The following is a 134,130-nucleotide window of genomic DNA, read 5'->3' on the forward strand; positions in this document are numbered from 1 at the left end:
AGGGCAGGTTTATACTGGATATTAGGAAGAAATTCTTCCCTGTGAGGGTGGTGAGGCAAGGGCACAGGTTGCCCAGAGAAGCTGTGGCTGCCCCTGGATCCCTGGAAGTGTTCAAGGCCAGGTTGGAGCAACCTGGTCTAATGGAAGGTGTCCCTGTCCATGGCAGGGGGGTGGAAAAAGACTCTATAACATCCCTTCCAAACCAAACCATTCCAGGGCTCTGAAAAGGTTATCCCTTTTGAGAAGGCATCTGCCTCAGCAGCGTGTCCAGAGCTGGAAAGCCCAGCTGGGAGGGTTGGGCATATTTGTGTGGCTACGTTATAATCGCTGTGGTGGCAGGGCAGCAATTTCCTGCCCCTTTTTCTCACTGGTTACAGAACTCCCACACCTGCCCAGAGCACGGACAATGTTGCCATCACCTGGTGGCAACTGGTCTCCATGAACTGGACGAGGTGAGTGGACCAGGCAGGGACAGTGAGATCCTCAAACCTCCCTGCAAACCCTTCTGGCTTCGTTTCCTTGCTGGGACTGAAGCAGGGGTGCAGCAGAAATCCCCAAGCAGAGGAGGAAGTGAAGTGGGATGCTGGAGAACAGGGATGCCTCACTTGCAGCTGAAGCTCCATGCTCCATTCCCCCCTCCCATATTATCCCTCCCCCATCCTGGTCTTTGCTGGAAGGGGCATTCCTTTCCGTAGGATGTCCCTTGGGGAAGGGAATGAACTGCTTGAGAGAGTGGCTTAGCCCACAAGACAGAGCTGTAGCCCTTGTCTCCTGCCTTGTAATCACCCATGCGAGTCCAAAACAAACCATCAATCAATCTCCAGCTCCCTTCCATCAGGGACGCCGAGAGCAACATGCTCCCGCTGGCATACCCATGGCATCGGAGCCAAAAGCAGGTTCAAGGGATGCTCACAGGGATCCCCAGGCTGCTGCTGCTGCCAGACCCCAATCCCTGCAGATGCCTAACGCAGCAGGAACCAGTGAGTGATGAACAGGAGAGGAGCGAGCAGATTGTTTCCTTCTTTTTTTTTTTATTAGACTAGGAAATATAATTTATTGCATAAAAATTAATTTGTTACAATAGGAATGCTAAACTTTATTTACAGTTCTTTAGTTTACAGAATAAACAGATGTGGGTTTAGAGGACGCCACCAGGCCCATCCCCTGGATATATAAATATGGAAACATATTTTGGACCAAGAGATGGATGCTGCCAGGACAACATGGACCATGGGGCTGCCTTTGCCAAAATGCCTGGCTGGAGAAACCCCTGGGCGTGGAGGGCTCCTGGGAGCTGGCACCCACAGGAGATGGAAGCAAACTCTGCATCCCCCCTGCCCTGCTCCTGCTGCAGGTTCCCTGGTCAGAAAAACAGGGAGAATCTCCCCAGACCTGCACTTCAGCAAAGCCTGCCCAAAGGAAGGGGAAGATGAACACAGATGGATGGGGATGGAGAGAGGCACCCTCAGGCAGGACGGACAGACGGATGGACAGACACACATCTCAGTGCAGTGATCCATAAACCAGAGGATGGGAGCAAGAGAGATTCTGAGGCAACCTGAAAGAGCATCTCATCCCTCAGAGAACACCATGGAACTGAGAAAGGAGCCCTTGAAACCACTGGCAGCTGGATTGATCCATCAAGTCTTAATTGCTCTCCAAATTTGCTTATTCCTCCTTAGCTCAGAGACAGGGTCTCAGAAATGCTCAAATGCAACCTAAAGGATGGATAAGCCCCTTCCCACGTGACACAGGAGCTCACCCAGCAGAAGTTTTCCCATCCAGCACAAGGGGAAAAGATCCCTTCTTTCCCACAGCCTTGAAAACCCAGCAAGAAGTGAACCCCAGAAACTCCATGACACAGCAGGGAGCAGCTCTATGCTTTCCATCAGTGCCTCAGGAGCTGCCCAGAGGAATCCTATAATGTCCCAGTAATACTGAAAGCTTCTCCTGAGCTGCCCCCTGTACACGTGAGCCTCCAGGCTCCCTGAGTGCGCTCCAGTGCCCAGCACTTTGTGGGATGACACAGGCATTCCACGACACTGATCCAGGGCTTTGCAGCCCAGAGCAGGACATGCTCCTAATACTTCCACTGATGGAGAATACACAGCCTTGCAGTGTGACCTAGTCTAATCCTGAGTTTACCACCCCCTCTTTTTTTTCTAACAGACAAATTTCTAAGATACAGCACTTGCTGAGTAACTATTTCTACCTGCAGGCAACCTAATTTTTTTACCTTCATCAAGACACTGTATCTGTGTGAGGAACCTCGTTCCTGGCTACTCCTTGATTACTTTCCGTTCACCCCACAACTTCTCCATCATTAGAAAAAGCCTATTACAGGGAAAAACAGGAGCTGCAGTGAGGGATGGAAACCTGATCACTGCTTACAATGCTGTCCCTCATGTGAAAATGCTCAGCCTGGCTCACAGCTTGGAGACACCTAGGTATCCCTCCCTGAACCCCTGCTGAAATACTGCATCAAAATTCAGGCAGGAGCACGCAGACCCGAAGTGGAGGTGGTTTGAAGTGGCCACACCCCAGCCTGCCAGCCCCTGCTCTCCCCTGACCCCTCCACATCCGCTCATCACCTCCCTCTGACCCTTAAGCCCAGGTTTGGGGTGCTCACTGCAAAATCCTGCTGAGTTTAAAACATCCCCCCCTTTGGCCTTGAGTCTGGAGGTTGGTGCAGGACTGAAATCTTTGGTTTGTACTCAAGTTATGGAAATGAAGGCGCAGTCATCCTAAAAAGCTCCCCCAAACCATGCCAGAGAAGAATTCATTAAAAATACCCATATCTGGATGCACTCTCCCCACCCTGAACCCTAAATACCAGGTAGCATCCCTCATCCCTCCTTGCAGGCAGAGTGGGACCCCTCGTTCCTGCTGCCAGGGAAAGGGGAGTTTGCAAGGACAAAATCCTTGGGAAGGGTCTGAGCTGGCCCTGAAGCAGAGGCCGGAGAGGCACTTCACCCTCCAGACTCCCTGGGGGTCCCAGGACATGTAAACACATTTTGCTCAACTTGGATCACACGCTTTTTCCTACAAAAGCGTGTCCATTGAAATCTCTCTCTCTGCCACCCTGACCACAGCGATGCTCTTGCTCTCACAGACCAAGAAAAAAGATTTATAAATCTGTCTTTTTTTACTTTTTTTTTTCTTTTTTTTTTAAAAAGGACACATCCAAAGATCTGGATAATAAATTATTTGCGTTTCCTAAGAAACTTTTTTTTCTTTTTTTTCTTTCTTATTTGCCTTGTTAAGCTGCCTGAAGCCTTTGACAGAAGTTAAGCCTGGATTGTACTCATCTCTTCAACGCAGAAATGCTATTAAAGGAGGAAGAGAACCCAAAAAGAAGAAGGAAAAGGAAAGCCCCCATCCTGACTTGAGAAGCCCTAATTCCCCCCCGTGCCATGAGGAGGAGGAGGAAGAATGCTGTGTAACCCTTGAATTGCTTGTAAACGCTGAGGATGGGTCTCTAAGGCTGACAGTGATATAGGAGAAGCACCGGCCTTGGCCCCTCCCCACTCAGGACAGATGTGCCTCCCCCTGCCATTGGGGGGAGGACCCTTCCTCACTCCCCATTTCATCCTCTTGGCCCCCCAGCCGTGGGGAGCACCATCAGCAGTCCCCCTCTGTGGCCATGACCACCAGCATCTCGCTCTTGCCCATCTCCTCTAAGGCACTGGCCAAGGTGTTGAGATCACCGTCGTCCTGGTGCTCAGCTTCCCACAAGTCCAGGAGCACCCCAGTGGGGCTGGCTTTGGTGGCGAAGTAGTTCAGATACCTGAAAGGGAGAAGCAGAGGAGGGTTGGGCTGCTATGGTGCCCTTTGGAGACGGCAGGAGGGAGGATGCTGGAGCAGCAAACCTGTTTGGAACATGGACTTTGATGGGAATGCCATAACACAAATGCCAAAGCCCTCGAGAGACCGTCTACAATTTTCAGACAGAGCTGGTATTCATGCAAAAGCAATGTAAGCTTTGCTTTGATGAAATTACCCTTTGCCCTTTGGTCCTGAGGGTGAAACCAGGTGGGAATGGCACAGACATGGTACCAGATAAATAAGGGCCATTCAAAGTGATAAGAGATGCAGGACTGTGGCACAGATGGATCCCAGAATGGTTTGGGTAGGAAGGGATCTTCAAGATCATCTTGTTCCAACCCCCCTGCCATGGACAGGAACACCTTCCATTATCCCAGGGTGCTCCAAGCCCCTGGAACATTTCCAGGCATGGTGCAGCCACAGCTTCTCTGGGCACCCTGTGCCAGGGCCTCACCACCCTCACAGGGAAGAATTTCTTCCCAATCTCTCATCTAAACCTCTCCTCTTTTAGTTTAAAATCATATCCAAGGATAGAGATGAATATAACTATGCAGAGCTATATCCCCATTTATGGGTAGCCCTATACAGATGGACACAACCCCACTGGAGGCCTGCAGCTGAGAGGTAGCACAGATTGAAGCCTCCCTGCTGGGTGCACAGGAAGGGAAAGAAAAGCTTGGGGAGACCCACCGGTCCATGGAAAGCTTCTGGGCGAGAAGTCTCCAGTCGTTCCCCCTGGAGTTGGGAGCATCCAGGCTGTTGCAGATCTTCTGCCGGATGGAGAGGGGGATTTTGAAGGCATAGGGTCCCACCTGGGTGGTGGTGGTGGTGGCACCGCTGTGGTGGGAGCGGAGGGTGTCAGAGGAGCTGCCGTGCTGGAAGAGGAAGGACAAGGTGAGATGTTGCTGAAATGTCTGAGCATGCCCTTGCTGTCCCCCCACCTCCCCTCTGCTCACCTCTCCCAGCGTGATGTGGAGCTGGAAGATCTGCCCTTCTCCTTCCACCTGCCGGACGCAGATCTTGCAGGTGAGCTCAGTGGAGGCCTGGCTGTACCTCTCCAGCGTGAAGGTGCAGTGCAGGGCTCGCTGGCTGCCGCTCCAGATGTGGTAGAAGGGGATTTCCTGTGGACCACCAAAGCATGGGCTCAGCGAAGGCTCCAGCAGTGGCTGTGGGAGGTCCCACCTCCTCCAGCCACCCCATGAGGGATGACATGGGACAGCAGGGCCTCACAGAGAGCATCCCACCAAAAAGACCAGAAAACCAGGAGACAACTCAGGAGACAAGCCCAGGGCACCCGCAGCCCTGTGGTGCCTGGCTGGAGATGGTGCTCCCAGTCTGGAAGCCCAGCTGCCCCCACATGAGCCCCTCACCTGGTACTTGGCAAGCAGTTTGCTCCTCCACAGTGCATGGGGGATGTCGTGGATGGAGAGGCGCAGGTTGTGGTAGCTGTCCTTGAAGGGCAGGGACTTGGGCTCCTCCAGCAGGTACCCTCCCAGTGTCCTCTCCAGCTCCAACACCTCCTGTGGGCAGTGGGACAGGTAGGGTGAGGCTCAGGAAAAGGGCAGGGGCTGCTCCTCTGCCCACCTCCACACCCAAAACCAGGATGTAGTGGGGTGGGGAGAGGAGGTGACAAGAAGAGACAACAGCAGCCTCAAGCCCATGGAGAACAGCTTTTGCCACTCCAACAGAACTTGCCAACTCAGCTCATATACCAGCCCCATCTAAAACTTGAATTTCCTTGAACTGTCTCCATACTCCTCGGAGAATGCAGAGCTCCAACACAGGGGTCAGGTACTCCCTTGAAGGGTGCTGTTCTCTGTGCTTTTAACACCATCCCTTCATCACACCAGCAGCTTTTAGGAGAAAAAGATAATCCAGGAGCCAGAGCCCTGCCTACATCCCCACCTAGAGGCACCACAGAAATCCCAACGGGATCCACAGGACAAGTCACAGGGAATCAAACAGCCACCACACCAGTGGGTCTGAGTAGCCAAAGCATCCAAACTCCAGTTTCCCGTGATGCACTGGATGTTATCTATGCCACAAAACCCTTCCAAGGCAGGGAGAGACATGGATGCATGTTGAAATAACAGGATCTATAAAAAACCCACCCATTGGCAGCCAAACCTCTCCTGTAATGCCTGCAGGAGGGGTCCCAGCAGAGGAACTACACAACTTCCTCCCTGTTTCCTTCGGAGAGGGCGAGGAAGGACAGGGAAAGCAGTAAACACCTTATTATTCACTGTGGTCACTTTGCAGGCAGTTGCATCAGGTTGTCTGCTTCCCAGGGCCAGGCCATCCTGAGAGGCATGAGGCAGCATCCTGCTGCCAGCACAAGCAGCTTTGGAATGGCGATATTTACCTTCAGAGCATCTGGTGTGTCCTCCAAGCAGTAGACCTTGAGGCTGTACTCCAGGGAGGTGCAGATGGTGGGGGCAAAGATGGCGAGCTGGAGCCTCTTGATGGCTGACCTGGAATAGGACTCTCCCACAAAGACATAGGTGCCAAGCTGGTCCAGCAAAATGTGGCAGGACTTGGCTTCCAGCTGGCAGTAGCAGGGAGTGTTGAGGGTCTCCTCATCCAGGGTCACAACTTCCTACAGGGACACCAAGATTGGAGGTCAGCCCGTCGTTCCAGGGGTTGTACCCCTCAGGGTCTCTGCTGGCTGCAGGCCTGGGTTCCCACCTTACCTCCCAGTTTCCCTGGTGGGACTGTGTTTTCAGCTGGTAGATCCAATCTGAGGAGCTGATGTCAGCACAGTGGGGAATGGTCAGGACGACAGGACGGCACAGGAGCAGGCCCGTGGGCCCACAGGTCACCGCCGGGCTCAGAATTGTCTGTGTGCCCTCAGAGGGCAGCCTGGGGAGGGACAGGGGACAAAGGTTGGACAGGGTACTCCATGGCAGCCAACAAGGAGTGGGTGGCCAGCGGGGTGACTTACAGGGCGCTCTCGGCCTTGTTGAGTACCAGGTACATCTCATAGAACTTCCCCTGGGGGATGGCCCCGTGGGGCACCAGCAGGCTCACTCCTGGAACGGCACACACAGGTGTCAGTCACAGACAGAGAGAGGAATGAGGGAGAAACCACTGTCCACCCCAGCCAGCGAGCACAAGGAGAGCAGGGAGCCAGGACAGCACAGAGAGGAACACCTCCAGATCATAGAAACATGGAATGCTTTGGGTTAGAAGGGACCTTAAAGATCACCCAATTCCAGCCCCCCTGCCTTGGGCAGGGACACCTTCCACTATTCCAGGTTGCTCCAAGCCCTGTCCAACCTGGCCTTGAACACTTCCAGGGATCCAGGGGCAGCCACAGCTTCTCTGGGATGTCCCATGGCTTCACCGCTTGCAAGGATGAGCCAGGCTCTTTCTTCATTAGGAAGAAGATCTTAATCTTTGTATCTTTTTGCAAGGTGCTGGCCCTGGATCAATGGCAGGGAAAGCCCAAGGCAAGCACAAGGAGGCTGTGACCTCCAGCCTGAGATGCCTGGCTTGGGAATGGCTTTCTGCCTTCCTTCCCTGAGCCGGCTTTGGGATAACAAAGGGCTGCTCACGAAGGGACAAAAGCAAGACCTTGATGGTTCAGCAGCCAGACAATCCTAGCCTGGGGCTTACCTGTGCCTGGCACGGTGAGCCTTCCCCCCAGGTAGCCAAACGTGCCGCTGGCGCTGTAGCCATGCTCCCGGGGCAGACTGAGGAGGTGCTGGGAGCCCAGGCCTTTGCTCCGCACGTTGGCAAAGTGGCCGTCCCTGGCGGTGTCCCCTGGGTAGGTGCCAGTGGTGGGGACCCCCCCAGCAGGTCCGTGCTGTCATGCAGCCCCGGCGAGGAGGAAGCGGTGGAGGAGTTGTACACCTTGATCTTGAGGCTGGGCAAGGGGTCCAGCAGGGGGGAGTTGGTCATGGGGATCTTGTCAGAGGAGTCCTGCAGGGCGTACATGGGGCCGCGGTACACGCCTGCGCTGGCCGTCAGGTCCGGCTGCATCGACGGGTGCAGCAGCTGAGGGTTGTCTGTGGGACCAGGAAACACAGGTGGGATGAAGGGAGCAGTGGAAACAAGGGCATGGAAAAGTACTGCTTGAGTGGAAGACATCCCAGAATGGCTTGGGCTGAATGGGACCTTCAAAACCATCTTGTTCCAACCCCCTGCACCATGGGGCACCTTCCACTAGACCAGGCTGCCCTGATTCCCGCCATCAACATCTGACCACTTCCATGGAGCCTTCAGCCTTCAAAAATCAGTATATTCCCTTGGGAAAACAGGACTGGAAGCCCAGTGAGGATCCACCCTCTACTGTGACTTTCTGCCTGAGCTAAGGCTGGTGAGGACCTCCATGGACTATGGCTCTTACCGTGCTGGGACGTCTTGAAGTTGACAGGGTGGAACCCTCCGGTCAGAGCAGCTGAGGAGTCCGTGATGTCCGTGTCGAAATCCCGGCATCTCCTCCGGTACACCACCACCCCCACAGCCATGAGGATCACGATGAAGACGAAAATGGCCACCACCAACCCGGCGTAGAGGGCCACGTCGCCAGTGGCCTCCAGCACTGGGAGGGATTAAAGACAGGTGAAAAAAGGAGCAGCAGAAATGCACATCAAGACCCACCAGCGCTCCCAAATCCCCCCACTGACTCAGGCATGGACGGAAAGATGTCCCCTGGGCCTGCTGGAAAGGTTGGCAGGAAGATGGAGAGTGTTTTCTAAGAGCAGGAAGTCAAGCACAATGCCAGAGAATGAGATGGAGGCAAAGCCCTCAAACCTTTGGAGGACATCTGGCCACCACTTGTGCAAACTTCACCTGAGCACCAAGGGTCCCAGAAACACTAGGTTTGTGCAGCTCAGGTTCATGAAGCTGTGAGTAACCCTCACATCCTAACAGAGACAACTCTGAGGAGCACACAGGAGTTTTAGGGTGGGCTTTAGTTGCTCCATCTTCCCACCCTGTCCTTGCCCAGATGCCAGGGAACCCCTAACATGAATTCAACAGAACAAAACCAAAGAAACAAACAAAAAAATGGCCGTGAAATGAGCACTTACGGTGGCTTTTGGGCTCGTTTAGAATTCTTTTATCTGTTAGGAAAAACAAAGTTAGAAAAGAAAAAGGTGAAGGTGATGATGGGGATGAGATGAAACAGAAAGTGGGAGGTAAGCCAGCCCAGGGGTGTGGGAGACCAGCATCATTCCCTGGGGCTTTCCAAAAGCCAGGTAGAAGCACGTGACAAGGACATTCCCGTGCCCAGCCAGTAAAGGGGACAGTGGTGTCACACAGCAGCAGGTGGCAGCATTGGCTGCCTTCAGCATGCCCACTCACAGGAAGCAGCCCCATCACCATCACTATGGGTTTATTCCCTCAAAAAACCACCTCCAGAACTCCCAGCGATGACCCAGGGAAGGCGTTTTCACGGTGTGACTGAGAAACCCCTCCTAGTTGTCCCCTCTACCCACAACCGGCTTTATTTCAGCAGAGGCCCCAAACCTGCAGGGAGGGCAGGGGCCTCAATGCCAGCAGCACATTTAGATTCCACCAAAAATCCCCAGTATCTCTTTCCTCCAGGTAAGAACTAACTTTGGAAGGGATGAGAACACCTTTTTAAAGACAACTTAAAACACAGGTGGTAGTGGCTACTCCATCATCTTGGAGGCACAGCCAAAAAAGCATGGCCAAACGCTGGAACACCATGGCCAGTGGCATCTCCTGTGTCATGTCCCCATGCTTGTGGCCACCCTCCCAGGTACTCACTGTGCAGGCAGAGCCCATCGGTGCAGTTTTTGGAGTCCAGCAGCACCCCGCTGCAGTCCTTGCCACCATTGCGGGGGGCCGGAGCCGTGCACTCACGGCTGCGCCAGTGAGTGCACTCGGTGCTGCACGCTGACCACTTGCTCCACTCTGTCCACGCGCCGTCCACTGCGGGCACCGGACACGGGGGCATCAGTAAAACCTTCCCACTTTGGGGAGTGTTATCCCAGCATATCTTAAAGACCATCTTGTTTCAACCCCCTGCCATGGGCAGGGACACCTGCCACCAGACCAGGGTGCTCCAAGCCCTGTTCCACCTGGCCTTGGACATTTCCAGGGATGGGGCAGCCACAGTTTCTCTGGGCAACCTGTGCCAGGGCCTCACCTCCCTCACAGGGAAGAATTTCTTCCCAATATCCCATCTAATCCTGCCCTCTGTCCGTACGAAGCCATTCCCTGTTGCGCTGTTACTCCAGGCCCTTGAAAATAAACTCTCCCTGTTTCTTATAGGCTCCCTTGAGGTACCGGAAGATTGCAATTAGGTCACCTCAGAGCCTTCTCTTGTCCAGACTGAACAATCCCAACAATCCCAACCACAGCCTGGGGTACAGGTAGCATGTGGTTTCTGAACCCTCTGTACCTGGACAAAGGGTGGTGCAGGTGATTTTCTGGAAGGGCTGCCCGTCACAGAAGGAGCCGCCATTCAGTGGAGCAGGGTTGGTGCAGGTCCGGGTGCGCTTCTGCCAGCCCCGGCCACAGCGGTTGTTGCACGGAGACCACTCAGACCAGGTGGACCAGCCACCATTCACTGCAGAGGAGATGGGCAGAGTTAACACTGGAGCCCAATCCATCAGCTAAGCCTTGGGCTGGAGCTAAACCTCGAGTTTTTACATCTTCTGTGACCCCCTGTTACAGCTCAGCCTCATGAAAAGCAAATCACAAGACTCTCTTGTGTCACCCACCCTATGCCCAAGATGCTCGAGAATGCTTTGGTCCTTTCTCCACTTGGCAAATATTTTCGTGTCTAGCTCTGAGGAGATCTTTGATTTCATAGCAAAGTTAAGCCAAAAAAGCTTTCCAGCTGCTTTGAGAGCCAGAGAAATCCATCTAGATCCAGCCTCCATCCACCCTCCTACCGAACCGAGAATGCTCAGAAATACCTCGACCCCTACACCTCGAACCTCTCCTTACTGCCTGTGGAAGCCATTAGACGCTCCTGTTCTGCAGATATTGGTTATCACCTAATTTAATACACTAATTTAATTCACTCCTACCACTCCCAGGAAGTGCCCATATTCCCCCTTGGCTTGGAGACACAGCCAGCACCAAAGGTCCCTTCCCAGAGCACAGGCTGGTACCATAGACAATGACAGCGGCCGTGGTGCTCCGGCGTTTGGCCACAATGTTCTTGGCCATGCAGGTGTAATTAGCAGTGTCCAACAGTCGGGCCTGCTTGATGATGAGGTTGTGATCGATGGTGATCAGGAAGTTGGTGTCCTGGGTGGGATCAATGACATCCTCGTTCCTCAGCCACTCCACCTGGCAGGAAAGGAAGGGATGGGGAATGATGGGGATTACGCCATCACCAAGACCAATGATGTCTTGAGCACCTCAACCACTGACTGGACAACCTTGCCTCTGACTGGATTTATTTCTCCTCAAAAAGGGAGCCAAACCAGGCCTGACTGAGGCACGTTACTGGTGTTTTGGCCAAGGATGAGACACCGTGGCTACCTCCAACACACAGCTCCCAGGGGCTGACAGAGCTGTGGGCAAGGAAAGCTCCACCACCTTGGTAGGGAAACCCATCCATACTGATTTTCCCAGCCCTCGGCTCCCACTGGTGACCGCTCCAATCCAGACAACTCACTGGGTACCTCCTTGTTAGATCTTCCCTCTGAGGGGTTAATGGCACCTCAGGGAAGTGTGGGAGAAGTGGGCTGAGCAGGTGCTGCCCAAAATAAACCATTCTGCTGAATGACAGCTGACAGGAGATGGGATGGGACACCCCACCGTGCATTCCTTCAGGAGCTGCTCACCTCGGCCTGTGGGACCCCCTCGGGCGGGCGGCACTGCAACAGCACCTCGTGCTCCAGTGGGACCTCCTTGCCCAGTGGCTCCTGATCAAAGTTCTTCCGTAGGTCTGGGAGGGGAAGGAAAAGCCAGGGGTTACCAGCCGCAGCAGGAACAGGGCAGCCTCCAAAACTTTGGTGGGTGCCTCAGCACCAAGCACCCACGAGTCACGAAGTCCCTCTGGCATAGACAGCCAGGGCAAAACGTGTCCTGGGAAGAAGGAGCTGAAGAACCATGATTTCCATGGATTTGGGGCAGCACATGGTGCTCAAGGATGATATATTTCCTCCTTCATGTGCTTGCAAGCTTACACCTCATCCTGTCTTTTCCTTTTGGGGCTAAAACTCAGTTTATCCACTGTTTCTTCATCCCTCCCAGCAGAGCCCTCAGGATGTGGGGGACACGGCAGTGTCCTGCTCCAGAGCCTTGGAAGGAGCAGGAGCGTCACTAGATGGTGCTGCAATCCTCTGCTACAACTCCCAGCCCTCTCCACGTGGCTCCCGAACCCTCTGCTCTAAAAAACACCAAGGAAGTGTTCAAGGCCGGGCTCGACAGGGTTTGGAGCAAGCTGGTGTAGAGGAAGGCGTCACTCCCTATGGCATGGGGTTGGAATGTTAAGATCCCTTCCAACCCAAAGCATTCTGGGATTCTATGATTCTCTGATCCTGTGATTTTCCCTGGTCAGACAAAACCCTTCAGCAGTGTAGCCAATCCATCAGCCCTCTCTGTTTTGGATAACACGTTGGATTATTAGCCCTCTAATAGCAAAATCTGTTTGGGGCCGGGGAAGCCTGGCTGTCCTCCTATAGCTCCACCATCTTGTTTGCTAGCTGAGCAAATTCAGGCGGGACCAGCCTGACTAACTCGCCCTTAATCAGGCTGACACCCCCAAACAGCAGCTCAGGGCAGCGACACGTGACAGCAGGGACTCAGAGGACACAGAGTCGCTGATTCAGGCAGAGCGTGCAAGGTGCCATCCGCTGGGTTATTAAGGATAATAAAACCCTGGGAAGTGCTGAGCATGCTGCTGGGCAATGTGGCATTAACCCTGGTAGTGCCACTGCCCCGGCAGGTGGGGACAGTGACACTCAGAAGCAAAGCTAGAGCTGGGGTGAGGAGAGAAAACCAGGGTCATCCAGCAAAGATGGGTCATCCCAAATTGATCAGAAAGCAGAGGAGGAGTGAGCCCTGGAGATGGGAGCAGCACGGGGCACTTACAGGCAATGCGGACGTAGGCCCTGCGGCTCTTGGTGGTGCCTGCCGAGCTCCAGGCCACGCACTGGCACCAGTAATCCTCCAGGCCAAACAGCTCCTCCACCTGCTGCCGGGACACCTCGATCTGCACCTCCCGCACCAGCAGCCCTGCAAGGGGACAGAGGCACGGCATCAGATGGGCAGGAGCATCCAGGAGCAGGGAAACTGAGGCAGCATCCAAGAGGGGTGGGGGACATGCAAAGCTGGAGGAGAGAGGGTTGGAGGCTTCTCATCTGGGGTTGGCACCTCACAAATGAGGGAGGAGGATGGTTTGGGGATGAAGTCAGGGCAATGGATCACATGGAAGTATCTCTTTTTCCCCCCCAGTCCAGCTGAGCAGGACCAGAATCTCTTCAGTGTTTCTAAAGCCATCATCCTCCTCCACCAGCTCGCTCCCACATCTCCAACATCCCTGTCCAGACCCCTTCTCACCCACCAGGGTTTGAAGGATGCCTCCCCCAGGTTTTGTTGTGGGGAGAAACTACCCCTGTCTGTGCCACTTGAATACAAATGTAACAAGACAAATAAAACCTTAAAGAAATCAGCCTGGCCATGGCAGGGGTGCAATGACAAAGGCAACACCACCATGACCAGGTCACAGTCTCCTGGACTGCAGGATGCTGAAGCATCAATGACCATCACCAAGGGCAGGAGGGACTCGGGGCTTACTTTTCCTTATTTTAAGCAATATCTGCCCGTTTGGCTTTTTTTTTTCTGTTTCTATTTTAAAAAGGCCTCAATTTCACAGTGATCGAGAGCTGCATGCTCCCCAGCTGTAATTTTGTTACAGCTCACTCCCCGTGCTGTGAGGAGCAATTACTGTCTCCCTGATACCTTCCTGCGGAAGAGCTGACAAGGAAATACAATTTATTTTGTCACAATTCAAGGGAAAAAAAAATCATAACAAAAAACTCCAAAAGCAAAGGTATTTGGGCTAAGCACTTTTGGGAAACTTAGGGTTTTTAGAAGGACTCAGGATGGAGATGGGGCTCCAACTCATTTTGTCTATCTGGGAAGCTCCGGTGGGAGAAGCATCCTGGAAAGGTGGGGAGCATCCTGTAAATGCCCTGCCTCTGTCCCCCCTGAAAGCAATGACTACCCAAAACTGTAGACCAAACTCATGGCACACAGAAGTGACTTCCTAAGGGCTTCCAGGCACCCAAACAGAGCCACTCATCCTGCCTGGCCCCCCTCACTCAGCTGAATTATCCTCTCTGACTTGGCCTATTTTTGCTTTCTTCTGCATGAAATGTTTTGGATCAAGCACAATCAGAGCATTACTGAGCCAGGCTCATTCAAGACACGTCATCTTAAAAGTCCTTTCTTTTTTTTTTTTCCTTCTTCTTAAAGGTCCCTTTTTCCAAAGCATTTAACCAAGGACACTTAAAAACTAACCGTGTTAACCTGTGCCTTTGTGCCCAGCTCTCCCCCTTGCCCTTTCTGGCAGCTTTCCCAACCAACGCTGGGTGCTGCAAATGCAGATTTTTTAGCACGTTAAACCACTTTGGTTCCAGCTCCCTCTTCCTTAGGGAGGCTGCCAGGCAGAGATGCCCACACCAGCAGCTTTTACATGCATGGCATCACCTGCAGGCACTGTTGGTTCATTCCCTGATAGCAGCAATGCCATCTTTGAAGCATGGATGGAAGGTGCTCTTTCCTTCCCAAATTGTCAGCACAGGTTCTGCATCAGAAGACTGGAATCTGAGAGGGAGACGCTGGACCAAAGTGAATGAGTTCCCACAGCAACACGTTGTGCAGATGGATGCCCCATCCCTGGGAGTGTTCCAGGCCAGGCTGGACGGGGCTTGGAGCAACCTCGGCTAGTGGAAGGTGTCCCTGCCCATGGCACGGGGTTGTACTATACCATCTTTAAGGTCCCTTCCAACCCAACCCATTCCATGGGTCTATGAAATATAGTGGTTCTTTCCACACTGCACATCACTAAGGCATGAAACCCCCTCCTACAGGATGCTCCAGAGAAATGAATCCTAACAGCATTTAGGCAAATTAACAAGGGGGGAATTTCCACCTAGGGCTGGACCACACTGCTCAGATGTTGCCACAAGAGCTGGGAGTCCCTGATCGTGGATGGTGGAAAGCTGGGAGGGTGACAGGGCAGCTCCATTGCTCCCTCCTTGTCCTGGTTCCATGATCTTCCCCTAAGCATCCTCCACTGCTGTGTGCGGGGCACACAGACCTCTGGCTCAACCCAGTGTGGCCAGATGCTATAAATAAATTTAAAACCCCTTGGCAAGGCTGCTCCATCACTGACCAGCACTGACACTGCCCTACAGTGGTGAGGGTTTCAAATCTGGCCTCTGCAAGAGCTGGGAGGTGGAGATGCACCCTGCAAGAGAGAAACAGAGTGTCCCCTGCTCCTGTAAGCCTCCAGAGAAGCAAAGGGCCAGCCTGCCTGACCAGCCTTCCTCTAGAGGAAAAACACCCCAGGAATGGCTAAAGCAGCTTTAGGAGGAAAGACTCAAAAAGCTACAGAGGAAAGAAAGGCTTTACAGAGCAGGTTCAGGGATGCACCCGAGCACAGACCAGCTCACGGCTAGTACACGGTGGAGAGCAAGAGATACCAGGGAAGGGTAAGGCTGTGGGAAAAATCATAGGGACAAGAGAAGATTCTGTCAAAACACTTGTGGCTCCTCCAGGCTCCTCTCCTCTAAGCCCAGCCTGCCTTCCAAGGCCAACACCACTGCAGTTCAAAAAGCTGCCTTGGTTTAAAGCCCTCCAGATGCCATGTGCGCAGTGATTTGCAGAGGGAAGATCTTACAGGGGCAACGTGACTGTTTTCCTCCACTGCTGATCAGCCACAGGTACCAAAACTGGTGCAGAAAAGATGGGTGCCAAGCTAAAGCACACCAATTTTAGGAAATCTACTGATTACATGATATATCCAACCCCACGTCTTGATCTTATTCTTATGCCAGGATGTTCCAAGACAGGGACCTAGCAGCTCTACAGAGCCCAATCCCATGGAGTAAGACCCCCCCCTAAAACGCCTAAGCCACCTTCTCACCCCGTTCCAGGCAGCCAGAGGCTGACTTATCCTCTGAGATAGGGAAGAAAGAGCTAATTTGCCATCAACAGGCATTTCAAATCCTACCTGCAATTGCTCTCATTACCGATTAAACACTTAATCCCTCTGCGAACCTGCATAAGCTGCCAGCCTTTGCCACCCGTCCTGGCAATGACTCCTACACGTTGATTAGGCATTTTGTAGGAAAGCAGTCCCTTTTTTTATCGGATTTAAACATGCTGCCTTTAAAATCCCTTTTAAGAACCCCAAGTCCTGCACAAGGGTAAGCGCAAAATCAGGCAGAGTGACTTCCCCAAGCTTCTGGGGGGTGTGCTGACCACAGCACCATCATGGTGCTTTCACCAGTGGTCTGGAAAGTCTGCCTGGAGGTGAACCATCAACAGTGCAGATAAGGCAAGAGGGAAAAGGACCTGGAAAGAAGCGAGGGACGGGGAGGCAGAGAGATGCTGGGGTGGCTTTGCTCACCGGTGACCTCGTCCAGGCTCTCCTTGGTGACATGGTCATTCTGGTTGACCCACTCCCCGTTGCACTTGAAGTAGATCTGTGTGGCGGGGTTGGCGCGGCACACGAGCTCCACGGGCTTGTTCTTCACGATGTAGGCATCCTGCGGCTCCAGCAGGAAGTGCGGGAGCGTCTCCGCCGGCGCCGACGGGAAGGAGTCAGGCAGCACATCGCTGTACTCCAGCCCTGCCAGGAGACCGAGAGGGTTGGGAGGTGCCCTACATCCCCATCCCCCACCCACCCAGGACTGCCCTGCACACAGTGGTGGCAACAACAGCCCTTGCTGAGGATGTGTGGAAAATCAAAAAGAGGGCTGGAGGCTCCTCAAAAGCCAGCAAAGCAAACCCCTGTAAGGTACAGAGCTGTGGGATCAATCCTGTTTTCACCTGCGTACCCCCATGCATACCCTGAGCCCAAAGCCAGGGTGATCTCACTAGAGGACACCACAAGGGGCAGAGCAAAACAAACCCAGGTCCAGGGATGGTGACAGGGACACAGAGAGGCTCCAAAGGGGCTGATGTCCCCCACCCCAAGCCTCCTCCTCACAGCCCTGAGGAATGCAGGGGCATGCTCCAAGCAAAATGCTGGCAGGGCTTGTGCTGGGAATGCTGACCATATCCCCAGCAGTAATCTCAGACATCCACATCTTCACTGGAGCTGCATTTGGGATCTCACCCCCTGCCAACACTTGGATTTCAGCATCACCCAACAGGTGAGCGATCGCTTTCAGCCCAGCCACCTCCAGAGAACATCACCCAAAGGTGCCATCAGGATTCACACTGTCCCAGAAACCAGGGGTCTGTGCCCTGGGGAGCTCCATCTTCCTGCTTGTTTGCTTTCAAAAGCCATCTAAATGCAAAAACAACTGGAGGTGATGTTTGCTCAGGACAGGCCAAGAAAAATCTTGGAAAGGGGTGAGCAGCTCAGTGCTCACACAGGAACATTATCCCTTAGGAGTGGGAGGCTCAGGGCGGCTCATTCCCAGAAGCAGCTTGGGAAGATGCTCTGACTGATGCTGAGCATCATCTGTAGGAGACCTTTTTCCAGCCCATTAAGATCAACCCCAAATATCACAGGAGTAATAAAAACCCCCAGACAGGTGCACAGGGATGCTGCTGCTTAACCTGTTGTTCCTGGGAATCTCACTAGCAGCCAGGTCACATCACAAGGCTTTTCTTTACACTCAAAGGAGTTACGAGCTTTTTCTCCTCTCTTCCCCCAGCCAGAGCTGTGATTCTCAACTCCAGGCACTGCAGCGTGCAGGAAAACAGTAAATATCCCCAGCCCTGCGATAACATCTCCAGAACTGGCAGGGAAAAGAAAGAAGCCCACTCCCTTCATTACCCTTGGCAAGAAGCAGTGCTGCAAGGAGAGAATCAGAATCCCAAGCTGTGAGGAGGAGGAAGAGGAGGAGGAGAAAAAAATATAATCAGATGCATCAAGAAAACAAGATGACCAAGCTGCCTCCTGAGCAAAAATCAGTGAGGGGAAAAAAAAAAATGCACGAGGTCAGTCGTTTAAAATCCATTTAGGAAAATTGACTTTCCATTTCCATTTAACACAGCACTAAGGGAGAGCGGTAGGACATTTGTCATAATCCATTAACTGCTCTTTTGGAAACAATGAATTAAACTCCGGGCTAATTTCTCTCCCTCTCTCTGGCTGGCTTTTCCCCACCTCTCTGCTGCTGGTTATTTCTTCCCCCATCTCATTTGCAGATCTGTAATTTTCCCAGGCCCCATGGCAGGCAGGGGGACAGGGAATGCCAAGGTACGTGACCCTCACCCTGAACAATCCCATGCTGCTCCCTGTGACCACCTCAGGCCACTGGTCCTGCTCTCCTGTCCTGCTGAGCAGCCTTTTACCTGTCACAGCAACAAATATCTCTTTTTCCCCCCCATCTTTTTTTTAAATTTACTACTCAACTTTTCATCCACTGAGTTGTTGTGTTGTTGGTTGTACATTGGTTTTTTTTAAATTTCAAAAACCGCTTCGATGTCACAGATCTAAATTCCCTGGCAAAGGGGGCTGGCAGGAGATAATTGAACTGGCAACAGAGGCAGCCAACAAAACTTAGCTCATGGGCTTGTGTGAAAACCTCCCTGATATGATGCTCCTTGCATCCCTGTGGCAAAGGCAGACCTGAGACTGGCAGCTGGGAATGGGCACAGGTAGCCTAAAGAACCAGTTTTTGGAAGGACCTTCCCTACGGAGGTAACACCCCGAAGTGCACATGACCCTGATCCAAAACCACAGGCTAGGAGGAGAGATCCTTCTCCAACAGCCAACACCAAGGATATGTTTTCTCCAACCTCATCACCACTTTGGTGATGCTAAACAAGACTTTAGGTCATCCAAGAGGATCTGGGAGCCGTGAGGGGATGAGTCATGGCCGGATGGGGATGAAAATGCCAGATTTGTGACTCACCGGGATCATCTGCAGCAGGAAGGGTGATGCTCCAGGCTGTGGTGCAAGCCCCCAGCACAGGGTTTGGGGCTGAGACACTCCTGGTGGTACCAAAAATCCCATCCAGACCCCGCTCCAAGAGGGCATCTGCCCAAATGCTGGGTCTTCAAGGTTCTTCTTCAAGTGGGCACAGTGATGAGGGTGGGGGAATAGGATAGTGTCACCAGCTAGATCCAACATCTGCTTTTGGTGGCTATAAAAAAAGCTGCTGGGTTTAAGGCTTGAACCCAAAACACCTGAACTTTTAAAGCAAGGAGCATGCTGGAAAAGTTAAAATCCTGCAAACTCACAACAGCTGAGAGATCTTTTGATTCTGGCCAGGAGAGATCTGGGGCCAAAAAAGCAGCTCTAACAGGAGACAGGGGAAAAGGATGATGGGTTTTTCATGGCAGACTCACAACTGGGGCCATGCCACGGAGCCCCAACCCCACAGATCATGGATCTGTGACTCATGGATGGAAGAAAATCAAGGGGGAGGGTGATTTTTCCATTCAGAAATTATCTGCGAAAAAGCATTTGCAGCTGGGCAGGGCGTTTTCCTCCAGCATGAAACGGTCGCTGGTGTTTAAACGCACTGGGGAAGAATTAAGGCATAGGAACAACGGGGACTTTGGATGAGAAGGGAGGAGAACCATGCTGGGCACATTTATCATAACCCATCAAGCCAGCCTTTCATCCCCATTCCCAACGCCCGGCCACCCGCTGCATGGGAAACCTCTCACTCCGCCGACACTCATTGGGGGCCCCCAAAAAATCCACACACAGTCGGTGGGGGGGAAACATGGCTGCTTGTGCAGGAACAACTGCTGCTCCTGTCTGCCCTGACTACCCAGTAACAGCTGCAAAATACGCCCCAGGAAAAGGCACCTCCCCAATGGTGCAATCCCATCACCTCCAGAGACCACTTCCCAGCCGAGGTGACACTGTGGCACAGTGACCACAGGAGCAGCAGGCACGGAGATGCTTTTGCATGGGAAAGCAGGAAAGGAGCCCTGCACAGCCAGGATTTCCAGTCCCACAATCACACCAGCAATAAAACTACCAGCAGTGACAAACTAATAAATATTTGAGAGCGCACTCTGCTGCCTGTAATCATCTCCCTGGCAGACGTCTGCAGGGGGTTCCCATCTGCTGGCTTCCCTCCTTCCCGCTGGAGGTGGGTGCCTGCTTCCCAGCTCTCTTCTGGGGATTTTTTTGGAAGTCCCAGGCTGTCGCCATCCCACAATCTCACACTACTTGGGGCATGGTGTTACAGGGTGTCTGGAGCTCTTTGTGGGGAGGGAGAGGCAAAGAGGGAGCAGCTCCCAGCTCAACCCACGGGACCAAATCCTGAAGCCTCGAGGATGAGTGTAGAAGGAGCAACGAGAGGAAAAGGGAGGAGGGAAACAGGCACTTCTTTTCCTCTCCCCATCCCTCATTTTAATCGGCTGGGGCTGAGCTGGATTATCCACAGCATCTGCTCCCTGGGGGGTGATTTGCAGATGTTTGCTGCCAGTGTTTGCAACTTGTCAAGATCCACGACCCCACACCCACCTCAAGCCCCAAAAGGCAGCAGCATCAGAGCTGGGATCCAGCCTTAACCCCCTCCTCTATCACCCCAAACACGCGGCACCAGGGATGGCGAACCTGCGAAGCAACTCCCCATGCAGCAATGGCCGAGCAAACCTCCCCAGGAAAGCGTTAAAATCCTCTCTCCTGCAATTGTCATCCCTCCAAATATTTGGAAGATTACAGGAGCATTAGTGGCTTCCCATCACCCATGGCCACCACCATCCCTCCTCCCAGTACCAGGCAGGCAGGGATGCGATGTAAGGATGTAAGGATTAGGCTGGGATGCCTGGGTTTCTCCAGCTATATCTGAGTGGCGGCGGACGCTTAACCCCTTCTGTCTCCGCCTCCCCACATTCCCACCTGCCTCATGGCAGGCGCTAGCTCCTGGGAAGGCCTGACAGGGAATAGTTAAACCTGCCAGGTGGGTTAAAATCCTCCTGTAGAAATGAAAAAATATGTAACAGCTTATCTCCAGCACCACAGGAGGAGTCATCTGCCTTCCCAATCCCCCTTCCAATCCCCCAGAAGGGATGAGAATGGCTCTGGCTCTAGAGACAGAGATGGAGGGGATGCTCCAGCCACCAGCTTGGCTCCAGGTGTCTGAAAAGCTGGAGTGGGGCTGTCCCCATCCCAAATCCCTCCTCCTATTGCCTCCAGGGAGAAGGTATTAACAGGCTCATTTAGAGATTAGTGCTGTTGCCATTTAAACTCCAGCAAATTTTGATGCTGGAGCCATGGCATGGCTCACTGCCATTCCAGAATCCCTGGCTGACTGAGGGCATCCCTGCTGCCAGCCCTGGAGGGGCACAAACGCATCCCACCACATTCCAGTCCATCCCTGAGCTCAGGGGGAACCAGCATCACCAGTCCAGGCCTTTCCTATGCCCATGGGCTTCCCATCATAAACTGCCATTGGGACAATTCTGTGTCCAGTGGTAACACATACCCAAACCTTCCATCCTAAAGGCAGCCTAAGCATCCTTCCTCCCCCAAACATCATCCTCTCTTCCCCAAGCATCCCCTTCTCACCCCTGCTAAGCCAAATTCAGCCGCCCACACACCCGTGTGGTCCCCCAACACAAAGCCCCGTCTCCGAGGAGGTAACAGCAGCATGTGGCATCTTCAGAGGCAAAGTCTCCATGAGATGGAGCAGTGCCATCCCAAGCCACAGCCCACTGCCCCTTCTCTGGGGTTACATCCCATTGGAGACACAGCAAGGAGAAAGGAGGACAACCCAAAATACAGGGTGTAAGTGAGGATGGGTTTGGGAGACTTGAAGCCACTCACATCCAACTCTCTCCCTGCTGCCTTCTCGCACAGAGCCCACAAAATCCTGTGCCTTCGAAAGCCTAGTATCGTTCAGACACAAGCTGGGAAGTGCTGATGAAACTGAGATGCAGAGAATGTAACAGGTCCCCAGGGCTGCAGCTGGCTGATGTAACCCCCGGCCTCATTAACTCAGTGTGGCTCATTAACCTCTCCCTCCCAGCATGGGAGAGCCCCAAGCTGCCAGCAGAAGCCACAAAACTGAGTGTGGAACCTTCAGGGATAGCAAGGATAACCAAGTGGTACCCAGGGCCTGGGTTCATTTGGGTTCAAAGTGAAAGGGGAAATTTATAGAAGAAGTTCTTCCTTGTGAGAGTGGTGAGACCCTGGAATAGGTTGCCTGGAGAAGCTGTGGCTGCCCCATCCCTGGAAGTGTCAGGCCAGGCTGGATGGGGCTTGGAGCACCCTGGTCTGATGGAAGGTGTTCCTGCCCACGGTGGGGGTTGGAAGTCCACAATCTTTAGAGGTCCCTTCCAAGTCAAACCATTCTATGATTCTACCTCAACTCCAGTCTGGAGCAAGGTTGGATTTTGAGCTCAAAAAGCGACGGGGATGACATGCTTGTAGAGTGACCACCCTTGTGCCCCCAATCTTGGTAGCTCAGCAGGGACTGGATCACTGAAACCCAGCACCCAGGGGTGTGCTGGGATGTGCAGAAGATGTTTTCCTACCTCTCTGGCCCCCCAGAAACTGAAGCCCATCCCCTCCTGCTCCCACCAGCCAGAAAAGCACCTGGAATCCATATTTGGCCTCTCCATTCTTACCACTCTTTTATTAATAACTAAACCTGGAAAGACCCACTTAACCTTTCCCCCAAGCATCTCTGCCTGACGACCTGGCTCCTTTTCTTCCACTGGCTGCCCTCTTCCAGCAGCTTCACAGTCCCTTCCTGCCAAACCTGGCATCATCCAGCTCTGAGCCAGCACAATCCCTCCATCCCATGGCCTCCAGCTCCTCCCAGAGCCCACCCAGCCCGAGAGGGAGGGACAGACAGGCATTTCCCAGCAGCTTAGAAGTCCCTCCTGTCCCTTCTGCCCGGCGACAGGCAAACTTCATAATTAGAGAGCATTCCTCCCCAGCGTGGGTAATGAGGGGGTGCACTCAGCCAGCCCTAATTACACCCCTGGAAAAAAAAAAAAAGCAGATTCCTCCTCTCCCAGCTAAAGGAAGAGCCTGCGGCTGGCCTCCCTCACTGCGTACCTTTATTAAACCAGGACTGGATGGGGACAGGGAAAGGAATGAAGAAAGCAAAGTCTGTGCTGAGAACAGGGTGGGAAGCAGGAGCTGGGCAGCCCCACGGATGTTTCTGTATGCAACGACCGTATTGATCAAAACCCACCTCACTTATATAAATAAATATAAAAATAAATCAACCTTTTAGCTAAATCCTCAGGTCAGGTTTTTGCAAGGCAGCCTGAGAAGTAAACTAAGGCAGGGTGCCCTTGCATAGGGCATCCAACCACAGCATCCCTACACATCCCACCACAGCATCCCTGTGCATCCCATCTGCAGCATCCTAAGCATCCCACTGCAGCATCCCTGCACAACCCATCACAGGACCTCTGTGCCCCTGCCAGCCACAGCTAAGAGGATCCAACCCAAATGCCAACCATCCCCTGAGGATGAAATCCCCAGAGGAGAAACACCCAGGCTCTGGCAACACCTCCTGTCCTGGGAGCTGGAAAGAGAGAAGTTTATCTTGTTGATTATGCATTACACCAGAGTATTTATGGAGCCACTATTCTTTTGTTTTTCTTTATGATTATGATAATCAAAGGCGAAGCCTCCTGAGAAGTGTAAACAGCTGAGATCCCTTATGGTACAAATCTCTTAATTTTTCATTATATGGATTTACAACACGACACAGGCAGATTGGAGTAAATTGTTCCTTATTTCTGGTTTTAGTGGAGCCGTGAGCTGCGCGAATCCCCGTAAATACCCATGGAAAAGAGAGTGAATCAAAATTAAAAAAAAGAAAGAAAAAAAAGGAGGAGGAATTATGTCGCAAATCCCTGTTACACTCTATTGTGCTGGCTTCTTTTGTGCTGTTTTATACATTCCCTTCAGGGAAGCAGTTTTGTTGGAAAACTATCTCCAAATTTCATCTAGTGCTGGTTCTTGTTACGGGCACAGACATTTCCCTTTGTGCTATTTTCACTCCATTGTCATGGTCCTCTTGTCGAGTTTGTTCTTTATTTTTAATGGATATAATAATTATAGGAAGTTTTTATTTATTTGCTTTGGCCCATGAAAGAAAAGCGCCAGCAGCCAAGAAGGCGGTAACGCGCTGTTTATTCACATGTACGGCGTGTGCTGGGTTCCTGTTGTGAAAAGAATAATCATTTCAACAAGAAAAGAGAGAAGGGAAAAGAAAGCAAGGAACAAGCAGGGACTTGTTGCCCTGGTTAATACCAAAAAGTCCAAGGAATTACTAATTATCCTTCAAACTGCAACAAACCAAGTGCAAGCTGCAAGCTCTCCTTGGAAAACACAGAGAAGGAAAAAAAAGGGTCTCCTGTTAACTGAGCACCGCAATCTGGAAAATGCTAACTCTGGGAGAAAGAAAGTTGACGGTTTTGCAGACAGAGAGCAATTTCCCCTTCACCCAAATTACATACATATTTCAAAATGTAAATTCCCCAGTGATCCCCTTGAGAGTGCAACTTTCAGGTGGCTGTTTTGCAATGGGTGGGTTTTCTCTTTTTCCCTGAACGTGAAAATCTGGAGGCGACCACCCTGGCTTCAGGCATGAGAAGCGATTTTAAAGCAGCAGCAAGCAGGGCTGTGAAACACCCAGCACTCCTTGGGAAAAGAGGGATGCTCTGCTGCCCACCAGGCATCCCATCTCGGAGCATCCCTCCCTGGGCACACACATCCCACAGGACCGTGGGCTGGAGGTGAGCAGGTTTCGCCCTCTGAGCACCCCAATGCCAAACATCGAGGTGGGGACAACCCAGCCGGGCCCTCTAAAAGTGGCTGACAAGGTTTGGTAGTCCTGGGTGGTGGCACTTCTGTCCCAAAATCTAGAGGAGGTGGTTGTGCACATCCCACCCTAAGGAAGCCATTAGCACCCCAAGGTTGTGCACATCCCACCCCAAGGAGGCATTAGCACAAGCCCAACAGGGTAAAGCAAAAAGTTTAGGCAGCTGGCTGCAAAGAAGGGAACAGCAGGGCAAAAGGAACAGAAATCTGGGGGAGTTGTGTTTGGTTTTGGGAATTTTTTCCTCATCCTTTTTGTCTTTCTGTCACCCACTCTCTCCTCCCGCAAACCCTGGGAAGCCAAAGCCGGCTGGAAGAATGCCCCCCGCCACCTCCAGCCAACCTCTCTGCAGGCCCCTCGCCAGCTGCTGCCCTACTTTTCCCGACGCTTTTCCCACTCTTCTCCCGCAGCTCACTCGGTGGCCGGCATGGGCTGGGAGCATCACCCACTCCGGTACCCGTGGCAGCCGTGAGCCCCCACTCCTTGTGCTGGGGGCTCCCGCCGCCAGAGCCGCCTGCCAGGATCACCTCCCACCCCCCGAAGACATGCCAGCTCAGCAGAGGAAGGCGCTGGGAGCAATGCTGCTGCTGAAATCATTTTAATCATGGCATTATTATTATTTAATCATTAAAAAAGCAACAAGAGAAAAGGTCCATTCCATGCCTCAAATTCCCCATTAATTCAACTGGGGGAGGAACATCACCAGAGAGGCTGATTGAGGTCCCTTTATTAAACAGTCTTTAAAGTTGCCCTTAATCTTTCAGATTTGTTGCTATGATAAAAAAAACCCCAACAAAAACAACAACAAAAAAATAACCACCACAAATGGAGGCTGGAAATGCCTTGTTTTTTATTGTCCTTTCTCTGCCCTTTTCTTCCCTTCTCATTTTACTGCAGGGACAAACAGAAGGAAAAATGGGAGGAGGGGGAGAAACAGGGATAGAAAAAGATTTAAGGAAAAAAAAAAATCCCTGCTGATGCTGAATGTCAAATATTAAGATTTTTCTCTCTCTCCCCCCTCTTTCAGCAATATCCTTATTAAAGAATAAGCCCCCAAACCATCAGTGAGACTAGCTGAGATGACAAGGCTTCCCCACCCCCTTTTCTGTGTCAGGATTTGATCCCTGAAGCCAAGAGCAGGCAGAATGGAGGGCAGGTACCTCAAGCCCATCATGGCTTCCCCATTGTGGCACATAGAGAGGTGTCCAGCCAGTGGCAAAAGGATTTTAGCAAATACCTTGATTAGTTTTATTCCTTTCCCTCTAAACCCCGCAGCCAGCTGGGCTCCCAGCACCTCACACCTGCTTTTACACAGGAAAGAAAGCTGCGATTGATAAAAGCCATGAGGTTCTGGGGTTTTTCTGGGGGGCGCCTGTTTGTAGTGCCTGCCCTCGCCTGGCATCGCTGCCTCGCCATCCAGAGCGGGAGCAAAAACTCCCTGTGCTCCCAGAGAAGGAAACCCCTACAAAACACAAAGCCTTTTCCCCTCAGTCTCCCATTTCCACGGAGGTGGGGAGCCTTCAGGAGCTTCCTAGCGTTGTTTGGCACCCTCCTCCCCTCTTTGGCATTTCAATACCATGGGACCCATGTGGCCACAGGTTTCTTCCTTTCTCACCGCTGGGGATTTCCACCTTTTCTTCTCCCACACCACCGGGCTTCTCTTTCCTCCCTTTGTCCTCTGGCACACACATTCCTCCCCTGTGGACCAAAGTTAACTCCCAGGTGGCCCGAACTCCCACAAGCATCCTTCCCATCTCAGCATGGGTACCACTTGGGGCTGGAGGTGCCTGGGCTGGAAATGCCCCAATTTTGGGGGTCTGTGCCACCCTATGTAGGTGGGACTCCACTTGGAAGCACCCCTACTGATGCTGAAACCTGTGTCCAATACATCAGCAAGCCAACACTTGCTCCCACACCTTCCTCTCCCAAGGTATTGATAAAAATTGCCCTTAAAAATATACAATATTGACAAGTAAAATGAAGTTTGGGATGGTGAATCCAGAGATGTTTCAGTGACAAACACACAGAGCATCTCCAAAAGTGGAGCATGGCTCTGATGGATGCAGGACATCCCAGGCACAGCAGTGAAACGACTCCTGCAGGGCTCAGAGGCACCTCCGAGGGATGTGCAGCAAGAGAGAGGGACCAGAGGTGATACAGAAAGGTCTCAGGGAACAGGGGCAAAGGATCACGCATAGTGAACATCATGGAAAAAGCAGGAAAAAAGCCCGGTGCCCCCCAGCCTCGTCCTTTTCTCCTCCCTGTCCCCCATCGGCCGCATTTCCATAAGCGATTTGCACTAATTGCTTTAACTACGGCCATGCTGCGGGTAATCAGAGTCATTAAGCGACCTCTGCTCCGGGAGGACAGGCGGGGCTGCTGCAGCGCCACGGGCGGAGCAGGGCACAGCTCCCGCATCCCCGGCGTGCCACGGGGATGGAGCTCGGCCCCAATTTACTCCTCCCTGGAGCCCAATCAGTGAATGGCCTCTTTCCTGCCCTGCAGCGGGGAGCCTGGATGCTGCCCGATTCCTGAGCCCCAGCAGGGATGGACCCTAAGGAGTCCTCCTTGGACTGGCTGCTGGCAATACCACGGCACCGTGACTTGTCACTACGACTGCCAGCTAGCCCATGGCTGGTGGGGATTGGGTTGGGTTCAAACCAAACATGTACAAGCACTTGAAAACCCCCAAATCCTCCCCAAACATTTTCTGAATGCAGAAAAAAGGTGTTGCCCCATCCCAGTCCTGGGGCGGGGGGACAGGAGGGAAGAGCCAGCTGTCACTGACCAGGGGATACTGGACTTTAAGGCTAAGTCCCATGCCTGGATCTGCTTCCCAGCATTCCCAAAGCACCCAGGGATAGCTCTGACGAGGGGCTTAGCCTCAGAAAGCCCCCGAAGCCCTGTGCTGCACATCCCAAATTAACCCTGTCCCTGCTAAGGGAGATGTCTTGTGTTCAGCCAGGCTGGGAGAGCTGTGGCTGTTCAGCCTGCAGAAGGAAAGGCTCCAGGGAGACCTTAGAACCCCTTCCAGTGCCTAAAGGGGCTCCAAGAGAGCTGGAGAGGGACTTCAGACAAGGGGATGAAGTGCCAGGACACTGCCAGAGGGCAGGGTTAGGTGGGATATTGGGGAGGAATTGTTCCCTGGGAGGGTGGTGAGGCCCTGGCACAGGGTGCCCAGAGAAGCTGTGTCTGCCCCTGGATCACTGGAAGTGTCCGAGGCCAGGCTGGACAGGGCTTGGAGCAACCTGGGATAGTGGAAGGTGTCCCTGCCCACAGCATGGGGCTGGAAAATCCCTCGAAGGTCCTATCCAATACAAACCATTCCATGATTCCATGTTGTCTACCAACATGCAACACATTCAACCCCCTGCAAACACAGCTCAAACTGCAGAAAAAAAAAAAAAAAAAAAAAAAAAAAAAAGCTGCTTTGAAACCCAAACACCTCTGTCCCAAGGAGATGGGACCCCCAGACCCCACCGCAGGGGTCCCTCTCACACACTTGACCCCCAGGCTGGGAGGTGTAAGGAAACATCCATGCTTCCAGGAAAATGCACTGCAGCCCCCTTCCTGCCTGTCCACAGGGAGCCATTACACTAACAGTGTGTCCATTCAGCCTGATATATAAATTACTAATGTAAATTAATGGATAATTTAAGCCCTTTAGTCCCAAATATTTAAATTATTTAACAGGCAATTAAGAGAGAAGGAGAAACAAAAGAGGAAAAGGGGTGTTAACCCCAACAGGCAGAAAAAAACTATAAATGAAGTGTGAGGAGAGCAGAAAGAGCTGAACATACACATTTTAAAGTGAAGCTGCCAGGTTCATTTTGTTTGAGCCAGGCTGGTGTTACAGTGGATGCCCCCAGATCCAGGAGGCGGAGCATCCACCAAACAACCGCACCGAGCAGGACAGATTCTGATCTACCCCTTTTCCAGGCGAGGAAAACTCCATGGCTGTGTTTGTAACAGCTCTTAGTTACAGTGATTACCAGAACTTCCTGGCATGCCAAAACAATACTTTTAGATAATTTTTTTCATCCTCCTTACCCCTAAGCTGACAGCATTCCCTTTTGTAGTACCGTTCCTGACTCCTTTTTTCACCTGATTCAAGTACAAACACATTTATTTCAAGTGTGTTCAGTTTTTTTCTTTTTCAGGTGGTTTATGTGACTGTTTCACTCTGCATCCCGCCCCCCCTCCCTCTCCAAACATCCTCAGCAAGACAAAGTGGTTACAATTCCTCACAAAGGCAATCCAGCAGGATGCTGGATATCATCAGCACAATGAGCTTCCCATCCTCAGATATTCTGGAGAACTCTCCTAACAATACAGCAACAGCAAGGAACAGGTCGGGGCTGAGAAACACAGTGTTTCCTCCTCCGGCCTCCATCCCAAACTGGCCAGGGATATTCCCACCGCTGCCCTGGGAGCTGGAAGAGGTCATAAGGAAAAATGGTCCGTCGAGAGAAGACGTCATGTGGGAAAAACAGGATTTTAACAAAAGCAGTGTGTGAGTCTGTGTGAGTCTGTGCGTGCTCGGGGACGACACCGAGGGCAAGGGGGGGATCGAGACAATAGTGAATAGACTCCAGATTATATGCTGAACTCGCAGCCCCATGGGAACAGGGTTATAAAAACCCTTTTTATTTTGTTTGTAGTCCAAAACAAACAAATACATAAAAAGCTAAATGCGGAGAAGCCAGACAGGAAGTGAGTTACATCTGGGAAACATCTGGCCCCGGCTGTGCCACAAGCCTGGCCGCCGGCACAGCTCTGGGCACCTGCTCCCACAGCTCTCAACCAGGGGAGGTCCTCGAACCTCTGTTCCAAAAGCGCACTCTCTGCGGAAAACTGTGCTGGGGGAAAGGATGCCCCGAGCAGTGCAGGACACCCTGGCACAGAGCTCTGAGCATCCCCTGAGCATCACAGGAACCCCCAAGAAGGGCTCTGAGCGTTAAGGATGCCCTCAACAGTGCAAGACATCCTGATCCAGGGCTCTGAATATTGCAAGACACCCTCTGAGCATCAAAGGACACTCCCCAAAAGGGCTCTGAGCAGCAAAGGATGTCCCAAGCAATGCAAAACATTCTGGGTACAGAGCTCTGAGCACCTCAGAACACCCCCTGAGCACTGCAAGATGCCCTGAGCATTACAAGAGACCCTGGCACGGGGCTCTGAGCACGTCAGGACACACCCTGAGCATTGCAGAACATTCCTTGAATAGGGATGAGCCCTGAGCACTGCAGAACACCCCCAGAAGGGCTCTGAGCATTAAATATGCCCTGAGCAGTGCAGGATACACTGGTCCAGGACTCTGAGCGCCACAGGCCACCCCTGAGAAATGTTCTGAGCAATAAAGGATGCCCTGAGAATTTCAGGACACTCTGGTCCAGGGCTCTGAGCATCACAGGATGAAGGCAGGCTGGCCAGCTGGCACCAGGGCACTCTTTCCCAGCCCTAAGAGATGCCCCACATCCTTCTCCACAGGAGAGAGGAGGTCCTGACAAGCAGTCAGAGCGGCTGGAGGTATTTTCTTCCTTCTGGTTCTCATCTCCTGCTCTTATTTCTCCAAAAGCCCTGTGAAAGAGTCTCCCAGCACTGCCCCATGCACAGACCTGGGAAGCCTGGGGAGGTTGCAGGGCCTGATGCTTGGGAAGGCTCCAGCCCAGCTGCGAGGGAGGAGAGCTGGCTTGGCAGGATCACCGTCCAGCTCTCCTCACCGGGGAATTCCCCTATGGCTGCCAGCCCAAGCTGCCAGCCCACATCTTCCCTCTCCACCTACCCACAGCCAACGGGGTGCTCTGGGGGCAAGAGAAGGGGGATGTGGGAGATTCCACAGAGCTCTTACACAGCAGAGGAAGGTGTAATGAAAAGAGTAGTGACACTCAGGAGTGGTCTGGATCACAGCAGGAATCACTTCTGTCTCCCCCGTGCAACTCCAGCTGCATTCCCAGCCAGGAAATGCAACAGCCACATTCAAACACGTGGAGCAACTCCACTGATCCTTCTCTGCTGCACTGGCTGCACCAAACTCCTGGAAAACCAGCTTCCCTCAGCTCCTTGGACAGGCTGGGATCCCCCCAGTTCACCAGATAACCCCAAAGCACCCTCAGTTCTCCCCAAAACCTCTCCTCAGCATTTCCTCTGCCACTTGCTCTGGCAGAGCCCAGGATTAGCACTTTGGGTATTCCAGTGGGGAGGATTAAAGCTGGTCCAAGGCTGGACCACGCTGGAGAGGGAGCAGCAGCTGGCTGCACAGCATCTGGCGCTGCTGCTCATTTATTCCCCATTGTGTACCCACGGGCAGCAGCACATGGGACTGGTGAGGGCCACCAGTGTCCCACAAGGGCAAGAAAGACAAGGACACATCTTTTGGGGTGTGTTGCAGCCACGCTGGCAGCTGGTCTGAATGTGGAGCATCTCCCCTTGGAAGAACCCAGACACAATGTAGGAGACTTGGGGAGAGAAGGGAAACATTTGGGATGAGGATGGGGATGTCAGGGAGAAAAACAGGGAGGAAAGAAAATAATCACAGAATGGTTTGGCTTGGAAGGCACCTTAGAGATCATCTCATTCCAACCCCCTGCCAAGGGCAGGGACACCTTCCACTAAAATATCAGAGGAGGAAGGACGCTGTTTGGAAAGGGAAACAAGCAAGGCACATTAAAGGAAAAAATTATCCAGCAGGCTGGCAAGGTTAAAAAAGCAAAAACATTGGGACACAGGAGGATAGGGAGACCTAATTAAAAAAGCCTCACCCAGAACACGCCACCAGCAAAAAGCATCTGATGTGTCAGGGACAGAGACATAGGATGCTGCGTGTCCTATCCCATGTCACTGCACACCCTGCAGCAAAGGAACCAGCACCCAAACCCCAAGCCACTGCAGCACTAGGGTGAGGATTTTGCTTTCTCATTTCTGGTCATTTTTGCACCAGCTGATGCCCACCTGTAGCCTTTTTTTGTGCTATTACTTTAAAAACAGCTACATTAGAAAGCTCCAGCAGCAGCAGCAGCTGCCTAGAAGAGTCAGACCCCATTGCAGGAGGTGCTGAGAGCATCAACCCTGACCCCATCCCCACAGCTAAATTTGGCCCAGCTCAGGGGCACACTGGCTCCTGGAGGTGTCTGAACACATCTAGGCTGTCAGGGCGAGGACTGTGATGCACAGGAACCCACCGGAGCCAGGCAGCCTGTTCCCACCATCCCTCACACGTGCTTTTTCTTTCAAATTCCCAGCCTAAATAAGGCTTTGGGGAGGAAATTAATGAAAAGCAAAGCTGATTACAAAGAACAATACAATGACTCAATCTGTTTCTTTTACCTCAATTGTATAAAGCTTTTACATTTATGAAGGTTTCTCTCAGTACACAATGAAACAGCCCTCTGAGGGAAGCAGTAATGGCCCTGGAGACTTTTGAGCAAGACTGGACAAAACACCACCGGAACAATCCCAAAGGAAGGACCAGATGATATGACAGGTCTTTTGCATCTTTAATTCCTCATCCTTTTCTTTCTCCTCCCGTTTCAGGCACAGGGTTTTTAGCTGCTGCTAATTCAATGTTAATGCGGAGCGGCTGCGTTTGCAGCACATGGTGTAAGCAAGAGGAAAAACATCGGGGCCCTAAATGACAACCAGATCACAGGCACGGGGGTCCTCATTCCCAGCATGGAAAATATCCCTCTGGAAGCAAAACAGGCCATAAAATGTTGATATCCTTTCCACACCAGGATGGATTGCTCCTGCACCGACCACCAGCTGCCTGACACTCACGGGTCACAACAGGACCAGCTTTGGATCTCCTCCCTCTCCATCCCCACATCCAGCCTCTTCACCAGTGCATGGGAAGGATCTCCAGAGTTTTTTTGCCTATCCAGAGACACTGGAAAAACCCCACCAGCACAACAAGACCCCCCAAAACAACCTGAGTTTAGTTCAGTCATAACAGCAACCAACTTTCCTGGCTGCTCCTTTGTAGAGCATCTCCCAGGAAAAGGCAACAGGATGCTCTCCCCACCACCTCCTGCTCCTCCCTGCTGGTTGCTGGGTGGTTTGGATCATCTCTAACACCCATCTCAGTGAGCCGCAAGGAGCTGAGCCGAGCTGTTTGTGATGAAATCAATGAGGTGACGCAGAGGCAGGTGTCTGAGCCCCTGCCCCGGTGCCTGGCCCCGCCAGGGGACAGTCACCAAGGCTGTCACTGCCAGCACAACCCTAAACATACTCGCAGAATCACTTTGGTTGGAAAAGACCTCCAAGACCATCAAGCCCAACCTGTGGCCCACCCTCACCTTGTCAACCAGAGCAGAGCATTGAGTGCCACATCCAGGCGTTCCTTGGACACCTCCAGGGATGCGGGCTCCACCACCCCACAGTGCTCAGAGATCACTCGGTGGAGATTTCTCCTGGCTGCGTGTTGTCCTCTTCCTTTCCCCACTGGCTGAGGTACTAGGAAGGCACAGTCTTCCCGAACCACCTACCACATACTCCCTCCCTTGAACATGTCATTTCCCCCCAAAGTTCGGAAGTTCAGGCTGTCTGAGTTCTGTGGATCCACCAGATGTTCAGACTGTCTGGGCTCTGCAATAAACTTTGCGCGGACCCATTTCTCCTGTTACCCTAAAGTTTAGGAATTCAAACTGCCTGGGTTCTGTAACCAAACCCATTAGGCTTGAGGTCGGTACAGGCATTAAGACGCATTTAGAGGACATTAACACCCATTTTTCCTAAAGACTCTCATCCATCGAGTTGTTTGTAAAGAGACCAGCACCCATCTTTCCAGTCATGCTCCACTGGAGCACCTTCATACCTCGAGGTCCACGTGGAAGACCAAGAATGGATGGGGAGTCTCAAATCTGTGGCAGTGGGATGTTACTCCCCACGTCAGTGGGGTCAGAGCCCCAGCACCCCTATGGACAGTGACCTCCCTCCAGCCCCAGCACCTAAGTCCAGTCATGACGGGAACAAAAGCCACTCTTAAGAGATACATTTACGACCCTCCAAGAGGGAGCCCGCTGACAGCTTAACGAGCTTTTTGTTTTTCAAGTAGTGGTTTTATATTTACGACCTGAAAGGGAAAGATGCAAGTAGGCAGGGACGATCAGGGGCTATCTGCTCCTTCTGCTCCTGACCCGCTGCTGTCCAACCCACATCCAAGCTATTCCGGAAAGCTATAAAAAACGATTGCATTTCAGCTTTTTCCCCCCTCCTTTCTCTCTCCCCTCCACTAAAAACAAAAAGCACCTTTTTTTGGTGGTGTTCATTTCTTGTTAATGTTCACCCCAAGGAAAAGCATCAAATATTAATGCAGGAAGCTTCAGAGAGACCACACCGGAAACCAGAGGCCCCATATGTTGTAGAGTATCCCAGTGGATGCAAGATCCCACCAGTTCATCCCCAAGGCCTGGCTCTTTAATGCCTGGGAAGGAAGGAGGAGGCCAGAAGCTGGGCTTTTATGAGCGCAAGGGATCACATTCCTGGGATATCAGCCCAGAGTTACACTTAGAGGAGGAAAAAAACTTAAGAAAAAAAATCCAAACCCCACCACCCTTCCCCAGGACGCTGCACTGTTATTTATAAGCTTAATAGTGAAAAGAGAGGGCAAAACTCCCTGGTTTTGTTGGGGTGTTTTTTATCCCCAGCATTAGCACAGCAGAGAAATGCCTTTGGGCTGCAAGAGCATTCCAGCCACCAGCAGGAAGATAAGGCTCTTCCTTTGCCTCCAGATTCCTTGGCAGAGAGGAGACACATGGGGTTTAATTGCACACAGAGATGCCACAGCCCTGACACAAACATGATAAGAGCTTTTGTCCTGTGGAGGGCTCATCCAGCTGATAAAGACCCTGCCCAGACCTCCTAAAACCCAGAAGGGACCTTTGCTGAAGAGTTGCAAGGGACTGGTGGGGAACATGGAAGGCCCAGATGTGCAATGCAACATCTGGTAGGGGAAGCGAGCTGTGTGCCATGGCAGTGTCCCATACAACACAGTGCCTGCTGCTGCACCGCTGCAGGTGACATTGGACACACACATCCCCGCTTCCAGGGAACAAAAGCACCCCCGTGCGCTTGGTGGTGGCACCTTTGTGCCCTAATGCTGGGACTTGGTGATCTAATGGCTTTGCCAACCTGCAGCGCTGTGTTCAGCTCTGCAGCCTCCAGCATAAGAAGGACATGGAGCTGCTGGAGCGAGTCCAGAGGAGGCCATGAAGCTGCTCCAAGGGCTGGAGAGCCTCTGTATGGATCCAGGCTGGGAGAGCTAGGGGTGTTCACCTGGAGAACAGAAGGCTCCAGATGAGACCTCAGAGCCCCTTCTGGTACCAAAAAGGGCTCCAACAGAGCTGGAGAGGGACTTGAGACAAGGGTCTGGAGGGCCAGGATAAAGGGGGAATGGCTTCCTACTGACAGAGGGCAGGTTTAGATTGGATATTAGGGAGAAATGCTTCCCTGTAGTGTGGTGAGTCCCTGGCACAGGGTGCCCAGAGAAGCTGTGGCTGCCCCTGGATCCCTGGAAGTGTCCAAGGCCGTGCTGGATGGGGTTGGAGCATGCTGGTCTAGTGGAAGGTGTCCCTACCCAAGGCCTTTAAGCTTTAAGATCCCTTCCAACCCAAACCATTCAGTGATTCTATGAACCCAGCTGCTGAGCTTGGGACGTCTTTCCCTCATTCCCCTCCATCCTCACACAAGCCCAGCTGGGCAGCACTGAGGCCCCAGAAGCCCTGGGTGTACAGGCGCAAAAAAAAAAAAATTGTAAAGAAAGAAAAAACCTTTAAAGTGGGATTGAGCCTAAGCGCAGTGGTGCTGCTCAGAGCAGGGCAGCCCCCTCCCCGGTCCCCTTCCCCACTTATCGCTGCCCGGGGCTCTGCCCGGCGCCTGCCGATAATCAGGGAGCGAATTGAAACCCCGGCGCCAGACTGGATCCTTATCTCCTCCCAAGCAGGAATGCGGGAGGGGGGCTGCCCCTGCAGCAGCTCCAGGACCAGGAGGAGGGGAAGGAAGAACCCCCTCCTATGGCCCCTGCAGACAGTGAGCAGGAGCTGGGGAGAGCCGGGGGGGATGCGGGGACCTCCGAGGGCTGCGCAGGGCTCGGTGCCCAGCCCCGGCTCCCGGGACGGCCGGAGGGGTCGGAAGCACCCCCCCCCTTGCGCAAGGGCCGGTAATTATCCCCGGGGATAATTACTCTGCTTCATTTCCCCATAAAGGCAAGGCCTGGGTGCGAGGAGCCCGGCTGGGAATGCCTGAGGCATGAGCCGGGGGGACGCGAGGCGACAGCCGGGAGAGCCACCGTCCCACCCTGGCTGGCTGGCAGGCAGCCCTCCCTCCCCCCGAAAAAATGCAGGGTGAGAGCTGCGAACTATTCTCAAAACAGCCCAAGCCCTTTAGGGCTCAGCGTGGGGACCCTCGCTGTCTTTCCCGTGGGAGGGGGAGGAGGACGAGACCCCAGAGCCTTCCTCCCTGGCGAGGAGGGTGGCGGGCTGGGCTCAGCCCCTGGTTCAGAAGCTGCCCGGGGCTGATCTCCATCACCAACAGGACCGACAGGAACTTCCAGCCACCCAACACCAGCGGGGAGAAGGAGAGGAGGTGAGAGCCAAGCTCCTGGCTCTCCTCCCGCCTGCTGCCAGGTGGGACAGGAGCCATGGCTCCAGCCTGGCGCTCCCTCAGCTCCCTCCCGGCATGAGGGCTGGATGCTCTTAACACCCAAAAAGAGCTTCAAGTGCTTATTTTCACAATTAGGAACCCAGAATTTTGCCCTCAGTGGCTGGAAAGCATCACAGCAGCACCCACGGTGAATCCGTGCTGTAGGGACACAGCGTCCACAGACAGCAACCCCCAGCTCCATCCCAGCCGGGGGCTTCATGGGCAGCCACTCAAGGAGGACTCTTGTTGATGCCATCAGTGCCCCAGGGGATTCGCAGCCAATTAAGAGGGTATTTTAAAAAATCATAATAAGGGGCTAATGAAGTTTAGAAGCTGCCGACAGCAGCCATATGCCTCAAATATGCTGGGTACAGTCCGTGCCTAGGTAATGCAACTGCAGGTATCAGCTCGCCTAATTAGCTACCAGAAGAAAGTCTAATTTAAAACAAAGCTCTTATTTTATTTATTTGCTGACAGCAGCAGAGCAATTCCCTCCAGCATGAAGTGAAAGCAAACACACTGCCCTCAAAATAAACCACCACGGGCTTTTTAATTTTATCCTCTAACAAGTGTTCCCTGGTTAGTCTTTGGCAAGGGGGGGGGGGGGGGGGGGGCGGGGGGCGGAGAAAAAAAACCCAAACGACAACAAAAACCTAACCTGCACTTCCATTAGCATTACAGAGGACTTGAAAAGACAGCTTCCCACTTGTCATCTCCCCGCCACAAAAAACAGCAACCACTGGGAACTTCTCAGCTGTGGATGACAAACTGCCTTTAATAAAATATCCCTAAGGAAATGTGTTACCCCTCTGCGATCCTCATTTGGGGGGATGAAGGGGCTCGGCACATCCTCATTGCCATCACCCTGAGATGCGCAGGTTGGTGTCTGGCTCCAGACCATGGTTGAGAGGTGTAGGTCACCCACACAAGCCAAGACTCCTGACCCTTCCCATCCTTTCTCTTTCTTCACCTCTGGATGCATCCAGAAGCAAATGTGGAGAGGGTAAAGGGAAATCCTAGAAGCATGGAGAGAGTGCAAGGCCACTGTGATTTTATTTAGCATCTTTATTTATTGAAGTGCTTTAAATAGATGTGGATTGACTCTCCTGGCTCTGGCTATTACAGCTTGAAAGGGGAGCTGCAGACAGCTCTTAGATTAATGCACACGAGGCTACTTCCATGGATGCTCAGCAACCCACTCCGTGTGGGACCTCCTCCTGTCTTCCAGACTTCACCTGGGGCCCCTGCATTCCCCCCCCACCCCCTTGCAAAACACAAAGTTCTGGTGCCTCCACCGCTCCACATCCACATAAAACCCTCTTCACCACCACCAGCCTCAATCACCTCCACATCCAAGATTAAGCCACCAGCTCCACCACCCACCCAGTCAAACCTTGTCACCTTCCTCAAATGGTCCAAGCTCATCCAAGTAATCAGGGATTCATTCTTTCCTAGCAGCACGTCCTGCCAACCATTTATGGATCTATGAAAGCGGGAAGAGGCATTGCATGCCTTTATGGACAACACTGGCTGGGCCCTGCATTTTTCTTCCCACTGATTAAAGTAATAATGCTCAGTTAAGGAGTAAGTAAAAAATCACATGATTTTTAGGCAGCTGGGAAAGAGGAAGAAAATCTATTGCAGTGGCTCTGAACAAGTGCTTCCCCAGGGCTTCGAGGCAGAAAACTTATCAGACACTGCTCTGATAACATATTCAGGCTGAACCATTAGTCTTGGGCATATGAAAGGTGTAATAAAAGGTTAACTGCAGACTGAGTGAGCAGGGGGAAATGGGGTTAAAAACCCACAGAGGCCAAAGGCAGGGGGTGGCAGCAGCTCTGGGGCTCGGTGGCATCCCCAGCACACACTCCTGAGGGGAGGATGCCAATAGTGGGCACCCACCTCCTGCCACACAAGTGTCCAGGGACAGTTTGTCTCCTGAATGTTTAAAGCTGCAGAGAAGTGGGAAAATCAGCATCCATAGCACCATGAGACTGGTGGAAGACTTCCCCAGGGCCAGCATCCTGAATCATCCTCAACAATGTATTTTCTCATTCTGGCCTCATTTGGCTCCCCTGCTATGTCCCAGTCCCAATACACATCTTACAACACCTTTTCCTCCACAAACACAGCTCCTTTTCTTCTGTGTAACTCCAAACCAACCCTTTGTCCCAGGCACAAAGAGCTGTGAGGTTTCTGCTGTGGGTTTCTCTCCACACCGGTTTCCCATCCAGCTTCTGTGGGAATGCCAGAGCACAAAGCAAACCACCTGTGACCTGTAGCTACTTTTAAAAAATTATCTCCACTGGAATTTTCTCCACACCTTGTGCAATGATAGAGATGACAACACAACCTCAGAGGGGTCCCCTTTTTCCTTAGCAGTCTGCTCTCTGATCACCTCTTAAATCCCATATAGATCACCCAACCTGGGGAAGCCAAGCAACACAAAATAAGCTGGAAACAACCCCCATCCCGCTTCCAAACCACCTTAGAAACATCAAGTTAGTTATTCTTGAAAGAAAAAAGATTTAAATCCTTGTTTTTCATGCCTTAGACCCCCTCATATATGGGTGAGAAGCTCATGGCATGAGCAAGTAGCAACCACGCAGCTGCTTTTGCAAGTTCCTATTCCAGTGCCTCAGGCTCAGCTTTCCAAGCACACCCCAGGCTCCAGCCAAACTGCCCTCCATTTCTAGGGCTGGTGATCCCCAAACCAACAGCCTACCAGCTCCACTGCTGTCCCTATAGATGCTGAAGGCCACCACCTTCCCCAAAGCTGGCCACAGACAAGGTCCACCCGCAGTCAGGCGCCTGATCCCAGCACTATCCAGCCCAAGCCATTGCTTCCTCCCTTCCTCCCTCCCTCCCTTCAAGGCTGGTTTTCCAGGCAAAACAAGGATGGGAATTACTCAGGCAGCATGTGACATGACCACCAGAAGGAGGGCATTGCATTACTGGAGCCAAAAATGGATCCCGGTTTCTATTGTCTATTCTTTTGTAGTGATGGGAAGAAAGAGCTGCTGCTCTGTAATCAGGCCTCTTCTGGCTGCTTCCCCGCTTTGAGGGCCAACCAGGATAATGCAACGTTGCTTTCATGTGGCAAGAGAAGCTTATAAACAACACTATTACACTGCTACACCGCCGAAATTAAAGCCCTGCTCCGAGCCTCAGTCCCTCCCACAGGCAGCCTGCTTTGCCTCGGACTTAATTTCTTCTCCCAAAGTCTGCAGTACAGGGAACAGACTGAATCTGGTCCTGAATAAGCACTCATGAAATTCAGTGACTCCAAAAATGATGTCCATTACCTATTTCTGAAAAGAAGAGTAATTCCTTCCAGCTCTTGCTAATGTGCTCTCAGCAAACACTCGCTTCTTGTCTCCCTCAGAGCAGATCACGATTCACCCCAAAACACAAAAGTCTTCTCTTCACTGATGCATCTTTGCAGCTTTATTGTACTTCCTGGTCCAAAGTGATTGAGATTTAACTCCCCCCCCCCACCCCATAAAAATTCAGATTCTGAGCTCACCCATACAGATCGAGCCTAAAACCTCCAGAGTGGATTCACTCAGCCAGAAATGATCTCAGCTGTGAAACATCACAAGGAGCAGTCGCTTTCTCAGCAGTCTCAAAATAGAGGTTGTTTTTCTTTTTTTTTTAAATTAAAAGGGATGCCATCTCTCTGCATTATCTGGAATAAACATCCTGGTGCTGGAAGAAAGCACACTTCTGCTTTTTTAGCTCCAGGTTCTCATTTCCACCAATTCCTTGAGAACCTCTTCCTGGTTTTCCAAGCCTTCTCCTGCACTGCATTAAGAGCCTGTCTCTGCAAATAATGTGCTTTAAAACCCAGGGGACTCTGGAATAGGCCAAGGACTCATTTCACCACCCAAGTGACCCCAGTCCTTCCTCAGTCTCAGCTCCTCTTGGATTAAAGCATTTCCTGGGCAGCTCAGCTGGGACAAACCAGTGAGGCAAGAGCCAGTTTATTATGGTACTGACCAAGGGACAAATACCAGCCAGATCAAACCCTGGGAACACCCTGAGGACCTGCAGAAGCATTAGAGATGAAACCATCTCTAATGGAAGATGGTCTTCCCCCCCACCATCCTTCCCCTTGGTGCTCCATTTTCAGAGGGGCCAGGAACTGCTGCTCCCCAAAAACATGGAAAGCCAAAGCTGCAGAATAATCCTGGCCCAGAAGTCTACAATAACCCAAACTCCTCCAACCTTTAGACCCCATGGTTGACATAAATGCCCCACATCCAATATGCCAAGTGATTTCTTCCAAAGTTAGAAGGAAGCTTCCCTGCCTCTCCTGCTTACCCGGGCATGGGATACTCTTCTCCTGCTTCCCCTTCCATCTCAAACATCATTAGCAAAGGATCATTTCCTTCAAATAAAGGTCACCTTCCAACAAGTGCCTTTTGCCATGCCCCGAGAGTGGCCTTCAGCACTTCCCTCACCTTGCCTAAGGTTTTTCCAGCATTTTTTCTTGGTCCTTCATTTATTTCCAGGTACCCCATCTCTGCTCGTACACTGTAGTCCCCTAAGCAGCAGAGCAAAGCCTGTTTTCCTATGGATTTGCTGCTCCAAATACTCCCTCCCACATGGCATTTGTGTTCCCCAATAGTAGGTGGCAAGTGTTATGCTGTTGATGTTTTGGGTTGGTTTTTTTTTCAGTGGGATATTAATAGATCCCTCTCACTGGCCGACCAGCCTAGATAAAAACTTTATTGCTAATTTCCTAATCAGGCAGGCGCTTAATTACGAGACATCTACTTCTGAATCAGAGGGGGAGGGATGCAGACATACAAACAGCACGGCAGCTAAGAAAAAAAAGTCTGGATTTTTTTTTAGGAAATGAAGCTAAAAAGAAATCTACCCTCCCCCCCAACAAACAAGCCACAAAAAGAAACAAATAATCCAGGCAGCCCAAAGATAAATCCATGGGGATTTTTGGTGTTTTAGGCACAGGAGCTCCTCTTGGGGCAGAGGACAAGGTAGTCCAGAGGGGCTGGATCCTACAGCTGCTCCCGGGGGGTCACGGCAGTGCCTCCCTCCCCCTGTGTCCCACATACAGCACAGTCCCCATGGGCTGCAAGCAGATGGTTTCCAAGCTGACAGGTTGCAAACAGCTCCATGGAGCCAGTCAGGGAATCAGATATTGTCTCCATGCCTTTAGTTTTGGGAACAAAAGATGTCTCCCAGCTAAAAAAGTTTGCTGGGAGAGCTCAGCACTTCTCCTGCTTTTGGGTTTCTTTTTAAAAGCACTTTCAGCCAGTTCAGATCGCTCAGGTCTGATGTCTGTACAACTCTACAAGCTGCCTGCACATAAATTTTTCCACTTCTCCTCTGGCTTTCCTCTGTGTAGCTGGAAAGAGACCACAAGGACAGCCCTGGTGCAGGGCACACCACCCTTGCTTTTCCAGTGAGCTGCAGGCACTCCCTTTCTGGAAAAAATTTCTTCCTTTGACTTCCTATCAAACTTGCAAACACCATGAACTCAGAACAACCCAGAGAAGCTTCTTCCCAGCATCCCTGTTGTTTATCTAGAGGAACCCCAAGGCTTAGAAACAGCCCTGGACCCCAGCCCTAAACACACAGGACAGCAGAGTGCCAGGCAAGGGACCCAAATCATCTTTTAGGGAGGGTTTATTTTATAAAATCTTCCTTCAGTAGGCCACACTGGATCCCCCCACACACCTACCGGGATGCAAAGCCCAGCCAAACTGCAGGATTCCGGCTCCTTTGGCTTCCCTGCTGCTTTTAGCTCTGCAACTCGACCCACAGTGAAACATATGGTTTGCATTCTCCCCCCTAAACTTTCCACAGACTCCTTCCCCCGCCTCCCCGGGGCACACAAACCCAAGCCCTTTTTCTCTTTGAGCGAGAAGTCATGCCGGCAGCCCTTCGCATCCCTCTCCAAGAAGGAGATGGGCACAGGCGGAGCGGGAGAGGCTGCAGTAAAACCCCTCGGCCGAGTCAGCTAAGTGGGCTTTGCTGTTTCATGCAGGGGTCATTAACATCCCGGCTGGATCTGCTGCGTCCCCTTCCAGCCAGTCCATAAATACTGAGGAAAACAGAGCCAGTGTGTCATTGGGATGTGGAGATGGAAAAGGAGGGGGAGCAGCATGACAAAAACCCACTCTGCAAGGAAAGCTTTTCCTTCCCCAGCCAGCCTGGGACCACTGGGGTCCCACATCCAACCTTGTCCCTCTGCAAAAGCCAGAAACGGCATTCTTTAGGATGCAGGAATGGCAAACAGGTCCAGCAGTGCTCAGAGGATGTTCAGGGTTAAGCAGCAACTTCACCTCCTCTTTTCCCCTCCCTGCGTGCAAAAATCATCTTTTATTTTCCTGTTAGGCAGTTCTCATCTAATTTTCTGCTTCATCCAGCAGCCAGGCTTTTCCCCCTCAAAATGACTATGGCAGCCTAAGCTGGTCTTTGTTCAGCCCAGAAGTCTGATGCAGAGGGAAGCAGCAAGTGGGATTTTTATGGAGCATTACTTTACCTTACCAAAAAGTGAGGCATCACCTTCTCCCAGCCCACGGGGCTGGGTGGAGTTAAAAATCCACAAGGGCCCTCATACCCCCTTCTACCCAGTGTCCTCAAAGCACTGCACTGGAGAGGAGAGCTCTGGGATGGATGGATGGATGGATGGATGGATGGATGGATGGATGGATGGATGGACGGACGGAGGGATGGATGCCTCTGGCCAAAACAGCATCGGCTGCAATGGAAACCAGAAGCTTTGTGGTCTGCAAGCCCGACTGCCTTCCCAAGGCATGCCAAGCATTGCTGGCACGCCTGCGTGTCCCACACCAGCCTCCTGGCCACATCTGAGGCAAAAACACTCCCCAAATCCTCTGAATTTGTGTATTTTTGGCAGCACAGGACCAGCAAGCCCAACAGCTTCTTGGAGCCCAGCACAGCATGGATTCCTCTTAGCAGGCATTAAAAACCACATTTCAAAAAGAAAAAAAAGTCATCTATTCTTGACTTGTTCTGTGCTTATGAGTGGTATTACTCAAGGTTTTAGCTGAAAAGAGGAGGCCCTGCAGTAACACGTGGCTTCCCCTACTCCTTGTCCCTCAGGATCCTTCCTTGTCAGCTGCGACCCCATCTGCAAAGCCGGTGCATGGGTTTTTCCATCCCCGGCAGGACCAGCCCCAACACGCCCCAGACTCCTGGGGTTTTGCTATAAACTACAAAGAAACCTGCCCAATTCAGCCCAGTTTGCATAACCAGTTTATCCCAAGCATTTGTTTTAAAACCTCAGCTCTGGTTAGTCAATGTTCAGGCCAAGCAAAACCCAACCCTCTTCCCGGCTTTTGGATCTTGCTTTTCCAGCTTTGGGCACAGCCAGCATTTTTATCTTGGTGTATAAATTTTAGGAACATGAAATATGTGCCTTGATGCCTTGTTTTATATATATACACACATATATATTACATATATTTTATGTATATCAGGGTATCCAAAGGATCCACAACCCAGGATAAGGATTAGCTACGAGGCTGTAACTCCTGAAATCCAAACCTAGTCATTCACCAGTAGCAAACCATTACACATAGACACACGTGGAAAAAAACAAGGGAATGAAAAGGGGGAGGAAAACAGCTTTATAGCCCTTGGCAGCCCACACCCCACCTCATCACACTCAGGATCCCAGTCACCCGAGCAGCTCCGCAGCCAAATCCCCTCTCCTGTAACAAATCCCGTTAGTGCCGATGCTGGAGCACGGAAGGAGGCATTTGCAAGGCTCTGACTGCAGAAAAGCAGCCAAAATTATGCACAAGGGGAATCAGACATCCTGCAGGAAAACCTGCTTCCACAACTGAGTCAGCATCTCCTCCTAAAGACCAGGGGAGGACAGGAGGAACTGCAGGCCTGGGGGATATGCATGGATGGACCCAGCAGGGGAGCCCCAAATGCCACCTCTTCTTTCCAGCCCAAAGTGGCCCCAGCAATGAAAATTGAGTCAGGTGTGCACCCAGCAGTGACACCACATCACCAAATGCTTATCCCCAAAACACAGACTGATGGGACTCAGAGGACAACTTATGGAGCAGCACAGAGATGCCACAGCCCCAGGGAGGAGCTGGGAGCACTGGGAACAGCTTTATCCCAGCCTAATGCAGATTTCCAGTAATACTTGACCCACTCTGTCAAGATGTCCCCCAGCCAGGGCCCAGACAGAAGAAGAGACAGGACATTTAAGCTTCTCCAAGATAAGCTGGAAGAGAAAACCCTTCAATGAACCCCGTCTCCAGCATAGCGACCCAGACCACTGATTACTTTTAATTGCTGTGTAATTGGACCCTGGGAGCCATGCTTTCATTTTAAGCCTGTCTCTACATTTCACATCTGTCAAAGGGGGAAAGAAAAACCTTCAAAAGTAATATTCCAGTGCAGGAACACCGTAGCACCATCCAGCAACTGCCAAACTAGCCGTGGCAGCGGGGAGGCAAAAGTTGCACCCCCAGCCTGTTTGGGATAAACGGGGTAGAAAGATGTGCTGGGATCCCACACCTGGCAGCAGCCATCCCAAAGGAGGCAATGGCCGCAGGCCAGACCACGGCAGACAGCATGGCCACATTGCAGGATCCACCCTCATGACCAGCAGTAATTACTACCTTCACTTGCAGGGCCCTGCAAAACCCTCAGAGATGCCCCTCCAGGTGAGGGTGGGGATGCTTGTTCAGCTCCACGGATGAAAAGCAAGCAGCAGACCACATTTTTTTTCTTTTTTTTCGGTTGTTTTAAATAGCAACCACTTTCTGGCTGCTGGAAAACACCCTTCCTTCTGTTCTCCAAGCCAACCCAAACAGATGGAGCCAATAACGCAGCCGGGTGATGGCGTAGGATGGTGAGGGCTCATCGGGGGGAGAGCAGCCCCTGCTTATAGACCACCAGAGGGGGAAACAGACCCCCTGAAGATGGCAGGGAGGAAGAGCCTATCAACCCAGTGGAAGAACTTCGGTTCATCCATCTCCACAAAACCCTCCAAAGTCCTGTTATGAATCATGAAAGTTAAAAAACACCTCCAGGATCACCAAGTCCAACCTTTGACTGAACACCACCTTGTTGGTGGTGGGATTGTCCTCCATCCCAATTGCTCTCAGTCCCCCAACTAGCAGTCAGGAAGAATTACAGTTTCCCAGATATCACGTGAGTCCACTGGAGGGTCAGTGAAACAAGGTCTCCACCGTGGTGCCTTCAGCCACTGCTGCGGATGTCCTCATGTGTGCCCCGAACCTCACAGCCTAGAAAGCACTGAGGACACTGCTGACAGCAATGCTGCATCCCAGGCGTGTCCCTTCTCCCACTTAAATCTGTCCCAAGGAATTTATGGGCTCTGCAACCTCCTGCCTAAGGAAAACTCCCACGCTGTACAGTGCAACACAACCCTTTTAACAGCCTCCCGCCTCCGCAAGCCACCCGGCTGGGAAGCCTGGATTTGGCTGGAAACGTCTTGTTCCTCCATCCTGCCACTGCCCCAGGAGGTGCAGGTACACCCAGGAGCCCACCCAAAGGTGGGCAGCCCAAACTGCTCCTTTTTTGAATCGTGAAACAGGACCTGTAGAGGCATTTAAATGCTGTTGATGTGGTGAGAAGCGGGCAAGCAGGGGTCACTTCCATGCCAGCGGCAGTTCCCAGGGACAAGAGGAGCTCCTCAAAAGGAAAGACTCACAAAGCAACAGCAGGACAAAGTCTGGGTGCAGAAAACCTTGCTCTCACCTCAGCTGTGCCCTCACCTCTCATCATTTAAGAGCCACCATGTCCGTCTCCATTGAGTGCCAACAGGGAGGGATGCCTAGTGGGGAGGAGCATCGTTGTGCCTTCCAGGAAGGAGCATTCCCCGTTTCCCATCCTGCACTCAAGCCCTCTCACGCATGTTTTACCTACACCTGGACAGTCTTTGGTTTAACATATCAAGGTGTGCTGAAACTCATCCCTAGGACAAGACAAAGCATCCAAAAATGATGTCACATGCAGCAAAATCAATTCCAAGAGTATTTCTCCACCTCTATGGAAGCTTTTTTTCACTCCTCACACCTCTTTCTAGCATTCCATACTACCCACCTGCATGGATCCTCAGCTGATGCCCACAGCATCATTCCCACAGAGCCCCCAAGCCCGCTCATCTGCACTCAGATGTCCTCGTTTCTCCTCCTGCGGTGGCCCCCACTCAGGAGGGAGGCAGATGGATCTAATACGCATTAAACGTCTCAAAATGAGATTTTCCACGCTCTTTCAAAGGGAAACAATCCCTCAGCTTTTGCACTTGGCGCAGGCTTCTGAAGGAGGGGAGCCAGGGGGCAGCAAAGGTTATCCATGGGGTCTTTATGGAAACCACACTGGCGGGACCCCCCGGAAGCAGGAGAGATGCCAGGATCTGACTTTTGTGTCTGGCTCCACGAGGGGATTGTACTGATTAGGCTAACAGCCTGTGTTCACAGCCCTGTGTATTCCAGCTGGGAAGGGATCACTTGTGGCATAAACCAGCCCTCTTCCTCCTCCTTTGTTATTCCCATAAGATGTGGGAATAAACTGGGGAGAGAAGTGAGGGCAGCTGTGCTGTATGTGTATGTACACAGGTGTTATGGACTTGTGGGGCCAAGGGAGACCCCCACAAAAATGCTCCCCAAATCCATACAGGTCTTCTTTCCTGAGGGGACTTGCTTCCCTGGAGAAAGGGACAGCCCAGACCTTGAATTCCAGGAGAGAAAAGCTCTGCTCACTTTTCTTCTTGTATAATCAGGTATATTATTATTCTTAAGTAATAATGTAAGTAATAAGTGTCTCAAATTGCGCCCCTCATCTGCCAGGGTATAAAAAACAACAACAAACACCACAACACACCAACACTGCCTTAAACTTACACAGCAAGCAAAGCCAAAGGGGAAAAATAGCTCAAAACCATTGGTTTTTAAGTGCTGGAGGACTATGTCAGCCACATCCACTCAGATCAAGCTATGCATGGCAAACAGTGGGATGCAGCTCCTGAAATATATTTCGCTTGGATAAACTCAGTTTCCTCCCAGGAGGAAACTTTGTACCATGGTCACAGTCCAATTTTGGGACTCCAGTGCCACTGCCATGTCTGCCATCCTCATGCTTGTACCCCACGTGGCTTCACAGTCATTCCCAAGGCCTGGGATCTGGTAATTCCTCCTCCCTGCAGCAAGGAATTAGCTGAAAAGGGGATGTTTCCCAGCACCTAAACAAGTGAGAGCTTGGCCATCAATCCCCGGTGGAGAGGGGCTGAAACACGAGGAGAGAAGACACTGAGGCTCCACGGATGCTCCAGCCAGGAAGGCAAGGGAAGGGGCCCAGCAAAGGCCATGGAAAGGTGCAAAGCAGAGTTCACACACAAGACAAACGCATTTTTTGCCTCTCAGGCTGTAGGACACCCTGCCTGCTGCTGAGCATTGTGGTGACATGGGGCTTGCTTTGCTTCCATGCTTCTTCCCTTTCCCCACCTGAATTTCTCCATGGAGGAAGACTGGGCTACCTGCAGACACACAAGGTGCCTACTGCAAGATACACCTCCAACCATCACGAGTTTAGTTTAAAGCCTACAGCTTCAACATCCCCCCAGTTACACCAGTCAGCAGCACCTGGACCCCAGTTTGGGGAGGAGGCCCAAGCCCCACAAGCCCGGGTGTTCCACTACAAACCTAACCCAGCTACATCACACCTGGGTCCGAGGGAGCCCTCTGAAACAGCGAATAGCCTCCCTAAGAATGGGAGAAGCCACCTAAGGCAGGAGGGAGCAGAGGAGACCCGAGTGGGGCCGGGCCAGGCTGCGGCAGGGAGGGACTCACAGGAGATTAAAGGCAGAGTGCAGGACACGCTGGAGCAAGCCCCGTGCTAAATAATTCCTGCTTCCCTTCTCTTTCCTCGTTTTCCAGCGTGGCTTCACCCAGCCTTTCCCAGCCTGGCTGGCGTTTGATCTCAGGGCTCGCTCTGCCTTTCCCTCAGCAGAGGTGCTGAGCTCAGTAAAAACAAAAAAACAGGGAGTTGAGCCCCTTAAACAAAACAAAACAAAACAAAACAAACAAACAAAAAAAGCAAATAGCAGAGAGGTGAAAAAAAAATCCCCTAAAAGCCAAGCTCAGCAAACATGTGGCTGCTACCAGCCCAGCCCAGCGGTTTGGGACGGGAACGGGCTCCGCAGGAGGAGGAGACGGCAGCCTTTTCCCTCGCCGAGGAGCAGGTCTGGGGCTGCCAGCCCAGCGCATTCCTGTGCCGTGAGTCAGGCCTCCGAAAAACCAGGAGGCTTCAAAAACAATACTCCGTGCAGCCTTTGGGATGCTTTGCTTGCCTTCTGGCTCTCTGGCCTCCCCGTTTGAGTGCTTTGCTCCCTAACGGGACCAAAACTGCTTTATCTCAACCCCCAGCTGGGACCCTCAAGAACAACATCACTCTCCGTGCAGGGAGCCCAGCGTGAAGCTGAAAGCAAACCCACACTCCAGAACTGCCTCGACAGTAAAAATCCAAGCGCCAGCCAAGCCTGCAGGGCTGCAGGGACAGGGAGAGGGAGGATTTAGGGAGTGTTAGGGAGGGTGTTGCATCCAGCGAGGGGCCTCCAGGCTCCCACCAAGAGAGGTCCCTGGGAGGGTGGGTGTGAAACCAGACATCAGAGCAGCTCTCTGGGCCTTTCTGCCTCTCCCAAGCCAAAGCTCTGCAATTCCCAGCCCTAGTGCAGACCCACTGTTGGTCGTGCAGGATTTCCTCCAGTGCTCCAGCCTAATGTGAGAAGAGACATCATCAAAAGCTGCTAGTTCACTGCTTCTGGGACACCATGAAGGCTCTGATTTTTGGAGATACAGCTCACACAACACTCCCTTAAGGTCCTGAGCTCTGGCAGAGCCAGGGAAGGATTACCCAAGCTCCCTTCAGCCCAAGGTGAACAGAAGGAAGTCACAGACTGGTGTGGGTTGGAAGGGACCTTAAAGTACATCTCATTCCAGCCCCACTGCCATGGGCGGGGACACCTTCCACTACACTAGGGCCCTATCCAACCTGGCCTCGAACATATCCAGGAGGAATAAGACTCCATGTCACCAGACACAGATTCCCTGCACAGAGCCCAGCATCCCAAGGGCCAGGGCTGTGTCAGCTTGGTGCCATCGTGCTCTGACTCACAGGCAGGGGTGGCTTGCACAATACAACTGATTACAGCAAATTACAGCTTTGAAGATTATGGAAAACCAAAATGGGAGCCAGTGGGCCTTCAAATGCCACAGAGGAGCTGATGGAAACCACTGAACAGCTCAGGCATCCCTCACACCCCTGCTAATCCCCCCTTCCCACAGTGAGACACACGGGTGGGATGGCAGGAGGGGGCAGAGGGAATGGGCTGATGATTTATCTCCCCCTGCTCTCCCCACCCTCCCTCCTCTTGCTCCATCAAATGTTTTCACTTGCATTAGCATCGCTAAAGCCGGGAGGATAAAAATGAATAGGAAACAGCAGGAACCTGTGGCTTTATGGCACCAACATCTGCTGTAATGAACTTCACAGACTCCATACAGCCCCTTCCGTCCTCACCTCGCAGCATTCCCGGCCTGGCACTGGCCTCCCAGCCAGGCTTTGCCCAGCAAAGCCCAGCTCAGGACTCTCCCAAAACCCCACAGGGCTGCCAGGATGATCCCGCTAGCCACAAACACACTGGGAGAGAGGAGGCCATGGGGATGCCATTGCTAGAAATGGAAGGAAAACAGGTCCTTGCAGCATCTTGTCTTGCTTAACTGACCCAAAATACAGATCTGTTTTTTCTATATTTTTATATATAAATCCTGTTCAGCTAGGACGGGGATGGAAAGGGAACTGGCATCGACAGCACCAAAGGGACCCACGGGACCATACAGAGATGAAGGATACAGCTGGACACTCCAAGCTCCTTTACAGGGTCAGCTTTTGGTTTCTAAGAAGAAAAATGCAAGCTGGTTTTCCTCCCTGCCCCCCACAACTACCACTTCCAAGAGATTCTGCCCTCTCTAAAGTAGTGTTTTTCCATTTCTCTCCTTTTTTTTCTTGTTTCAGTATGTCACCCTGCTGCGACCATGCACAGAAAGGACCCACTTCTAAGAGAGAAAGGGCTCCACAACCAAGCAGCTGAAGGAGAAGGAAACAAAAAACCCCAAGCAGATCCTTACACACACCACTGTCCTCAAGCCTCCACTTCCAAAGGGCAGGATTTGATAGGCAACAGGTCTTGGAGCAGCTTTTCCCCAGCCATCTGCTCACGATGGCAGCAGCAGGCAGGCAGCCTCCTGCCACCCATGTCCTCATGCTGCTGGGGGACAGCAGTGCTGCTATCTCCCCTCCATCCCTCTATCCCTGGGTGTTTTTCTGATGGTGGTAGGACAGAAGGATGGAAGGACGGTCCTTCACCAGGATGGCAGCATCACACTGTCTGTAAACACCTTTGTCAGCTGAGCCCCCACCTCTAGCATCACCCTCTGGATTTCAGCTGCTCTTCTACAGCCTCTATGCAACGCCGCGGGGAAATACCGTCAAGCAAGCTCCAAGTCCTCACACCAAGTTGTTTTTCTACCCAGAGGAGCACACACAAGAGCAGTATGAAGCCTGGAGAGCAGCCTGGCAGGTAAAGCCCCAGGCTCCGGGAGGGGGGACACGCTGGGAGCTGGGTTCCCCCAGCAGTGGTCCTAGGGATGGATGAGTGGACCAGATGCTTTCTGGGTTTCAAACCTCCATCCAAAACAACACTTCTACCCCCACACTGCAAAACCCAACACAAACAACATGTGCATTCTTTGTTACTAAAAGAGAAATTTGTTTTCTGGGTGATGCCTCTCCCTAAAAACCAGGCAAGGACAGGGAAGGGAGTGGATGATCACCCGGGCTAAGCACCCATCTTGGCTCCCTCCTCTGCATCATCACATGCCATCTCTACACAATTCTTCTGAAGAAACATTAATTATACTTCTCCAGCTAAAAACTCTATTACACACACACATACATATGCCAGATAAGCAGCGTGCCTTGAGAGAGCACCCCAGACTCAAACTGAGCCAGGTGGGTCAGGTTTAACTTGTTTTCTTTCTTCTTCATTCCCTCCCTCCCTCCTGCCCAGTTTTATTTCAACCCCAGCATGAACTTGGCACACACAAAAATAAAGAGGACGGAGCCAGGCACCAACACAGTGACATCCCCCCAACTCCCCTCAGCATCCGCAGAAAGCTTGGACACTGCTAAACCCTAACCCACAGCAGCCTGGCTAATCCAGCCTTCCCAAACCCCTGGCATCCCATGCCTTGCCAAGCCTCCGGGCCCCTCGCTGCCCATCCCTACGGCACTGCTGCCAGCCAAGCAGGACACCAGTTGCCAGCTCTCAAACCTCTCCCTTCCCACTGAGGGAGAGTTTCTTCTGGCTGGAGGATGCTGCTGCAGCAACATCCAGGCCCCTGGATAAGTCAATAGTGCCATTCCTGTTTCCCATTTGCTGAAATACACTGGATCTTTGTGTGGCGGAGGCGGAAAAAATATTAATCTAATTAGACTCCCTCCCTCAAAATTCCTCGTCACCTTAATTACGCTTCAGAAAAGAAGGCTTGGTTCATTTTCCTAGAAAATCAGCTTGTCAGGAGACGCTTTCAACTCCTTAACAAGACCAATCTGTGCTTCGCAACGCGTCCTCAAACCTTCGCCAGGAGCTGCAGGGAGCGAGAGATCCCAAATTCCCACCGCGATGATGACCTTGCCCAACACGGTTATAGTCTCTTCCAGCCTCCAAAAAGCCATGAAACTTTATAGGGCTCCACTTCTGAACTCTACACTCGAGCACATCTTTTTATACCTGGAGAGTAAACACGGGCACCTTTGCTTTGCCACTGCCGGAGGATGACAAAGGACAAAGTCCTGAGGTGCTGAGGATGTTCATGAGTTGTGGAGTAGATGTGGGGGGGAACATACCGCAGAAAGGCTAAATTTGATCACAGGAGTCCTAACGAGAGAGGGCAGCAGGAGAGATGTGCCTCTGTTTCTTGTCTGTGGCATTACTAACGGAAGGGCTGGATTTAAGTGCATCTCAATCACAAGATTGGGTTGCACACAGGAAACTTTGAACAGCCATAGGAAAATACCACTTGGCTGCCCGGCCATCAATCGCTCAGCTTATAAAAATGCAGATTTAATCACTAAAAAAAAAAAAAAAAAAAAAGACAAAAAAAATCCAGGCTGAGTAGTTACTTATTTGACCCACCGAGGAATCACAGCCGGCGCTACTACAAAAAGGGCTGGGTTTGTTTTGCTTTTGCAAAGAAAAATAAATATATATGTACAGAGAGAGAGAAATATAAGGAAGCGGCACGGCGAGGCGGGCAGGGAGCGGCGCTGGCAGCTCGCATTCCCTGCAGCATCCCCCCCGGAGCGGAGAGCGCTGCCAGCCCGTATCCCCGCGGAGCATCCCCCCCGGAGCGGGGAGCGCTGCCAGCCCCCACCCACCCGGAACATCATCCCCCCCGGACCAGAGCACCCCCCCGGCGCGGAGGGCGCTGCCAGCCCGCATCCCCCGCGAGCATCATTCTCCCCGGGAGCATCCCCCCGCAACGGCGCGGAGGGGGTCCAGCTCCCCCCCGCCCCGCCAACCCCTCAACCTTTATATTAAAGAAAGAAGAAAAAAAACCACCAACTCGGCGTCCCAAGGCCGTGCACCTCAACCGCAGTGAACTTTTGGGGGGGATGCTGCCCACCCCACAACCCCCTTCACGCCCCAAACTTGTGCCCCCCTTACCTGCGGCGGCCAGCGCCCGGCGGAGCAGCAGCGCGGGAAGGAAGAGGGCGAGAAGGAGGAGGAGGAGGGAGAGGCGGCGGGGGCCGGGCGGCGGCATGGCGGCGGCAGCGGGCTCGGGAGCGGGAGCGGGATCGGGATCGGAACGCTGCCCGCCCGCCCGCTTCGCCACACTGCCTGGCTGCCCGGCGCCGAGCGGGGCGGGCCGGGGCGGGGCCGGGGCGGGGCGGGCCCTGCGATGAGCTGCGCCTGGGCTCAGCCGCGCCCCGCCCGCCCCAGCCCGGGATGCGCGGTCCAGCCCAGCCGGGAGCGGGGTGCGCCTGGGGATGGGGGATCCGCGCCGATCCAGCGGGAGGGGGAGCCCGCTCTGCAGTGGGGGTGAGCGGGCACCAGGGGGAGCCGCGCAACGCGGTCGGAGCCGGGGCCACCAGCGAAAATACTTTAATGCGTGAAAGCAGCGCGTCCTGCTGCGCTGTTGTCACAGGATCAGGGAATGGGTCGGGTTGGAAGGGACTGAAAGATCATCTCCTTCCATGGTCACCTTCCACCAGACCAGGTTGCTCCAAGCCCCATCCAACCTGGCCTTGGACACTTCCAGGGATGGGACAGCCACAGCTTCTCTGGGCACCCTGTACCAGGGCTTCCCCACCCTCACAGGGAAGAATTTCTTTCTCATATCCCCATCTAACCCTGCCCTGTTTCAGGTTGAAGACATTCCCCCTTGTCCTACCCACTACATGCTCTTCTAAAAAATCTCTCTTCATCTTTCTTGTATCCCTCCTCTCCCCCCAACCCCAAGAATGAACATTGAAATCTAGGCCCCAGGATGTACCTGCAGGAGCATAAAAATAACAGATGCACATGCACACAAATAACAAAAGAGAGAATTCACATACTGAGGGAGGTATTCTGCAACTGCTTCTTGATATGTGTGGCCTTTTGGTTTTAAAGGGGGCTAATAAAAAGGATGGAGAGTGACTTTTTACTGGGACAGATAGTACAAGGACAGAGGAAATGGTTTTCAGCTGAAAGAGGAGAGATTTAGAGGAGATGTTAGGAGGAATTTTTTCCATGTGAGGGTGGTGAGGCCCTGGGACAGGTTGCCCAGAGAAGCTGTGGCTGCCCTTGGATCTCTGGAAGTGTCCAAGACCAGGCTGGACAGGGCTTGGAGCAACCTGGTCCAGTGGAAGGTGTCCCTGTTCATAGCAGGGGTTTACAACTAAATTATCTTTAAGGTCTCTTCCAACCCAAACCGTTCCATGATGTGCCCACATCTCCCTCCTTGTAAAGAATTGTAAACAAACTCACAGGTTTGCAAGCTTTGGTGGGGCGGCAATTTTCCAGCTGGCGAGTCCCTCCTCAGAATGGGTTTAAACCCCACCCTCGCTCCTTGCTCAGTGAAGGAAGGGGGGGCAAAAGGGCTCAGCAGTGTTTTTTGGGGGGGGAGATCCCCGAATTCAGGAAAGCCACATGGTGCTGCAGTGTCTGTGCAATCAGAGTGACAACAAGATCCACCCACTCTTTTCCACTAAGGACGAAGGGGCTGCCATGGCTGTCTAGAAATGGTTAAAATAGCATGGGAACTGCTAACTACTTTTAATTGCTGGCAGCTGCTCAGTTGCTTGGGTTAGGGCAGTGGGGGTGAAGGCATCCTGGCAGGCAGGCGGTAATTACAGCCTGTGCCTCACCGCCAGCCCAGTGCAACCCGGGCCATGGGTTTGGCGCCGGAGCTCTCCAGGCTCAATGAGCTGCTCCAGCCACGGGGTTGCTCTCAGGGCTCAGCCTGCTCGTCGCCTTCAGAGAGGAGTGCAAACCCCGACAGGGTGCAGATGCTGTTGAATTGGGATGTTGCATGCAAACTGTCACCCAAAAATGAAAGTCCACCTTTGGGAACCTTCCAGAGACATTGTGAGCTCTTCCTGCTGTCCAGGTTCCTTCTCCCACCCTCTATCTCAGCCAGAGGTACCCCCAAAAATCAGGAGGTACTCGTAGCATGTTGTTTGGGCCACCTGCACATCACTGGAGATGCAGCTGCCTTGAGTGCTACCTTGAGCATCCCACACTCGGCTGCACTTCAGCCGGTATTTACAGAGCAGTGGGACATACCAGAAAAGGCTGAAGAGCAGAAAAAAAACCTCATTTCCAGTTGCTGTCAAGGGAGCAAGGCTGTAAGGGAAGAGCCTGGCTGGGCAGTGAGGAGAAGGGATGCACCTGATGCAAACCCAGCAGTGCTGGCATTGGGGATAAGAGCTCTGGGAAAATAAACCAGGAAAAAAAAGGTGTTTTCTAGCTGGATCAGGCCAGATGAGTGGAATTCCAAAGTACCTACTCTGGGAAGCAGAGTGTGCCTCTTTTGTAGAAATGAGTGAGAGCGGGTGGGTTAAACCAGGCAGCATTTAAGCCAGTCTGGTATTCAAAATATGAATTAAAGTGATGCAAATGAAGGGTTCACTTACCCCTATTGCACAATTTGAGAAAAATATGACATGACAAACTATCATTAAGGCAAAGGGCTGTTTTTCCTCCCAGGTGTTTATGTACTACCCCTCATTTTCCCTCTAATGGCCAGGCATGAACATGTCAATCAAATTCCCGGCGAAGCAGGACGGCTCCCAGCAGCTGATCTGAGGTGTGATGAGTTGCACCGGGCTCAGCTGGACTGGCTGGGCCCAGCCCTTGTCATCAGCCCCAGAGGGGCTGGATGAAGCCAAGGGGAAATGGATGGCACATGGGAAAGGGTCCCTGGCACCTGGGGTAGTTGGCATTCTGCGCCAGGCACAGGGAAGGACTGCTCCCAACTCTGGTATGCAGCAGGACCCGCACATCCAACTGGTGACACACACGGCACCTGAGCAGGGACCTCTCTGGGCTGGACATTCGGGTCTCTGGCACAGCCAGGAGGAAGGGGGTGCATAAAAGCATATAAAAAGGTGGCAATCAGATGAATAATAAACAGAGGAAACTCCCAAAGCTCAATGGAGGTGAGACAAAGACTCGCTTGTTTGGGATTCGAGGTCACAGCACCCTTCAGCTCTGACTGCACTGTCATGGGAGAGGTGGGTTTCTTTTCCCACCCAAACTTTGAAGGCAGAGCAGACCTTAGGTGGGCTGAAACATCCTCTGTTGATTTCTTTCCTTTCAGACCTTGCTCCTCACTGAATATCTCAGCGATCTGGGATAAGGCTGGGCTTGCTGGCACCAAGATATCAAGGCATCTTTACAGTAAAAAAAAAAAAAAATTCAATTAGTGGGAAGGACTATTTTTTTTTTTTTTTAAGGTTGTTCTTTTAAGCCCTCAGATGTTATTTGCAGCCATGGTTGGCTGGAAAGGCGGTAGCCAGAGGGGCTTTTTTATTTGGGGGTTCAGAGGTCTTGGAGGCAATTTGCATGGCATTATCCATAGCTGTGCTATCGGGACAAACAGTCCTGCCAACCTAATTAGGCATTAGGAAGGAGAGAGCGTCTGAAACCCAGCACACAGGGGAAAAAGAGGGGATACGCAGCAAAGCTCCTAATAACATGGGGTTGAGGCACTGGGAAGGGCTTCCCCAGCATGGAAAAGCCTTGTAGAGAGTTTTGATTTTCCTGGGATGCTGCTGCCCAGATGCCCTGGCATTGCCTCCCCACCAGCTCACCCTGCCACATCTCTTGCTCCACAGAAAGCCACTTTCCTCCTCTTGGAATCCAGCTGGGCTGAAATCCCCCCACTTTTTGTAAAAAGGGGATTTTAATAGGGAACTTGTTGTTACCAGGAGAGCCCTGGCACAAAGTAAACAGTGAGTTGGCAGTGGTTCATTATTTTTCCCTAGTACTGACAATTTCCTCACCTGAGAACTTTGGGAGCACCAAAGGAGGCTGCAGAAATTCCTGCTGACAGACCTGCTGCAAGGATGCTGTTACTGCCACAGAGGAGTCCTGGATGCTGCCTGAAAAGGACAGGGAATTTGCATCTCTACACAACGCAGGGAGAGTCAGGGCAAAAAAAGGGTTGGAGGAGGACAGGGCAGGTGGACCAGTGTATTTTGACAGGTAGGTTGTTGCTGAGGGGCACCTGGACGGAGCCAGCACGTACCCTTGGTTTGCTTGGGCCAGCTTCCCTGGGCAGGTAGTGATAGGATATGGGGGAACTGTTTGAAACTGAAAGAGGGGAGATTTAGAGAAGATGTTAGGAAGAAATTATTCCCTGGGAGAGGGGTGAGGCCCTGGCACAGGTTGCCCAGAAAAGCTGTGGCTGCCCCATCCCTGGAAGTGTCCAAGGCCAGGTTGGAAGGGCTTGGAGCAACCTGGGATAGTGGAAGGTGTCCCTGCCCATGGCAGGGGGTTGGAACAAGCTGATCCTTAAGAGTCCCTTCCAACTCAAACCAGTCCATGATTCTGTGATTCCCTGCTAATTTTCTCCCACGCTGTCTGAGGGTGAAGCATTCACCCTCCCTTCCTTCCCCCACCCCACACTGGGGCTCCCCAGGTCATCCCTTTAAGCTCAGAGCAGGGAGGTAAAGGCAAGACTGTCCTGCCCCTCACCTCCAAACAGGGGTGCACATTCCATGCTTGGGCTGGTAGGGGCTCCTGAAGGAGCTGAGCAAGGCTCAGGAGAAGATGCAGCAACTTCATGGAAGTTGAGGATGGAGAGGACCCCCTTGATTAGCAGGACATCATACATGCCCAGGGAGCCATCCCTGTCAGGGACATGACTAGAGAAAGCAGAACAACCCCAAGATGAAGACCAAGATGACGGAAACACCATTTACATATCCCCAAATCCTCCAGCCCATGGGATACCTGACATACAGGGCCTGTCATGTTCCCCAGGTTCCCCACCAGATGTGGGGAACAAGGTGGGATCTCTGAGTCCTGGCTCCCTCCCAGACTGAGTTCATGGGCAAGAAATGGAGAAGAGAGGCAGGATCTCCACAGAGGCACTGGGGAGGGAGCAGGAGTTTGTGGTTCAGTGGCTCCCAAGTCCTTTCTGCTTTGCAGAGCTTTACAAGTGACACTGGCGTGTGATTCGATTAGGGAAAGCGCTTCACTTTCTCCCAACTCCAGAGTCTCCTTGGCTTCAGCTCGAGATGCAATGGAAAACCTGCTGGGCATGGGGAGAGGCAGACACAAATGCTCCCCCTCTCCCTGAGTCCTCCTTGGACCCTCATGTCACCTCTCTCCTCCACCTTCGATGGTGCTTCACAGCATCTGTATCCCACAGGAGGATGGAGAAGAAAGCTGCTCCCCTGGGACCAGGAAAGCCTGGTTAGGAGACGGTGATTCCCAAGGTGACCATAACCCACATTAAGAATCCTTTCCCTTGTGAGGGGCTGGGCTGGGAGGCTGGGAACAGCTCCATGCGTGCACACAGGGAACAAACAGGAAGGAGCGAGCACCCCAAACCACCAGAAAATGCTTGGGGGGTTTTCATTGAGACCATGGTTTGCTCCAGAGGGAGCTGTTGGCATCTGGACCAGAGTCAGTGGTGCCTCCTGAGCATCTCTCAAACATCTGGAAAAGACGAGAGTGGGGGAGAAGGGAGACCAACACAGCCATGAAGCAAAGCAGGGACCTTCCCATCTCCATCCACCACATGAAGCAGGGCTGGCAGGGGAGTTGGAAATTGCCAGGAGGGATGAATAAAGAAGAGGAAAAGAAAAGCTACAACAGGACAGTAAAAAAGCCCCAGTGCTGTGGAGCAGGTGCAGAGGCAGTGATAATTCCCCATTTCTTCCAACAGAGGAACTAGGAGTGTCCAAATTGAGTTATCGGGCAGCAGACTTAGGGACAAACAAAAGACGGCAGTTTTTCCACGCCACCCTTGATTAAATTATGGAACTCATTGCCACACAGTGCTATGGAGACCTACAGCCTAAGTGGCCCCCAGAAAGCATTTAGGCAAACTCACGGGGCACACGGGTCTGTCAAGGCCTGTTAAACATGATGGAACAGCCACCTCAGGGAGTCCCTAAAGCCCAAGGCTGCCGGCAGCACGTGTTGGACAAGGGGCTCAGCAGACAGGCCATGCCTTGCCAGGAATGCTGGACCAGCACAGCCTGGGAGATAAATAGCATCTAATCACCTAAATAAACCATTCCCCAAATCCTCCTGAGGGCAAAGAGAGGTTATTGGGCTCAGAAGTGCCCATGATGATGCTGCAGGATAGGCAGAGAGGGGACCCCAGAGCTTCTGTCCATGACCCAGTGCAGGGATCCTCCAGGATCCCTCACCAGGGATTTTTAGCTGGGGCTGCCCTCACAGCTGACTGGGTGAGACAGGGTGAGCAGGGCTCTGCTATTTCCACAGCTTCAGGCTGAGATGCTCTGGCTCAGGAAGGAAAGAAAGAAAAAACATCCCCTACTCCCTGTGAAGGTACCACATTCCAGACCCACCTGCCAAAAGCACGGCCCCTACTCCTCGCTCTCCATCCAGCATGTCAGCTCAATAATTTATCATCCAGGAGGTGCAATAACCATCCATAATTCACAAGCAATAATGTTCTACAAGTCGGAACTGGCAATTCGGCTCTGCGTACCACGCGCCGCCTTCCCAGGGCTGCCTCATGCCACTTCCAAGGACCCGTTTCTTCTTGCTAAAAGGCATGAAAGAAGCAGTCACCTCCAGGTGGATACAGCCCTGAGGGGCATCCTAGTAACAGCAGGTTATGGAGCAGTGTCCATCTGTCCCTGCTCTTCAGGTTTCTAAGGCCTTCCTCACATGCTGGTGTGAAAATGATGAAGTCTTGGATTTTGGTCTGCAAGGCTGACAAAACCCACAGGTTGTGGGGCTCCGTGCTAATGGAGCAATGATGGAGGTGCTTGGGAGGAGCAAGACAAGGTGTGTCAGCAGTGCAGAAAGCTGGCATTCAGCAGCAGCTCGTTGCAGCAGTGGTTGGTGTTTTTGGTGGCCCTTCCAGCAGTGAAAGGAATCCTGTGCCATGGGAGCGCAGAGCTCCCAGAGCAAGATGAACACTGGTATCTTAACATCTGAGGCTGATAAATGGCTCCAAAGCACAGGATCCAAGTGATAACTTGGGATTGGGAGTGGCAGAAAGGGCTGGGCAGGGCTGCAGTGATGGGTTGCCCTCTAGAAGATAACAGAAGCATCACACTATCAGCAGGGAAGCGCAGCAGCTCCAGGGAGAGGTGGAAAATGTGAGCCACCGAGTTTTCAGATTAGAAAAACACCTCTTGCTCGGCAAACTCTGTTAGCCAGACATAAAACACAGTGAAGCAGAGCATGCTAGAGCTCCCTCGCTCCTGGGGGAGATGTTTATTAACTCGTCAAAACACAACGGCTGTTGCTGCCAGCAAGAACCTGGAACAGCAGAAGAAGAAAAAAAAAAAGAGAAGACGAAATATACAAAGGGGAGAAAAAATAAAAATCACATGTGAAAATCATCATTTGCTTCCCTGTACTTGGCTGGGGATGGTCTGTGGAGCATGCCCGAGCCCAGACCATGCAGGGATCCTGGAGCATCCTCCCAGAGAGGCTGGGGAAGAGGCCGTTGCAGCACCCGGCTCCCACTCTCGCACTTTTCGCAGGAGCCACTCCCTGACCTTGGTGTAATTGGGCCACTTGGCACACCTGGCCCAACATAAATTACAGCTCCTAAAATAAATAAGGTGAAAGCTGGCAATGAGACACTGAATTAATGCTGGAATAGTGTGGGGCTGCAGTCATTACATCCCAGGGACACTGGAACAGGGAAAGGGAGAGCAGCCACCCAGCTGCTACAATTATTTTAATCACATTTGTTTAAGTGCTACAGATCAGGGACTGACTTTCTTCACCAGTTAGTTGCTGTTGCTTTACTTGCCTTGAAAGAGAGACAGAGGATTCGTGGGGGAGTGCTATCATTATCCCGGTTTTTGCCAAGAGTATCCCTCTGAAACAAAGCCTTGTTGCTCTGATTAACCCCGATCTTCCTTAAGTTACATGTCACAGGCAGCATTGTCAGTTAATTATTATAAGCCCAAGGGGGTTTGTTGGGGTGACACTGGCCTTGATTCATAGAATCCTACAAGGTTTGGGTTGGAAGGGACCTTAAAGTGTCATTCCAACTTCAGCGCCATGGGCGGGAACACCTTCCACTATCCCAGGGTGCTCCAAGCCCTGTCCAACCTGGCCTTGGACATTTCCAGGGATGGGGCAGCCACAGCTCCTCTGGGCATCCTGTGCCAGGGCCTCCCTCACAGGGAAGAATTTCTTCCCAATATCCCGTCTAACCCTAGAGTCCTCCCCACAGTGAGGGTAGACATTACAGACCAGGGTTGTGGTACTTTCTATAGGGTTTTTCCAGCCTCTCCAGCCTCCAGCACTGTCAATATGTACTTTAAAGAACAATTTACACCTAAAAATGCTCTCTTCCTGTGAAAGCACCACTGTGCAAAACAGCAGATGGTGTTTGAACACTGCAAAACGGAAAATATATCTTTAAAAGAGAGATAGCAGAGTTGTCTTAGCGCTATGCGGGTGCCTCGGGGGGTCTCGATTTGCAGCTTTCTGCATGGGGGGAAAAAAAAGATAACAAGTACTGTGAAATAATATTGGTGGCAGGAAAATGCTTTTCTTGAGGGGACCTTGGAAATTGTGGCATGGGAACAAACCAAAAGGGCTCTGCAGGAGGGGCTCTGACACTAACAGCCCTCACAGGCCACCATGTGTGCCCAACTGTGGGTGAGACAGGGAGCAGAGAAGGTTTTTTCCTCCCTTTCTCTCCTCACTCATGCTCATCCTGCTTCTTTGGGTGAAATGCTGTTTAAGGAGAGGCAAAGTGGGGTGGAAGATGTATAAATCACCCTGCTCCCACTTGGGGCTGCTGGGAGGAGTCAGTCCCGTTGGGATGTCAACCCCTCCCAGGTCCCAGCTCCAGGCTGGCGTTCCAGGATTGATGTAGCAGAAGGTCCTGCTCCCAGAACCACACACCCAGTGCTACAACAACTGCTTTTGTACATGAAACATCAAAACTACTTAAAAATCCCTCCTCTCTCTCCCCATCCTGGAAGCAAAACCCCGGCGAACTTCCATCCTCCAGGTAATCCTCCTTCCATGCGATAAAAACCTTTTTCTTAGAGGTTTTCTCAATAAAAAAGCTTGAACACTACTAATTTCCAAAATAAACAAGCAAATCTTGGAGCAGCAAATGCAAAGGGCCCCCAAGGCATCTTCTAAATGTCAGGGAAAAGCATCAGCCCTAGTGTGTGCCCAGCTATCGCTACCTGCCCGGCACCGGCTCCAGGCACAGGGGACATCTTCGGGAATTTTGGGTTTGGTGGGAGCAAAGAAACCCCCAAACTTGGGCCCCCTTACAGTTGCTTTGAAGCTCTGCAACAGGAAAAAATACCATAAATTGGGCTCAGCTTCACTCCTAGCAACGACATTTTGACAGCTTCTATTTTGGGTATGGCTTTATTGTTTTCCCCCTGGTCCTCAATTAATGCCTTACCTCAAAATAGCTACGAGCCAGTAGGACTTTTCCACTCACCAGGCTGTGAGCTGCTCTGAGCTTCTCCTGTGGTGCAAATGTTCGTGGATTGGACTGGCTATTCCCAGCTTGGCCCCAAACCTCTCTTTGGGATCCCTCGAACAAGGACAACCTCCCTGCTGAAGCCAGGTGCTGATGCTTAAAAGTCTACCTGGAGGAGAAAAACCAGCTCTGCAAACCTGTTCTCTGTTGCAGTGGGGATCCTGCAACACGCATATATCAAACCAGGAGTCCCGTGGAAAGGAAATATATATGGACAGACAGATTCTTGATAGCTGTTTCAGAGATGTTTATTTCTCCAGCCGCATGGCCGGAGCTCTGCTGAGGAACTGTTCCAGTCACGGGACCAAGGGTCCTTCTGCCCGTGCAGGGAACACAAACCAACCCATGGGAACGAGGCTGAGCAGGGGCAGGGAAACCCCGTGTCTGTGCCCTCAGGGCCCCTCTCCCAGGGCTACACGGCGGGGGAGGGACCCCAACACCTCACCCGTTTTATTTTAATAAAAGGAGAATGAAAACAACTGGATAAACGTAACAAGAACAGTTTCAAAACAAAACAAGCCACCCTCCTGAGTCTTTAAATGTCCAATCAGATTCTGTGGAACATCTTAGGGCTGACAGAAGGGAGACAGGACTCTCTGAGCATGCTTTGTGGGGAAACTGAGGCAGGAGAGGGTTTAACTTCTTCCCTCCCCCTTTTCATCCCCCACTCGGCATTGGAAAGGGATTTTTGGGGAAACAATTGGCAAAAGCATGGTTTTGTGAGGGAAACCATGGGTGAAAAAACGGATTGGGAATACACTGGGGGTAATAGGACATAGGGTAAAAGGGAAAGGTGGGATTAGGAAAGGGAAACTGTAGGGGGGGCTTACAATGGAGATATTGTCTAACATGACTACGATTTTTTGCATATATACTGCCTTTTACAGAAACACCACCAGGCCCAGTGACCTGCGATGCTTGTAACCCTTTTCTCCCTAGTACAATATTAAATTCCACCACCTCTCCATCTCCCAAGCTTGGGATGCATTTTTCAGGGTTATTCTTTTTAATAGCAGTTCTATGCACGAATATGTCTTGCTGGTTGTCACACCTTGTTATAAAACCATAATTTTGCTTAACATTATACCATTTTACTATCCCTAAGGTCTTAGTTACTATGATCTTCTCCTTTTTCCGAGTGGCTGCTGTTTTCTGTCTCGCTGCGTCTTTGCTCTCTCTTTCGGTCGCTCCCGTGTTGGAATTGTCGGGGCTGCTGGTGCCTGCGCGCTCTTCCCGGGGTCGCGTTCGGGGCTGCGCGGGCCGGGCCGGGCCGCGCCGCTCAGTTCTCCGTGCGTCGCCTCCTCTGGTCGCAGCTTCGCTGCCGCTGCCGGGCGCTGCACCCACATCTCGGCCGGGCCCGTGAGCGACGACCCCCCCGCGCCCTGCTCCAGCGCGTGTTTCGGCTGGGCGCGGCTCCGCTCCACCGCCACTGCCACCCGCCACCGCCCGCGCGCCGCCCCTCTCGGTCGGGCATTCACGGGGCTCGCTCCACCACGCGCTGTGCTGGGCCGGGCAGGCACCGCCGGGTCCCGCCGCTCCCGCCGCGCCTCGCTCCGCCACCGACACTGCGGCTCGCGTGGCTCCGCCCTCGCATGGGAACTGCCTCGCTGCTGCTCGCAGAACGCTCGGTGCACGTGGCCTGGGCCGCACGGTCCCTGCGCCAGGCTTCCCTTCGCCAAGACACAGCTGACATTGCTCAACAGTCTTGGTAATTAAATAATATTCACGAAAATAGTCTTCCATCGGCATATATTTTGACTCAGAAATTAACTGTGTCCAAACGGTTTTCCAAAAGCCCTTGGTAAGAATTAAATCCCAAGAAACATAGAAAAAGTTCTTAAACAACCATGCCAGGAAGTGCTTCAGTTCTTTTTGAGCTTGAATCAAGCTAAAATTTACAAATCGTTGTTCAAGAATCATTTTAAGTTTAAGATAAATGTCCATATGCGGCTCTGAGAGCCAAGAGTCTTCCCACCGTTCCTCCATAGTTTAGATATGGAATAGCAAAGCAAAACCAAGAAGAGGAATCCAAAGTTTTCAGGGTTTACTCACACAAATCAGTCGCTTAGGGATCGGGGATCGTTCTGCTCTCAATTCTCCACCATTTGTTGCAGTGGGGATCCTGCAACACGCATATATCAAACCAGGAGTCCCGTGGAAAGGAAATATATATGGACAGACAGATTCTTGATAGCTGTTTCAGAGATGTTTATTTCTCCAGCCGCATGGCCGGAGCTCTGCTGAGGAACTGTCCCAGTCACGGGACCAAGGGTCCTTCTGCCCGTGCAGGGAACACAAACCAACCCATGGGAACGAGGCTGAGCAGGGGCAGGGAAGCCCCATGTCTGTGCCCTCAGGGCCCCTCTCCCAGGGCTACACGGCGGGGGAGGGACCCCAACAGTTCTCCATTGTTCTCAGGGTGCTATGCCCAAGTATGTGAGGTCTGGGAAGTGCATATAGCCAGTGCCCAGGAGAAACACAGGCTGGTAATGCTGTAAGAGATGTAGAGAGGAAGATGGAGCCAGGGCTGATCTTTACATTTTGCACTTGATTTTGGAGGCAGGAAAAGTTTGCCATATGGAGGGCCTTAAGGATATTTGGGTCGGAAGCAGGTGGTCTGTAAGGTCCCTTCCAAGCCAAACCAATTATACGATTCTATGACATTCCTTGTGGTGCTGACTGAGCTGGACAGCCCCATCCAAAGGGATATGCTGAGCCTCGCACAAGGACATGACACCCCACACCCCCTTGGGCTCCCTGCTCCCATTGCCACTGAATAAACTGCTAAACACCCCTCTCAAGGTTATCCAATAGTGGTTAAAGATTTAAGAAAAGCCCTGTACCATGTATACAGCTCCTCCTGAAAATATTCATCCCCTGGAATCAATGTTTCATCAATTTTCTATCATAGATCACCCCTGACACCGGCTTCAATCATATTGGTGCAGATGGGGAAAAATAGATGTGTTCACACAACCAGCTGCCTCCAGTATCCTCTTTTCCCACATAATTTAGTAGCTATCAATTAGCCCATGCAGACATCCCCTTCCCTCCGGCTGAGCCAGCCATGCTCCCGGCTTCCCTCTGGGAGCGGGTGACATGGGAGTGACTGTGGAGGGCAACCCGGATGGAGCATGGGAGGCCTCTTTGCAGCAAGATGCTGGGCACTCAGCCAGAGCCATCCCAGAGTCCAGGAGCCATTCCAAAGACTCCAGTTTATAACTTACTTACAAGGGCACCTGTGCTCCCACTGCAGGATGTCAGCTGCCCTGTCCCCCCTGACCCAGGACTCCCAGCAACACCATTTTCCACTCAGTAGCCACATTCCTGGGCACATGTACCAGACACCATCTCCCAGCACACTGGCCCCAGCTACCTTTTTTAAAATTCTTTTCCTTTTTAATTCCTGTAAACTGTTTCACCTGTGTTAAGCACTTGCCTGTGCCTCTCCTGGCCCCACTAAATGACCAACAGGTTGTCCCAACCTGCCCAACTGTTGTCACCCAGCTACCGTGAAATGAGGGAGGGAAAGAGCTCCTGATGCAGTCATCTTTTGATTTCAGCATGGCCAATGAAGTTAAAGGAGAGCTTTCCTCTTCCCCTAGCCTGAGCTGGAGAAGCCAGAACATTTTAGCTTTTATCTGATTTGATGTGCAAAAAAACAGAGGGAGAGGGAAAAAGAAAAACCCCCACAACTCACTGCTGGCTTCTTCTTGCCTTTAATTGAGGATACAAATGCCAGGCTGATTTTTGCTCTCCTTGAAATTCCCTCTGTCAGTACAGGGCTCCCTCTGGTTCAGGACAAAAATTGACTTTGTGTCATGAATGAAGTAATTATTTCCCTCCACAAATGAATATGGCAATTATTTCCCTTTTGGGGAGGGGAGGGATTTGTGTGAGGTTTGAGCTGCTGAGCAGAACTGAGGTCTCTTCCCAGAGCAGGGATGAGCTTGAGCTTTGCTCACCAGTATTTGCCCCCTTCTCTATCCACCATACAGCCACCTCTTCCCTTTCCCAATACCGTGCTCAGGCTCAGCTGGAACCCCACCAGACACAGGCACTTTGCTGGATCAGGGACTGTGCTGAGGGAGGCAATTACCCTCTCCTTCAGATCAGCCCATACGGCTTGAGCTGAAATCAACTTTCATCCCTCTGTGTTGTTTTCTCCCGCCTCAGGAAAAAAGGACATTCCTTAATGTGCCCATCCTGTATCCCTTCACTGAGGAAGAGCAAGGATAAAATATCACCTGCTATGTGCACAGGGGAATTATTAGAGACATATAGAATCACAGACTGGTTTGCACTGGAAGGGACATGAAAGATCACCTATTCCATCATCCCTGCCATGTGCTGGGATGCCATTCAGGAGGTCGTTCTCCAGCAGCAGGGCTGTATTTGGAGACAGAGGTATGTCACACATTCACCTTGCAACATCCTGCCTCCTTTTCCCCCTGGATATTCACTCCATGCACATCCACTCCCAACTCTGGCAAGGAAGAGCTCACCAGCTCATAAAGTGTTTGTACACCAGCTCTCAAGCACGTTGCAGCTTCTGCAGGTGTTAAAAGCCACTGTAAAGAGCGACACAAAGAAAGTTATTTGCAGCACATGCTGAGATCTCTGAACCCTGCAAAAACAGGGACAATGCAGCAGCATGTCCTGAGGAGTGATGAACCAGCACTGAACCATTAACTATTTCCAGGAGCAAAAACCCCAGGCAGTCCTGCAGGAACACACACTTTCCCTGCCAGAGCACATGGGGCACTTGTGTCAGCACTCAGAAACCTTGTCCTTGCATCAAATGTTGGAAGGAGGGATTTCAAGAATCTTCTCCAGAAAATCAGGTCCCTGCTACCATGGCCACACCAATTCCAACAGCACGAGAACAAGAAGGATTGTAAGAGGAAGAAAAGCAGTAACAAATATATTTTTCAAATGTATTTATTGTATGTAAGGCTGTCACCTTACATACAGTTAAGAACATTTCTACAGTGAGGGTGGTGAAACACAGGTGCAGAGGGGTGGAAGATGAACCATCCCTGGAAGTGTCCAAGGCCAGGGTGGATGGGGCTTGGAGCAACCTGGTCTAGTGGAAAGTGTCCCTGCCCATGGCAGGGTAGAATTAGATGATCTTTAAGGTGCCTTCCAATCCAAACCATTCAGTGATTCTATGATTTCCAAGCAGACAAAAAATCCTTTATCAGTTATTTACCTGCACAGAATTACATGTTTATTTTACTGCTGACATTTCACAACCCATCATCATATGAGCCAGCACCAAACCCCATCCCCAGCACTCCCAGGGACACCCCATATCTTCACTCCAGGAGTAAAAACCACAGGACACAAGCAGCTCTCCCAAGCCAGCTGGAAAGTCACTCGAAGGTTGTGAGTGACCTTGAAGGGAGCTGGACATTGCCTTGTTGGCTGCAGCGGCAGGAGCATGAAAATGTATTTCAGCCCTTGGGCAGCCTTCAGTTCTCATTTAAGCTGTTAATCAGAGAGGGAGAGGGAGGAGAGCAGCAGCAGCCTCAGCTTTTTCCCGCGAGCCTGACTGGAAAAGTATGAGTGGCACTGGAAGGCCCTGCAGGACATGGGGGTGGGGGCGGGGCGGGGAGCAGCTCTGCCTTCTGCAAGAAGGAATATTCCCTTATTCTTCTTAGTCCTTTCATGGGTGGAGTTATCCCGGGTTTTCTATTCTGTGGTTTGTTTGGTTGCTCAGGTGTGCACAGCAGCTCTGTGGGTCTCTGCCGAGGGTGGCATCACCCTATTGCTCTGTCCGGAAGTTTGGGGCAGCTTTGTGACCAGAGGGATTTTGTGACCAGGGGGATTTGTGACCCAGTGGACCAACATTAAGGTGCAGCTTCCCCAGAGCATCCTGCCCTCTCTGTGTCACGGCAGTGGGACCTTTCTGCTTTCAGACCTCAGGTCACTATGTCACGGAAGGCATCCACTGTCCCCAACATCCTTGAGGAACAGTGCAGCTCCTGTGGGGACCTGGCACAGGTTGTCCAGAGAAGCTGTGGCTGCCCCTGGATCCCTGGAAGCGTCCAAGGCCAGGCTGGACAGGGCTTAGAGCACCTGGCCTAGTGGGGAATGTCCTGCCCATGGCAGGGAGATGGAACAAGATGATCCTGAAAGTCCCTTCCAACTCAAACCATTCTGGGGTTGTATGACCTTGGACCATGAAGCTGTTGGAAAAGGACAGAGAGGGACACAGGCACAGACTCCTTGTTGGAAGAATGGAGCTACCCAACCAAGAGGACTCATTCAAACACAGGTGGGATGCTCTAGGAGCGTGCAGACAGAATTTGAGCAGAGAAGCCACCGCCCCACTCACCTGCACCACTTCTCCTCCTCCAGCACCACAAGGGTTAAGATGAGTCTAGTACTGTTTGCTTGTCACTTTGTTGCTGATCTAATGACCATCGATAATAGCTGAATAAGAATTGATGGAGAGATGGATTTAATTAACCCCGGTGTCAGCAGCTCGAATTGCTGTCTGTTTGTGTTAATGGAGCAGCTCTGGAAAAAAACTCTCCTGAGCTTTGCGTGGCTCAGCCTGTGGCAAGTAAAACACTCCTATTCATCAGCTGCACCCTCCAGGTAAACCCAGGCAGTGCCACATGGCAATTGCTTCCTCCTGTCCCCAAAAGAATAAAATAATCACCTGCTCCAGTGCACGCTGAGTCCCAGCTCTGTCCACCACCCCATCTTCACTCCCTATCTCAGCTGCTACTGCCTTGGCCAGTGCAGCCAAGGTCTTGGCAGGGTGGGTGGGAGGTTGGGAGTGCTGATACTGGGAGGCTGGAGGTCTTTATTTAGCAGGGGGATGGTGCTGGGGGTTTGATAAAAGATCAGCACAAAGGCAGCAACTGCTCTGTGTTTCCTAACAGCACAGACGCTGGGGCAGCAATGCAGGCAGAGAGGTTTCCCCAGCCAGCCAGATATCCTCTGGCACCCTCCTCATCCCAAAATCCAGGTGTTGCATGTACTCCACTGGGATTTATCCTCTTCTTCTAGGTTTCTAGCCAGTTTGGGAGCCAGCTCCAGGTGAGCAGGCACAGAAGTACAGCCCAGACCAGGGCTGGAAGCTCAGATCAGGCAGTCCCAGTCCCAGTCCCACTAAGGAGGCTGGTCCTGCCCACTCCTTGATTGCAGCTGGTAATTAGTGTCTTCCAGCTCCTGAGCTCGCTTCAGCCGACCTTCAGGTGCAGCAGATAACAGCTCATATTGCTCCCCATCCTCTTGGCCCTGGCTTATCAGGAGAATCACGGGGGAAATGCCAGCCTGGAGGAAGGGTAGGTGCATGGCCCTCCTTGCCTGTGGATACCCAATCCCAGTGAGGAATTTCCTGGCAGCTCAGGGAGCAGTGACAGCATCATCCAGCACCCCCAGCCCACCCAGCTTCAGCACCCATTTTCCAGGGCAGTAATCCAAGGGTGCACCCCAGAGCAGCCCCCTCCCTGGGTGTTACCCACTTGGGAGACCTCTCAGGGCAGGCTGGGGGGGGCTTGTCTGACACCCACCGCATTTTCTTCACACTTCCTCTCATTTTCAGCTGTGATTGATTTTCAGGTTCTAACACAGTGTCCAGCCTTGACCCAGGCAGGCAGGTCTGGATCCATCTGGATCCCTGTCTGGCGATGCAATGGGATAGTGCTGGTGCCATCCCTGGCTCACAGGGCTGCTCCTCGGGGCACTGCAGCCGGAGATTCCCTGTGCTTGCTCTGACAGACCAAGGTATGACTGTCTGAAAGAATAAGCTTCCCAGGGAAACACCTTTCCAGGCTAAAAATATTCCTTCCAGTAAAAACTCCAGCTCCTGCTGCCAGCGCTGTCTCGTGGCTGGCATTTCCAGGAAGGACAGGACGCAGATCTTCCACGATATGAGGGCACTGAAAACACCAGTTGTTGGCAAACTTATTTCCTGCCGGGAAACAATGAGGTCAGCTCTTGGCCCCAGCACCTCGTTCAGCAATTGTAGGCAGCTCCGAGGGAGCAAACGTCTCCGCCAGGATTCCCACGGAAAAGACAGGCGTGGAAAATGGGTGCATGGACAAGTGAGGCAGAGAATATTGCCGGGGAGGTGAAAGCTGATGTCAACAGAGATTAGGGCTCTGTTCCTGCCGTCTGGCTGCAGGATGGAGATAGCATCACCTGCCCACAGAAAGGCGAGTGATTTAATTCAGCGGTGGCTAATCTGGAGTTTCCAAGACCTTCACACAGCTCTCCAAGCAGCCCTTGGAGTATTTTGGGTCTGGGTTGGGAGAGCCAGTCCTAGCAAAGCAATGGGACATATATATCTCTCCCTCCCGACCCCAAGACCTTTCTCTTCTCCCATCAAGGAAGAGAAATAGCCAGAATAAGCAAAGCTGGCAGTGGAATGCAGAACTTATCCTGGCCTCCTCAACATGGTCCCTGAAGCAGCAAAATTCATCCTGCCGTGGCAGGAATTGGGGAACCTGGGAAGAAGCCCAAGACCAAGCATCATCCCAAGTCCTTCCTAGCCTGGCAGGGCTCCCAGCTGCCAAGCTGAAGGTGAGCTGGAGCTTTTCTCCCCTCAAAAAACCCTCAAAGTATCCCACATTTTCCTCTTTTAGCTTTGTTTTCCCAACAGAACATCAGTGACTGCCCACAGCTCCTCTTCATTCCCAGGAAAAGATGGGCAAGGCACAAGCAAGGTCTGTCCAGCTCTGGAATAGCCTGAGCCTTTGGAAACATGCTGATAGAGAGAAACAGGCTTCCTGTTTTGCTCATCCCTGTCCCAGACAGAAAGTACCTGTGCCAAGTATGTCTTCAAATCCCTGCCAGTAACCTGCAGTTATGGAATATGTGAGGCTGGGGAAGAGGAAAAAAAAAAAAAATCCAGCAGAATTTAATTTTGAAGACCCAGCCAGTCTTACAGCTTTTTAACTGCTGCAGCAGGTGAGCCAATAATAAAATCAACTGCCCAGAGAGGAAATGAACACTGGGTTTTGTTCCAAAAGGATGAGTTCAGCCAGCATCAGAAAGAAAGGAAAAAATAATAATCATAGAAAATAAAAGAGTAGGAATTGTTCTGTGACAAATGTATTTTGACAATCCAGCTGAAAGGCCTGACAGAGTTATGAGTGAGGGGGAGGAATTACTGATCTCTGAGTGATCTCACTTGTTTTTCTTGATTCAGCCTGGCCCTGCTAACAATGTGTGTCACTGCCCAGTGCTGGGAACATCCTTTGATGAGTGACACGTGGTGCTCCCCACAGCACAGCCTCCTGCATTTTACCTCCCAGCAGCACCAGGGGTGCCCAGGGGGGACCCACCAGACAGGCTGGATTTCGGAAGGTCACAGGTGGAGGGGCTGGGGTCTCCAGCCACACATCCCAGTGCATTTCTATTTGTGATGAGCCTGGAGTCGCATTTCCTGGTCTTCTTCCTGGCTGAAGCCATGGAATCACAGAATGGCTTGGGTTGGAAGGAGCTTGAAGATCAACTTGTTCCCATGGCAGGGACACCTTCCACTAGACAAGGTTGCTCCAAGATCCATGCAGCCTGGCCTTGAACACTTCCAAGGATGGGGCAGCCACAGCTTCTCTGGGAATTCAATACCAGTTCCTCACCACCCTCACAGGGAACAGTTTCTTCCTAAAATCCCATCTAACCCTGCCCTCTGTCCATGTGAACCATCCTCCCTCATCCTGTCACTCCATGTCCTTATCCAAAGTCCCTCGCCAGGTCTTTTTAATGCTGTTCTCATTGTTTTCATCCTCACATGCTGAAATGGGGCTCGAGGTCTCTGTTTGCACCCACAACCCTGTGCTGGGTAAAGGGGAGAAGTGTAGGAGGGTGACAGCTGCTGGAATTTGGACTCACAAGATGAAAACAAGAGCCAGTCAGGAGTTTGGGAAATCCTGACATCTCTCTGTGGGGGCTGGTCTGGAATGGAGTTTGTGTGTGTGTAGCAGGTGGGTGTTGCTCACGGGTCTCTAGTGTCCATTACCACCCCTGCTACTTGGCTAAAATCTGCATCTGGACTGGGGACCCCAGGGATTTTAAATGCTCCTTCGCAGTCTGAGCTGTGCAGCTCCTGGAGCAGCTCCTGCAGTGACCACTTCTCCTGTGGAATCTGAACCCTGGATGGAGCCAGGCTGTAAGAGCCCATTAATTTTAATTACCTTTAGAGCAGGGCTCAGCACCAAAGTGGGCAAACCTGATGGCATTTTGATGGCATTCTGAGAGGTCCTCTCTGGTTAAAGGACACCCGTGAGAGGCTGCTTCAAGCCAAGCTGTGACCAGGACAAGGGAGAGGGATGCTCCCTGTGACTTGTTCTGAGTCAGCTCAAGTCACCTGCCTCCACTTGCTGCTGCTAATTCACTACCCACAGCAATTTTGAGAATTGGGGATTATCAGCTTCTTATTCAGATTTTCCCCTTCCAATGTGGAAAATATCCATCTTGGAGGGGGTCCTATGGCAGAAGTGGGTCCTACACCAGCTTTCTCCATGGCTCTCCACTGTTTTTAGGACCATTAGGGAGAACTGGAGATCTTCGTGCACCTTCCTGGGGTTTGTTTCTTCAGCCTGATTCTGCTGAGACAAACACATTTCTGCTTCCCCACCAAGTGACACGTGTCGGGACATGTTTCAGGCTCAAAGCAGAGGGCAACCTCCCAGAGAACAATGTGATGCTCCTGAGATAAATAAAGCTCTTGGAATGAAACCTCCTCAGAGGGACAAGGGCAGCATGAGTTTCTCTCAAGGCTTGGGGGATGGCTCAGTGTTTCCAAGAACAGCCACCTTGTGTTTGCACTGACAGCCATTAAAATTGGGGGATGGAGTTCAACCAGTTGAAGGTCATATTGTCTGGGATGGGAAATGCTCCAGAAATTTACAGTGCTGTATTTTATATTTTTAAGCCTGTTTCTGTGACCGTCTCATGCAGATCTTTCCCACTCAGCTTGACGTCTGTTCCCAGCCTGGCCTTAGGAGAAAGAAACCCATCCATTGAGGCTGTTCTGGATAGATAGGGAGTGCAAAATAAACAGGTCCAGACATTTTCAGTTGTTCCTCATTTTAAGACAGACATTGAGGGGCTGGAGCATGTCCAGAGAAGGAAATGGAGCTGGGGAAGGGGCTGGAGCACAAAGAGTGGCTGATGGAGCTGGAGCCTGGAGAAAAGGAGGCTCAGGGGGGACCTTCTGGCTCTGCACAACTCCCTGACAGGAGGGGGCAGCCAGGTGCGGGTCAGTCTCTGCTCCCAGGTAAAAAACAAGAGGAAATAGCTTCAAGATGTACCAGGGGAGGTTTAGATTGGATACTAGGAAAAATTTCATGGAAAGGGTCATCAAGCACTAGCACAGGCTGCCAAGGGAGTGCTGGACTCCCCATCCCTGGAGGGATGTGAAAGTCACATGGATGTGGCACTTGGGGACACAGTTTAGTGGTGGGTTGGCAGTGTTGGGGGAATGGTTGGACTTGAGGATCTTAAAGGTCCTTTTTTCAATCTAAATGATTCTATGATTCTGCTCCCACTACCCTGCTTTGTGCTGTTGTTGGTCAAATGCAGGGAAAAAGGCAAAATAAACTTCTGTTTATTCACCCTGATGGCAGTTCCATGCCAACACCCCATCATTCCTCTCCCTGCTGGTGGGTGGTGTCTGCTTCTGACAACACCAAAGCTGCCCAAGCTCCTCAACAGCTGCGTTTTGCTCCAAGCCTGTGTGTGAGCATCCTAAGGAAGAGCCCAGCCGGGTGCCCAGCTCCCCAAGGGCTGCTGGATGGGAGCATCGACATCCAGCTCCGTCGTTTAGTTCCCTGGAGAATAACTGTGTTACAGTGGGGATACTGCAACACCCGTATCAAACAACAAGGCCCATGGAAAAGAAATATATATGGACTGATTCTTGGTAGATGTTTCAGAGAGATGTTTATTTCTCCAACCGCATGGCCGGGGCTCTGCCGAGGAACTGAGGCAATCACGGGACCCGAGGGTCCTTGCCCGTGCAGGGGAACACAAAACAACCAATGGGGAATGAGGTTGACCAGGGGCTAGGGAAACCCTGTGCCTCCCCCCCAGGGCTCCTCTCACAGGACCCCACGGCAGGGGGAAGGGACCCCAACATTTCACCCGTTTATTTTTAACAAAAGGAGATTTGAAATTTAACATTGAAAACAACTAGATAAACATAACAAGAACAGTTTCAAAACAAAACAAGCCACCTTCCTGAGTCTTTAAATGTCCAAACAGATTCTCTGGAACATCTTACGGCTGACAAAAGGGAGACAGGAGTCTCTGGGCATGCTTTGTGGGGAAACTGAAGCAGGAGAGGGTTTCTTCCATTTGTACCTGTTGGAACTCTAAACAACAATAGTTAATTTCTTCCTTCCCCCTCTTCATCCCCCACTCGGCATTGGAAAGGGATTTTTGGGGAAACAATTGGCAAAGTCATGGTTTTGTGCGGGAAACCGTGGGTGGAAAAACAGATTGGGAATATACTGGGGGTAATAGGATAAAGGGTAAAAGGGAAAGGTGGGATTAGGAAAAGGAGACTGTAGGGACTGTTTATAATGCGGATATTGTCTAACATGACAACAATTTTTAGCATATATACTGCCTTTCACAAAAACACCATCAGGCCCAGTGACCTCTGCTGCTTGTAACCCTTTTCTACCTTGCACAATTTTGAACTCTACTACTTCTCCATTTCCTAAGCTTGGGATATATTTTTCAGGGTTATCCTTTTTAATAGCAGTTCTATGAACGAATATGTCTTCCTGGTTGTCACATCTTGTTATAAAACCATAATTTTGTTTAACATTATACCATTTTACTATTCCTAAAACCTTAGCTACAGTGATTTTTTCCTTTTTCCAAGTGGCTGCTGTTTTCTGTCTCGCTGCATTTTTGCTTTCTCTTTCACTTTCGCTCGCTCCCGCGTTGGAGCTGCTCGTGCTGCTGGGGCCGTCGGGGCTGCTCGTGCCTGCACGCTCCTCCCGGGGTCGCATTCTGGGCCGCACGGGCCGGGCCGGGCTGGGCCGCTCAGCTCCCTGCGCGCCGTCTCCTCTGCTCTCAGCTGCGCTGCCGCTGCCTGGTGCCCACCCATATCTCGGCCGGGCCTCCGAGCAGTGGCCCCCCCGCGCCCCGCTCCAGCGCGTGTTTCAGCTGGGCGTGGCTCCGCCGCCAGCCGCCGCCCGCGCACCGCTCCTCTCACAGGGCTCGTTCCACCACGCGCTGCGCAGGGCCAGGTGGGCACCGCCGGGTTGCGCCGCTCCCGCCGCGCCTCGCTCCGCTGCCGACACTGCGGCTCGCCTCGCTCCGCCCGTGCACGGGAATTGCCTCGCTGCTGCTCGCAGAGCGCTCGATCCATGTGGTCTAGGTGGCACAGTCCCTGAGGCACGCTTCCCTTCACCAGGACACAGCTGACATTGCTCAACAGTCTCGGTAATTAAATAATATTCACGAAAATAGTCTTCCATCGGCATATATTTTGACTCAGAAATTGTGTCCAGTCTTCCAAAAGTCTTTGGTAAGAATCAAATCCCAAGAAACGTAGAAAAAGTTCTTAAATAACCATGCCAGGAAGTGTTTCAGTTCCTTCTGAGCTTGAATTAAGCTAAAATTTACAAATCATTGTTCAAGAATCTTTTCAAGTTTAAGATAAATGTCCATATGTGGCTCTGAGAGCCAAGAGTCTTTCCACGGTTCCTCCATAGTTTAGAGATGGAATAGCAAAACAAAAACAAGAAGAAAAATCTGGAGTTCACTCACAAATCAGTTGCTGTCCTTAGGGATCGGGGATCGTTCTGCCCGCATTATCCACCATTTGTTACAGCGGGGATACTGCAACACGTGTATCAGACAACGAGGCCAGTGGAAGGAAATATATATGGACTGATTCTTATAGATGTTTCAGAGAGATGTTTATTTCTCCAACCGCATGGCCGGGGCTCTGCCCAGGAACTGCTCAATCACGGGACCCGAGGGTCTTTGCCCGCACAGGGTAACACAAAACAACCAATGGGGAACGAGGTTGACCAGGGTGTAGGGAAACCCCGTGCCTCCCCCCACAGGGCCCCTCTCCCAGGACCACATGGCAGGGGGAAGGGACCCCAACATAACTGGAAGTAGCGCTGCCAGGTTTAATCACCCCTCATGCCCCACCAGCCACTTCCTGGGATGCAGACCTTGTTAACATGCAAAATAATGGAAAGATGCAGGTGGGGTTCTGGCTGGTTAACCAGGAGATGCTTCAGTGAGAATTATCCAATTAAATCTCCATCTCTCCCTTGCTTCTCTGGCTTTACCCTCCTCCCATTGTAGTGGCATTATCACCCAAACCAGTCCTGATTGAGTGCTGGCCACATTAAGCTGTCACTGTGGGCACTGGGGACCCTGCAGGGCTGGCCTGGCTCTCTGAGGTGCCACTCTGGGCTGCTGGGAGGCATAGGAAATTAATACTAACCTAAATATATACACCGGCACACAGAAAATAATCTCAGGAGGGGGTAACCAGTGGTTTTCTCCTCTTTTTGAAAGGCCATCCTTTCTCCTTTGCCACCACCTCATAAACAAGCCCAAGTAGGTGCTGGTGCTTTCCTTAAGTGAGGAAGCCAAACCCTGCTCTTGCAAAAAACCAAACCAAACCAAAAACCCAAACAGACAGAAGAAAAACAAAGAAAAAAACCAAAAAAGGCTAATACCTTTCCAGTCGTGTCACCGCACGGTTGCTCCATGACTTCTGTGTCAGCTCCATATATTTCAAATAACTGCTTGTCTTGCTACTTTTCTCCTGGTGTTTCCAGTGTACTTTTATGGTGGGAATTCTGGTTAAATCAGAACAAAAGAAACAAGAGAATAAGTAATAAAAGAAATCACTTACACCCTGGAGGTAAAACCCAACAAACACAAAAACTCCCCAAAAATTAAAAAAAAAAAACCCAACCAAACCACAGAAACACCCCTACTTTGGATCAAAGATTTGGTTATTTTTATTAGAGGTATTCCCTGTTTGCTGACAAAACACAGACCTCAGATGTGAAGGTGAAAAGTTTTAGTAAGTTAACTCTGTTCCCACCCTGCTGCTGATGGAGCAGTGCCTGGTGATGTGCCTGGGCAGCTCTGGGTGCAGGGTGTCCCTCTGTGTCCCTGCCCTGGCACTCAGGAGGCAGATGCAGCCCATTGAAGGTGCATCCAGAGAGGGGGCTGCAGGTGAAGCAGAGGTAGCACCCACCATCCCTCCTACCCTGTCTGGGTCCTCACCAGGATCTGGGATTGCTGCTGAAGCCCCTTCCATGGAGGAAAGCTGGTGGCCAGGTGGGAGAGGGGCTTCTGTAGCCCCCATCTCCCACAGGCAGGGACCCTGCTCTGCTTGGGCACCCTATGCAAGGGATTGCCTCCCCTCTGTCTGTCTGCATGTGTGATTAACACAAATCCCTCACTGCAGGAGCTGTGAGAGCAGCTAAAATTGGTCTCAGTGCTGGAGCACCCCCTCCACCATACCCTCCCACCTCCCCCAGTGCCAGCACAGCTGTGCTGCTGGGGCCTGCTGGGCTCCAAGAACATCTGATAAGAGCAGCAGAAACTGAAATTGCATCAGCCTCCCCACCAGGGTGATAATTCATTTCAGGGAGGCCACCTGACACCCAGCAAGAGCCTGTTTAGAGTGCCCAGCAGGGCCTGCAGAGGTGGAGATTGCCATCGTGCTGGGTGCTCTGCCCTCCCTGCCACCTCCTGAGCCCCCTGGTCAGGCTGGCACCCCTTTGTCCCATCAGGAAGGCCTGAGCCATGTGGGATGCTATTATGTTGTGATAAACCATCCCAGCTGATCACCCCAGTCTCTGCATGGCCTCTTGCCTCCTCTCCATGAGCTTTTGCTCCGTGATACTGGCAGTGGATAAGAGGCATCTCCCTCACCCAGCAGTCAGAGCACCCCAAGACCCTTTCCCATCCCTGGTTGCTGCAGGCTGAGCACCCCAGGATCCCGTGGTGCCATGAATTATAGGAAGTGGAGCATGCACACTCAGCCAGCCCTGGCAAAGACCTGTGCTTCCAGCACTACTCTGCTCCCAGCAAGCAGCCCCAGATGTGCCTCAGTTGCACAGGGAAAAGGGAGGTGACCAGCAGAAATGCTGCTTCCCAGACAAGTTTAGCCCTGGCGTGACTTGTTCATCCCATGCAGAAACCTAGAAATGGGCTTATTTTCCTTTGGCCAGCATGTCATGAGGATGAGGCACTTAGAGAGGTAAGGAGCTTACCCAGGCAGGTAACAAAGCTTTGTTGAAATAGGACTCTCCAACAGCTGGACAGGATGGGGAAATGGGACTTCTGGGGCAGACAGCTCCTCAGTGATCCAGAGCTCAGTCCCACAAGGGATTCCCAGCACCGCTGGGCACAGAGTTTCTCCAGGAAAATAGAATTAAAGACAGCAAACGCAATCCAAGGGCTGGGGAACTGGAAGGAGAAAGCAGGATTTGCAAGTACAGCAGACACCTTCAGTGTATGGTTTTTCCCCCATTCCTGGATTTGGAATGGGAGGAAGGCTGCTCCCCTCCCCTCAGACAGCAAAGTTCTGTTCTTTCTCCACTGCTGTCTTTGGAATTGCCCTTCCAGAGGAACTTTGGCATATTTTTGAATAGGAAATGGGATGATATTCGCTAGATGGACCTCAAAGGGGGGCTCTGCTGTACAGCTTTCCCATCATACAGGGGTATTTACCTTCCTTCAGGCTCCTCATTTATCTATCCTCTCCAGGTAAGCACTGGAAATGTCACCTCCCCACGCCTGTAATTAAACCCTGTGACTTTTGTCCCAGCATGCACACACACCTAGACACAGCCCCTTTCTCTCCTCTTCAAAAACTACTCAAAACTTTGATTTTGCTCCGAATCAGCCATGCAGATGTGCAGCTGGGTATTGCCATGGCAACAGAGTTTGCCCTCCTGCTCCCCTCTCCGACCCCTTCCCCCAGATGAAGAAAGGGGGGAAAAGAAATTAAAACCAAGCAATTTTAATAATGTCACAAAATGCAGACAGGGATATAAAAATCCATTAAGAGCTGGAGTGGCCCTCGCAATGGGAAGTGCTCCAACTCCTTCCCTTTCTGTTGCTCACTCTCTCTCTCTCCAACCCCCTGAAAGGTAACCTTTAAAACACACTCAACAGCATGGTACTTAAACCTCTGGCATTTACCTTCATTTCACTCTGGCTTTTATTTCTTTCCAGGGGAGGAGGGCTTTTATGTTATAAGGGGACAAGTTGGGTTGTTATTTTCCTTCCCCTCGGCTTGATTACTTTCCCCTCCTGTGCAGGTGGTTTCTTTTTTTCCCTCTTGTTTTGCTGTCACCATCATCCAGGCATGCAGCCCCCATGGGTGAAGCAGGAGGGGGAGCCAGCCTAACACCCAAATCCCCCCAGACATCCTAAACTAACAATTTAAAAGCAGGATAAAGGTGAGATGGGTAACGCTGGAGAGGGAACAATGGCCTGAGGTTCCCAGCGGGTGGCAAGAAATTTGTGATGCTCAAGCCACAGCAGCTTTTGTGGGGCTTTTCCTTTTTACATTGTCTTGGGGTGACTTGATGTTGTATTCCCTATCGCTGCACTATGCCCAGAAATTAGTATATATGCCTTTCTATGCTTTTAAGCTGAGCCTGAGTGGAGAGAGAACAAAAACCCCCAAGCACACAGACAGAGATAACACACTCTGGTTCTCTGCTCTTTTTTTTTTTTTTTTTTTTTTTTTTTTAAAGAAAGTTGAACTTTGTTTTTCCTGGGATTTCGGACTTTTTCCCTTTTTCTGCTGGACTGCTTCAATATCAGAACACATCGGGAGGACTTTCCACCGAGCACAGAGGGCCTGGCATTGGGCCAAGTCCCAGCTCCAAGGAGGAGGGAGACCAAAGGGAGGACTCTAACATTTTCCCAGGTTTTTCTCCACAGTGAGAGATTTTATTATTTAGCAGTATTATCCTTTTCCCGTGTGTTTGTTAAATAAATAGTTTTTATCTCTTTCACTTTCCTTTGAGGAAAAAGTTTCTTTTTTCCTGAACCTGGTAGGGGAGGTGTAGTTTGTAACCTGCCTTCTCTCAGAGGATATATTTCTAAATTTGGCCAAACTGGCACATAAGTGCACACATCCCTCAAAGTCCCCTAGAGAAGAAAAACCTCCAAACCCTCCTTAATATTCCTCTCCTCCAGCATCTCTGCTCACAAAGTAATCCTTCCTGCCAAATACCCTTCTTCAATGTGGTCTCACAGAAATGCCCCTTCTCCTTCTCATCCATCTGTAACACAAAAAGAGCTTGGATGGGGTTCTGAGCCACTTACAGACCTCACAATCGGGGCCTTCCTTCAGCCTCCCTGTGACAGCCTCCGTTTTTTTGGTCCTTTAAGACCAGTTAAGAGCTAGACCAAGGGAGGCATCAAGCAGCAAATGCTTTGGGATGACCTCACTACATACATATGAAACCTGGTGTGGAGTTTTATGCCTCTTATTGATGGATCTCCACATGTCAGACACACCAGAGCATGGCATTATCACAGGTTGCTCACTACATTTGCTTTCCCCCCTGCATTAAAGACCCTGCTTCAGGAGTCATGGGATGAGCAGAGCTTCCCATTACAAAATAAAATCTTTTATTTCCCAGGCTGGAAGAGAGCTTGAAAGCATGACCTAATTGTGCTTGGACACCCATGGGCAAAGAAAAGAGCCCAAACCATATCAATAAAAGGAAAGTGGCCAATTTTTGCAAAGCCATTCATTAATTTCAAGTGTGACCCAGGAACAGAGACATGAATTATTACTTCTTTCCAACCCAGAAGCACGGTGATCCCAGGCTCCGTGCCATGTCTTGCACAGCAGAAGTCTTGAGCAGTCCAAGTTCCCAGATGGACATCCCAAATACTTGGGAGCGATGGGGGAAGATCATCCCCCTGCCATAGGTGCACCTGGGGGAGGCAGGAGCATTCTGAGGGGGACAGGGAGACGCAAGAGCTGCTCACTCTTGCCAACATCCCTTCTTCATCCCAGTTGGGTTTTTTGGGGTTTTTTTTGCCTCCCAATTTTTCTGAGAGCAAGTTTTTACGTCACAAGTCTTTTCTGAGCTAGCACCAGTCAGGTCATGTTGATGCCATGATGATTTTTTGCGTTTTCTTTTATACCCCTGTTATAACTTTTTACAACTTCTGTATTCTTAGTGCTTTTTGCCTACATTCTTACACTTGTTTGTTCAGCTAGGAGACTCAACATTTTAGAAGCTTTGTAGGTAGGGATCAGTGTGCCCCAGACCTCAAGGTCCTCTCCAGAACACATTCTGTAAACTAAGATAGAACCATCCAGGGGAAGGTCCCTTGGGGAAGGGGGCTCATTCAAGGCTCTCATTGGGGAATCTTTGATAGATATGGTAATTAGTAAAATCTATAATGTTATACCAGATCTTTTGGGGGTGTGCATTGCGGTGTGCATTTCAGGGCATTCCATCTGGACATAGTGCACCTAAGGATCCTTAAAATAAATACCATGGTAAAATCCCTTTTTCCCTTCTAAATGTGTTTGACTCTTGATTTTAAGACCAGGAAAAGGCGTCAATGTAAGCAGGAGTTATCAGTGATGCTTCCTCCTGTCCCAATGTCCTGCCAACATCCTCATGGAATAACCCTAAAATCTCCATCTCCTGTGGACCACCATCGAGTATAAAGTCTCAACTCATATTGAACACTTATTCACTACCTTTTCAGTGTGAACTGGACCTGAAGAAGAAGCCAAACATTTGGCTCAATGAGCAGAGCTTGGGGTTTTTTGTGGTTTGTGGTTTTGGTGTTTTGGTTTTTTTTAAGGGGAATTATACTCCAGTCTAGTAAAGACCAAACCTTCACCTTTCCATGGCTCTGGATCAAAAAAAGTCATCACAAAAATAATCTGTGCATCAGCCCAGTGCTCTGACCAGCTCCAGGTACCAGCTGGTTTACAGGCTACCTCTCTCCCTGGCTCAGGCCCAAATTTTTATGGCAAACAATCAGCACAACAAATGGTCAGAAAGGGAGCAAGGCCTGTGAGCTGATTGCAACAGAATAAAATACCCAGAAACAAGTAAAAAAACCCACAAAATTGTGCAGATCAGCCACCTCACAGCTGATACATGGTGGACTCCTTGCAGCTCTGCAGATTGGAGAGGGCAGAGAAGCCTCTGGGAGAATGATATTTCCTTTCACAGTGCTGGATCCAAGGGCTGGGCCATGTCTGGGCTTAACCAAACAAGATGCCATGGGCAGGGACACCTTCCATGATCCCAGGGTGCTCCAAGCCCTGGCCAACCTGGCCTTGGACACTTCCAGGGATGGGGCAGCCACGGCTTCTCTGGGCAGCCTATGACAGATCATCCCCCTTGTTCATTTTTGCCAATCCCTCAGCCAGAGAACAGGGTTTCAGTTGGATTCAGCTGGTACATCTGACCCTCTGGATGAGGAGGGGGTTTTATTTAAAGAAAGGAAACAACAAGTGTAAAGGTAAGAAATTACCTGAGAATTTTGTCTGAGTGTGATGGAATGGGGCTCTGGTGGCACTGAAAAAGAGAGATAACAAGAGAAACTTTGACTCTTCAGAGATTAATCTTTGCAGAGATTAAATTGAAGCCTTCAGGTCTGAGCCATCGATTGCATTTCTTCTTCCCTGACAGTTTTGTGAAAGTACAAATTACAGAGGACATGGAAAGTAAATTTTTTTAGCCATCCAGCAACTGGCTCATTTATTGGCAAAGGATCTCCTTAGAGCCAGCCATGAGAGCCAGGCAGAAGGCTGGGATCTATTGAAATCCCAATGGAACTAGGGGATCTTTAGGGTCCCTTCCATCCCAAACCATTTGGTGATCCTGCGCATTCCATCCAAGGGAAAAGCCAGGAGTAGTAGTACCTATCCCACCCTTTCTCCCTCGAAGGGATGGATTTGAGGGTCAGAGTGCTCCTCCTCTCACAGGAGTCTGTTAGTGTTATTTCCGTTATATCAGCAGCAATGACCCTTTCAAGCCTTCCTTCAGAGAAGGAGATAATATCAAATGGGATCAACTAAGATTTAATGAACAAAAAAATCACTTCTAACAGCTTAAACTACCTATTAGGCACAATCCATCCACTTCTGCCTATCCCCTGGAGGTCAAAAATTAGTACAAGGCAGTGGAGAAACACGAACTCCACAAGAACTGTGTAACTGGTGGTAACAAAGCTGAAGGTACATTTGGGATGAGCAGATTGGAAGGGATGTCTTCCCGTGGCTTAGGCCCAGGGGGTGGGGGTTTCAGAGATCAGCTTTCTTTTTTCATTTCCATCATATTTGTCCAGAAGGGCTGGGCAAGCAGAGGAGATGGACAGGATAAGGGAGTCTCCAGTTAATTCCACTTTAAAGCCAATTTCATTTCCTTTCTAATTAGAGCAGCAGGCATGTGTTAACAACTGATTATCTCTCCTGGGCAGTTGTGTGTATTCTTCTTGACTACTTTCTCAATTTTTCCAAGCAAAGCTCTGCTGTGATCGTAACATAAATAAAATGGGAGCAAGGCAGAGCATGAGCACTTTGGAGAATGCTCTTGCCAAAAGGAGCAAGGCTTCCTTTTGCATTCCTAAGGGTGAAAAATAGAAGGTGCTCACCATAGGAAAATATAAACTCTTGGAAGCAGAGACCTTAGCAAATTATCATTATTAAGGACTATCTGTAAATAAACCTCTCTGTGACAGACACTCAACCCTCACAGGTCTTCCAGAGCTGCTGAATCTCCTACCTGTGAAACCCACAGTGCTCAGCTCCAAGTACCCACATCCAACACCTCCTACCCACCAGCTCCCAGAGCTGCCAGACCCCTCCACAAGCCTCCTTTAGAGCTGAGAGCAGGGGTAGGACACAGGTGAAGGAATCACAGCCCTAGTGTGGCTGAAGCCTCTGCAGGTGGATGCAGTTATCCCTGAAAGGCGGGGATGGGGCGCCTCTCTTTGGCACCTGGCACTTTTCCCAACATTCACCTGCCTTGCTGCATCTGTTTATTCCCATGCACCGTCCCCAAGAGCAGTGAATCCCACCAGAGTTAAAAGTCATCATCCCTTGCCTCCATATCCCACCATTTCTTTCTTGTTTTTGTGGGATGTGACATGTATCTCCTTGGCCTGCTCCTCCAGCTGGGTGCCAGTGCTTTCCTGCTGAAAAGCCCTGCTCGAGGGAAGGGGCAACGATGCTGAAAAATGGGTGCCCAGACCCCCACCCTGATATCCCTGCCTTGGATGGCGGGGAGCAGGGCTTGGCAAGCGGCTGGGATCCTCTGGGAAAACTCACCTGCTTCCCAGAGTCTCATGACATGACATAATTTTTCCCAAAGCCTGTTACTGTTCTTATATTATTATTATTCTTATTATTATTATCCGAAATAAACTTGTTCGGGAAAAAAAACCAGTGCAGAGCTGAGCTTCCAATCTCCTCCCCAGCCCTGGGCTGCCTGTACCACCAGCAATAGGCTGGGAAGCCCAAAGTCCCTTTTTCCACTCTTCTTCTACACTGGCAGATAACTCCCAGATGTGAGACTTTTCCCTTTTCCATTCCCATTTCTCTTGGCATTGCCTCTCCACTCACCCTAGGGCACACTCCCAGCAGGTGTATTTTTTCAGGAAAAGGATTTTTGGCAAAAAAAAAAGGGATGTGCCACTATTGCAGACACTATTGCCAGGATGCTGATTTAAATATTCCCATCTGCTTCATCATGTTACAGTCACTGGATTCCAGACTCCCACACACCTATCCCACAGTAAACACAAGGTCACACAGAGGGAAGAGCAGGAGAACGAAAAGCAGTGTAAATACCAGCACTCCTGGTCAATTTTTCTTGACTCCCCAAAGTCCTGGGCTGGTGCCTAAATTTCCTGTGCCACATAAAAGCTCATTAAACAGTTTCAGGGGTCATCTTGCTGGCATTTTCCTCGCTCCAAATGGGATGAGACAGCTTAGAGTTAATAAGTCCAAAAGGACCGCTTATAAAATAAGATGTTGTCACAACGTGTTGTTAAAATAGCAGGTGAGCTGGCCCATTTGGAGAGCTTAATGGCCCCAAGTTTTGAAAATATCTGTGCTCCATTTCCCCTGACAGATCATAAATCTGAGGCAGATATGGATTTTCCCGCCTGGGTGCTGCACTGAGTTCCAGCTCCAACTCTGCAGCCCAGGCGGACCTCCCTGTCTGCTCAAACCCCTTCCGCTTCCCCTCCCACTGCCTTTGCCACTGTGTTTTTGGGGATGGTGGCTGCAGGGATAGGGTTGTGCTAAGGTCATTTTGCTGGAATTATCCCCAGCCCCATCCAGGAGGCATTGCCCTGCTGGCGGATGCTCCTTCTTCCCAAGCCACTCTTCCTTCCCTAGGCTCAAACTCCTGGGGGCTTAGCAAAGCTGCTCCCACCCAGGTTGATTTTTTTTTTTTTTAACCTTGTGCTATTTGCAAGAACTTCATGCCCTGCATGAGATTTTCTGACTGACAAGTGAAATTTAGTCAGCAGAGCTTCTATTATTCCCTATTTATTCCTTTGCCAGAGAGTCATGTGGGATGAGAGGCTGGAGAAAGGAAAACATGGGCGCGCATGCACAGCGCGACGGCAGCCAGCAAACCAAACCCAAGTTGAATTATGATCCACAATTTATAAACCATTACATGCAGGGGATTTCAAGTGTATTTATTGCAATCTGACTGCAAGCAGCTCAAAAATCAATTTGGTAAATGTGGAGGGAAAGGGCGGAATTATGAGTATGTTTTTTGTAAGTGCTGTGGGTTATCCTTTCCCTGGTAAATAACTACAAACCCTCTGCTTCTGAAGGGTTTGCCATCAGGGATGGGATTCACCCCAGGGTGGCTAAAACAATGGGATGAACAAGAGGGGAAGGATGCACAGGACATAATAAATGCAAGGTGACCCACCTAAGTGGATGGAAAAGCCTTGGGATAGGCGTGGGGACACGAGGAGGTGACATGTTGAGGCAGGAAAGGATCACTGGGAATGAAACAGTGAGTATGTGTGGACACATCCATGAAAGTGGAGGCGTTTGAGTTTAAGGATGTGGCAGAAACACTGCAGAAATCCCAGCTCCAAGCTGATGCCTCACACATTGTCCCCCTGTGCTTGGCACTGCTGAGGCAACTCAAACCCTCAGTTCAGTTCTGGGCCCTTCCATTCAGGAAGGATACTGAGGGGCTGGAGCACGTCCAGAGAAGGGAACTGAGTTGGGGAAGAGTCTGGAGCACCAGGGGCAGCTGAGGGGGGCTCAGCGTTGGAGAAAAGGAGGCTCAGGTGGGACCTTCTGGCTCTCTGACAGGAGGGTGTAGCCAGGTGGGAGTCAGGCTCTGCTCCTTCCCAACCTAAACAATTCTGTAATTCCATGACCCTAAGCCAGTGGATACAGAAAAACATGGTGGGCCTGACCCCATGCACACTGGACCCGCTGTACCAAACCTGAACTGCTTGAACACCTGAGTGGCTTTAATCCTATGTTAGTCCCTGTCTGGGACTGATTTGGAAAAAGCTTGGCTTTCTCCTGCCTGACCAAGAGCAGCTCAGTGCCAGACTGCTGGGTGGGAAGGGGGAAAATTCCATTTATATACAGGGAAGCAATGGGAGGAGACATCCTCCCCAGTCCTCCCACCTCACTTACTGGTTTGAGAACCACGACCCCAACTTTGCCAGGAAAGCTCTCGAAAGACACAGGAAAGGTGGTGGCTGCCATGCCTGTGTGGAGAATCAGGGCATCTGCTCCCAAAGGTTGGATGATACCAGCTTTTCCATTTTGGTGATATGCAACCATCTGGTGCACTTCAAGCGGGAGGGTTTCTTCTCCTCCAATTTAAGAAATGGAATGAAAAAGGATGAGATTAAATGAGAAGCAGAGGGGAGTTATACATCTCTTTAATAATGACTTTTTTCCAGGTTTTTTTTCTGTAGTGCTGGGAAGAAAACTTCTATTTTAAAAGAGAAACTGGGTTTCTCATATGTTCCCATGATTCCTGATGTTGGCACTTTAAATTAATCACTGCAAAGAAGCCACCACAAAAATAGCGGCACCAGAACTGAATATCCGCTGGGCAAATGCTGCAAATGCTGCCTGATGCGTTCATGTTTAAAAAAAAAAAAAAAAAATCATTCTTTTCCTTGGCACCTCTCCTCTGGCTCATCTTATACAAATCACCTCACTAAGGAGAATTTCCCAGGCCGTGACCGAGGTTGGTCAGTGGGGCAGATCGAAGCAGCAAGCTCCCAGGTAATTATTTATGTACGAACTCAATACAAGGAGATTAAATCTGATCCACGTTCTCTGCCTGGGTCCATTCCCCCTCAGAGTGATGTGTTACACAAAGTTTAATTGCTCAGGGAGGCTCCAAAATCTGGTAATCCCATGCATCCACTGCTTCCAGGACTCATCCCACTCCACTGACTGCTGGCATGTTTTGGAAGGAGAAGGAAATACCCCTGTGGTGTTTGTGACCAGGTGCTGCAAATCTGCACAGTTCACCTATTGAGCAGAATAAGCCCAAGAACAAATTCTGAAGCAGGGAATGATTTCCAATATCTGGTTTACCTGAGGACATCATGGGTCACAGCAGGTTCAGGAGCAGTTTTCCAGAGGTAAGAGGAGCTCAATTCACTTAGCAAGTTATTTGCATGAAATTATGTGCCAGGCTGTTTTCCTAGCAGAGTTTGGTGGTGGAGTTTTATCTGCATGACCCAAAGCCATCCTGGATTCAGCAGGATTTGTCCTTTTCTCCTGGGGTGAATTGAGAGCAGAAATACCAGGATGGGCCTTGCCCATGCAGAGGTGTTTTGGCAGAGCCCATGGCTTGGGGATGCTGTTGGAAGGGGTTAAGTGATTCTTCACTGAGTAATTTAGGTTGGAAAAGCCCTCCAAGATCATCAAGTCCAACCATTCCCCCAGCACTGCCAAATCTAGCACTAACCCATGTCTTCAAGGGCCACATCTATACAGTTAGGGCTAGTGACTCCACCACTTTCCATGGAACAGAGGACTCTAGAATGAGAGATCACTTCCTACAGGATGTCACAGATGCCAAGTGGTTGCCTGAGCTCCAGGAAAGACTGGACAAGATCATGGCTAAGGCTCCCCTCAGATTGTTAAATACACAGAAGAGGTTTTGGTGTCAGGTATCCCCAAGGAAATGTCTGAATTGAGCGGAGAATCACCTTCTCTTGCCCTGCCAAGGGACACTGAGCTGCAACAAACAGGATTTCAGGGAAGAGGAGACCCATAATTTTATCTCCCACCAAAACTCTAGAGCAGGGGAGGCTCACTCAAATCAGAATTTGGCTCCCAGGAAACACACCTGTCTCTTGGGATGAATATCCCCATCCCTTGCCTGCTCCTGCCCAGCTGTGCTGCCCAGCACTGCCCGCTGCCCTGAAATTATTTCCTTGGCTTTGGGGACTGCAATTAACTGATTTGCAGGAATTGTTACTCACCATTAGCTTTAAACTACCTGGAAGCTGGGTGAGAAGCTGGCCTTCCCAGCTCCATATCCCCTCCCCTCATTCTGACCTTTCCCAGCACACTGCTTCCTCCCCACCTTGCTTGGGAACAGCTGGGATAACTTTTGGAGGGTTTTTTTTTGCACCCAGACACCCATTTATCTCCCTGATTTGGCTGCCTCGGGTGGTCACCCAAGCCTTGTTTCCCCCTGCTTTACTTACATTTTTCTATCAGCACTGACAGAGACACCCAAGGGAGAAGTTTAGGATTCACAGCTCCCCTTTGCCCTCCCTGTGCTTTCCCTTCTCCCTTCAGAGCGGTTTCAGCTCAGCACCAGGCAGAGAAAAATGTGCCTTGTATAAGCTGTGACGGCTGATGACTGATGACATTTATCTTCCCTCCTGAGGAGGACGGGAGAAGTCACTTCTGGCTGGTTTCACCTGGGCTGTCAGGGCTGGATTTAGCCCAGGGGTGACACATTTTCACAAGCCAGTGCAGTGATGTGCTGCCAAGGCTTTAACCAGGGGCTCCCCAAAATTTAGCCCCACACCTTTTCCTCCCCCCTTAAATGTACAAACATTACCTGTAAGTGCTTGGTGAAGGATACAGGCTGCTGTTTGTCCACTAAAACACTTTCCATTTAACAAAGAAAGCCTGTCCAGACCAATTTTTTTAATCTGTCCCTTCCTGGAAGATGTGACAGCACATAGCTGGGAAGATAGATGGCACACACAGTGTGTAGCACAGCATCCATGGCACGGGACTGGAATGAGAGGAAAGGAAAGGAAAGCAAGGCTCAGGGAGAGAGCATTTACTGGGAGGTGCTGGGCTTCCCAAGCAGAGATGTCTGCCAGGTGCCATGAAGGTGCTGCTTCTCCCTTTGGCTGCCCAAAACCAGGCACACAAGTGAAGTGGGTCTTTTCTCAAGTACCTTCAGAGATGCAAGGTCAGGATGCTCTGCTGGAGCAGAAAGTCCCCGGGGAGGGTTTGGACAGTGGAGCATCCCTTGAGCAGAGCAGCACAAGGTCTGCAGCATGGTGTGCCCTGCTTCAGTCCCAGGGGGAGAGCAGCACTTTTCCCGTGTCCCATGGGACTGTGGAAGGCAGTGTAAGCACTCCCTGCATCCCTTGGCATCTGATAATGGGGGGTGGTTAACAGCCTGCAAGCATCAGGAATAAACTTGATTCCCAAGGACAAGAGGGGAAAGGAGGGGAAAGACAGAGAGGGTCTTTCTGCTCCTTCCAAGCTGTGCTGGAGAAGGGGACAGCAGCACATTCCAAGGTAAAAGTCACATTCCTGGAAGTGTTCAAGTCCAGGCTGGATAGGGCTTGGAGCAACCTGGGATAGTGGAAGGTGTCCCTGCCCATGTCAGTGGATAGAACAAGATGTTCTTAAAAGTCCCTTCCAACCCAAACCATTCTGTGATTCTATAAACGGATACAAGGAAATTTGACCCTTTAAGGAGGTTTTGACTCCCCCCACCCCACCCTTGTGCCTATCTGCAAATTTCAACAGCATTGCTCTGCACATTTTCCATCTTGGGGATGAAGAGATTTGTGTGGGCTCACAGAGGGATGCAGGGAAGAAAATCTGCTGGGTGTTACTAGGCAGAGAAATCACATCAGACTCCAAGATTCCCTGGAGAGGAAAATAGTTGGAGGTCAGGAGTCAGGACAGCCTTTGTGGTAAGTACAGACATGCTCTTCAGCTGAACGAGAAAACCTTTCTTATGTCTTTAGAGGCTTTTCCCTACTGCCAAGTGCAAAGGTATTGGAAATATGCTTTATTAGGGGGGTTGCTAGTAATGTGCTTTGTCACTATAAACTCCTTCCACTGAGTATTTAGATACCTCTGGCCTTCTCTGAAACCTGTTTTCTGGCTGTTTCCCCTGCCCATTTCTGAAAACACTGAAGATTTAAGCCAAGCATAGTCACCAACCTTCTCTGACTGATTTTTCTCGGAGGCTTTCACCAGAATAATTCTCCTCCAGCTTCCCATCAGTGGCTGCAACAACAGCCACCAGTAGTATTGATCAAGTACTGAGTCACTTTTGAGCCAGCACAGGCACTTAAAAAGAGAAAAAAAATAAAGTCCTCCACAGAACTATCAATCTAAGTCCAAGAAAATCAGGGAAGAAAGGGCTAAAAGCATATGTATTAAATGCAATACAATCTGGCTTTATAGAGAACCCTTTGGAGGTAATTCCAAGCTGCCTTACACAAATTTAAAAATTATCAAAGCTGATATCTCCTCATAAGAGCTAGACCACTCAGAGATAGTTATTTATATCTGTGGTATTAATGCAGTGTCAAAAGGCCCCGTTACAGCTTTTAGAGGTGAAGTTGGTATAAGAAGCTCTCAGAACTGCCCTTTACCTCCCACATCTTCCCATCCTCCCTCAACTGCATGAGTTTTTCTAGATCTGCAGTTGTGCTAGTAAAAACGTCAGGTGTGAAGGGTAAAACACACCCCTGATGAAAAGGCTCCAAAAAAAAATTCCCAATTACCCTTGCTGGGCTCTCAGCACAGGCCCAGGAAGCAGTGAGGGTGACCAACCCCTGGGTAGAGCCAGGGGGAAGGGGCTACCAGGGGATGCTAAACAAGAACTGACCCAAGCTGCTTAAAAGGGGGGGATGCACTCATTCAGGTGTGAGAAATAGGAGGGGCAGCAGCCAACATTTAAATTTTTGGTGGTGGGAGATGCTTGGGTTTGTGCTTTTTTTTTTTTTTTTTTTAACAAACAAACAAAAAAGATCAATATTTAATTCAGCTCTAGGGGTAACATACCTTGGAAATGCGATTGGTGAACTATTAAATATTGCCTTTCCATAATTCTGCCAGCTTTTTCTCTGATGCCTGCAGTTTTTCTCCTGTTTCCTTCCTGAAAGCGTAACAGTGGTTTTCATGTTTTTATTACACAGTGCATATGTTGCCACTTCTGTTCAAACCTCCCAAACAAACGTGTTTCCTCTGGATCACCGGCACTCCAAAAAACAAGGAAGTGTCACCTGAGCAGCTGTCACCTCCCCGTGCCCTTTGCTTGGGGTGGGGCTGGTACTTCCAACTCTTTCCCTGGCATCTCCAGGGCTGTTGTCCAAACACACTCCAGGCAAGGAAAGGGACATGGAGGTGATGCCCAGCTGCCAAAGGTCCAAGAGGTGGAGGCAAATGCCAGTGCTGGGGCAAGAAAGATTAAATCCTTTGGTTTCGTTCCTCGTTTATGCCTGAGCCAGCATTCATTTCTGTGATTAGTGAAGGGAAATATTACTTGATTGCCTGTGCAATGCCATGGGTTGGTGTTTCCCGTGCAGGCAAAAGTGGGTGGCTAACACAGGGAAAACCAGGATACTGGAAAATGGGCAGGGTGAGCTGCTCCCCTGGCTCTGTTACAAAAGAAATAATAATAAAAAGGCCAATAATGGGATTTTGGATTGATGTGGCACTTCCAATTTTCAATGCAAAATATTCAGGGGAAGGCAGCAGTGTTGTTCACTCGCTGAGGTGGCATCAAGCAGTTCAACACAATATCTTCACCAGCCTCTTAAATCTCACATTGCTTCAACTCTGACAGCAACAGGAATAGCACTTCATTAGACAGGAATTGGGATGGTGCTGACTATGGATTCAGATGGATTCTCTTTACAGGTATTGAGGTCCCTCTTCTTCCTTCAGTTGCCCTTGATTCCACAGCAAACCCTCACCGCCTTCTCTTCACCATGCTTTCCCACAAGGAATAGCAGCCTGGAGCTCTTCTCTGTCCTGGCTGGAGTTTGAAGGTTGTGGCAATCCGTTTACCCATTGCTCTTCCTCCCGCACCGTTCCTTGCCCTTAGCCCTGGCCACTCCCTTGGGTCCTCCCTATTGGTTCCTGTACCCCAAGCCCGCCCATGTACCGCCCCTGAGCCTCTGAGAAAACCTCCCTTCCCCCAGATCACAAGGCCTCTCTGCCTCTAGGGGTTGGTGGGACAAGATGTAACTATTAAAAGATCTTCTTAAACCCTTATTGGGAGACCCTTCTCGCCTCCTTTGCCATCACTGGTTGTAAGGCTGATAGCTAGCCAGAGCAAAACCGCGGAGCCATCCGAAATGGACTACGGGAGGGCAACCATGGTCGCACTGCCCTAAGCACCTCCGCTGAGCTCTCAGGAAAGCTGCAGCCTGCTAAACTAAACCTAGCATTACAACAAATGGCGTCCCAATATGAGGCATCCGAGAAGAGGTGCCCTGGCGAGCATAGTCGCCTTTGGGAAGCCATTTCCCCAACGTGAAGCTAGCGTTTCAGCTAGACGACGGAAGAGACAGCCGGTAGCCTCTTGATAAGAGTCGCACTTTTAAAACGGGGTGGGCTAGACAGTGATGGACCACACAGAGTGCTCTAAGTTGATTCCCCATTCTGGAAAGCCCTGAAGAGGAGCCTGGCGAGCCTGGTAAAAGAGTGGGAGACTCTTTGTGCTGGTAAGCCTCAAAAGGGAGCCGGGAATGGCCTGGTTCAGAGGGTCATTTTTCTATTTAGTTTAATCCTTTTGCCTCGGTTTGGATGGAGGGTTGGGGGTGAGTTCTTGTCGAGATGAAGGAGGTCACACCTCATGTGAAGCCCCGGCAAGAAAAAAACCATCCCTAACAAGAGAAGATGCCAAGTTCAGTGCCCCCAGTTTGGGAGTTAATTTTAGCAGTGAGGGGGGGGGTCCTTGCACGCGAGATATAAAAAGAACTAACCTTTGTTTTGTTTCACTCAGTCATCTGGAAACAGAAACCTCCAGTCCTCTCCCTCTGACCCTCAGGAGAGATCAGAAAATGTTCTGAATCCTTCCGTGTCTCTCCTGTCCCCTCACCGAGCTAGGGCTGGTCACCCCAGCCTGGGAGCTCCCCGTAAACCCTTATCCCGACCCCCCAAAACCCCCGTCGTATCGGCTCTTAAGTAGCAGCCAAGATGGCGGCGGCCGCGTGTTAGGCTCCACCATGTTGCCTTCTCCTTCTTGTACTCGGTTACCTTCCCGCGTGCGTGAAAACACTTGGCCCCTCCTTAACCCCGCCCCCTGCATCGCTCGGTGTGCTGCGTCGGCCCCCTTCCCCCCTCCCAAAATGCAGAGTGCCTTTGTGCCAAGTCCCTGCCCCACAGCAGGGTGTGTGCCCCCGGCAGCCCCTCCCCGTGTCACCGTGTGTCCCATTCCGGCCACAGGCTCCCCTCCCCCTGAGCCGCGCGGGCTGCCACGGCAGCCTCTCCCCTCCCGGCAGCAAGTCCCGCCTGTGTTCACGCCCCCCTTCACCGGCAAGCCTGTGCCGTCCCGTCCCTGTCTCAGCCCCTGCCTCTCCTCCGCCGGTTTCCTCGCTTCCCGAACCCAGAAATGCACGCAGAGCCGGCCCAGCGTGAGAGCCCGTGCCGGCGCCGTCCCGCCAGAGCCGCGCAGCCCGCCGCAGTCCTGCCCTGAGCCGCCCCTGCCCCCCGAGCAGTATCGGCACCGGAGCGGCGGCTGCGCTGGGGAAAAGCCCCGGCCCCGGACCGGACCCGCGGGGCTGAGGCTGGCCCGGGGACAATGCGACCTGGCTTGCCCCAAGGGTATCGGCAGCTCTGTGCACCGCACGGCATAGAAACAGCGCCGCAGCACCCCCCTTCCCTATTCGCCATGCCACCTTGACGAGAAGTGAAAAAAGCAGCAACCAAAAAGAAGCCATCCCAGCAGCCTCAGCAGAAGAAAGCTACAAAAGCAGCTGCTGTGTGAGAACTCAGCCAGCACCCATCTCCAAAGTCAACAACAACCAGCTGCCTCACCATTTTTAATTTAATTATTTTGCATTGTTTTACCATTTTTTCTGTTGTATAAAAATTACGCCCTTCCCTTTTCAATTAATATGAAAAGGGGGAGATGTGGCGATCTGTTTAGCCATTGCTTTTCCTATCCCACATTGTTCCCTCCCCCTTCCTTGCCCTTAGCCCTGGCCACTCCCTTGGGTCCTCCCTATTGGTTCCTGTACCCCAAGCCCGCCCATGTACCGCCCCTGAGAAAACCCCCCTGCACCTGGATCACCAGGTCTCTCTGCCTCTGGGGGTCACTGGGACAAGATGGAACTATTAAAAGTCCTCTGAAACCCTCATGGGGAGACCCTTCTCGCCTCCTTCACCATCACTGGTTGTAAGGCTGATAGCTAGCCAGAGCAAAACCGCGGAGCCGTCCAAAATGGACTACGGGAGGGCGACTGACCATGGTTGCACTCCCCCTTTTGTAACATCCCAAGGCAAGTTTAGTCAGTTCTTTAGGCGGCAGAAGTGTCAGACCTCGGTGTGTTCTCCAACCCAAGATCCTCTGTGGGTGCTGGAGTCCCATCACTCACAGCACAAAAGAAAAGATGTTTGCAGGCAGCTATCAGATCTGGGCTCCTCACTCATTTCTCAGAGCAGGAAGCACTATTTATTACATCTTTTTTGCTGCTTCTAAACAAAATCAACCATTTCTTGGCATTTCATCAAAGATAAATAGCCTGATCCTGCTTCCATCCATATAAAAGGAAAAATTCCCCTTGGCTTCTTCTGCTGAAAGCATGAAAGCTCAAAGAATATCAGCCGATGGCTTTAAAGTTCTTCCCACCTTTTCCCCCTGTTCTTTCTCTCCCAGGAGACCAGGCTTCAAGTAGAGGCTCCCTTCTGGGGTTAGCCCTCTGTAGCGGGTTCAGTTTGAAAACTGGGCAGAAACACCATTTTAGTGTAGTGGTTTGGTCCAAAATACTCATTACTATTTACCTTCTGTGAGATAAGAATTAGGAGAAAGCAAAGCAGGCACCAAACTTGAAAGAATATAAAGAAGTTTATTAATAGACCTAAAATAAGGAAAAAGAAATAAAATCATACCACATCTTCAGAACACTTCTCCTCCCCCCACCTTCCTCCCTTCTCCCACTGACAATGTAAAAAGACAACCCTTGAGATGTTCAGTCTGTTTACCACTGCCATAATAACCTTGTTCAGTCCATTTAGGAAGAGGAGTCTCTCTTGCTCATGCTATGGAGAAATTGTCACAACGAGACAGCTGCTCGGGTTAGTTCTCTGCTTGCATCATGTGAGAGTCCCCCTCTCACAACTTGCAGCTTTTCCCACAACTGCTTTCGAGGGTCCAATCTTGAGCCACTAGGGTACAATTTTAAGGTTGAGCCATTCAGAAATAAAAGTTCTCTTCACTCATCTCTGGGAACATTTCATCTCTAAGAACAGAGGCACTCCTCCTGTCCCTGGGAGCAAAAGGGTCCTCCTCATCTTCATCTCTGGGACTATCTCTGGGAGTATCTAGGAACTGAGATCTTCTTTCCATTTGGAGCAAGAGTCCTCATCGCTTCCATCTCTCCCTGTTGAAACTTCTCATCAAATTACAGCTGCTTCAGCATTTGCTTATTCCAGCACAGGTGCTTTTGTTCGCAAATACAAGTTGAACGCTCCACCTCCCATGCCTTCATGAAGTTATAACAGATACTGATACATCATAGCTTTACAACAGAATTTCAGCTTTAAGCATTTCCTCTTTCTTCTCCCTCAGGTTTTCAGCTCTTCACAGCACTAAAAGGGTTAATCTCACCTAGGCCTTGCAGCTGGAATGTCGATTATCGCTGTTGGTCACATGATCTTTGCTGGACAGCAGGGCAGCTTCAGCTGAATCTTGGCCGCACTGGAGAGGGGGAGCTGGGCCGCTCTGGCTGCCCACAGCAGGACTGTGCGGGGGTTCTGCAGGTGGAACAGGGCCCATCGGCTCCAGGATGGCCGTGGCCCGGCCCAGCCTGGCCTGAGCAGGGCCTGGGCTGGGCCCGCTGGCCCCCACATTCCTGTCCCAGCACCGGAGACAGAGCTGGGGGGGGAGGGGGGGGAGGGGTGTCTATTCTTAAGTGTGGATGACAGAGGCAGTCAAATTTTTAAGTGACTTAAAAAGTTGTCAGTACTCAAACTAGCCAGTTAATAGGTTCTGTCAGGTCACAGAGGAAGCTGTAAGCACCCCTTTGCAAAAACATCACTTCCAGGACTATGTTTGCTAACCCATGACACCCTCCCTCCCATCTTCCAGTGGATCGTCTTTCCCAAACCACTGTGTTCCACTGTCTTGGCCGCAAAGGAGGAAGGAGCTGCTATGTCTTGCAGCACAGCCCTGAAATATTTAGAGCTTTGTATGCTAAATCCAGAGCCATGGAGTAATGGGAGACAGCCTAATGGAAGGGGGAAAGTCATGGCATGAAGGTGCCATGGATGGCACTGCCACCAGAGTGAGGACCGTCACACACAGTGGTTCCATCACCCTTATATAGAAGGTTTTAATTTCAAGATCCATTCATCCTGCACTTTTCAACAACTTCAAAATGACACACACAATAAAACCCCAGCGAACCAAACCAGGAGAGAGAGGTGGTGGGGTTTCTTTTCCTTTTTAAAATTTATAAGCATGTGTGTTTAGTGCTCATGGAAATGTCAAATCTGAAGCGGAGGGAACTGGTACATCATCTGTCAAAACTGCAGCTGGCTTCAGCAGCTCAGCATGACATTATCACAGAGCAACACAGGAAGGGGGAAAAACAAACCTGGGAGTGCGCAGCCCAGCACGAACAGGAGAAGATGAAGGCCTGCCTGCCATATCAGGGGTCATTAGGAATAAAACTGACATTAAACCAGAGAGTTAAATGCACTTTTAAGTTTGCACAAGGGCCATGTTGTCTTAAAGGCAATTTCTGTCCTCACCTTCTGCTACAAAACACCCGTCTGCCTGAGGACACAGAGCTGTGCACACCCTTCTGCATCTCTCTCAGGTCTGGGGCTCCTCTTATCTCTCTCTTCCTTTAGCCTTCCTTTGGATAGCCAAAATTAGCATCACTGTGGTTCCACCCATGGATCTCAAAGAGCCCCCAGAGCCCTGTTTTCCCCATCTTCAGGGAAAGGGGAGCAGAGAAAAGCAAACGATATGTCTCAAAATCATGTGGTGGACCCCAAAATCATGATGCTCCTTCAGCACAGGCAGTGAGCTTCCAACAGACCCACATTTCTCTCCCTTTTCCCCTCCAAGTCGCCCACAAGCCTTGCTTGGTCCTGTCCCCAGCAGCCTTCTCAGCTGGCTGTGCACCTGGGAACTCCACGTCTCTCCCTGACCTTACCACTTCTCCAAATTTGCTTTCCCTCAATGTTTCCAGGCACTCTGGGGAGCAGGACCTTATATTTTTAGCATTGGTGCCGCAAAGCGCTGAGCAAATTCCCAGTGACAGATTATCAATAGTCAGCGTTATTAAAAATTTCCCCAAACTCCAGAGAAAGCCAACCAAGTACTGAGCAAAAAAGGAGTTGATTTTGAGTCACTCCAGTCCCTGTTCCTCTGGTGTTTGAAGAGATGCTTCCACGCAGAGGCAAACGGGGGCCAGGGATGAGTGTCTGTCCTGCCTGGGTTTCATGGCAGATTTTGCCCTGGCAGTGAGCAAAGCTTTCGGCTGGAATGTTTGGAAGAGCAGCAAAGCTTATGGTCAAGAGTAGGTTGGCAAGACTTTAGGTGGAGAGGAAGCAAATATCCCTCTGCTCCACAGGGATGGAGGAACTATCTGCTGTAAATCTGTTCTAATTACAGACAGGTGCCCTCGGGGACACCCACACTCCTGCAGGGAATGCTGTGTGCCAGAGGTGGATCCTCCCTCACTCTCAGACCGGCATCCAAGAGTCTGCCTTGGCCAAGGAAGGGTGTGTCTGCTGCTGGTTCAGCGATGTCATTTAGACAGATTTAAGGAGTGTATTCGTATCTTCTGGAGCAGGTAATGCTGCCTGATTATGAGGAGGGGAGGGGGGAATGAGGAGCCAAGGCAAAGACAGAGCTGTTTAATGGACCCATTAGAGGGCATTAGCTGACAACGACAGGACACTGCTGGAATTTAAAAGAGACCACAGGCATAGCCAGAGCTTTAGGCTTGGGGTGTGCTGTGCTCTCCATCTGCCATCTGGCCAGTGCTTCCCTGAGATCCCAGCAGCTTGTGCATGGGCTCTCCAGCCTTCCTGGGTGCTGGAGGGGGTGGGAAGCCAGAGGGTGGAAAGGGGATTGTCCCCAAGGTGCATTCCTGGCTCATGGAGATGTGCAGGAGTGGGGGCATTTGGCAACCCCAAAACTTGCCTGCCACATTATCACTGCCTTCTTGCTGATCCCTTGATCATCCCAGGACCCTCCTCCTGACCCCTTGCTGCAGTGCCAAGAAGTGTCAGTGATTCTGGGAAAGTCACTTGAATTGCTCCAGTTTTCCAGTTAATTCATTACCCACCAGCTCCGACACCCAGGATCCCTCCTCGCTCATGGGTGTTGGAGCAAGGGGAAGGGATAGGGCTGGCAGCACCACTGCGAGCACTGGAATTGCACTTCCCTCCTCTTCAGCCCAGTCAAAGATCATCAGCTCCTGCAAGCAGTGAGGCAGATCCACTTAAAGAAATGAATGTAATCCAGTTCACAGCTCTACAAATAGGACCTGGCTGGTGGGGAGGTTGATATTTAAAGACTGCAGAAGAATGGAGACGTGAGTGATCAGGACACATATGGGATGGGGAGGGTGGCAAAAGACATTCCCCCCCCCCCCCCCCCAAAAAAAAAAAAAAAAAAAAAATTCTCATGGATCCAGCATGTATGTGTATTTCAGTCCTGGTTCCTGACAGGAGGAAATTCCCTCTTCCTCTTCTGTGCATTTTCCACAGGCCAGGGCTGATGGAAGACGAGTCAAGGACACCACAGAGCTCCATGCTGCCTGAAAAAGAGCCTACCTTGGCCCAGGGGTAAGGGTAGACAATCCCAGCCAGCCTTGCTTGCTGGGAAATGCAGGAATGGGGTGGATGAATAATTTGGGGCAGATGGGTAATTCAGGACAGAAGCCCTTCCTCTGCACCTCAAGGAAGTCACAGGTCTAGCCTCCTTGGTTCCGGATCCCTCACAGGGACCACAGGCAGCAACCTGGATGATGGATACAATCACACCCAGCAATGCATTTCTTTGTTACTTTCTCCCTTTCCTCTTTTCCTTCTCTGTCCTCCCTTCTACATCTTCCAGCCTTCCTGTTGCCCACCAGTTCTTTTTAGCTGGTAATTACAGCTGAAGTGGACAATCTGTCTATTTTTAGGCTGAAAGCACTTCCAGGCCAGCTGAAATGAGGCAGCAGCAATGCAGTGGGGATGATGCTGTTGGGTCCCTGTGTCCCTGCTCAGCAGGGACACCCCGCAGGCACTGATGTGGGTGCATATTCAGGGGGGGATGCCCATGAAGAGATTTTTAGAGCATCCTTCACCCACCCCCTGCACATTGTGGAGCAGGGCCAAAGTTGTCCCAAGGCTGGAGTTAATTCCAAAGCGTCCGGAATTGACACCCAGCAGCCCCCTTGGTGCCACTTGGAGAGCAAGCCAAATTCCTGTTTCCCAGCTCAGAGGGCCCAGATTTGAGGTGAACATCCTTCTCATTTCAGATCTAAAGTGACCTCGCCCCTTGGTTTTTCCTTCCCCTCCTTTTGCTGATGATTTCATTGACACAAAGTAGCCGAAAAAGACCCAAAAAAGGAGGGAGGAGCCCCAACAGGGCAGGTGCAGAGTCAGAGCAAAGAACTTGTGAAGTACAAGCCCAGCTATTCCACACCCTCATTAGTAAAAGATATTGTTGCCTGCAGGGAGACAGTTTCTGGGTGATTGAATGTAGAACTGTTTGGAACAAATTCAAGAAACCCCAGCGTGCCTTTTGCTTTTAAATATGCTGTTTTCTCTAAGCTGGTGTTCCTCATGGAAGAGTATTGATTAAGGCCAGAAGTTTGCCAGGAAGGTTTCCAAGATGAGACGTGGGGCGCAGTGGTCACCCTGAGCTGGAAGGGGTGATGACCCCCAGCCTGACCTGCCTCACCTGGAAGCAGACATTTCAACACAGCCTTCTTCAACAAACCTGTCGAGGGCTTTTGGTGGTGCTCCAACATCAAATGGAGCCTTGGAACCTGATGTCAGAACCTCCAAAAATTGCTGCAAAGCCTATTTTGGGAGAGGTTTAGTGGTCCAAAGCTCAGGGCAAGCCTGGTCTTAATTACCTTGATTCTCAGTGCCTTGCACTGGGTTGTCACATGTGCCATAGCACCAAGGCTGTCAGGCAGAGGATTCTCCATGGAATCTGTCTTTCTTTTCATTTCAGGACAGGTTGAATTGCTGGGGTATGGACCAACCATTTCCAGTTACGACTACAAGTAAGAGACATGATCCCTATCCCTACCTAGAGTGCAATGGCAACAAAAGCAGGTTATTAGGATAAGTAATATCCATCTAATCCAATCTGATCTGTGTAGTTATTAGGCCTAGCTAAGTATTGGTATTGATTTTATTACTAATATCACTGCCACAATAGGAAACCAACCACAGCTCCGAGTTTTGCATCATTCATAATTTTGCACATTTGTTTGGCCTCAGAACAGATTATTTTTTTTCTCCATTGCTCAAAATCCACATACAGGTTTCCTTTTTGGGTTTTACCTCTTGTTCCTTCATCTTTACCTCTTTCTCACTACATCTTCTGCTTTTTCCCCTCTTGGTTTGCCCCTTGCCCTCTACAAAACAACTTCATGCAGGATCAAACCCAATGCTTACATTTTTCTTAGTCTGAATTCAGCCCAAGAAACTTCCAGCAGTTTATGAGTCAGAAACTACAAGATAGAGCTGCTGGTCATTTTGAGAAATTGTCAGGAATTTGGGGAAGGTGAATCACCCTCAAAGATGGCTAAGAAGAAAAAAAAAAAAAAAAGAGAACTGCTTGTCCTTTTTCTCTTTGCCATTCAGCTCATTTTTTTAACCAGGTTTGAATAAGGAGCACAACATGGAAATTTTCTTGAATCTCCCCACAGGAAGGAGCTTGGTTCTTGCATTTTCCCACAAGGATGACCCGGGAGATGAACAAACCTGGTGCTGGACAAGCTCCCTCTGTGAAGCCACATGCAGTGACCTGGGAAGTGCTTCTTCCCATGTGCAGCAACACACAGAACTTGTCTTTGGCTCCCAATGCTCCCAGGGAGTTCAATTTAACTCCAGGTTAACTGCAGTTCCCTTGCAAAGCTGTCTATCACCTCTCATACCTCTCAGCCTCTTCATTGCTCACTCAAGAAAATAACAGCTCCCACACTCTGAAAAATCCCACATAATTGGTACAGTCTCCACAAAATGCCTCTCAACCAACAGCAGGGCTCTTTGGAGCTCGAAAGGTGGTCCCATCTTTTCAGAAGGGTCATGGGTTGACAATCTTGTTTTTTTTCCCTCAGTGTCTGTCCAAAGAAAAAAAAAAAAAGAACGGGGGAAAAAAAAAAAAAAAAAAAGAAAACAACACACCAAAAAATATCATCCCGGCTCCTTGAAGTCAAGTCTGGCAGCACCAATTTGGGGCACAGCTGGAGGCAGAAGACAGGTTTCCATCCCACAGCTGAGCAAAAGCCTCTGAATTAGCCTTGACCTTCTGGTGATCAACCAATCCTCAGCTTTCCTTTTTGCCCCACATCTTGGTAGGATGAAGGATTCTTGACACTGAACTGCAGAGATCTGGAAAATGTGGAGTCTTTTCCACTCATCCTAACCATCCTTGGCCCTCTCTCCAGTCACATTTGAGCAGAAAATTGCCACATCATCAATTTGGTGTAGATTTAGGTATCCTGAGGACCAAACCTCATTGGTTTTGCTGTTTTACCTCTTGACTCGGCAGCCTCAGCTGGGTCCTCATTAGCATCTCTCCCTCACACAACATATAAATAGCAATACCTAGAGTCACACACACTTATAAATAAATAGAAAAGGAGCATCAATTCAGCCATGAATACAAAGCTTAAGGATAATGCATCTCATTCCTGTTTGCTGCCTCGGGCACCGCAAGCTGACAATCAAAATTCACTGCGCGCCAAAAATATTAGTTTAATATTTGTGTTTGCTCAGCTCCTTCTCATGCCAGCATGATAAACCGCCCTGTGAAGGCATTGCCAGAGGCACTCACACTCCATTCTCTCTCACACTGATTCTGGCACACAGAGGGATCTTTTCAAACCAATAAACACTTTCACTTTTGTCTTCACTGAAAGGACTGCCTCTGTGGGGTGATGTTTTGCTAGAGGAAATTATTTAAGAGCAGAGATACAGTTGTGATTCAATATGGTTGTGATTCAATATTGTGCTCAGGAATTCCTTGTAAAGTCAAGGGAGAGACAAATTCTGACATTACCTGAGCCTCATTGAACTTACCATTTTTGGGGTGAGAATCCAGCAACAAAGACTGACACTTTTTCATGTGGCATCTAGTAGCTCCTGTTCTCAGGTGGAACATCAGCAACACCATCTCTCTCATGTAAGTTACATCTTGACATGTGTGAGAACATGCAGAAAGAAAGGAAGGAGAGAAAAAAAGGAGAGAGATCTTTTCCAGGCCATCTGTTAGGGTTGGATAAAGAGGATGGAGTTCAGATCAGCAGCAATGTCAGAGCTGGTCCCTTACACCCTTCCCTACTTGGGATGAGTCGACCCTTGACTCAGAATTGGCAAGCTAATCCAACAGGAAGAAAGTCAGACCAACCATGAGGAACAGATTTTCTCTTTGCTTTCCCTCCTCATGACTTTCTCATTGCTGAAAGGATGCCCTGAGCTCCCCATGGAATTGTGGAATGGTTTGGGTTGGAAAGGACCTTTAAGATCACCTAGATCCAACCCCCTGCTATAGGCAGGGAACACCTTCTACTATCCCAGGTTTCTCCAAGCCCCCTGCAGCCTGGCTTTGATGTACACCAGCAACTCGGACAAAGAGGAAACCCTCTACAGAAACCCATCTGTGTGCTCAAGCACAGCAGTTTGACTGAGGTACCTTAAGGCATTACAAGGCTCACACCCCACTCCTGCTGCCCTGGGGGCACCCCAGTTTCCCCCAGGTATCACAGATCAGCCCAAAGTCAAGTCGAGTCTCAGGGAGCAGCTCCCTCCTACTGATAACATCCTTCTTTCTGGCCTCAGGAGATGTTTTGGACATGTTTGTTGAGGAGCTGTAGAGAAGAACAATGCTGGCTGTCTTCTCATCAAGGTGGGCTGTGACAAGGCAAAGTCCTGCTTTCACTCCAGCACTGCCCTGAAACACAAGGCTTTGTATTTGCCTGTCAATATCCCAGTTGGATTCTCCTTCTCTATATTTAATTTGAGATCAGTACTGCAAGACCTCTTTTGTTAGCTGGATACTGCATGCACATTGTTATTATTTCTTTCATAAAAATCAATAAAGACTTAGGAACAACAACCACCAATAATAACAGTACATTTCTCTTTGTGTCTTTGTGTTGGAACTTGCTGAATAACTCAGAAAAGCAGCAGACAACAGTCCAAAGAGAAGATTAAAAAATATGTTGTTTCCAAGTTGGACCTGCTCTTCCTTTGGAAGAGGTTTCCAGCCACTTAAAATTGCAGCACCATCTCAGCACACAAGAATTCAGTAGCAGAGGCTCAGGATAAGAAATGCACAGAGGATGAGGCACCAGACAGAGCTCCTCCAATCTGGTATACTGGTTGTCTTGCCTGTGAAACAAGCAAAAACAGTGATGGAAATTTAATGGCACCACTTTGAAAGCCACAGACAAATCATTCCTACTGAAGTCACTCCCTGGGCACTAACAAAACTCAAGGAGACACACTCCTTGCTGGTTGCCATGCTGCTGTGAAATGAGGAAAGAGGAAGAAAGGTAACATAAGGACGTGGAACTACTGGAGGGAGTCCAGAGGAGGCCATGGAGATGCTGAGAGGGCTGGAGTCCCTCTGCTCTGGAGCCAGGCTGAGAGAGCTGGGGGTGCTCACCTGGAGAAGGCTCTGGGGAGAGCTTAGAGCCCCTTCCAGGGCCTAAAGGGGCTCCAGGAGAGCTAGAGACTTGGGACAAAGGATGGAGTGATGGGGCAAGGGAGAATGGCTTCAATCTGACAGAGGGCAGAGTTAAATGGGACATTTGGAATAAATTGTTACATGTAGGGTGATGAGGCCCTGGCACAGGTTGCCCAGAGCAACTGTGACTACCCCTGGATCCCTGGAGTGTTCACAGCCAGGCTGGACAGGGCTTGGAGCAGCCTGGTCTAGTGGAAGGTGTCCCTGCCCATGGCAGGGGGGTGGAATTAGTTGCTCTTTCAGGTCCCTTCCAACCCCAACCATTCCATGATTTCCCTGCCACCCAACTCCAGGGAACAGCTGCGGAAATCACACAGGAGCTCTACAGCTCCCGAATACCATTTAATTAGTCTACATGAGAGCTTAAAAAAACTATATGCCTTGAGGCAACACTTTCTCTACTCCCTGTACTATCATGAGCTGTTCCTACAGCTCCAGCTGGAATTCCCATGGACAGACCAGACAGCAGAACCAGTGCTGTCACAGGGACCCCGTTGGCTTTGCCTGGGCTTCACTGGTGGCCACAAAGTCCTGGAAGGACAGAGCCCAGTCCCCCAGGTCAGCACCACCTCCAAGGGAATTCTAACAGGCTGAGTACTCCTTCATGAATAAACCCCCTGAAATCCAGTTTCCTGAGGTATCACTCGCTCAACACAACCTGCCCTTCACATTTACCAGGTTTCCAGCATTTTGGCTAAAGAAAATATATAAAATTCTAATACTATTGTTTTAAAGGTTAATGTATTCCCAGCCACAACTTAGAGCAGAGATTTGAGTCCAGGCACAATCATCTGGTGGCAGGAAAGTACTGAGCAGATGACCTAGGTCTTATCCATCTCTATTTTTTTATGCATGTGCAGCTCTTTCTTCATTTCTTTCCTTTTCCGGTTCAGCCATCCAAAGAAATATAAAACTAAAGCTAAACACAGCTGGGGTTTTATCAACATCCCAGCAATTACACACACACAGCATCAGCACATATCACAGCACCAGCATTATTTTTTCCTTCCCATATGAAGGATTGCTGCTATTCCTATGCTCAGGCCAAGATGCTTTTCAGCAGGCATCTTTCCTGGCTTCCTATCAGGCACCTTTTGTGGCTTCCCAGCCATCCCCACATACAGCTTTCATAAGCCAAAAGGCTGCTCCAAGCACCACAAGATAAGGGAATTCAAGCACCAAAGAGAAAGAAAAGCTGGTGCTTTCAACTCTCTTAACAACTGATGAAAAGATGAGCTCTACTTTCCCAAAATCTTCTCCTATGCCATGAAAGAAGAGCTGCAGAAAGCCAGAGAGTCCTTTAGCTCGTAAAATAAAGGAAAAAGTGGAGTAGGGGATAGTAAATACGAGCCTTAAATACAGCAGAGCTTGAGCTCCTCCTGCAGAGACCCAGCAAAGAGGAGCTTATACCATCCTGGAGCTGCTCAGGTGGTCGCTTTTATCCCCCAGCAACTGGGTCCACTCAACAAAATGGCCTTAGCAGGGAATGTGCCTCACCTGTTATCCCATCCCATCTCCCTGCAGCTGAGAAGCAAAGGAAGGTCAGAGACCCTCGAAGACAACCAGAGTTTACAGCAGAGATGGATTTATTAAGGAGAGTGCTTTGAGGAAACAGTCAGACTTCCCTGTGTTTGAGGGAAAGGTTTCATTAGACCTGGAATAGCACTGCTGGGTGTGTGGAATTGTGCTGTACCTGTTTAACCCAGCATTTTTTTAATGGCATGCACCAGGAATGGTTTTGGTGTAAATTTTTAATTTGAAGCCCAGATTTTAGATTTCCTACAACCCTGCTAATACTGAGAAAAAAGTAAAAGCTCCTAAATCTTACACCCCAGCAAATCCAGGATGGATCCTCCCCTCCTGAGGAGTCTGGCAGAGGGCACAGACCACCCTAGAGAAGAAGGTCTATCGAGAATCCTTGGAAAGTGTGTGAGCCACCCCAAGGAGCTTCACATCACGAGATAACAAATTTTAGCAAAACATCACCCTCCTTTTCATGCTCTGCTTTGCTTGACCTCATGACAGCCCACAGGAGTCAGAGCAGGTGTGAGCATCCACCCTGGGCACAGCTCCATCACTCCCCAGCTGGGGAGATCTCCTAGCTTTTTAAATTCCAGGTCAGCACAATCCAGGGATAAAACTCACCCTTCTGCCAGGCCCAACAAGCTCCTTTGGAGCCTTAATGTTGGCCTCAACCCAAGGCTGAGTGACAATGGAAAACACAGAAACAGGCAACACAACAAACCCAGAGCAAATAAAGAGAAGAAGGGCACTGCTAAGGTGACTCAGAAGAAATTTAGGCCATCAAAACACTGCCCTGCTGTTTCCTGCTGGGCCAGTGACTTTGAAAGCTCAAAGTCTGCCAGTGGGAAGTAGGAGAGGTAAACGATGTAGGATGTGTCACTGTGGCCTTAATCCTACAGCCCAGTTGTGCCTCCTGGCATGCAGTGGGATGTGGTGCTTTCCTGCTGGAGAAGGAAACACAGGCACCAGCAGAAGCAGAACCAGTCAATATATATGTTATTTTAATTTTTTTTAATGAATACTAACATTCTAGGAAGAAAAATTTTTTCATTCAAATGCAATTTTCCATGGGAATTACATGATCTGGATGTTTTCTGCTCTTGCTTGTTTTTGGTGTTGAAGAACTGACATACACAAAATTTTTTTTAAAAAAGGAAAGGGGTATTTTTATGTTGCAAAGCTGAGAGCTGAACAGTTTTGGCTGACTGGATGAAAGCACTGAGGAATGTTCCAGATTAAACATGGTAAATTGTCCAAGTGAAATGGTGCTTTTTGGCATCAGGGCTTTTCTCTAGATAAAAATGTTGATGCCAGGAGGAAAGGCAGATGGGAAGAAAAGCTGTCCTAGCAAACTTCACCTCTGATTCCCCTTAAAACTGCAAAAGAAATAATTTTCCTTTTCTTTTTGCTGGCAAAAGTGGTTTCACGAGATGATGACAACCAACGGTGGGGGAAAAATTCTTGTGATAACACCTAATTATTGAACTATAGATAATAGAAATATAGATAATCAGAGGGGAAAAAACCTCTCTGGTGCCATCTTGGATGGACAGTTTTCCTGGTCTGGGTCTGACACCTCTGTGCACTCAATGGGCAGCTCAGTCTCTCACATCTCCCTGGGATTAAGGGATTACCATTAATTAACAGAGCCCTGCCTGCCTTGCCTGTGATACACTATCTTTCCATCAGAAAGAACCAGATGGAACTGAATTTCCAAAATCTCCAAGATGGAAAGAGCAGGTATGAGATAAGAGCTGGGGTACTGGGTGAGGCAGGAGGCTGTGGATCATCAGAGAGGAAACCTAAATCTCAGTAATTTACATTTTTTTTTCTCATTTCCTAAGGAGAAAAGGCACGTGGGATCCCCCTCCTGTCTGCCTGACCCCTGCTATTGGCTTTTCACTCTGTTTTCTTTTAAAGGAAATCTGTGGAGAGGCCGCTGCCCTCAAAGTAGCAAATCCCCATAACAGGTGGAACAGACTGCCCAGAGAAACTGTGGATGCCTCATACCTGGAAGTGCTCAAGGCCAGGCTGGATGGAGCCCTGAGCAACCTGGTCTAGTGGAAGGTGTCCCTGCCCTTTCCAGGGGGTTGGAACAAGATGATTTTTTATGTCACTTCCAACCCAAACCATTCCATGGTTCTGATTCTCTGAATTTGGGGCAAATGCTGTGAGAAGCTGTTCCTGTGTGTCCCTGCTAAAGGCAAAACAAAGGTAGTACCATGGGAAAGGGTTTTTCTAGAAAGAGGATTGAAGTGGCTCAGCTAAATGAGGAGGAGAAGATATCTCCCCATCTCCTTGGATCCTCCAGGGAGATAGTTCCTCCACTCTCCACTTCCCATTGGATACTGAGCCTGCAGCATCTACTGCTGCCACACTGTGAAAAGAGCAAATCCTCAGCCTCTCCTGGCCTTTATGAGATCCAGGAACCAAGGTCTTAGCGGTGACTAATGAAAGCAAGCCATCCCTGTCCCTCAGCTCTTCAGATCACCTTCATTTCCAAAGAACAGCTTGGCACTATCCAAACCTCCACTCTCCTCAGCCAGATACACTGTCCTCACCACAGCGAGTCACCTCCCAAAGCCTAATGCTTGGATAACTGGGTCCTAACAGGGAAACAAGCTGGGAAAAGAGGGTTTTTTACCTGGAATAAGGGGTTTGCTGTCTGTACCAGCCCCAGTGTGGATGTCCCAGTGGGTCTGTCACCTCAGGGGTGGCTCCCTGTGCTCAGCAGGAGACCATCATCAGTTATCCCTGCCCATCTAGAGAAGGAAACATCAAACATGTTCCCTAGACAGCCCGGCCAAGAGCTTCCCCAGGAGGGGAAGATGAAGCTGTCAGACATGGCAGGAGTCCAGCTGATGTTGTGTTCTCACTTTTTTCTCTGTATTCATTAAACCCCCACACTTTCCTCAGGACAAACTGGTTAAATTCACATTGGAATCCTAATGCCAGCAGCATCAGGCAAACTGTATCCAAATCCAAGTACCTTAATGGAGCTATAGGTTGGTCTTTGAGAAGAGCCTGCCCATCGAGGTGGCACTGAATCAGGTGCCAGGAGAACAGGACTGTTCTGGCCCCACCATGGCCTGAAAAGTTCCCTGGGATAGTCCTTCTCCAGAGTTTTCCTGTTTGGAAGAGGTTTCTCACACACAGCCTTCATGTCTAAATGAACTTTGCATTGCCCAACCTCTCTGCCCTTTTGAACCTTTCCCAGTGGCACTTCCAGGCATCACAGCCCACCCCATCAGTAGGATCCAATGGCTGTACATCCCCACATCCCTGCCTTGGCATGTGTGGACACAAATATCAGGACTCTGACAAAATTTGGGAGCACGGATGATTTGAGAGCAGGGAGAGCTCCCGTCCCACATCCCACCACCTTGTGAAGATAGCTGGAGCAGGGATTGTAGCAGTTCGCTCAGCTCCCAATCCCTTCTCAGGTTTGGCTCTTTACCTTGCTGCTTTTTTCCCTAAAAAATAGAGTAGGCAAGGAGTGCCTGGTTAAAAGCTAATTCCCCTGCCCTCTTAAATCACCAAGATTAAAAGCTTTCTTCCCGATGGCTGCCTCATAAAAGACCCAAAGGTTTCTACTCCTTTATTCCTTTAAAAAGGAGCGCCTTATCTATTTTAAACCATTTGGGGGTATGGGTAAAGTATGCAGTGACACTCCATCTCTGGGACCTGCACTCTGTTGATTTTACAGAAAAAAATGGGCTCCAAAGAGCACACCTGAGCAAAATGAGACCTTTTGGCCAACTCCAGCCTCACTGTTCAGGCTTCTGAGATGTGTAAAAACCCCCTGAAAACATGGGATTTCTGCTGGTTAGATGCTTTCAGCCAGGTGAGATGGTCTTTTCCTCCCTGAAAGGGTTACAGCTGCTCAGAAACCAGCACTTTTGGAGCTTTAAACCCAAAGATTCTGGGGTAGGAAAGGAAATATGGCACACACAGCCCTTTTAATATTTGTTAGCCAAATAAATGTTCCTATTTCAAGGCAGGTGGAGCAATAATAAATATCAGGTAGGAGAAGTGAGCCCCGCTGCCCCTTCTCATTTGTATGCATGACATTATTTCTTTTATTAAACAAAAATTCCCTCTCCAGAAATGCAGCCCAGCCCTGCTGGCTCAGGTCTGCTGTTGTTAAAATGATTATTAATGGTGCTGCACCTCTCCCTAATGGGAATGAATGGTCCAGCCACCCTTCAGTTCCACACATATTCCTGACTTAATCTTTTGGCTTCCTCTCAGCCGTGATATTCCCCACAGCCTCCTTCCCCTGCAGCCCTGGAAGATCTGCATGTGGGTGATCCATCTTGGATCTTTTAACGCTTATTTTTCAAGAGAGATAAAAATAAACCGTTCCATTTGGATGAAAAATAGGGGATGTAGGCCCAAGCCCACCATGGGAGATGGAGGGGGAGGGAAGAAGAAGGAAGAAGAGTATTTTCTCCCTTTCCCCTGTATTTAAAGCACAAATGAATAATCCATCTCCCTTAACAGCCCCTCCCTTCATAAATAAATAATTTCCTCACCATGTGGAGCAGGGAAATGACAAGAGGAGGATCGTAAGTCATGGAAAGGAGGTAAAGGCAGAGATCTCTCAGGGAGTTTCTCATGGAGCACCACGCAAATTCAAGTATCTGCTCTAGCAAGTGCGCTTTGGCCATAGAGAATTCTTGCAAATTTTTAAAGCAAGGACAACTTCCTAGCCCTTTGCATGACTCTTCCATATGAGTCTGGAGGGCCAGCAGGAAATGCATCCCCGTGGATGACCAGGAGAGCAGGGGGAAAGATGGGAAGAAGGGTGAGGGGATTCCTCACTTTTGCTCCTGCCTCTGCCTGCCAAGTGAGGGTGGCTGTGTTTCCACACCTGATTAATCACTTGTAATCCCATGGAAGGAGGTTGCCAGGGGTGGGTAAGTGGAATACAAGTGCTGCCTGCTGGCATAGGATCTTCCCCCACCAGCTGCTCCAGTGTGGATCTGGGCATTTCCAAAATGCCACAAGCTCTTTCAGACCTTCCAAACTGGAATGCACAAATATCACAAATCCCATCCAAATTCCCTGAGTACCACAAGCCTGCCCTCCATATCTCACAAACATCCCAAATCTCACAAACTGCTCACCCCATACCCCACAAATATCATCACCATCACTACGCATCTACAAAACACCTCATCAACCCCACCAGTACCCTGACATGTTCCCCCAGAGATTGTCACCAAAATATCACCAAAGAGGTCCCCAAACAGGCTCTAAAGACTGGCTACAGGTGACCATCCTGCTTTTGGGGTTGGCACCATCGCCAGCACATCCCCCTAATTAAGCAGATATAAAAGAGCCACCTGGCTGTTGCGTCTTGGTTCTGATACTCCAAAATATATGGGTTAAAACCATGAGAATTATGGATTTTACCAGAAGACCACTCATGGGAAAAGTGGGCTTAAGGAACATAGCCCCAGGCAATGCTTGCAGGGACCGAGCACTGGAGCAGCTCCATGGCACTGCTGGATGGGGCTAAAATAGCCACGGGAAGTACAGGATAACCTCTCTGCTCTCCCCCAGACTGATACCTGCTGAGAATTTCGGCTGAATGTTTAAAAGCCACTTGCTTTACATTTGCTGTTTAGTTGCTTTTCTTAAAAAAACTCCAAACTCAGTGAACCACGAAAAAGGCCAAAAACCCTATGTCTACTGGTTTTCAGGGAAATCAAACCTGATTTGAAATTTGACCAGTGGTCAAATTTGACCAGTTGGTCAGCACTGGTGGTTTCCAGACACTGTCCAAGGGGTTGTGGCCGCATCCCTTCTCCCATTTATCATGTGGCTCCAGCTCCATCCCCACCTGCGGACATGGATGGAGGGATATTTGCCTACACATATGTAAAAGTGATTACAGGCAGAAGCCTGGGGGATTTGTTTGGGAACAATGTTGTAATGAGCCCAAGGATAATCTGCTGCCCAGAAACAGGGATTTTTTTCCCAGAGGGATGGCAGCCACAAATTAGACAGTCACATCCGGTTATTTCCAGTGAGTTAACTTCCAACGACGCACCTCCAGCCTGGCAAGGAGGGGCACAGCACAAATCCAACCATCCCCAGCAGATGTGCCCCAAATCCAAGATGTTTCAGGTAGGGAAGGGGGCTGGCATGAGGATTTTTAATGGCCCAAAGTGGTGGAAATTCATTACTCTGATAAGGCTCTGGGAGTTGGTGGTTTGAGCTTCAAACATGGCCAGTCCCTGGAGAAATTACACCATGTTCAAGCTAATCTTCTTATAAACATTGTTGTGGGTTTTTTTTATTTTATCCGACATGTGTCAAGCAGGACTACTAAGCCTATTACATCTCCAGGGAGGTTGGTGCTTTCTCTTCTTTCTATCCCCCCCCCCCCAATCTGAATGCTGCTTGTCTCCTTTTTGGCTCCTTTGGACATTTCTCCAGCACTACAAACCAATTTTTTATAATTAGCACTGAGGAAAAAAAATCTCAGTGGGTTTGGAGGCTCAGGTGAGATAAGCAGCCAGGTTCCAGGTAGACACCCAAAATTTTTGGAGCTTGTAGGCTTCTGAAATGAACAAAAAACTTGCTGGATCATCTCTTCTTCCTGTGTTCATTTATTTTTCTTTCCAACAAACCCTCAAAATAAATAGATAAAGAGTCAAGTGGATATTTTTTTGCTTTTCAGAACGAAATAGTTCAAGTTACTGAGAAATCCCCAGTTGGGTACTGCCTTTGTGTTACTCCCTCTGTCCGAGTTTGCAGGCAGAAACAGGCAGGGATTAGACCACTGGAACAGATGGTTTTAAAGGACAGGGTGAACATGAAGCTGCTTTGAGCTTCAGGTTGAGGGACACATGTTGTTGAAGGGACATTTTTCCTAAGACCTCTCTCCCCACTCTGATGGGAAGTTCATAGGAAACCAATAGAAAGCATAAAAAGGAAGTGAGAAAAACCCAAACCCTAAAAAATTTGTGTTGCAAATGGTCATTTTCTGGAGGAAGCACCAAGCTCTCTCCATGAGAAATAGGAAATGGAGAATTAGGAATACCTAAGGAGTGAGAAACTTTCGTGCACTTACTTGCACAAACATCACCCACGTTCACTCTGGAGACTTGACTACAGAAAATCAATGGGAGCTTATCAGCCTGCAGCAGAGTTGGGACAATTAAACCTTTCCCTCTCTGCCTTTCTATATTGGATTTAAGTTTTGAAGTTATTCTCACCTGTGGATGGAGAGAAAGAAACATTTGAGCCAGCATCTCTACTACACAGGCAGTAGCTCTAATTATTTCTGTGCCTCATCATTGCCTTCTTTGTCATTAAAAAAAAAAATTTTTTTAAATGCTATCTTGGACAAAAAAAAGAGATATTGTGCATTTGACTACAATTTCTTTGCTCTTCTTGCACACAAACTTCTGCACTCATGGTAAAACTCCTTCCCCAAAAGCTGAGCTTTTGTCATTGGGTTTTTCTCTGGCACAGAGCAAAACTTTGCAGAAGGAGACCAGCAGAAACCCAAAATGGGGCCTAAGTGGTAAAACCGAGCCTGGATTTGGAGCTGTCCCCCAGATCCATGCTGGGCTGAGGACAAGGTGAGGGTTCTGCTACAAACTCTGTTAGCTGAAGTACTGGCGCTCAATTCTGCAGGAGCCAAAGGGTGTTTGAAGCCCCAAAGCAACATCCAAACATACCCCTGTTTGGTTGCCTGGTTTTTACTGAAAACCAGCTGCTCCATCCACAAGTCCTTGGAGGAATGGAAAAACACCGAGACAAATCAAATCATTAACAAGCTCAATAACTAAAAAAGTAATGACTGCTCTTCCTAGTGCCTGTTCTAACCACCTCCATATGCAGATTTGGGTGGATCACAAAGATTTCTGGAAGGACATCAGTACCCCCAAGCCTCTGGCTGGTCCTACAATCATTTTCCATCTTCCGGGGACTCAGATTGGAAGCAGCAGCAAATTTATTTAATTCTTTATCTCCCCAGTCAAAATGGACAGTGCAGATAATCTGGGCTTATATCCCTTTGAAGTCAATCAGAAGAGACTTTTAACTTGAGCAAGCAGGACCCCAGGCCTCCATCTACCTGATCCGCAGGCACCGCCAGGGATTTGGGCAACCCAGACTCTATCCACATGGACCTGGCTTTAAAGCCGTCAGGTCCAAGCCCTGCCTTGGCGAGAGATCAAGCACAGAGGATTTCCTACGACCCTCCCGTCTTATCACACATTAGCCCTGTCCAGATGTCAGGCACTCTGCCTCTGCTCACAATCCCCTTTTTCTATCTTCTTTTATCTCCCCATTAAATTGCTGACAAGACCTTCCTCATGGCCTTTTCAAAAGTAGAGGGGGACCAAAAAATCAACAGAATATTTCAAAAGTCCTTAGGGAAAATAAGAAGGGGGGGGGGGGGGGGGCAGAATCAAATAGGAGGGAAAAGGAGCCTGCAATGCTGTTACCATGCACAAACCCCCAGAGCAAGACACGGGGGTTTGCAAGTGCTTTAACTCCCTGCTGGTAGGAAAGGGGCTGGGAATGGTTTGGGTTTCCAGGGAGCTGCCTCACAAGCATCACTGGTACCTCCAGCATTGCCCTTGCAAATGCTCAGCATGCATAACAGCCTTAAAAAAAGGCAAACATGGTTGCAGCCACCCCAAAACTCCAGTGTGGCATCCTGTCCCCAGCACACCAAGCTGGCATCATGGAGACCAGTTTTTTTTTCTGATGGGCAGGAAAAGGAAATTTATGTCCCTTACCCTTCCTGCCACTTTCCCCCAGCATTCCAGCAAAGCTGTAGAAGAGTTTCAGCTTCGCACTCGCACTCTGAAAAGGTGACACTGCCAGCTTTGAAAGGACACCAGAGCAGGGGTGATAAAGGAGGTGACTCCATCCCAGCAGCTGGAAGCAGCAGGCAGAGAGCACCAGAGGAAAAAACAACCCAACACATTCCCAGCACATGGCCAGAGCTATGACAGCAGTGGCATTCTGAGTTGGCTGAATCCCAGAATGGTTTGGGTTGGAAGGGATCTTAAAGCTCATCTTGTTCCACTCCCTGCCATGGGCAGGGATGCCTTCCACTGATGAAAGCTCCACCCTTGAACACTTCCACAGATGGATCACCCACAATTTCTCTGGGCAACCTGTCCAAAATGCTGCCACCTCGCCTGGCTAATGCACATCCAAACAGCTCTTTGCTTCCAGTTCCAGTGGGACAACACCCCCAAAGCCATCACACCAATAAAAAGTTGCAGGCAGAGAAGAGCAAGAGCAGAAAAATCCTCGTTTGGGCATGCAAAGAAGGACCCCTTGGCACAGAGGCACTTGTTATTCACTCCTCAGGATTTGTTATTTATTATCCCACTTCTCACAAAATTGCAGGAATCTAATCAGAGCACAGAAGCCAGAGCGGGTAATGCTGGTGATCAGTCACACGCTCCCAATAAGGAATAACAAACAGCTGGAGTGACCACCCCAGATGATCCATGGGCTAATGCTGGCTCAGTGCCCACTGAGCAGGATCTCAGGCTGAACATCCCCTCAAGGCCATCCTTAATGCCAAGCCTTTGCCATCCCATCAGTGCTTGGATTATTTACACACTCAGGATGAGAGCACGAGCCTCAGGATTGGGGCTGAATTCCCTCCTCTGCCTGCCAGCACCTCGCTTAGGAGATGAGAAGAAAATTGATAAATATAAAAGAAGCCTCCTGCACCCTAGAATAACATAAAAAGTTATTATGAAGATAAAGTTTCCTGGTCTAAGAATGAGGTAGAGAACTACATTACAAGACAATGATATTTAATTTTACTGCAGAGTTTTGGATCCAGCTGTCTGGAGCAACCTGGTCTAGTGGAAAGTGTCCCTGCCCATTTCAGGGCTGAAACTGAGTCGTCTTTATGGTCCCTTCCAACCCAAACTATTTGAGGATTCCATTCTGTAAGGGCCTGTCAGATTCCATTCTGTAAGTGCCTGTCTGATCCTTATCTTTGGGAACATATTCCAGGCTGCAGCTCCAGCTTAACTCTTCAACACAGCAATGCTTCCCCCCCTAAAAATGCAGCATTGCATTTGCCTTACTTTACCTGTCAGGTGGGCTGTCTTCCCCTTTGAAAAACAAGGGGATCACAGTTTTGGCAGAGCTGCTGAATTATATCTAAACACATAAATATAAGTATGTATTTCCTCCTTTCAGTAGGAATTTTGCCAAATGCTTCCATATGCTGCTTTTTAAAAAAATTCTTTCTAAAGTCTACCTGAGCTCTTGTCCCTGGTACCCCACCTGATACTCCCAGCTGCCTTGGGAAGCACTCCCCTGATGCTGCCTCTGCCCTGGGTTATGTCCTGGTGCCTTCCAGAGCTGCAGGGATTATTGCTGCCTCAGGATTGGCTGTTGCTCCCTTCTAGTTCTCCCTGGACCATCTCTAACACCCTCAAGGATCCTTGTCTTATACATCTACACACGCTGCTTCAAAACCTAAACCTTTCTCCCAGAATAGGGAAAACTGGCTTGGAAAGCCACTTGGAAAGCTGGAAAAGGCCTGTAAGGAAGCCCTGCCTGAGTCAGGGTTTGTATCACAAGCCTTGGAGAAATACACGCTTCTCCTTTTGGTTTTCCAAGGTTATCATCCCACAACTTGTATCCTGGGACTGTTTCTGGAAAGCCTTCCTTGAAAAAGTTGGGACAACACAAGGCAGAAACTCCTGTGGTTGTACCAATAGCCCAGGATCAAAGAAACTTGGGACTTGGAATTGGCACCAACCCAAAGAAATCCCTGTAACAGCTTTCCTGTGGGACCAGCAGGGCTCTTTTGGCTCCACAGGGGCCACCCTGCTGCAAATTTCTTTTGGGAGCATCTCCTCCATGTGGGAGCCAGCTCTTTGGGTGTCCTCAGAGCACCTCAAAAGCAGAAATTTTGGGGAAAGAAGGCTAGGACCCCCTGAGAGCTCCTTCTCGCTGCTGTGCCAGCTCAGGGCAAGCAGCAAACCAGCAGGAAATGCATATCATCTGCAAATGAAAGGCTGTTTCCCCCTCTAATCAACTTGAGGTCCATCCAAGCAATGGGGTCAGGCTCTCCTTAGCCAAGCCATGGCAGAAATTCCCTCTCCAGCTGCCTTGCAGTGGGATCTCCTCCTCTGAGTGGCCTCCAGGAGCTCTCCTCTCCTGGATGCCCACCCTGAGATAACACCTTGGCTGTCTCCTGGAGTACCAGTATCTCCTGTTAGATCCTACGAAAAACTCCAGACTAAAAAGATGCAGAAAATTTAGGGACCAAACCAGTAATTAAGAAAATCCATAACCATTGCAAGGGAAAGGTCAGCTATCCTGACACAAGATACAGAACACAGCATCATCCCAAGGTCTTGGATAAAATCCTAAAATCCTAAAAAGATCCTAAAACACTGGAGGCAATATTATCATCCCCATCTAGATTTGGGGATGTTTCTCATAGATTTTCAAACAGAAATGGTTAAAACCAGCAAGTATTTTGCTTCAGTAGGACCAAAACACCCAGCTTTCCCCACCATGGGCTAAAGGGAAGAAATGCAGGAGGAAAGTTAATCAAGTTGAGATCAAAGTGAAAAACTCAAACAAACCAGCAAACAAATCTCATCCAAACCCACAGAAGCAAAGAGTTTGCCGTGACTCCTTCCTCACACTGCTGTTCACTTTCATCCTCCTGACCTTCTCTGTTCCAGCCAGGAGGGAATAGGAATGTTCGAAGAAAGCTATTCCTGCGTTATTTTTAGCATAGCCAGAAGAAAAGTGACTGGAAATAATCCATGAAAGCAAGCTTTCACCTTGATTTTCAGCCTCTGGAGATTTTGATAGCCTTGATAGCAATCACAACTTAACCATAGGTGTAGAAAATGCTGAGTGATACCAAGAACATAAATTGAGCTCACTCTTTCTTTCTTTCTTTCTTCCTGCTCCACATTAAAAACACAGTGAACCATCGAAGGGAGACTGAGGGAAATACTTTTCCCCAAAAACTAGTGAATTGTTTGCAACGCCATGGCAGGAGAAGGGAGGGCGAGATTTGTCTGTATTTCAGCCCAGTTATGCAGCCAGTAAGAGAATTCTATATTACAATCAAATGCATTCAAAATAGATGCTGATTTTGGAATGTTCCACAAGTGTCTTGGGGGAAAAGCCACTCTTTCCCAATCACGATTAAGAACTCTTCTAAACAACCTGGTCTAGTGGGAGGCGTCCCTGCCTCATTCCCCATGGAATGGGATGAGCTTTAAGGTCCCTTCCAACCTAAACCATTCTGGGATGCTGGCACTGACTGCACAGGGACCTCTGTGCTTTCCTACCTGCCCTGACCCACAGGCACCAGCCCAAGCAGCCAGTGATGGGACACAGACCTCAGCTGCATGTGTGAGAGACCAAAGGAATTAATTAAGAGAAGCTGCACTCCCAAGGCGCTGATAATAAGAACAAAATGAGGGCTGATCCCATTAAGTCAATCTTCTCTGCTGGGTGCTGCCATCTGATGTCTCCCGCTTCCCATTGCTCCTTGCTGCATGTTCCCACTGTAGATCTAAACCCACTTTATTTCTGCTGATCCATTTTAAAGTGACCACAGCCATGAGACTGATTCACTGGCTGCATTTGAAAAATCTATCGCTTTTCCCACCATCAGCTTTTCTTCCACTATCAAACACCTCCTTTTCCCTCTGTGGCCAGGGCTGCTAAGAGCATTTCTTCCCTAGGGTTGCTGTGCCTAGGCTCTCATCCAGATCGGAAGTGGCAAAGCTCCCCCAGCCTGGTGCTGCCACATCCCCATCTCTTCCTGGTTTCAGCCTGTGCATGAGGCCTCAGGTTTAGCCATCATGTCTGGGCTCCAGGCTGGTTTTCATCAGAGCAGCAGAGGCAGGATGAGTCCCTGTCATGGAGCATTCTCCTGGCTGTGGCAATTCTGTTTTTGTAGAGTGAGGGAAGCCCAGCCCTTTGGGGAAACCAGCACAGACTGCTTTGCATCCAGTACAGTCAGACCTGCTGCTGCATAAAGAGGACTCAACCACATTTGGCTGGGCCCAGACACCCTCAGAGAGCATTTTTCTACCAGTTGATGGGTTTTCTTTGCAATCTGCATCAGCCCAACAACCAAGAGGCCATGCTGAGCACCCCCACTACTGGAAAACTGTCCTGGGGAAAAGGAGCCAAGCTGGCTGTGTTGAGACCACACTATATTTCCAGCAGACCGTGGTGTCATCACCTTCTCATGGTGGGAAAGAGCTGCTCTGGACCAGAACAAACCTCTTGGTAGGGAACAGCAGCTGCAAACCTCTCCCCTTCCATCAGCCTGGGGAGAAGGAATTTTCCTCAGAGTCATCCTCTGCCTTACAGGGCCACTTGGGCCAGTGTTGGAACTCCCCAGGGAGCCACAAACCCCATCCATGCTCCCTCACCCTGACTGGGAACAGCTGCAACCAGCAAGTAAAGAGGCATTAAAAAAAAAAAGTCTCACTTTGCTGAGTTTTAAAGTATTTCCCTGGATCGAAGAGGCTCTGGTGAGGGTTGTCATGGCAGGGGATATTTATTGCCATCTCAGGAAATGTTCCATTATTCTTTGGTAAGTGGTGGCTGTGAATTTCAGCCTGTCTGCCCGGCCATAAAGGGGACCATTGGGCAGATTATTTCCAGCAGCCAGGCTCTGCTGAGGAATGAAGCATCACCTCCCAGCTCCAAGGGTATTGTGCCTGCAAAACCCTGGCTGATTCCCTCTGCGGTAAGGAACAAGACCCAGATCCCACAAATCCCCTGGGGAGAGGGCAGCTGGGCAGCCAAGCAGCCTGAGGGGTTGCTCCTGGTGGATTTGCAATACAGGGAAAACACCACGGGCACCTTCAGCACACGGTTTAAATATTCACAGTAAAAATAATGAGTTTAATTCTGTGTTCGGCTAACAAAGCTGTTCCAGAGGCTGTTTCAGTCCACTCAGAATCCTCAGAAAGCAGTTCAGTGGGTTTTGATGGAGGTAGAAAAGGCAGAGAGTCCAAGCCACCAACTGGATGGGACACAAGACAGGTCCTAGTGAGCCTCTGGCAAAGCTCCCTTTGTCTTCTCACACCAACTGCTCTGGAACAGGATGGGGAGAAACAACCATTTAATCCCTTATTTTTTTTCCCCCTGTGAAAATATCTAATCACTTTCCAAGTCTATGTAAGCTTCCAGTACCTAAAATTTCCTGTGGCAATGAGTCCTACTTTCTACCAGGCTGCTGGGTAAAGAGTTTGTCTTTGCTTCTTGGAAGTTCTCTAGATCTTCCCAGTATCTAGAACAGAAGGGATGGCATCTCGAGGGACAGGTGGAAAGGTGGGACTGTGTGAACCTCATGAAGTTCAACAAGTGAAGTATCCAATGCCAGGTTGGATGGGGCTTGGAGCAACCTGGGCTAGTGGAAGGTGTCCCTGCCCATGGCAGGGGGTTGGAATTGGATGATCTCTAAGGTCCCTTCCAGCCCAAACCATTCTGGGATTCTGTAACACTCCTGATTCAAAGTGTTTATTGGACTAAGCCATCATTGCTGATTAATTCTTCAGCTTTACAACACAAACAATTTTGTGTCTGGCCCTGCCTTTATCAATCCTTGCCTTCTGTGGATAATTTTCTAGGCTTCTTCCCATCCATTTTTTGTGGGCTACTCACAAATTACTCAAGGCAGGAGATACCAGACATTCATTAAGCAGCACAAAAACATTTCCCATTTTGGCCTCTCTTACCTCCCTGGTTTTTTTTTGGACTACCATGGACCAGCAGTGTCATTTTGATTATTTCCGGCATAACTGTCAGATCTCCTTCCTGAGCAGTAACAGCCAGTTCAGAGACCAATGATTTCCCCCCGTGCACTGTTTTTCATTTAGCATCCTTGAATTTCATCTGCTGTTTTATTATCTGCTCACTAAATATCATAAGGTCCTTTTCCCATTCTTGGAGGTTGGCTGTGTTTTAATCTTTTTGGTATTAACTAAGCATTGCCATCAAATGTTCTTTTTTTTAAATTTTCTCCCAGACCCACCTGGACTCCCCAGATTCAGGGGACTGATGCACAATAAAAGGCCTGTCAATATTAAATTGTCACTAAGTAAGTGCAAAAGCATCTTCTCAAGGCTCCACAGGGTAGAGGATGCAGGTGACAAAGTCACATCTACCACCATGCACAGTGGCTTTATAGATAATAACTCAATAACTGTTGAATTTTAGCATAGCTAACACAAGCTGAAATGAGAAAAAGCCTCTCTAAAACAAGTAGTCTTTTCAAATTCCTTTTAAATTCTCCTCTGGAGTTGTAACTGTGATGTTTACCAGCAACTCTGAAAATGGGTGATTTCAGAGCCTGGGGAAAACAAGAGGTTTTAGTTTCCCACCCCAGGGGAGGGAGTTACCAGGGTAAGTCGAGCGCAGCTAGGAGCAAACACAGACTCAGGATTTAAAGGGTTTCCCAGCATGGGGGTTCTGGGGCTTTAGAGCTGCTGGGGCTTCATCATCTAAAATCAGGTTTAGTTGAGGTTTTTTTATTCTGAAAAATATATACAGTGGCTATGAATTCTTTAATCTGTCAAGCCTCAGCAGGAAAAGGGTGTCCTTGATGAAGGCTCCTGTTCTCTCACTGAAGGGATGAACAGAGAAAAACCCTTTTTTCCCAGCGACAGAATGGGCCACCAGCATGTCCAGCAGAACGGAGCACAGAAGCACTGGAGATGGAAATGGCAAATGGAAAAGGCTCCACAAAAGGCTCCTCTGCCTTTGTTTACAGCCCTGCCAAGTTCTGTGGTTCCCTGGTTTTCAGAAACGGCTGTTTTCTAAACCCTTTTAGCCAATGGGCCATGGACACTTTGGAAAAGTGCCCATTAAAATGAGCCATGGGCCCTCCAGTAGCCATCCCTCAAAGCCAGGTGGGAGAAAATATTTTATTAACTACTAAAGGATGGGTTTCCTCTATAATGAACCTTTCTGCAGTATTGAAGAAAAGCCATGTCTTACTTCCCCTCCCTAATAAATGGCTTCTTCAGAGTTTAATTAACTTCTCCCTGTTCTTCTTTTGTGGCTAAGCATCACCCTGACCATGAGACAAACTCTGTTTGTTCCTTTATCTGGGAGAGTGCTGGCCTGTCAGATAAACTGCTCTGCCTAATTTTCTGGGGCTTTTTCTCTTCCCACTTTACATACCCCAGGGAGGGAGGCAGTAATAACAGAAGGTGATGCTTTTTGGCAGCTGGATACCTTTGGGATTGGGAAGGAGCACCTCCTTAATACAACCTGGACCATGCTCCTGCAGTGCTGGCAGGGGCTGGGAATGGGGACCCGTCTCACAGACCCACCAGAAACTGGGTCAGGCTCTCTGCCTGGTCCTTTATTTCCTTAGGCTTGAAAACAAACCTGGAGGAAACAATTTTTTGCCCTTCCAGGAGTACAGGATTTTGTATTCTCAGCAGCACTTGTCTGTCCCCATGCGTATGTATAAATATAGCTCAAAATCAATAGGAGTGAGATTAGGTCACTGTATTTCTGAGAAATGTGCTCCTGAAACCAACCAGCCCCTGCTCCTTCAGGCTTCCTGTGGTGCTCCAGGACTGGCTACATGTGCTGAGACAGTGGCACAGCCTGGAGAAGGCAAGGGCTGTTCTCTTTTTAAATTGGTGAATTCGGGCCAAGTCAAGAGGGACCATCACAAACTTCTGCTTTGGCTTTTCAGCTCAGCTCTTAGCCAATCCCACAGCAGAAGGCAGGAGCAGGAGCTCCCATTTTGGGGTGGGAGGGAGGTAGGAGCTCCTGAGTACCAGCTGGAGAAATAGGTGGCCTTTTCCATGCAATGCCTGGGCTCTTTCTTGGGAAAAGATCCCAGGGCCAGCCTTGTTATACACGGACCTGAGTGGCGCCACTTGATTAATTGTGCCAGGCCAGGAGCAGCCAGGGACTTTTGTGACACCAATGCAGTAATGGTCTCCAGCACACAGACAATCCCAGAGGATGTGTCCTTCCTACCCAAATGAAATTAATTAATGGTGGCAATAAATAAACCACTCCAGACAAATGAGAGCAGCCGCCAGCACAATAGAAGACAAATATAGGGAAAGCAGAGCGTTTTGCAGTACGTTTCTGGGGAAGGAATAAATGGGGAAGAGCTAACACTTGCTTTTTTTGGATACACTAAGTGAAATGGGGCTGCAAGAGGAGGATGGGCCAGCACGAAGCATCCCAGGGGAGCAACAGCAGCTGTGGCTGACCATTCATCCCTCTTCAGTGCTCAGCATAAGCTCCACCACCATGTGCAGCTGAACTCCAACAACTCTCCTCCACAGCCACGATCCTGTTTGTCTGCCCTAACCCTGCCTTGTGTATCCAACTGTTTTACCCACCTCCCACACCCCTGGTGGCATAACTAAAACGACTGTGTGTGGTTGATACAGATCACATTAATCCATCACAAGCAAGCCCTGAATGATTTCAAGGCTGATTATCAGGGCCTGACACACCCCTGTGCTCACTCCACCCCTTTTAGGTCCTGCCTGGGCATTTCCTTGGATCCCCACCCGGAGGTCTAATCACCAGGCTCTGGAGCACCTCTTAGGCACTCCTAATTGGCACGTGACAAAGTGCCTGCCACACACTGGTCAATACCAATTAGCATACTTATTAAGTGAACATGAGTGTTGGCAGCAGTTATCTAATTACCTTAACAAGCCCATCAGGGAGAGGTATCAAACCCTGTGGAGCAGCAGGGAAACGAGCTGCCCTCGGATAAGGGACAGGATGGGATCTTTGGAGCAAGTCCAGGAGAGAGCCGTGAAGATGATTAGAGGGAAGGAACACCTATCCTATAGGGAAAGGCTGAGAGAATTGTGATTGTTCAGCCTGGAGAAGAGAAGCTTCAGGGAGAACTTAGAGCCCCTTCCAGTGCCCAAAGAGGCTCCAAGAGAGGTTGAGAGGGACTTTGGACAAGGGCATGGAGTGACAGGACAAGGGCGAATGGCTTCCCACTGCCAGAAAGCATGGTCAGATGGGATATTGGGAAGGAATTCTTCACTGTGAGAGTGGGGAGGCCCTGGCACAGGTTGTTCAGAAGAAGTTGTGGCTGCCTCATCCCTGGAAGTGTCCAGGTTGGACAGGGCTTGGAGCACCCTGGAAGGTGCCCCTGCCTATGGCAGGGGGTTTAAAACATGATGAGCTTTAAAGATTCGACCCAGACCACTCCATGACTTGCTGAAATCCCTGCTCCCTGTGTAGGGCCCACTGTCTAACACAGGTGAGTTTGCTGAGCAGCTCCCAGCTCCCACCACTTCCAGGGTAATGTGACTCAGACATTTGGGGGTTTCCTTCTGCAGGATTAATTTCCTGGAAGCCAGGGAACAGGAGTAATGAGAGAGGCCAAGACACCTGAAATTACATTTACCAGGCTCCACAAGGCTGGTGCTTTTTATTTATTTCCCTTCTTTTTGCATATCACCCCCAGGCTGAGCTTAACCTGTGGGTACCACCGTTATTAGAGAGCAGGCAGGGGGAGAGTTGAGACAATGTTTGTGCCTGGGAACCAAAACAGACCCCGTGCACTGTTTTAATTTAATGCTCATAAAAGTCTGCAATGCTGATTTCTTCTTTTTCTTTTTCTCCTTGGAATTGGTATGACAGAGCATTGCTGGTGGAAGTTTCTCTGCCTTTTATGTCAGGGCTGGCATGGTATCATAAGATCACAGAATAGTTTGGGTGAGAAGGGACCTTAAAGACCATCTCATTCCATCCCCCTGCCATAGGCAGGGACACCTTCCTCTATCCCAGATTGCTTTAAGCCCTTCCAACCTGGCCTTGGACACTTCAGGGATCCAGGGGTAGCCACAGCTTCTCTGGGCAACCTGTGCCAGGGCCAACGACTCCTCCCTTTGCAAGGGAGAGGGCAACTCTTATGGGTGGAGAAGATGCCAGTTTTGCATTTTCAGATTTGAAAATGAGCAAGACCAGAGGGTTCTGGCTGCTACAACAGACTCAGAGCAGAGTAAGGGCCTGGGGGAAGACTGAGGAAAATCTATGATCCTGTTGAAGCAGCACCCCGCTCTACTCACCATTTTGCCTTTTCTGTCCAGCCTTGACTTTTTTCCTCCACCATTTTCCTTAAGTTTCTCCATCCCTTGACAAGCTGAGAAGCACCATCAGTCTGTCCAGCATGCTCCTTGCTCCCAAGAGGCTGATCCAGGATGGATGGACAACATCAGTCTTCCCTACTGTGGAGTCTACCACGTATCAAATGCAAGCAGCACGCTGAGTAACTCATCTTTTCTGCGTGCCTAATAAGCAAAAATTAGAAGAAAATTACGTGGGGAAGTCAGCAGTAAGTAGGAGGGAACGGGTTGTAATTATCTGGCTATTAATTGGCATAAAGTTCCAGTTTAATGCTCTCAGGCCTGTGTCCCTATTTCCTAGGGAAATTTTCTCTCTATTAGCTTTGGATGAGAACTGGGATTCTCTCTGGAAGCTCTGAGTCCACCCAAAAAGGTGACTTTCAGCTTCAGTCCCCCAGCAGGTTTTTGTTTTCACACACTGAGGGATAAAATTAAGGGGTCATTTCTAACATGGCTTCATCTGCCCAAGGTGAAGGTGGAAAGAGCCAAGTTTTACCTTTTACCATTGGGTGATGATAACCAAGGATGACCCTTTTAAAATTCAGCCCACATGCAAATGTTTGCTCCAAATAAAAGAACTCAAAGGATTATCCTCATGGCTTCTGCCAGCCCTGGGAATTCCCTAAGGGAGAGGTGAGAACCTCCTGCCCCAGCGGCTGCTCATCAAAACCTGCCAATTAAACAGAACCAAAATGTTCTGAGCAGTGAACATCCATCAAACCCCACAGAGAATTTCAAGGAATAATGTGCAGGTTCCTGCCAACTCACCTGGCAAGGGACCAGGCAGCCCATCCACCTGCTCCGTGCTGCTCCTGCCATGCACGATACAGCTCTGCCACGGGAGAGGGGGAAGCTGCAGATGTTTGCTGTTGAACCAACACACACAGGTATTCACAGCTCTACAAAAGAGGTGGGAAGCATGGCCTTTCCTCCTCAGGAATCCCACAGGCAGCTGGAAGAAGCTGGAGCAGCAGGCAAATCTGCTGTGCTATTACAAATGTGGGGGGGAGGGGGGGGGCCAAGGGAGGAGGGAGAAAATAAGTTTTTAGATTTTTCTTTGCTAAAACAAGGTATTTCCATGGATAAATCAAAGTGCTCTCAATTTTGCATCAGGTTTCCTCTGGAAGTCAAAGGCTTCCTTCCAAAGGGGAAAGGCAGGTCAACCCTGCTCTGGTGGATACAAACACCATTCAAGCTGCTCTTGCCAGCACCCCAACAGGAGCTGTGGGGACCTAAAGATATATCTTTAAGCTACAGACCCTTCTCCTTTAATGCCCAAGCAGGAGGAAAGCACTTACTAAAGTGAACTCAGGAAAAAAAAAGGGAAAAAAGGAAATCAGGGGAGAAATAGGGAGAAAACAAACAAGAAGAAACAGCAGGGGGGAAAAAGGAAAAAAAAAAACCAAACAGGAAAGAGGATGCAGGGATTTTATACACTTCACAGCTTGGAAACTCATGGCAAGGTGTTGGGGTCTCCTCCCCCGCCGTGTAGCCCTGGGAGAGGGGCCCTGAGGGCACAGACACGGGGTTTCCCTGCCCCTGCTCAGCCTCGTTCCCATTGGTTGGTTTGTGTTCCCTGCGCGGGCAGAAGGACCCTTGGTCCCGTGACTGGAACAGTTCCTCGGCAGAGCTCCGGCCATGCGGCTGGAGAAATAAACATCTCTGAAACAGCTATCAAGAATCTGTCTGTCCATATATATTTCCTTTCCATGGGACTCCTGGTTTGATATATGCGTGGTGCAGGATCCCCACTGCAACATAATGGTGGATAATGCGGGCAGAACGATCCCCGATCCCTAAGCGACTGATTTGTGTGAGTAAACCCTGGAAACTTTGGATTCCTCTTCTTGGTTTTGTTTTGCTGTTCCATATCTAAACTATGGAGGAACCATGGGAAGACTCTTGGCTCTCAGAGCCGCATATGGACATTTATCTTAAACTTAAAATGATTCTTGAACAACGATTTGTAAATTTTAGCTTGATTCAAGCTCAAAAAGAACTGAAGCACTTCCTGGCATGGTTGTTTAAGAACTTTTTCTATGTTTCTTGGGATTTAATTCTTACCAAGGGCTTTTGGAAAACCGTTTGGACACAGTTAATTTCTGAGTCAAAATATATGCCGATGGAAGAATATTTTCGTGAATATTATTTAATTACCAAGACTGTTGAGCAATGTCAGCTGTGTCTTGGCGAAGGGAAGCCTGGCGCAGGGACCGTGCGGCCCAGGCCACGTGCACCGAGCGTTCTGCGAGCAGCAGCGAGGCAGTTCCCGCGTGCGGGCGGAGCCAAGCGAGCCGCAGTGTCGGCGGCGGAGCGAGGCGTGGCGGGACCCCAGCGGTGCCCGCCCGGCCCAGCGCAGCGCGTGGTGGAGCGAGCCCCATGAACGCCCGACCGAGAGGGGCGGCGCGCGGGCGGCGGCTGGCGGCGATGGTGGTGGAATGGAGCCGCGCCCAGCCGAGACGCGCGCTGGAGCAGGGCGCGGGGGGGTCGTCGCTCGCGGGCCCGGCCGAGATGTGGGTGCAGCGCCCGGCATCGGCAGCGAAGCTGCGACCAGAGGAGGCGACGCACGGAGAACTGAGCGGCGCGGCCCGGCCCGGCCCGCGCAGCCCCGAACGTGACCCCGGGAAGAGCACACAGGCACGAGCAGCCCCGACAATTCCAACACGGGAGCGACCGAAAGAGAGAGCAAAGACGCAGCGAGACAGAAAACAGCAGCCACTCGGAAAAAGGAAAAGATCATAGTACCTAAGATCTTAGGGATAGTAAAATGGTATAATGTTAAGCAAAATTATGGTTTTATAACAAGGTGTGACAACCAGCAAGACATATTCGTGCATAGAACTGCTATTAAAAAGAACAACCCTGAAAAATGCATCCCAAGCTTGGGAGATGGAGAGGTAGTGGAATTCAAAATTATACGAGGTAGAAAAGGGTTACAAGCATCGCAGGTCACTGGCCTGATGGTGTTCCTGTAAAAGGCAGTATATATGCTAAAAATCGTAGTCATGTTAGACAATATCTCCATTGTAAACCCCCCTACAGTCTCCCTTTCCTAATCCCATCTTTCCCTTTTACCCTATGTCCTATTACCCCCAGTGTATTCCCAATCCGTTTTTTCATCCATGGTTTCCCTCACAAAACCATGCTTTTGCCAATTGTTTCCCCCAAAAATCCCTTTCCAATGCCGAGTGGGGGATGAAAAGGGGGAGGGAAGAAGTTAAACCCTCTCCTGCCTCAGTTTCCCCACAAAGCATGCTCAGAGATTTCTGTCTCCCGTCTGTCAGCCCTAAGATGTTCCACAGAATCTGTTTGGACATTTAAAGGCTCAGGAGGGTGGCTTGTTTTGTTTTGAAACTGTTCTTGTTACGTTTATCCAGTTGTCTTCATTCTCCTTTTATTAAAATAAAACGGGTGAGGTGTTGGGGTCCCTCCCCCGCCGTTTAGCCCTGGGAGAGGGGCCCTGAGGGCACAGACACGGGGTTTCCCTGCCCCTGCTCAGCCTCGTTCCCATGGGTTGGTTTGTGTTCCCTGCACGGGCAGAAGGACCCTTGGTCCCGTGACTGGGACAGTTCCTCAGCAGAGCTCCGGCCATGCGGCTGGAGAAATAAACATCTCTGAAACAGCTATCAAGAATCTGTCTGTCCATATATATTTCCTTTCCACGGGACTCCTGGTTTGATATATGCGTGTTGCAGGATCCCCACTGCAACAGCAAGGAATAAGGAATTCTCCCTTCATGCTGTGGTTCTCCGTGGACTGCAGTAACATGGAACTAACGTGCTTTTTGAAAAAAAGGCTTCCACTATGACTAATTGTCATCATTCCAAACCCTTAAGAATTTTTTAAAAATCTGGTTTTCTCTCTAGATGTCTCTCCACTTTCCAAACCCAGCAGAGCAAACTTCTCTGTGTTACAACAAAGCCTACGAATCTTTTCTGTCACCTGGCTGCAGCAGCCAGAGGCATGAATCCCTGCACAAGGCATGGGGGTTGTGATGAGATGATCTTTAAGGTCACTTCCCAACCCAAACCATTCTATGATTCTATGAAAAAAATGAGGATTTTACAAAACTTCAGAGAAAATGCCCAGCTGTGGAGGCTCAGAACACTACTCTGGCAAAGTTTTGCCACCTGTCCCAGAGGAGTCATTCCCTTTAAAATTTCAAATTATTTTTAATCCACATCTAGGTTGGTAAGTTGCTTTTTCTGTATGATTTTGTACCTCAGCAGAGAGAAGGGCAACACCAGTGCCACCATCAGAGGTACCAACAGCTTCCAGCATCTGCCAACCTCTGTATTCACCCAGAATGGGGATTCGTTGGTGGATTCAGAGCCTGCTAGCTCTGAAACATCCATCATCCTCTGTCTCCAAAGATGGTCTGGCAGGTGCTGTTGGAGAGACAGCAGGAGCAGAGGAAGCTACCTTGGGAGTGTGAGCTGGGAAACACAGCAAATGTGGGAGTGGAAAAAGGCCACAGGATGCTCCTTCCAGGAAAAAAAATCCCTCCCAGCAGCCAGGGCTGAGTCAGAGCCCCCTCCAGCCCCGTCAGAAGTGAGAGGGTAGCACTGCCACCACTTTAATCCACTGGGCAGCTGTGGAGCTGGAAGGGATCCAAGGAAGATCAATGTGCCATTAGAGAAAGCACCCAGGGCTGCCAGTCAATACCCTGGAAAGACACTGTAGCCTGTGACAACCACACCAGCAACCTGCTGGTATTGACATGAGAATGGCAGGCTTTAAAATCCAACAGCTTCTGCTTCCCTCCTCCCCATCCTGAGTAAATTAACCCCAAATCTCTTTGTTTACCTTCACCCCCAATAAGCTCTCATGGCTCGCAGAAAATGGTATTCCAGGCTCTTTCCTGAGCAGGCAAGAGCCTTTGTTCCCTTTCATCCTGAGGAAAAGAAGGGTTTAGATAATCTCAGAATGCCAGAAAGTAATTTATTTTGACTAGACTGTTTCTGCAATGTCATCTCTTGGCTCCAGCACGTGGGAAGCATTGTTTGCTGGCATTTACACCACGCAGCTCTGATGGGCTCCGTGTCCCTGGCACTCCTGCAGCACTGGGAGTAACCGAAGTGCTTTGACCCTGGATTGGGGACAAGGCTATGGCACACAGCTCAGTGCCCAAACAACACCCTCCAAAGGCCTGAGCTGCAGGAGAGCTGGGCACAGCAGTCGGGAGCGAGGGGTTGTGCTGGGTATTGCGCATCCCAAGTCCCTGATGCGGACATGGAAGAGACTCCAAAGGGAATCCTGTCATAAAATCACCACAGACTGGTTTGGGGTGGAAGAAACCTTAAAGATCATCCAGTTCCACTCCCCCTGCCATGGGCAGGGACACCTTCCACTAGACCAGGGTGCTCCAAGCCTCATCCAGCCTGGCCTTGGACACTTCCAGGGATCCAGGGGCAGCCACAGCTTCTCTGGGCAACCTGTGCCAGGGCCTCACCACCCCCATGGCGAAGAATTTCTTCCTAACATGTGGAAGGTATCTTTTCAGCTTTATACCGGCTAGCGCTTGTATTTCAATGCCTTAGAAAGCCTCGAGCAGCCTTGAGAGGTAGCAAGGGCGATCTAGCACTTTAGTAGCTCTAAAATCGGTACCTGAATCAGCTGCAGAGCAAATACCATCAGCAGAAGCCAAAGAGGGAGAAATATAGCTCCCTGCTCGCTCAATTCCCTGCAGTTAGAAGCTTTCAAATGAGACAGACAACCGAGACGTTCGCAGGAAAGTCGCTGAGCTGAGTGAGAGGGCGTAGCCTCCCTCGACCATCTTTTATTAGGAGAACGGGGAAAGGGGAGGGACTGGGGGCGGACCCGGGTGGAGCGCCAATCAACACTGCTGAAGAGTCTGAGTTATATTTGGCTTTGCCCCGCACTTGGAACAAAGGAGCTCGGAGCACATGTCTTTGGAGGGGGAGGGGAAGCTCAGAACAGGCCAGCAACAATTCCTATTTTTTTTTCTTTAAAGCTGGGTTGTAACTCTTAGTCACTTAAAAGTGCATAGAACAGTAACAAAACAACAGTGGCAAATATAATTGGAATCTATCGTCCCTACAACTCGACAGTACCCAGGATGCTTAAACTAGCTCCCCAGTTAAAACTTCAGGGTTTAGTCAGGACATCTATGTATGGAGTATCAGGACGAAGATTTACAAAATACAGTGCAAAACCTGATGCAAACAGTGCGACTTAACTTAAGGGATTAACATCAAAATCTGCAGTAGGGGTTTACATGAAGGGCAAAAATCAGGATTCTTTTTACGGCGTCTCTTCCAGAGGCAGTTTTAACCTCCTTAACTTTTGAGGAAGTGACATAAGGTTTACCCACTTCCCTGGGATCCATCTCAGTCCTTGAAGGGGGTAGATACACTGGCATACCCACGTCCCCAAGTTACAAGTTTGTACGGTCCTTGGATTTTTTGAGTCTCTGGGTCCCGGATCAGGACTTCTGGATTTTCCTGCAGTTTCTGTCTCCTGGTGTTCTGGAAATGACGATAGATGGGAGGGTTTGGATCCTCAAAGGTGCCATTCAGGAAGTTTATGGTAAACAGTGCTTTGCTGAGTCTGAGGACAGGTGAGTTGAGTTTGGTGGTCCCTGATTGTTGTAGCAGCATTCGCTTGAGGGTTTGATGGGCACGTTCAACAATGCCTTGTCCAGTTGGGGAGTGAGGAATACCTGTAACATGTCGAAATCCCCACTGCTGACGAAAGTTTTTAAACTCCTGGGAGGTGTAGGCAGGTCCATTATCAGTTTTTATCTCCTCAGGTATACCGAGCACAGCAAAAGCTTGGACAAGATGTTTTTCAACATCCTTAGCCTTTTCACCTGCATGTGCAGAGGCATACATAGCACCAGAGAAGGTATCAATAGAAACATGAACGTATTTTAATCTCCCAAATTCAGGGAAATGTGTGACGTCCATTTGCCACACTTCACCGCTATTAATGCCTCTGGGATTGACCCCCATGCCCAGTGATGGAAGCTGTAGCTTCTGGCAGTTGGGACATGTTGCCACTATTGCTTTTGCCTGTGTCCGCGACAGATGGAACATGCGGATAAGAGCAGGAATATTTTGATGGTACATGGCATGGCTCAATTTTGCTTGTTCAAAAACTTGGGGGAGCTTTGGTAAGTCGGCTGATAGAACTATGTCTGCTGGCATAGCCAGAGCATCAGCTCTACGATTACCTCCGCAATAAATCCTGGCAGGTTTGTATGTGACCTCACATGCATGACAAAATAGGGATGCTCTCTGTGGGAAACCAGATAAATTAATTTTGAGAGTAAATCATAAATTTTCTTGTTTGAGATTTCTTTTAGGAGAGCATGCTCAGCTCTAACAGTTACTCCAGCTACATATGCTGAGTCTGTGACCAAATTAAAGGGTTCTTTGAACCTCTCAAATGCTCTAACAACAGCTGCTAATTCAGCTACTTGTGGTGATCCCTGGATTACCTCGATGTCAGATTCCCACTTTTGCGTCTTTGGATTTTTCCATGTGACCACGACTTTTTACTTTTTCCTGAGGCATCAGTAAAAACGGTAATCGCATCGAGGGGTTTTCTACTTTGAATCTCTCGAGGGATGAAAGAATGGCAGATTAAACATGTCATGTTTTGGGTAATGATTTGAGATTTGGCCTGAGTAACTATCTAATGCAAATTGTAAATTTATATTATTTTGGAGTAGGTGATCTAATGCGTCAGTTGTTACAGGTAAATAGATGCATGCAAAGTCACATCCTGCCAGGGTGCGGAGCCTTGCTCTACCCTTCATGATAATTTTTGCCATTAGTTCTTGTGGCTGTGTGATGGTTTTAGGAGGTTGGAGTGGAAGGAATACCCATTCAATTATGATGAGGGGTTCCTTCTGCTCTTTGTCCCACTGAAATATGAGGCCATGAAAGCGTGGTACCTTCCCTAGAATGACAAGCTTAAAGGGTAGGGAGGGCTGATACCTGTGCGCTTGTCTGGTGGAAATGAGCTCTTGTATCTTTTTGAGAGACTGCCTTGCCTCTTCTGTCAGGGATCTAGGGGATGCTGGACCGCCTTCCCCTTTTACTAGGTTTGCAATAGGAGCTACATCCTCTGTGGTGAGTCCTAACCAGGACCTTAAATACTTCAGTGTCCCACAGATCTGTTGCACTTCCTCTAATGTTTTTGGGTTATTATTAATGGTGACAGGTGTTGGGGTGATAGAGGTTTCTGTGATTTTGAGTCCGAGGTATTTCCAAGGGCTTGTTCTCTGCATTTTTTCAGGTTGTAATTCAAAGCCCTTGGCCTCTAGGGCCTCAACCACCATGTTAAGTGTCTGCTCGAGATACTGATTATTGGGAGCACACACCAGCACATCATCCATGTAATGCAGGATGATGGCTTTCTCTGCTTTGGCACGGATGGGAGATAGAATTTTAGCAATATACTCTTGGCAGAGAGTTGGGG

General features: G+C 50.2%; 1 protein-coding gene and 2 long non-coding RNA genes across 4 annotated transcripts; 1 reads left to right on the forward strand and 2 right to left on the reverse strand.

Moving 5' to 3' along the window:
- Window positions 1-1,011: 1,011 nt before the first annotated feature.
- On the reverse strand, window positions 1,012-53,345 carry UNC5B (unc-5 netrin receptor B). Its single transcript, XM_039553905.1, is given in 18 exon segments — window positions 1,012-3,787; window positions 4,516-4,700; window positions 4,782-4,946; window positions 5,196-5,345; window positions 6,188-6,421; window positions 6,516-6,684; window positions 6,767-6,854; window positions 7,441-7,611; window positions 7,614-7,832; window positions 8,174-8,368; window positions 8,859-8,891; window positions 9,562-9,726; window positions 10,199-10,366; window positions 10,917-11,097; window positions 11,598-11,701; window positions 12,850-12,993; window positions 16,397-16,618; window positions 53,162-53,345. Coding segments are annotated over 18 exon segments (2,856 nt in total). The 5' UTR covers window positions 53,259-53,345; the 3' UTR covers window positions 1,012-3,621.
- A 39,759-nt stretch (window positions 53,346-93,104) lies between these two features.
- On the forward strand, window positions 93,105-102,422 carry LOC109144767. Of its 2 annotated transcripts, XR_005602225.1 has the most exons (4): window positions 93,105-93,593; window positions 98,717-98,897; window positions 99,820-99,897; window positions 101,282-102,422. It is a non-coding gene; the product is annotated as an uncharacterized LOC109144767 (long non-coding RNA). The 2 variants fall into 2 exon arrangements; XR_005602224.1 differs by lacking the exon at window positions 93,105-93,593 and having other exon boundaries at window positions 98,428-98,897.
- A 17,857-nt stretch (window positions 102,423-120,279) lies between these two features.
- LOC104690133 lies at window positions 120,280-126,686 on the reverse strand. Its single transcript, XR_002045731.2, has 3 exons — window positions 126,451-126,686; window positions 125,626-125,847; window positions 120,280-120,646 (listed from the first exon to the last, which is right to left on the reverse strand). It is a non-coding gene; the product is annotated as an uncharacterized LOC104690133 (long non-coding RNA).
- Between the last annotated feature and the right edge of the window lie 7,444 nt (window positions 126,687-134,130).

This window comes from Corvus cornix, chromosome 6 (genome assembly GCF_000738735.6).
Source record: "Corvus cornix cornix isolate S_Up_H32 chromosome 6, ASM73873v5, whole genome shotgun sequence".
Lineage (NCBI taxonomy): Eukaryota > Metazoa > Chordata > Aves > Passeriformes > Corvidae > Corvus > Corvus cornix.